General features: G+C 36.1%; 7 protein-coding genes and 11 non-coding genes across 20 annotated transcripts; 14 read left to right on the top strand and 4 right to left on the bottom strand.

Annotated features, from left to right (window-relative positions):
* The first annotated feature begins 231 nt into the window (after positions 1-231).
* LOC110384634 (protein CDV3 homolog) lies at positions 232-7,197 on the top strand. The gene is made up of 5 exons (XM_064041985.1): positions 232-582; positions 3,983-4,150; positions 4,499-4,624; positions 5,103-5,280; positions 6,450-7,197. The coding sequence occupies exons 1-4, from the start codon at positions 406-408 to the stop codon at positions 5,274-5,276; spliced, it is 645 nt and encodes a 214-aa protein (XP_063898055.1). The 5' UTR covers positions 232-405; the 3' UTR covers positions 5,277-5,280; positions 6,450-7,197.
* A 573-nt stretch (positions 7,198-7,770) lies between these two features.
* LOC126055617 (U6 spliceosomal RNA) lies at positions 7,771-7,877 on the top strand. The gene has a single exon (XR_007511573.1). It is a non-coding gene; the product is annotated as a U6 spliceosomal RNA (small nuclear RNA).
* Positions 7,878-8,460: 583 nt separating this feature from the next.
* LOC110384675 (homeobox protein ceh-19) lies at positions 8,461-19,409 on the bottom strand. Its single transcript, XM_049843154.2, has 3 exons — positions 19,097-19,409; positions 9,434-9,582; positions 8,461-8,977 (listed from the first exon to the last, which is right to left on the bottom strand). Exons 1-3 carry the CDS (start codon positions 19,407-19,409, stop codon positions 8,465-8,467), a joined length of 975 nt encoding a protein of 324 aa, XP_049699111.2. The 3' UTR covers positions 8,461-8,464.
* Positions 19,410-25,240: 5,831 nt separating this feature from the next.
* On the top strand, positions 25,241-45,268 carry LOC135118915 (alpha-1,3-mannosyl-glycoprotein 2-beta-N-acetylglucosaminyltransferase-like). 2 transcript variants are annotated; one of them, XM_064042064.1, is made up of 9 exons: positions 25,923-26,587; positions 32,037-32,161; positions 34,408-34,621; positions 37,416-37,494; positions 38,368-38,517; positions 38,889-38,979; positions 39,138-39,242; positions 39,758-39,925; positions 41,903-45,268. In XM_064042064.1, exons 1-9 carry the CDS (start codon positions 26,305-26,307, stop codon positions 42,014-42,016), a joined length of 1,329 nt encoding a protein of 442 aa, XP_063898134.1. In that variant the 5' UTR covers positions 25,923-26,304; the 3' UTR covers positions 42,017-45,268. The 2 variants fall into 2 exon arrangements, with proteins under 2 accessions (XP_063898133.1, XP_063898134.1); XM_064042063.1 differs by lacking the exons at positions 25,923-26,587; positions 41,903-45,268 and adding an exon at positions 25,241-25,505 and having other exon boundaries at positions 39,758-40,478.
* A 696-nt stretch (positions 45,269-45,964) lies between these two features.
* Positions 45,965-48,026, top strand: LOC135118955 (adenosine 5'-monophosphoramidase HINT2-like). The gene is made up of 3 exons (XM_064042174.1): positions 45,965-46,162; positions 46,490-46,604; positions 47,776-48,026. Exons 1-3 carry the CDS (start codon positions 46,070-46,072, stop codon positions 47,946-47,948), a joined length of 381 nt encoding a protein of 126 aa, XP_063898244.1. The 5' UTR covers positions 45,965-46,069; the 3' UTR covers positions 47,949-48,026.
* A 1,105-nt stretch (positions 48,027-49,131) lies between these two features.
* On the top strand, positions 49,132-51,289 carry LOC135118937 (adenosine 5'-monophosphoramidase HINT1-like). Its single transcript, XM_064042107.1, has 3 exons — positions 49,132-49,289; positions 49,527-49,638; positions 51,069-51,289. Exons 1-3 carry the CDS (start codon positions 49,176-49,178, stop codon positions 51,227-51,229), a joined length of 387 nt encoding a protein of 128 aa, XP_063898177.1. The 5' UTR covers positions 49,132-49,175; the 3' UTR covers positions 51,230-51,289.
* A 363-nt stretch (positions 51,290-51,652) lies between these two features.
* Positions 51,653-55,270, top strand: LOC110384632 (translin). Its single transcript, XM_064042106.1, has 7 exons — positions 51,653-51,817; positions 52,015-52,102; positions 52,180-52,276; positions 52,473-52,588; positions 53,110-53,192; positions 53,907-53,998; positions 55,053-55,270. The coding sequence occupies exons 1-7, from the start codon at positions 51,740-51,742 to the stop codon at positions 55,183-55,185; spliced, it is 687 nt and encodes a 228-aa protein (XP_063898176.1). The 5' UTR covers positions 51,653-51,739; the 3' UTR covers positions 55,186-55,270.
* Positions 55,271-79,842: 24,572 nt separating this feature from the next.
* Trnan-guu (transfer RNA asparagine (anticodon GUU)) lies at positions 79,843-79,915 on the top strand. The gene has a single exon. It is a non-coding gene; the product is annotated as a tRNA-Asn (tRNA).
* Positions 79,916-80,235: 320 nt separating this feature from the next.
* On the top strand, positions 80,236-96,954 carry LOC110369641 (uncharacterized). Of its 2 annotated transcripts, none has more exons than XR_010277836.1 (6): positions 80,236-80,498; positions 81,210-81,381; positions 81,872-81,983; positions 86,222-86,293; positions 87,084-87,244; positions 94,102-96,954. It is a non-coding gene; the product is annotated as an uncharacterized LOC110369641 (transcript). The 2 variants fall into 2 exon arrangements; XR_010277837.1 differs by lacking the exon at positions 94,102-96,954 and adding an exon at positions 90,959-93,676.
* Positions 82,475-82,547, top strand: Trnan-guu (transfer RNA asparagine (anticodon GUU)). Its single transcript has one exon. It is a non-coding gene; the product is annotated as a tRNA-Asn (tRNA).
* Positions 82,999-83,071, bottom strand: Trnan-guu (transfer RNA asparagine (anticodon GUU)). The gene has a single exon. It is a non-coding gene; the product is annotated as a tRNA-Asn (tRNA).
* On the bottom strand, positions 83,747-83,819 carry Trnan-guu (transfer RNA asparagine (anticodon GUU)). The gene has a single exon. It is a non-coding gene; the product is annotated as a tRNA-Asn (tRNA).
* Positions 84,921-84,994, top strand: Trnat-agu (transfer RNA threonine (anticodon AGU)). The gene has a single exon. It is a non-coding gene; the product is annotated as a tRNA-Thr (tRNA).
* Trnat-agu (transfer RNA threonine (anticodon AGU)) lies at positions 85,602-85,675 on the bottom strand. Its single transcript has one exon. It is a non-coding gene; the product is annotated as a tRNA-Thr (tRNA).
* On the top strand, positions 86,917-86,989 carry Trnan-guu (transfer RNA asparagine (anticodon GUU)). The gene has a single exon. It is a non-coding gene; the product is annotated as a tRNA-Asn (tRNA).
* Positions 96,955-100,709: 3,755 nt separating the features above from the next.
* Positions 100,710-100,782, top strand: Trnan-guu (transfer RNA asparagine (anticodon GUU)). The gene has a single exon. It is a non-coding gene; the product is annotated as a tRNA-Asn (tRNA).
* Positions 100,783-109,588: 8,806 nt separating this feature from the next.
* Trnan-guu (transfer RNA asparagine (anticodon GUU)) lies at positions 109,589-109,661 on the top strand. The gene has a single exon. It is a non-coding gene; the product is annotated as a tRNA-Asn (tRNA).
* Positions 109,662-139,474: 29,813 nt separating this feature from the next.
* On the top strand, positions 139,475-143,291 carry LOC110369646 (ephrin-A4). Its single transcript, XM_021325159.3, has one exon. The coding sequence runs from the start codon at positions 139,927-139,929 to the stop codon at positions 140,707-140,709; it is 783 nt and encodes a 260-aa protein (XP_021180834.1). The 5' UTR covers positions 139,475-139,926; the 3' UTR covers positions 140,710-143,291.
* The last annotated feature ends 888 nt before the right edge of the window (positions 143,292-144,179 follow it).

Here is a 144,179-nt window from a genome sequence, read left to right on the forward strand (position 1 = left end):
CAACTAGATTTATTTATACCGTGCTTACATTTTTTTCAAATGTCAACTTAGAACGTTGTTGATTATAGTTGAGTCTATTAGCCATTCGTTATAGTAAATTAAATCTGGTATCTTAGGAGTATAATGGTTATTACAAGGATAAAAATTAAACAACTTCTCGTATCAACTTCAAGAAAATAGTAGCGTTTTCATTTAGTAGAATGGCAATTTGCGAATGACATTTTTGCGTGCCGAAGTGGCAACATAGGATCTGCCATTTTAAAAAAAAGAAACAGTCGGCCACGCTTGCTACAGAAATCATTTCACTTTTTGGGGGCCTATTTTCCCCCTTTACGTTTAGTTCCAATATTGCTGTAATTACCTCATTACCAGAGCAAAACTTTAAATCGTAAGTCAAAATTTGAAATGGCCGACTTAGACGATTTCTTCGCGAAAAAAGATCGCAAAAAGTCAAAGGCAGTGAAAAAGTTCGCTACAGCCGATGAGTTAGCCAAAAAATTGGACGACCCAAAACAGAAATCAGATGTTAGGCCGAAGAAGGAGCGGCCGGCTCAGGAGGGAGAGGAAGGAGGCCGAGCAGGGGTGAGTTCTGATACCAAACATTCGTATATTATCTCAAGTTCGACTCATTCGTGTGACTGGGCGATTCGTGGTCAATTTGATGATTGTTTAAGTCTTGTCCATTTCGCGGTGACTAATGTCTACTTCTCGTCTCACTAGCACTATTGACCTGGTTTTGTATGAAAATCTGGCAATTTTAGTAGGTCGTCTTCAATAAGCGTAATTTTGGGCTATTAACATGTGTGTCGTGCTGGTTTTTCATGCAGAAGCTGTCTTTTGTCGTAGACGTGTCTTCTCCGACGAAGCTGCAATGTCATTCATGGCAATAAAGAAACATGATAGGTTATGTTCATCAAATCACTGTTTTATCTGAACAATTTACCAAGACTAATTTCACTCAAATGAAAATTACTTATGTGTGCAATATTAATGAGCTGAACACACAGAAATTACAATAAAAGCTAACAAGTAGAAAGTAAAGAACAATCATGAAATTAGTCATGAGTTATCCATAGACATCACTACTGCTTAATTGTCTATTGTCTGCAAAATGCAAAGGAAACTGGATACAGCCAAATACATGATTTCATGCAACCTACTTTGTGTTTATAAGTGAAACACTATCTTAACTGCACATGTAATAATAATAAACAACTTTATGTAAACAACTCAAACAATTAAATCCCTATGTATGTATATTTATACTCCAGCAATTCAATTATTTAAGTCTCATAAATATTTATGCAGTATTTAAGGAAAATAATTTTGTCAGATAGTAAAATGTTATTTCAATCATAATCTTGCAATGCTTGGTTATTTAACGTTTAATGATGACTGTAGTTATTGATTGAACCAGTGAGATTGAATTAAAGCATGTTCATTGTTGTGACTAAATAAAATATAAATCAGACATGAAGAACCTTAATGTTTAGGGTACCCAAACTCACAAACTCTGAATTATTAGGCTCTATTGAGAGTATAAAATAGTCCATTAAGCATGAATTCTATAAAACACATTTACTTTCTTCTCTTTCTTTATTTTTTTAATAAAAAAAAAATATTTGTTATTTGTGACTTTAAGTAAGGGTGAATTGTACCATTTAACTATAACAATAACTAAATCAAAACTAGCCCCATTCTTGGCATTCATTGGTTGAATAGGTGGCTAGACAACTGAATGTTGGTTATCTTTTTAATGAAATGATGCGATTATAATGAATCTTGAAAAACAAAATGGTCAATTTTAAATACTTCATCATACACATGGCTACACATCAAGCTATACAAAACCAGTTTGTCTTGGACTCGCTTTATGTGATCTTTTTAGAAATTGAACGGTCATTTTATAATAGACTAGCTTCTGCCAGCGGTTTCACCCGCATCCCGTGGGAACCTCGGCACGAACCCGGAAAAAATAGCCTGCAGCCTTCCTCGATAAATGGGCTATCTAACACTGAAAGAATTTTTCAAATCAGACCAGTATTTCCTGAGATTAGCGCATTCAAGCAAACAAACAAACTCTTCAGCTTTATAATATTAGTATAGATTTGTAAAGCTTGTAACTGTCTGCATTACCTTCCTTGTAAATCATCATTCTCGTTGTATCCGTATATGTATTTATCTCAAAGTTATAAGTTACAAGTATACTGTATGTTTTTTTTTTATGTCCAATGCCACTTGTCACCAGTGTTTATTTATTATGCATGCTCTTGATGGAAAAATATAATATTGTTTTCTCCTTGTAAACACATATATCTATCTACTTTTGTTGTTGAGGCATAATGTATGTGCATAAATACCTTATTGTATTATAGATTTTTTTCCTTTGTTGAAGATTATAGTTTTGATACTTTACATTGTCGAAGACAAACACTTGGTATTTTTAAATGTTGCCAAAACGATTGGTTAAAAAGTAGTTTGATGTAAATTCCTAATTTGTTATTAAAAAGTTCTTGAAGTGACTGATAATACAAACAAATGGGCAAATTGACCTTTACTTTCTTTTTAAAAACTTTAGTAAATCATTCGAAATGTCAAGAAATATTCATGACATCATATTTTTCCTCTAAAATGATAGGTTTATAAGAGGCACAAAAATTACATCTTTCATGGAAACCATTGTTATAGCAAACTTGTCTAGCCTTGTTTTAAAAACATTAATATTTAATGTAAAACTATTAAGCAATCAATGATAATAATATGGCGTCATCTCTTCTCTAGACTGTCTCAATTTATTATCAATGTTTTGACTTGAAGAATTTTTAAACAATACATCACGTTTCTAAGTGAAGGTAGAAGTTTTTTATTATTTTATTTTTTGTATTGTTTTAAGTTTTACTATGTATATTGTATTGTAATAAGAAAGTGCAGCTTGTGTGATTATTTTTTATTTGATTAAAACTGTAGACTAAAAGTTTCTTTTACATTGCCATTTAATTAAGGACCCATAACTATTTTTTAATATATTTCATTGTTTGTAATGCTGTGTGGTATGCCAATAACTAAACAGTCTTATCATGTTTATGTATTTATGTAGATTCAGTTGGCCTTTACGGTTGGGGGAATCCCCTGCTTTTGTATAAATCCTTAGAAAGGAAACAAGTAGAGGGGCCATACTGAACACCCTTGTAGGTATTGAAATCATTAGATTTTTTTGAGTAAAATGATGGTACAATAATTATTACTCTCACTTTTTTATGGCTTTTCACACATGGATCTCACTCATTAATATATTTTTAACCAATTTGTCACCATAAACTTGGTTCAAATGCAACACATTGGTTGGACATTCCAAAATAAATTGATATTACAAATACAATTCAACGGGTAGGTTACAGTAAAAATGCAATTCTCTGTCTTTCCTGTGTACCAAGTTTTTTTAAAGGATTACTTTGATCCTTAAAAACCAGAGATTATAAACCCCGTTATAGATAAACCAGTATCTACATATCAGTTGATGCACAAAAATAATGAACTGTCTATCAGCAGATATACTCACCATGAGATATGATTGACATCCGGTGATGGGATTATCAAAATTGTATGTTTTGTGATTCACCTATTTTCGTATTTACTTACAATTTTTTCGTCTGCAAATTAAATACTCGAGATCAATTGAGCCTGACTTGAGGGTGTTTCGAAAAGTAGCCTATAATTGTCGCTATAGTCCTTTTTGTTTCTGTACCATATTTGAATGGGTTTTCATTAAAAACATTGTAAATGTCATCTGTGGTCTCCAAAGCGCGTGGAAGGTCGATTCGAAAATTTTTATTGACTTTTTACTGGATAAAATGTAAAAAGAAAAAAAGAACATATATTTCGAAGAATTTTTATTCATTACTTTATTTAAAACCAATGTGTGTGCACCATGTTCAATACCTACCTCTTAAATTAACCAAACATTCTTCTCCAATGATTCCAGGAAGAGGAAGAATGGAAGGAGTACGAAGAACCGGTGAAGGACTACACTGGGCTGAAGATTCAGGTGCTGCAGGGCGGGAACGGACAGCAGGGCGAGTCGGGCCGCGACTCGGCCTCCGAGGACACCGCCCCCGAGGGAGGGAAGGTCAAGGGACCGTGGAATAAGCCTGTATGTATTCATTTTGTCGTAAAACTCGATGTCTGTCCTCAACTAAATTCGGAGCGCTGTGGCCTGTGGCCCATAGATGCTTAAAAAAAATTGCCAACTATGACTACCTGTTTCTTGTCGTGAAAATAGGTCATGCATTTGGACAAAAACACCCAAATACGATCATGTAGTCCAACCACATGATACACTATTTCTTGTGTTTTTTGTCTCATTTATTTGTGACAATGTAACTCATATGAATTTGATCAATCTTTCGAAAACAAATTACATCAGTTGTATTAGTTATACTTATAGCCCTACCTAACTTTATCTAATAAACATTATAATCATGTACCATATAACTTATAGCAACCGGAAGTGGAAGCGCCGGCGCCGCCGCCCGTCGAGGAGCCGAAGCCCCGCGAGGTGAAGCCGGCGACCTACGTGCCGCCGTCCTCGCGCCAGCGGCCCATTGAGAACGTTCGCAGGAGTACGGTAAGATTGTGGTGACTTTCAAGGTGGTTTAGGACAGGATTAAGTAAAAAACTGAATCAGTGCGAAGATAAGTATTTTTTCTTCTCATATTTTGAGGAAACCTGGACTATAAAGTCTGCTAGCTATGTCTCCAATCCGCTTTGAGCAAGAACGCTCAATATTTCTTACGATATAACGATAACGATATCTTATACGATAAAAAAAGGGTGATGAAGATTTTTTCTTCTTGGCACTGGGCTGGATACGTTGGCCGAATGAATCCAGATAGGTGGGCCAATATTGTCACCTAATGGATGCTCCAAGGCGGCTACTGCAGACGGGGTAGGCCCTAAAAGAGTTAGCGAGACCTATCGTTGGCAATACTCAAAGATGTTGAGTGGAGACGACATAGCACGTCCTTTACCCAGCAGACGGGACTGGGGACGGTCCAGGATATTCTTTTTCATCATTTGTTAAGTGTGTCATTATCCGTTTACAGAAGCACGCGCCCGACATCCACAACGACGACTACTTCCCGGTGCTGGGCGCGAGCGCCAAGCGCGGCGGCGGCGGCTGGAGCACGGCCGGCGCCGGCGCCGCGCGCGAGCCCTCCGCGCCGCGCCAGCCGCTCGCGCTCGGCAACCGCTTCACCTCGCTGCAGGACGACAGCTAGCCAGGTGAACAACTCCTTATCCTCACAACAACTTTCGCACCTAAGATGTAATGGTAGAAATCGGAACAATCTCCTAACCCATACAACAGCTGTCAGACCTATGATATGTGTGTGTGAGTGGTGGAAAGGATCGGTACTAACCGGCGCGGGTTCGATCCCCGCACAGAACAAATTTAATTGAGCCGGGTCATCATCATCTCCCAAGCCAATAACTATGTTGGCGTCGGCTTCCAGTCTAACCGGATCCAGCTGAGTACCAGTGATTTACAGAAAAGTTGCACTGATACTTGCCTGACATGGGATCGAACCCGCGCCCTCATACTTGAAAATTTCAAAATGTGATATCCCAGGTTTTGGTAGCAAGCGTATCAAATCGTGCGAGCTGCCGCCACCAATTATAATGCGAAACAAAACTGCCGTTCAATAGCTAAACTTCCAATATTGTTAAGCTCATTTTCACAACTCAGTATTGTTCAATTTTCAAAGTAAACTTGGGTTTTAAAGTCCCCTAGTTATTAGAGAGATTTGCGAGTTTTTTTTAATAATTTTTTAGGGTTCCGTAGCCAAAATGGCAAAAACGGAACCCTTATAGTTTCGTCATGTCCGTCTGTCCGTCTGTCCGTCTGTCCGTCTGTCCGTCTGTCACAGCCGATTTACTCGGAAACTATAAGTACTACAGTGATGAAATTTGATGGGAATATGTGTTGTATGAACCGCTACAAAAATATGACACTAAATAGTAAAAAAAAGAATTGGGGGTGGGGCCCCCCATACATGTAACTGAGGGATGAAATTTTTTTTTTCGATGTACATACCCGTGTGGGGTATCAATGGAAAGGTCTTTTAAAATGATATAAAGTTTTCTAAAAAACATTTTTCTTAAAGTGAACGGTTTTTGAGATATCAGCTCTCAAAGTCGTAAAAAGTATGTCCCCCCCCCTCTATTTTTATAACTACGGGGTATAAAATTCTAAAAAAAATAGAGGTGATGCATGCTAATTAACTCTTTCAACGATTTTTGGTTTGATCAAAGTATCTCTTATAGTTTTTGAGATAGGTTGATTTAACTGTAATTTACGGAACCCTTCGTGCACGAGTCCGACTCGCACTTGGCCGGTTTTCTTGTATAATTTGTGTAACCAGTTGAGAACTCAATATACATTTTGTTGACAGGTAACACAGAGCCACAACGTGATACGCTGCATTAAAGTGAAGTGTCAATATGGACTTGTAAGCGAAGCCTGGCGCATAGCATATACAATATATTACCTATACAACACACACTCATACAGACAGAACAACATGCATTTCCGATTATGTAGCCCCATGCAGGATTCACAAAATGGCGGCTAGACAGTTGCTATACCGACTATAAATGTTACAAACTACTCTTCAGTGCTGTTATTTGTTAAGCCAGTAATGTTTGATCGTTACCACATCTCGGAGACGTCCGTTTCGTATGAATTGTAGACAATAAAATTAATGCCTAAAGTGCTTTCTCCACATAAATGTAAGGACGGATGTTACGAACACTTTTTACAACACAATATGGCAACTGTCTTAAAAAAAGTGTAAAAGCAAGAAATGAATGTGCGATTTGTTATTTTTTATGTTTATATTGATAAATAAATATTTAAAAAAGTGTCTCGTATGCGTGGAAATGGACATTTAGGGAAAAAAATTGGTGGAATTATTTATATACAAAACCGATGATTTAAAGTGTTAATAATCAATAAACCAAGCGTGGAATATAGATTTTTATATTTAAACGAAATTGTTATACAAAAAAATAAGAAACATTTGGAAAATAAAGTGCTCCGTTCTATGACATTGTACATTTTGTTTTGATATTGCAATTCTGTAACAGCAAATCATTGGAAATATCTTGTACCATAGAAATAAATTATGTATTTAAAACAAACGTTTATTTTATTCGTGTGTTTTAAAACAATACCTATTGCAAAACTTACAATTCCAAAAATAGTAACAGGAAAGTCACAAGTTTTAATAAATTACCGTCGCAATTTGTGATATTATTCTTCAGTTTCTGCCATTACCTACATTTTCTTTCGTATTTGAGAATCTGCTGAGCTGCATACCTCATTACACAAAAGCGTGAATTTAAGTTCTAGCGCCATCTGTGTCACAAAATAGAAAACAATATGCCGCGCTAAAGCGCCATCTTTTATCCGTTTTGTAGAAACTGAACGAGTGAGTGACGTGTCATGTATGAATAGTTCTAAGATCTTGCATAGATGGCGCTGTTTTATAAATGTCATTAACAACATTGATATTTCTTGAATTTATGTTAATTACAGTGTCATTTATCATTAATATATTTCTGGATAGCTATGTTATAAAAGATACCATGGATGAAAGAAGATTTTATGTATGAGTATGTTATTTCTGTGGAGTAATTCCAAATTGTTCTGCATCGCGCTAGTGAAATTTTCAGTACTAGAAGTTTGTATACAAAATTTCGTGCCTTGCAAGTGTACTTGCTTCGGCAGTACATATACTAAAATTGGAACGATACAGAGAAGATTAGCATGGCCCCTGCGCAAGGATGACACGCAAAATCGTGAAGCGTTCCACATTTTTTGGAGGATTGTGAATTGGGTTTCGTTTTTATGTCTATGCAGTATTCTCTTCACAGGTTCAAAAGAGGATATGCGTACCATATGCATAGGCAATGTATCTCACTATCCTACTCATATTTACAAACTCGAATTATAGGTAGGTACCTATGTTGTTGGTGTACATGTATGCATGTATGCTTAACATGCTACATCTACTGACTGATGTATTTTTTTATATGAAACTTGGCAATAAATTAACTATACTATATCTACTTGTTATCCGTGTGCGGAAAGGAAGAATATTCCACGCGGTGCTGTTGAAACCGCATTTTTTTGTTTCTTTGAAAGGTTCCGAATCTACTGAATCGATTTGAAAAATTCTTTCACTGTTGGGTAGTACCTACACTATTCCCAAGAAACAGCATTATTTTATACGGGCCGGTAAGAATTTCCACGCGCAGGACGCGGGTGAAATAGCGGGAAAACAGCTGGTGAGAGAGGCAATAAGGCTGGAAAAGACGACATCAAATACGTACTTAGACAAATTCACAATGAAAACTTTATTTACAAATACTTAAACCTATTGACAACTTTTCAAACGAAGTCTTACTAAATACTGAAATTCTCCTCTAACCTTCTCAAATGGTCCACATTAGACTCTTGCGGTGGGCTGCTATGGCTTAAAATATTATTTTTATACACATCCATACTCCTTTGAGCCATATTATTGTAAACTTCACGCGGCAAAATTCGACTTTGGGCGGGCATTTTGACATTGACATTTCCCGCCAAACTCAAACCGCGGTCCATGAAAACTCTTTCGTTCGGATACACACTAGGGTTTAGAAATGGGACCTCTGGCTTTGGTAGATTTCGAAACATGTTTGTTCTGTCTATTATTTGGTTTTGTGCGTTCATTGTGTTGAGTGATTTCATCCATTGTTGTTGCTGTGTTGGTGGGACCCTGTTTGGGTAGTTGAAGATCCACAGGCGATCGCCGACGAACATGGGCCGAGGGCTCACGATTCCGAGGCTGCTGTAATACTGTTGAGCAAGGAGTTCGATGTCGTTTGTGTATTTTCGTTTCCACTTCGTTCGGCGGTTTTGGAACCATATTTTTATCTGCAATTAAAATTTATGTGTTATTAAACTTGCGCCTACAATGCCTGAATCAGTTTTTTCGTTTTACTGAGACGGTAGTTTTTGAGATGAGCCTGTAGAGGTGTAGAGCCTTGGGTACAATATAAACGTCCAAGAAATTATGATTAGACTCGTCATCGACTGATAAATGCCAATTTTACGTTACAGATAAATCATTTAACATTTTTTTACCCTTGTTCTATTTTAAATAAAAATAACTTTTAATAAAAACTTTTAAGTTAGGTACGTTATCTAAAATCTTCACCTAAGTCTGACAAATACTACCTACGCTGAAAACCGCATCAAAATGGGGTCAGCCAAACGGGCGCAAACATACGAGTATATACAGCTCAAACTGAGAACCTTCTATTTTAATTTGGTTAAAAGCGTCAGCAAAACGAATAATTTCTTACAGAAACCGAACTATAAGTAACAAACCTGTGTCTCAGTAAGCCTCAGCTGCCTGGCGAGCCTCCCCCTCGCTGCGACGGACAAGTATCTGTTCTTCTCGAACTCAGCCTCCAAGCTCTTGATCTGCTGCGCGCTGAATGCCGTGCGCGCGCGCTTGCCTCGTGACGAACATGATCCTGGAATAATGGAGTTAATAATATTATTAATTATTACTAGCTTCTGCCAGCGCTTTTGCCTGGGAACTTCAGCCTGAACAAGGATATAACGTAACCTATAGCCTTCCCCAATAAATGGGCTATCTAACACTGAAAGATTTTTTAAATCGGATAGGTAGTTGATGATATTAGCGCGTTCAAGTAAAAAAAAAAAACAGACAAAGTCTTCACATCTCTTTAATAGGTATGTGTTAGAATCTACACGATAAGTAAATGTTTGGCGCTGTAGGTTTCATCAGCTAACTTGTCTTACTAGATTCTGCCAACGGTTTGCCCGCGTCCCGCGGAACTTCTTCACGAAGCTGGATAAAGGATATAAAGCCTTCCTCGATAAGTGGGTGGGTTATGTAACAGTGAAAGATTTCAGAGATTAGCGCGTTCAAGCAAGCAAACTCTGCAACTTTAGGTATATGAAGCACAATGTCTGGAAATACTGGAATAGACTGGAAATAGTTTTGGACCTCTTCAAAGAACCAACGCCTTTGTGAATGGCCTGTCCAGAGCAGGCTGCCAGTTATCAGAATACTTATAGTGTAGATGTACTACATAACTATGAGGCTGATTTAATGGTCGATGAGTGTCACACTGCCAATATTTATCATTATTACGTTGATTGATTACAATAAATGCTCTGTTTTAAACCAAGCTTTTTTTGGCTGAATTTTTTAGAATAATTACTTATGTTTAACGACTTTTCGGAGCTTCATTAATTGTTTCAAACGTCAATAATGACGTATTGTCTATCAACTACGTCAATACTAGAATAGGTTTCGTAAACTAATGATTGTACACCTAATTAATTACGGAAGTCATTCCGAACGGACATAGATATCGTGGCAGACATGACTCGTCGTCACCTTACAGCTATTTTCAATAAACACCTCCCCTCTTTGAGTAATTAGTGGTAATATATCAACATGTCAAACTAACGTCCCGCCGCCATCTTGAAACTGTGAGCTGAGAGCGCCACGCTGAATATCCGAACGCGTTAATTAGCGCGCCAAAATAAATGTCATTTTATTTTTTTACAGTTTTTTAGTGGCGAGTTGTGGTATTTTAAATGCTGCAAACAATTTATTTTAAGTGGTTCAATAATTTGATAGTTTAGATGCAATTCAATTTTGTTCAGATACTAGCGCAGCCACTGCACCGGGTCTTTCTCATGGGCGCCCTTGACTCTCAAAATTGTCATACATTATTAATTTCGCATTAAAATCTAAGGGTTTTTTAAAATGTGATGTTCACAAATTAAGCAATAAATAAGGCTGTAAAGTCAACGGACCCAGCCTTTGCACTGCGGGGCTGCGGGATTGTACGAAAGATTTACCTCGGCCCTGGGGCCCGATTCTCCTAAGTTAATAATGTCAAAATCGAATCGCAATATGATCGCAATAGCCGTTTTAACCATATCCGGCATTCTGCTACTAATAAAAGACCAATCGTATTCGATTGACATTTGATTGGTGTGCGATTGATCTGCTATTTTGGTGTTTTTTTTCTATACGGTAGTTTGCTGTACAATCATTTTGCAATCGTAAATCATTTGCAGACAAAATGATTCATTATTGAATGACAGAAAAGGATAAAAACGTTTATTTCAAAGAAAAAATAGCGGAATGCCACATACGTATCAATCGTAATCGAGTCGGGATTGGATCTCAGTCGAATCGAGTCGAACGTGAATCGTAAGTCGGTTAAGTAAAATTAGGAGAATCGGGCCTGTGGGCTCCAGAAGGAACATGGTGGGTTTTAGTCAGTAAGAGTGTGACATTTCCTCACGCTGCACCCACAGCGGGAGGGGTCATTTGATTGTTCCCCATCAAGAATGCCAAGCCTTCAAAGAAAGTCAACTACCTTTTTTTTTTAACGACGTCAAAAACATCAAGTGACCCCTCCCGCTGTGGGTTAGCAGCGGTGAGGGAGTGTGTGACTCTTACTGACTAAAAACCGTCGTGTTCCGTCATAGGCCTTTTATGTACCAGGGCCGCAGTATCTCTTTCGAACAACCCGCAGCCCCGGCAGGCCTTGGCCCTGCTGGGCCCCGCTGGGGTTGCTGACATCTCTTTGAGGAGCGCGTGGAACAACGCGCGCCCGCCGTCGACACGGGTCTGTCGTCTAAGCAGACAGAGGGACGATGAGCCACTCGAACTCACCGCCCACAGACCCACGCCTACGGTGGCCGGGAGTCATCTCGCGACACCCGGCGCCCATGGTGTCTACCTGGTCCAGCGCGGCCACTTCTTATTATGCCTTAAAGTCAACTACCTAAGGCATAATAAGAAGTGGTTGAACGTCATTGGTTGAAACAAGCCATATGTCTCCATTAATGGGTTCTAATTTTAAACGTAATAACAATGTATCTATCGTCTGGTTGTTCTCTCATCAAAAGGCATAAAATGAATGCTCTATTCATTTATCTATTGTCACTGCGAAAGATCTGCGTGTCATAATGTCAAACGCTATTACATACCTACTTAGGCACGTATTTCATTTTATTGTAATGGTATCCTAATTATATCTATGCCTGTACTGACTGTCTATAGCTGTAGTGTCTAGATCTAGATATATTTTTTTTACAAAACTAGATCATTTTGCAAACAATGGTTCTTTAACTAACTTTTTTAAGTAACATGTAAACGCTTGTAAAATCTTTGAGTAACCTCATAAAAGTGTGGAAAACTTAACTTTTCAGGATCATGAAGTAGAATGTTTTGCGAAGTATACTTCATAGAAACAAAATAAAATCAATAATTGCAATCTGAGTTTTCACTCTAAGATGAAGATATAATGTCGACCAAAGACCATTAAAAGAGTTTTATGGAACTCAAAATACCTAGGAGCTACTCAATTCTGAAAAAAATATTTCACGTTTAGGTAGCCTAGGTATTTGTAGAGGGCGGCAATTATTCTAGAGGTACAGCTACGTGAAATAATTCGCAGTAAGGAACGCAGGCAAAACGGCGGGAAAAGCCGGTAGCTTTAACAAAGAAACACCGCAAATTCATCACTTATAACTGGAATGGACCAATTTACAGAAATAAAATGTAAAATTAGAATTTATAGCACAAATAACGTTCCAGATATGATCAGTAATGACAATATAAATCTCTGAAACGATTTGATAAGTGCTAGTGTGATATTATCTTTAAAATTATAGATCATCTTGCTTTTAAAATGTTTCACAATAGTTGGAACTGGGATATTTTGGATTTTATTGGGCTTTCATTGATAATATCTGCGGTTAATTTTGTTTCGGAGGCTAGAAAATAAAAGCAAGAGACATCGTCAACTTGCAACACGACCTATAAACTTTTTGAAAATGGCATCAAAATTTTATTTATTTGCTTTTTTTCAAAACCGCTATTGCCATGAATCTGTATGTAGTAGCGTTCAATTCATCATATTGTATCAATTATAGTAGGTATTTAAGATACCTACATCAAAATAAATATTCAGTATTAAGCCCTTGTTTACAAAATAAATGTATCCGAACGCATCCAAACGTCTAACGTCAAACATTTTCAAACACCGAACCCGTTTCCAGACGCAATACATCAAATCGCGCGCAATAATGTAGAAAGTAAATTAATTAGCGCCTAAAATAATCCCATTGCCGTCAAAAACGAGCGTCTTAACACGCATGCAAACCACTGCGACACTGGTAAGGCAATTAATGTCAATTTATCCTCGCTTGTCAACGCTTCACGTCTTTGTTTCCCGCCATTGTGAACCCCGCGCCATTTTATTTACCAACCAATTAGTCTATTGACACTCTTAATGCGTTTAAATAAAGACTATTTTCCAAAAACATAAGTGATGAAAATAGATTGGTTCATACTCTATGACGTTTGAGTCGTTCGGATACACACCCATCCGTTGTCTGGTAATAGAATTTTACAGCTTTTTAATGAACCCAGGCCACTTACTAAATTTCAGCCGGGAGACGTTTCTTTTCATGTTTATTTCCTTTTTTTTCTAACGGGTGAATAATTACGGGGGAGAAAGATTTAGCTAACGAGAGCCGGGACGCGTGGAGATTTATCTTTTCGTAACAAATTTAGAAAATGAGACATCACTGCGCGCTTAACGGGTGTATAAGTGTAGGGCTGTCAGTTTACTCAAAATATTTGACATTTTATGAACAAGGTGATAGATTGCTGGATCGGGATTAACATGTTTTGTAATTTGTCTTTTGGAAAAATCTTCACCTAAGATGCAAGGAAGAGTTTTAATTGGTTGTAATGAAAATTCAGAAAAAAGATATTAAGCTTGAGAAAACACGTGTTTCTTAATCTAATTTGAGAACGGGAGAGAATTAAAAATGTTCTATTTGAGAATTCGGTTAAGGAGCCGCAATAGGTACTGACATCAGGTCATCGGTATACAAAATCATAAAACTTAAAACGACTTGCTAAATATCTTTCTTATTATTTCCGAAACCTGTAATATTTTTATTAAATTCGAAGAAAGAAGCGCCCCTATTCGAGTACGTGTGTGTAAACTTAAATCGTTTCGTTACAAACGTGTGTGTGGAACGCGGGAAACCAATTCAAACGGCTAATTCGAGCCGCAATTGCTCGAACAAAAATGTCCAGAGGCGCTTTATAGTTGGCAGGTCGTAAATAAATTAGCATTTTATTATGTTTTTTAGTTTAAAACTCGTTACAACGAGTTATTGGCAATTGTCACTGAAAAAAAACCTGTGATATTTTTTTTAGAACAACTTCTGTTTTTACTACGAATTTCAATTTATGGGTTTGTTTGTATTTTATTGCCTGATTATTACGCGGAGTAAAATTTGAGATGAAAAGTAAACTTATTTTTTGGAGCAATATTTCCACGACTTTTTTATTTTATGGGACAGTAAACAAAAAATATATTCACGCGACAGAATTAGCAATAAATGTGATCGCTAATGTTACCTATATTGATCGATAATTGTTTGAAGAACAAGAGAGAACGTTAGTTTTTTTTATGAACGTTGTTTTTTGAAGTATATCACTTAGGTATGTTATCCATTATTCCCCTTAATTAACCAACATTTGAAAAAACAGTTTTTGAAGATAATTCTCCGATGTTGCAAGACAGACACTCAGAAAGCAAGACCACAGACCACCGGAGCAGCCGAAAAATTATAAAAAAGTTTTTATTTCATGTAAACAAGAAAATCATTAATCAAAACTCTCACAGTTTCGTTACAGTATTGATGAAAAACGGACTGTGTCAGCTGTCTCCTTGCGTAGAATGAGACGGTTTGAACAAAATCTGTATGAAAAATGGATTTTAGATTGTTTTTCTAGTTATTCTACAATTTGTTGGAATTTATTTAGTGAAAATTACGGTTTTTGCTTAGGTAATAAGAAGCTAGATATTCATATCATATCATATCATTTATTGCATTCCATAATGAACATTAGGTGGAAAATATAAAATAATAGTGGTAGTCACAATTATGGACCCTGATGGGCACAGCAAATATTTAGAAGAGAGGAAGGCGTTTAATGTAATATAGTAGGTAGTATGTAGTATATTATTTAAGTATTTATTTATATTATAATATTATATTAAATAGGTAGTTGCAGGTGTTAATATATGATTTACTGAAAAATGAGCAACGACTTTAAAAAATAAATTCATTTGTCATATTGGACCTTTGCACCTCCTTATTTTTCTGCATTTTCACAGAAATTTATGAATGCCTACCTATTACCTACTTCTTCGTACTAAAAGTAAAAGCTCCAAAAAGTTTTTAATACTTATGAAATTTGTTTGTAGCATATTACGTATAATTAATTCCTCAGTTGAAATAATTAACTATTAATTACCGATATTGATGACTTATGCCAAATAATCGTTTGCCCCCTATTTAACATCTACATATTTTTAGGGGTGATATTTTATAAATATGAAGTTGTATCCGAACGCACCAACAGATTAATTGGCGCCAAAAATATACCAACCGCGGGAGCGTGGCATGGAGTCAAATAGCGCGGGAAGGCGTCAATTGCTTTACTTTTTTATCTTTTTATATTAATTATGTTGCTTCAAATTACAGGCTCGCGTTTCTGTGATTTATTTGTTTGTTACGAATAGCGTTCAGTTTGAAATTGTATATTTCTGATTTATTTTGTCGCCGGAAGGAGTAATTATATGTGTCAAAGTTTTTAACTTGATACTTTTTATCTTTGAGTTAATCATTAACATTTTTATTTTCAATAGTCAGTAATGTTACCCAAAGCGTTTAGGGTTCGTAAGTTCCTATTCGCATACCAACGAGTGGTGCTAATTAACGGTGAGTTGCACCTTTTAACTATAACGATAACATAACCATTTGCAGTTGCCAAATCGCCGATTTGACTAATTCAGCGATCAGTACACGAATGGTTATGGTTTGGTTATTGCTATAGTTAAATAGTGCAACTCATCCTAATGGGCAACATATTTATATGGATAACGAATACACTAGGCGACAGTATACAGCCTTGAGGAACACCAGCAGTTACCGACAAGGAATCAGTGAGAGCATCCACCGTTCACAACAACATTTATACTTCTCTCTGTCAATTATGCCGGCGATCTGGTCACTTATTAATATCTTGGGAAGCCCATAGGAGCACCTTTGAAATAAGTCATAGGTATATGTGCTTGAAGTGATCGAAGGCTTTTGCTATGTTCAAATTCACCGCCGAGGTTTCTCCGTTAGGCCGGATCGCCATGCTTGGCGTATCATGCAGAAGTTCACAAGCCGACCCTTGCCAAAACCGCACTGAGAAGCTGATTAGCTGTTGTTGCAACATAAACGTCCGTTTCCTTTAAAATAACTGTACCTACTTTGAAATTGAAATTGAAATTGTTTTAAGAAAACTGACGTTTAAATGTAGCTGGTAACTTAGGCCTAAGCGCCAGAGGACTACTCAATATGTTGCATCAAATACAAAAGGACGCTAAGCGCTTAGTGTTGGTTGCTTTTTGTCGATCTTTGAAACGAGCAGTACAAAGTGAGATCCTGGAAAGTCTTAGATCAGTAAAGCATCCACTCTATAAAACGCTGCCCAGCTATATCCGGTTAGTTTAGAACCCTACCAGAAACTTGAGACTTGAGACAGTTTCTTCGATCGAACAAGCTGATAGAAAATCATAATTGTGTAGATGTAGGGCTGCCATCCGTTTGGGTTTCCCCGGATTTGTCCTCGTTTGGAGGCCGTCCGGGGGCCATCCGGGCGGGGTTTCAAGAAGTGTCCGGGGAAAACCCGGACGCTTTTCATGTAAGGAAGTACCTTAATAGTAAATGGATTACAAATTAGGTATTATTTGTTTAAAAAAAATCGTACTCGTTCGGGGAAAAAATACGATTTACGCCAAATGTCCGGGTTTTTTTAATGAATGTCCGGGTTTGGCGAAATTCGGGATGGCAGCCCTATGTAGATGAGAGCTCATTAGAATAAACCTACCGTCGTGAAGTTGGCAAATCTACAAAACTGTTGTAGTCACTAGTAGCTGTAGTAGTTAACTTCGGAGGACTCAAAAAAGTGTATTAGATCTAGTTCTTTGGTCGTTTATAGTCTTTTTGTATGTCGCTGCAGTCTAAACGCACGGAACGGATCATTTATCGACTGATACAACTAACGAAATATTTATAAATCTAAATTCTACTGCGTAAATTACGTACAGCGGCGAGGAGCAATTTTTTTATGCAATGTATTAGTTTTTTTTTTACTTTTAGGTGCTGTGTAGATATGTGTACTTACTGTTGTCATATATCATTTAATAAATGTATTTTCTTTGTACATAATTAACACCGCTTTAAATTTTAATCTTGTAAACAATTGTGCTTGATCTTTCTCTACGTGATCGAATCCGAATTGAGGAGTTCCGTAGACGAACTAAAGTCACCGATATAGCCCACCGGATTAGCAAGTTGAAGTGGCAATGGGTTGGCCATATTGCTTGCAGAGCAGATGGCCGATGGGGTCGAAAAGTGCTGGAGTGGAGACCACGGACTAGCAAGCGCAGCGCAGGACGTCCACCAATAAGGTGGACAGACGATCTCATAAAGTTTGCCGGAAGACGCTGGATGCAGGTCGCCTTCAACAGGTAGGTATCTGTGGAGATCTAAGGGGGAAGCCTGTCTTCAGCAGTGGACGTCCTATGGCTGAGATGATGATGACGATGATGAAATAGGATATTATAATATTGCCGTTAGTTTGTTATAGCCTGAAGCGAAGTCGCCGACGCGGTTTTACCTAGAGGCATTGCTAATACCCGCGCCCTTTTGTACGGACCTTTCGGGACTCCGCTTTACGTAGTTTCAGGCCTAAGATCACAATAATAACTCATATTTGCTCCTGATTAAATAGCGTATTAAATTATCGAAGACTATAGAGATGTATGGCGCAAGCTAGTCTCTGCATGGGCTTTCCCGACAATTTGCACAAAACAGAACATATTTTATGTTGCACCAACAACTACATATGAGAAAAAAATTGTTTCTCTTGCATTGTAATTATGAAGTCATTTTTAAATCTTATAAAATGACTTTTCGGCTCTTAAATACATAAAAAAATAAATAAAGGACCTCACAATAATTATATTAGTTGATAATTTGAAACAGTAAGAAAGCCCAATTATACAAATAAGATGATTTGACATACTAGATTTACTAGATGGATGAATGCGAAACGCTGAAGACCGTAAAAACTGGTAAGTTTCAGCTGAAATGATGACCAATTAGATAAAGTCAAAGTATTTATTATGTGACTAGCCGTTTTCCCGCGGTATTACCCGCGTCCCGTGGTAATTACTGTCCGTACCGGGATAAAATATAGCTCATGTTACTCGTGGATAATGTAGCTTTCGAATGGTGAAAGAATTTTTCAAAACGGTCCAGTAGTTTTTGAGCCTATTCATTACAACCAAACAAACAAAGTTTTCCTCTTTATAATATTAGTATAGATAACGACCGCCTTCTGAATCTTCTCTATCCCTAGCTTTATTTTATGTCTTTCGATTTTAAGATTAAATACCAGATTAGTAGGTATCCCTGGAATTTTTTGCCAGTTCTTCTCTACCTACGGGATGCATATATTTGAATTTAATTAAATCGTTTTGATAAGGCTTTAAAATTTTGAAAAAATATGCTGACTGAAACTGTCACACTATTAGGAATAGAAAAGTCGAATTTATTTACTAACGACATTCACAAATATTTACTTTTAAATGAAAAACTATTTTGTTGACTGAGAAGCCTATAACGAATAAGCATCAAAAATTCATCCACATCGCTGTCGACTTTAAAAACTTTAAAACACTTTTTCAAGCATCAACAAAAGAAAAAAAAAATATTCCGTAATTACATACTATCTTCCTATTTTCAGAAAGTACCTAATACACATCCCAAATGCTGCTATATTTCAAAAAATCTTAATGACTTTGGATCCAAAAATCCTGCTTAGATTAACATTATAAAATAAATTACCTGATTGTTGATAATCAGTAGATTTAATATCAAGGAACTCCTGCGCATCGCCGACGGTCGAACTCTCAACGTCGACATTTTCCGAACTGTTGCTGCTAGCATCATCGTCAGAATCAATATTTTCAGTCACATCACTAACAAAACTGCTTTTTAATTCACAATTCACACCACTAGTCGACGCATTGGCTTCATTTACAAAATCAGTCTGTTTTTCGAATTTGTCTGCCAATAAATTTTCAATGGAAAACGGTAATTTAGTCTCTGATTTTTCTGTTTTTATTTCGTCAACGTCCATTGTTTCCGAAGGATCCATTTTAGGTATTTAATTAATTTATTTATTTATTTTATTCAACGTGTGCTCGGCAGGAGTCTGAGGGACATTTTGAATTACACTTTAAGCACTGCACTATTACGAAGTATCTCACTCAGGGACATAATTTAAACTAATAAGAAAGTTTCACGATGCGTTTTTGTCAATTCGTCCGCTGAAACGACTGCGGACGGAATGTTAACTACCTCTTTTGAAAAACATAATCGTATCTCAACATATTCTTGCTTGAACCACCTTTGTTCCAATAGATATAAGGTTGAAAATCGTTAAATTATCAAATTAGTTATATCTGGCAGTGGTGCGACTGATCCGAATGAAGATTGAGAGCCTTTACTAATGGGCGTCTTTCTGGATGACAGTATTTTAAACGAAAACACACTCAAATCTCACTCTTATGTGGAAGATAAAGAGTTGATAATTAGGTGTAGGATCTTAAACGATGCAAATAGCTCATGAAGATCCACAAAGTTATAATTAGAGTTGGACCAATCACCGTCCGGGGGCGTGGCGGGAGCGCGTCGCGTTGCGTATGAGCACTCCTTGTACATCAAACGAAGATTTATTTAAGGAGTCCGTTGATATATGCGCGGAGTCATTAATTCTGATAATTATTTAGTTAGTACGTTTAATTGGACTAGTCAGATGGCCGCTTATATTAGAACCGAGAGAGTCTTCATTGATTTATTGTGCTAGATTCCGTAATGTCGGGACGGTTTTCATTATGACTTCTTAATTTTGTCGTTAATTGTTTTTGAATTTTGAAATTGTTAATTTATGTTTTTGTTAGCTGATTTGTGTTTTTAAATGTGTAGGTAAGTTATAGGATTACTAATTAGAATGTTAATCACAATTTAATGTGAGCATTTTTGGGAAACAATTATAATGACAGGAAGCGGTTTCTTCTTGATAGACGAAGATAGTGGTATCTTCCAGAACCTGCTCTTTAGCGGTTAGTATTGCTTGGAATTCTTAATTCTTATTATGTATTCTAGGTCTATCTTGCCGGGCTGCAAGTTTGTTTTGGTAGATGAAGGAACAAAAATGGGTTTTCAGACAGTAATGGTCTGACATTCTCTCTTGCTAAGGATGCATCGGAGGGGAGTGGTAATCTCTCCAAGTCTACCTACCGTTCCGCGCCCAGTTCCATCCAATGTACGCAAAGCTCGTCCAGCAAAATGGAGCAATAAATCTATCTGGCAGAGATCTTAACCAAGAAAGAGAGTAGTTGACAACCTTTAGATCTGGTCGAAAAACTCTGAATACTTACTCGTATACTTAATGATTAATCCGGCAATGCCCGATGCTAGTAATTGAGCCTAAAAATGGTGGTCGTGAAAGAACCCGAAGCGCTCTAGGCGGTTTGATTTGTGATTATACACCCGTACATAGGAGGTCCGGTGCCTCATGTCTTTCCGGTCATATCGTATTGCCGTTATTTCGAACTATGAGAGTACCTAAGGAAATAGAGAATGCATAGTGTCTGTGGAAATACTTGTGCACACAGTAATAGGTACCTACTCAGGTCCTGCACAAAGCTTGTGCGCTGTTACCTAATATATCCTGCTCAGCTCAGCTGGCTGATCTCTTTAAGAGAGAATAGCCACTGTGGTGGGCAATGAGCCTGAATGCCATTAGTACCTAAGTTTACGATATTTCTAGGCACGAAATAAAAAAGCAACATCTCAAAACAAATGTTAACCATAATGAAAGCAATAAATAAACATAGACAAAAAAATGGTTCATGTCTCCTCCTTTCAAAACTCCGACGTATATTGTCATAATTAGGCTGAAGGAGGTCGGTGGCGCTTAGCGTTTTTTCTTTTAATTTTTTCTACCATTTGATGAATGTTCGGTGTTTCCATAAGAAAAAGTTTGGGGTAAGTTGGTTCCGTAGATTTTGTTTTGTTTGCATTTCATTTTGTGCATAATTTTATTTTGATTGGACTGGAAATATTTCCAATAAAGCTGAAAACTATCATAGTAAAGAAAAAATTCTTCTTACGATTCTAAATTGGAAATTATTACAGTGATGGGTTTTGATTGGGCCCAGGAACATTTTATTTCTACTGGGTTATGTGATAGTTAAATAAACCCAATTAATTCAAGATTTTGAAGACGCGCAAATCAATGAATTCTTAAAAGAAACTGTTTTAGCATGTGTTTTTTTTTTCACAGTTAAATTTACAGTTGTTTCTCTACTGGGCTTTCTATCCCACCCTGCAGCACCCTAAACCGTGAATTAATTTTTGACAAGTCCACACCGTTTCGTTTCCGCATATTTGACTGTGGCATGCGATCCCTACACCCAAAATGATCTAAATTGCTACAGCATGCACGTAACTATGGTTGACACAATATTTAAATAGTGCAGAAGCTTCATTCTAATTTTAAGCGCCTTGCTGAAAAATATTGATGTGTGTGTGTAACAATTTCTGTAATTATAAAAACTTATGCTAAGAAATGTACCTACCTAGGTTTATGTAACTGAGATGAGTGTATTTTTTAATAATAGGCCCCGATAAGTACTAACGAATCCTAAAGTGTAGGAGGTACCTAAGTTAGAACATAACTATCACCAAAATACCATATACTTATTTATATTAAAACAAATACATTTTCGCGCTCTTCTATACCTACTCTTGTGTAGTAGGTACCTACCCAAATTGGGACATATGAGCTTCTGAACCTTCTATTTTGTGCGATGCGCGGGAGTCGACATCGTTTATCAATAAACACGTGTACGGATGAGCGTGGTTACCGCTTAATTAGTTTGCTCCTAAAATGTTTAGTGTAATTAGGAATAGTATCGTTTTTAATTTATTTAGACGTTTTATTGGCTTGCAATTGAATGCAGAATGATAAAGAAATTTTTTTTTTCTACATATAATATTCAATTAGGAACGGCCAAAACTTTTAAATTTTTAACTTCTTATGTAAAAAAATCATATTCAGCATCCTAAACTCTATTTAAAGAAACTGCAACTGTTGCGTACATAAAAATGTTGCACTAAAGTTCAAGATCAATAGGTGACATTTTAAATATGAACTTTGCACATCCTGTCCCCTTAAAAAGCGTGGCATTGCTCGCATACTTCTACTTAAATCATTCGAATTTTTGTTTATGGCAACAGCAATTAACTTCCTACCAAAAAAACGTTAGCTGTCAAATATTTATGAGCCGGAACTTTGCGGAACCTATAAAGATAGTTTTTGTTTAAAATGAGGAATTTATGAAATGTTCTAACGGCACACAAGATATTTGACACAAAAAGACATAGGATTTCACACTATGGAATGTATGCTTTATTACCTTCGGTGTTTGAAAGAAAATAAACATTAAATAAATCTTTTATTTCAATATTGAAATGCAAATACATACTGCAATAAAAGTAACAAGCGAAAGTGTTGAATGGTAGTTTCCATGTAAAAATTACCCTTATAGAAAGACTTAGGAAACTCTTTTTTTTCTTGCGAGTTTCTCACTCTTCCTATGAAAGAATAAGCGCTTTCTCGCGGTTTCACTCGCTTTCCATGGGAACTACTAACCGTACCGGGATAAAATATAGCCTATATCGGGAAGAGTGTAGCATTCTAACAGTGAAATTACTTTTCAAATCGGTTCTGTAGGTTTGGTGCCTTTTGGGTACAAACATGTAAACAATATATCCTCATTATTATGTTGGTAAGTATAGATTTAAAGATAACATAAAAAAACCGCTGGGAATAATTAACTGTTAGCATATAACATGCGGAATAAAATATGTTTTTCCCTAGGAAATAAGCCAATCATCCACGGAAATAATCGTGACGATACCATTAAATAAAAAATAAACACCCAAAAACCCCAAAAAAACTCCAAATTAATTACAGAAATCTATCAAGAATATTCCCAACATGCAATTAGGCGTGTTTTGTCAACACTCCAGCTCACGACAGTTGCTCTGGCACGAGTAATCGATCTTCATTGATCAATAAACATTTGGCAACAAACGCAGCTTAGAAGAATTTAGCTCAGTTATTTTCTATTTGATTTTACTGCCTCATAGATCTATTATGTCTTGTCTAATTATGGTTGGAACTGCCTCGTTGGTCTAGCTGTCGCAAGCGCGGCTGCTGTGCACGAGGTCTCGGGTCGATTCCCAGGTTGGGTCGAAATCGCTTTGTGGGCTTTAGAAACTTTCACAAAGCTGCCCGGAGTTAGACATCGGAGACACGTAAAAGTCGGTCCTGCGTCTGATCGCTTTGCTTGAGTGTGTGAGTGCACCTCTGTCTTCACAAATGCTTTTGTACTATGATATGTTATGCGCAATTAGCTTAACTCCTTACATGAGAACAGCCGCCATGACCGATTATTGGCTAGGAGGACATCAGTTATGATCTTTTCCGTAGCTTTGGCTATGATGCCACATTTCTTATTATATTAGCTAGTTAGGTATCCTGGAATATCCATGTAGGTATACTGTATGTAATGCCCTCACCAACAACGGATTTGAGGTACTTCCCCAATAACGGTCATCAAAACGAGAGCTTTTCGCGGAATTCCCCCAAATGGTAACACGACTGATGTAATAATTAGGTAAACCCCGCATAACTTATTATATGTTGCTTGGGTACGCCCCGCGGAATGATTCACCCGTCGGGAAATAGTTTTAGGCGTTATCTACCCAGTTCCGAATTTTTTAAGCTGTAAATTAACTGGAGGCGTGTAATTTTTGGTGTACGTACCTACATCTTAATCATGTTCATAGGATTAGTATGGAATAGATAGACGGGATTAGGTATCAGGTTGTTATGGAATCGATATTATTTTATTAGCTATATTTAAAAAACATTGAGAAAATTGCAGGAGGATGATAATAATTAGATTGTTAATTTCTTTAAAGAAAATCTGGCAGCATTACCTCGTAGGATTACCATGCTAATCCTTTGTTCATTTTTTTCGAAATAAATTCGGAAAAAGATTGGTCTAGTATGGGAGCACCAAGGAGGCGGAGAGACTGTTTATCTCTTAACTTGATCAGCGGAGCTATTGATTGAAATTGTCGGAAATGCGGATTTCACATTTGGTTATTATGTTTCAAATGAAGTAAATCTTGAAATACACCTCCTAAGGTCCCGTCGTCTAGATACCAAACGTTGAATTAGGTTGTTGTTGAATTGTAAAAAAAAGTGTTAGGTTGATCTTGTTAAACAATAAAACATGTATTCTTATTTTCCCGAAAACTAATGAGGATGGTAGAAAGAAACATGATATAAATTCAACCAGGATTTAATTACTTCCTTCTTAATCATCCTGATTACTACTAACTTCCTAGTTCCTCATGAATGAAAAACGAGTCGCTACATCTATCGGTGTAAACCGCATGAAAATCAGTACTTTTTGAATTTATCTCAATCACACATAGGTAGGTACAGACAAGGCAACAGATTTAGCCGACCGTTTAGCTACATTCATTTTAATGAGTATATAGAATGTTTAGTCCATATTGTAACTATATTGCTAACCAGTTCAAAGACTAGTAACACACGACATATCTAGTGTTATTCTTCTCATTGGCCACGATAACATTGTTATATACCGTGCCATAGTTTATTACTGGTACAACTGTGATAACAACTACCTTTGTGCTAGTTTTTACAGCTACACTTATATGCCTGAAGTGCTTTCAATTAATGTTCAGGCTTTCAAACTAAAGAGTGGAGTGCTTAATTAAATTATAGCAAAATTTCTCCATTAAAAATACCTTAATAAACTGTTTTATCGAAGTATACGTAATAAATACGCTTGTTAAATTAAAATAATGTAAGCTCTTATATAATTACCATTAAATCTTTGTGAATTCGGCAATCCGATTGCAGACACTGCAAGACAGTTTGATGTTTTGAATGTGGACTTTAAATGTAAGATGATGGGGTTCAAAACTGCTTGCAGACGATGTGTAGCTAGTTGTTCTCGTAGGGTGCTGTGTGTGACACTCTGTGTATTCTATTTGTTTTTATTATGGGTGGACTTGAGTAAGATCGATGTCATTAGTGTACGATCTACATGGCATGCTGCTGGGAATCTCTTGAGACTGTGTAAGTAGAATTATATAGATTGTAGATTCATACGAAAATATTGTGATACCTATCTAAAGAGTTGAATATTTAATATTAACATAATTTAAATTTATTTCTACAATGTACACACTATACATATATACAAACTTAAACTACTTATCTTTATACAAAACTAAAAATAACATACACTTAAAATAAATTTAATAATACACTTAATATAAGATTTAAAGAATTAGAATACGAAGAAAATAATCGATAATTTTAACAAAAGTCGTGACGTTTTATTCAGAAGTATAAAAAACATTAACAGACTAATCAGAAAAAAACCTGCACCTTGTTTCAAAACAATACGAATGGTAGGATGGATCCCCATTTTAAACATATTTTTCTACCATTTGCAGTTTATTACGGTACGTTAATATTTCAGACACTGGTCACCCAGCTGTCAGCCGTCATTTGTTTTTTGACGTGTACACACGTACGAGCGGTGTTTGTTGTGGTTTTATAAAAGAAAAAAATCGTAATTATTCAATTATCCTATCGCAAACTATTCACTTTATCAACAGTAAAAGTGTTAATCAACGGTTACAATAAAGTTTCTGTCGTTAAAACGATGTGTGAGAAGTGATTGGCCCCGTGAATGTGTTACAAGAATTTAGAACTCGAATATTGTACGTTCTGAGTATCAATTGTGATGTTTCTTATTTACATTTGCGTCCACCGCATAGCGGGAACATATATTACGGGACTATGGACGAGCTAAGTTGTCCATGACAGCATATTTCTCACATAGACGTTAACAAAATAGTGTTCGAAAATGCGTTTAAATATCAAAAAATTAACTATATTCGTGGGTTGTCTGGTGTTTTTATGGATTCTAATATCGTACGCTTCTGTAATAGAAGTGCCGAAGACTTCTAGCTATAAAAATGCCGCCGTAGAAATAGAAAATAGGATAATAAGACTGCAGCAAAAGATGGATGAGCAGATAGCTGAGAGCAATCGCTTGTTAGAGAAAGTTAAGAAGTTGAGGAAGACAGATAATGACATTAATGAGGGAGAAGAAGAGGAGAATGCGAAAGATATGGAAGTTTTACAGCGTAAGTACCACATCACACTCATATATTAAAAACAAGAAATGTTGATATACAGAAGTGTGTTTATTTCACTCTCAACACATAAACTACTAAACATATTTTGGTGAAACTAAGCCATATTATATCTTATTCATCAAGCTATATTTTGTCCAGGTGTGGGAAGTGATTTCCTTAGGATGTGGGTGAAATGATAGCAGAAACTATGTCATATAATTTGGCCAGCTTATTGCATGTGGCATTTTAAAATTGTTTACACATTTACTTTGTGTTGTTAAGACCTTTGAAGTCATATCATATTAATTTTATTACCTACACTTTTAAACTAAATTAATTAAGAAGAAGACTTCTTTTGTTTGTAAATAACACAGATATACATACCCTCAGGGGCTCAGAAATTGACTGATGTGAAAATTATTACACTGTTAGAGAGCTGGATTATCATCAAGTTATGTAGACTATATTTTATCCCGGTATTGGCAGTAGTCCACACGTAACATGGGTGAAACGATGGGAAACCTCAAATGCTATTATTGTCTATGTATTTGTGTACAAACTTAAGAATTAATAGTGTAAAAGACAGATAATTTCCCAACTTAGTAACATTGGTTGGCATGTCACCTATTTATGAGTACATAGATAAGAAAATAATCTATTACACATAACAAAACAGTTTGTTTACAAATTCATTTAATTGTTTCAAGCTTTATTTTATTTACAACTCCATAATATACATTAAATAAGAATATAATATAAAAAAAAAACATTGTGTAAAGAATATAAAGCATGGTATTTTCTTTTTTTTATTCTAAACTTGAATGAAAAAAAAAAAAACAAAGTTCCATAAACAAGAAGGTTATCACTAAACAGGTTGTAAAGTCCAGTCAACTCTGATATTGTGAGTAGCAGTAATATGCTAAATGAATTACAAATAAAATGTCAATGCACCTATTTTTGTTGACTCTGGCGTGAGCACGGACAGTTAGTATTATTGTATGTAAACCATGAAATGCTTAGTCGTGGTGGCCTAGTGTGTAAAGAACCAACCTCTCCAGTATGAGGGTGTGGGTTCGATTCCAGTTCAGGCAAGTACCAATGTATTATTATGTAGTATATCTTGTACACCAATGACTGATAAAAAGGTGAAGGAAAACATCTTGAGGAAACCTGGACTATATAGTCTGAAATCACCAACCCGCATTGAGCAAGCGTGGTGATTAACGCTCAATCCTTCTCCGTGTGAGAGGAGGCCGCAGCCCAGCAGTGGGACGATAAAAAGACGTAACAGTAACAGTATGAAATGTTTAACAAAACATACTGGTTATATATTAAGATTGAATAATCCTACATTCTACTAATATTATTAATGTGAAAGTTAGTTTCTCTTTCAAGAAAAATCTCTCAATGAATTTCAATGGAACTGGCCACTTTTGTAATTCCATGGTCAGGAACAAAGTTCCCTTGGGTCATGGATAAAACAGCAGGAGGAAGCTAGTCACCTATAAATCTATGTTTCAATAGAAAACATAATTGTTTAATATGAGTTTTTAATAATTGGCTTATTAGCATTTTAATGATTCAAACATTAATTTACTTTAACTGTATAATAATTGAGTCAAGTTTTTTCCTCAATTTTTAACCTACTTACATTTAAACTATATTTTTTAGGTATTTCCAGCTCTTGCGGTTTTCAATTAAATAGGTGCTTGATAAAATATGGTGAATCTTATCAGTACATACATGTGGTACTTTTCCTTGATATATAAAAAAACCTACCTAAAAATACTTACCGATTTATTTGCTAATCGCTTCTGACTCATTGGTCTAGTTGTCGCGTAGCGACTGCTGATCACGAGTCTCTGGTACGATTCCCGGGTCGGGCAGAAATCGCTTTGAGGCTTTTAGAAACTTTTATAAAAGCAGCCCGGAGCCTAGAAGTTGGTGATTGATACACCTGTGCATCGAAGAGCACGTTAGTGTCAGTCTTGCGTCGTCTCATCGGGCTACGATAATGAAGGAATAGTGAGTGCACCTGTGTCTGCGCAAATGCTTGTGGGTAATAATATGTCCTGCGCAGCTTCTGATCTCCTATATTGCGGTTGGTCTCACAACCGCCGTGGCCCACAATCGTCTAGGGCGCCATTATTTGCTAATCATACAGTACAGAAAAAACATTCCAGAGTTGAAATATTATTTTGTTTTTTTCTTAGAGTAATTAAAGCAATTCAAGTTTCGTGCCTAACATTATGAAAATGATCATGTAGGTAGGTAAATCAATCTATCTACAAACTGTTCTCTGAAAACTTCAGCGGAATGCTAACCTTCAGTGGCTCGTGAAAACAATTAGTTCTGTGTTATGTAAGCAAGCAATGTTACATGTTTTGTCTGATCTTACTTGAGACTTGAGAATCACAATGCAATGGTTTAATTTCACCGATTTTGGCTAAGAAAAGAGGGTAATGTTTTGATTAAATGAGGTAAAAACGGAGGTAAAATTATTGCCTGTGACGAGCTTACGATAGGATTGAATCCGGAAAACATTTTCCCTATTATTTAAAAAAAAAAGTATAGAGGAAAACACGAAAAAAAATATTCATGAAAAATAGTCAAACTCACAGAATATGGGCGTATTTAGATATTTTCTGGTTAGGAACCATAATTTCAGGCTGATAAGAAAATCTGATAATCTGAAACCATCTACATATTCCTACCTACAATGTAGATTTATCAATGACGAGAAATGTAACAATTTTGTTACTACACAGATACACACATCTCACAATCTTATCAGTTAAAACCGACCAAGCGCGAATCGAACTCGCGCAGGAAGAGTTCCGTACCATTATCTGTAAAATGAGCAAAGAAATCGCTCTTGTTGTATGGGAATTGAAAATGATACCTATGGTTTTTTGATGATTTATTTATACATGAGATGTGATTTTATCATTTGGGGTAGTAATATACCTCGATGTAATTTTTGATGCTTTTGTTTTACTGCTGATGTTTTAGTTACTACAAAAGTTCTTACAATGAGAATGTAATCCGATAAACAATATATCGAATTGCATTTGAATTGTAAGAACTTTTCTCTGCTAGTCGAAGCATTTACCTTAAATATTTGTTATATTCTAGTTTTCAACAAGTGGCAACAATAATACATCATCTGTAAAAATTTCAACTATCTAACTATCCCGGTTCATACATTGATATACAAAAACCCAAATGGGTTCATAAGATACAGATGGACAGAAAAGTATCAGTAACTGGGTCCCGCTTTTCCTTGTAGCTATGATAGACAGACGGAAAGCAAGGTCTCAATAAAAGGGTCCATATTTGCTATGTAGGTACGGGACCCTAAAAAAAAGTTGTGATAGCAATTCCCAGTTTTATCAGCCACATGTACGCCAGATGTCGACGTATGATTCTTTTTATCTTAATTAAACTGTTTTATTAATATTGTGTGACCTGTATTGTTGGCTTGCAGTGTAATAAGTAAATTAAGAACTTTCGACCTTATGTCAAGTGAAAAGAGTTGATTTTTGAACAGTTTTGGTCTAATTGTGTCAATTAGAGTATAGCTATTATTATCTTTACGTGAATGTACCTAATTTTTGTTATCAGAAAGGTTTAGTTTTATCCTTGCTACAGTCATTACCTAGATTTTATTTTTGACTGTTATCCTGTTAATTATGCTATCTATTCTAATATCCTAGAAAACAGGAAACTTTTTTGTTTGTATCCTACCCATTACGTACATATGTACATGTGTACCTATTACACAATATGTATTATTGTATACATGTATTTTTTGTTTGGCCCAGAAAATACTGAACTGATTTGTAAAATTCTTTCACTGTTGGAAAGCTACACTCTTCCCGAGTAACATAGGCTATATTTTATCCCGGTACGAGCAGTAGTTCCCACGGGTCGCGGGTGAAACCACGAGAAAACGGTTAGTAGAGGAATAGAGTCATCAGAGAATGGAGTATTAAGACGAACCAAAGAACACTAGTTTGAATGTTATATAACCAACCAGTATGCATATCAAATGCCGTTGGTCGTAAAATTGTACTGAAATGGATGAAAATCGTTGAAAATTGCTCTCGATTCGTGATGGTTGAAATCGTTCAATGTCAACGCAATTTAAATCTGTCAATTATTTATAAAGAAAGAAAAGAAAGAAAGAAAACTTATTTATTGACACAAACCATACATACACATAGAAACAACAAAAAAAAAAAAAAATAAAAGAACAAAAGGTTGCGTCAAATAGGTCCAGTTCAGCATTATGCCAGACAGCTAGTGTCTGACGCTGGTTTTCAACTGGACCTATGCGGAGTTGCGGATGTCCATCGGTATGAACTGATTTATGCTCTATAGAAAAAAATAATAAAACTACTAAACTATGTACTATTTAAAAAAGAAAAGAAAAATAAACGTAAATCATAATCAGAAGGATTAGTCACAAAAATTAAATAAAAATAAAAAGTGGAGGTAAACGTAAATAAATTCATACCGTGACTAATCGCAATCCTGAGGAAGCATCGCTCAGTGACGATTTTATTTCACACAGATGAAATGTTACAGTGTGCACACATTCAAAGAGCCGTAACTGGTTGCAACATCTGTTATCATTGCTCAGCGTGCCACCGATCATTGCCGACATATATTAATGAAGAACACAAACAAGCAATTATAAATTGTGAAATTGTGCAAAATCATAAAACAGTTTTTTTTTGTTCGTTGCCAGCAGTCCACATTGGGTGAATATATTTACAGTTAATTATGTTTTTACCTACTACTTTTTCCTACATACAATTTGTTTTATTAAATATTGATTTTACGTTTTAGGTACCTACCCTACGTTCTTGAGAGAAAAAAAAAAAAGTATATTTGGTAATAATAGCATTCAGGCGAAGGTACATAAGATATTTGCAAGTGCAAAAGTCTACTTCCCTGTACAGAAATGATCACCGTGCACCACGTACACGCGTTTATAAATTCATGTGTCGCTTATGGCAAAATATAAGCCATAACATACTACATATATCTAAATATTATAATGACCATTGTTAATGGGATGTCATTGAACATCCTTGGCAGTTGTTACGGGTAGTTAGAAGCCAGGAAGTCTGACACCAGTCTAACCAAGGAGTATAGGGTTGCCCGGGTGACTGGGTTGAGGTCAAATAGGTAGTCGCTCCTTGTAAACCACCGTCCATAAAAAGGGTTTTCTTCGGGCTTGGTTGGTAAGCCCGAAAGCCCTTTTTTATGGGGAATCATCAAATGACCCCTCCCGCTGTGTGTGCAGCGTGAGGGTGTGTCAGACTCTTACTGAGTAAAACCCAACATGTTCCTTCTTAAGCCCTTTATGTACCAGGGCCGCGGTAACTCTCGCGAACATAGGCTTTCCTTTTAAATGTTTTGACTATATTTATAATGTTTTTCTTTTCAGATGTAGCGCAACCAATCCTGCCAGTGTTAGTGATAGCGTGTGACCGAGTAACAGTCAAGAGGTGTTTAGACAACCTGGTCAAGTTTAGGCCCAGTAAGGAGACCTTCCCCATTATAGTTAGTCAGGTAAGTGCCTTTTAAATAATTTTCTATCAATATTAGATTATATTTCTGGGGGTCTTGCTGGGGAGTTTGTTGAGCCTCTTCTTCTTCCCAGCACTCATTTGTTACGCTTCTTCTTCTTGAGTCTTCTTCCCACCCTTAGGAAGCGGTGAAAGGTGTACGTTTTGTATGACTTTCAAAAAGTGTTTATAGTTTGAGTTGAGGATCTGCATTATTTGTAGTAGTTTTCACTGCCTCGTTGTTTTTGTGGGGTTCACCCCCTATCTCGTAGGATAACGTTAAGCCAGTCAGTTCATGTCGGATTGTCGTCCCATAGGGCTATGAGGGAAAGAGATCCTACCTGTCTTTATTTTTTCAAAAACAATAAAAAGTTTACTCAAAAATTAACTAAAATCCGTCTTGCCAGTCAGGTAAAAATGCATCACCATCTGTTTAACTGGAAAGAAGTTGCGTTGACAAACGAGTGTAGTGTAGCGAAGCGGACAAAATGACATCAGAATCAATAAATCAGTCCTCATTTTATTGTTTACTACAAAAGCCTTATTAGTGGGGATTATCAACGGTTTTCTATGACTTCTTTTGCGCGTTTGTGTTTCAAATAATAAATAAGAATAATTAATAAACACTATGTTACTTAATGAAAAGGTATTTTACATCAACATCATTTATTATTTGTAAAAACATATGTACATATAAAAATGCAGATATTATAAAGAGGTACATAGCGCTACGTTTTGTTACATCAAAATGTCGTCGCCAAGAAAGGTCTAGGAATTTAATTGTAGGTACGCCAGGTTTTTTATTTTGATGAATTTCAGAAGTAAAATTTAGTATAATAGTTTATGTTGAGTCGTAAAAATCTCCATTGTTGGACAAAGGCATCCCTATCTACACCCTTCTACACCACGGGCAGGTGAGGCGAGGTTGGCGATTTGGGGCAAGTTGATATTGGTTTGACTCCTTACACTTCTTAGTATGAGTTTGAGAAGTATTTTTAATTCCCAATAAGGTAGTTTTTACCGTCATAGTTTAAAATGTTAATCTTCATAAGAGCATATCTTTATACCTCGCAGATTGCAATTATCAACTGAAATTATGTACGGTTTACTGCTAGATACCACGATAACGACTAGGTTATGTCGGTTTTATGATAGATTTTTATTGCTTTACTATGGATTTTAGATGAGAGACATTTTCAATTTAAAGGAGCCTTTCATCTATGCTTCCATGTTGTTTTCTTTGAACGCGGTAATTCGCAGGAACTGCTGAACTGATTCGAAAAAATATTTCACTCTTTTGGTACCTAACACGTTTATCAAGGAAGGCTATAGGCTATATCCAGATGCTCGGAATAGTTACCAATACATACTACTACGTACGACTAGCGAAAACTAGTCTCGTCTTGCATTGAAAACCAATATGTGCTCCATACTTTCGTCGTGTGATATCAACTTATAATTACTGTTCATTGTTACAAAGCAAAATGCAATTGATAACAAATTACCGAAGGGCCTAACCGTTCCAAGAAGCATACCACTTAAAAATACATTGATTTCCAAAGAAACCTAGTTTTGTATTCTCTGAATCGTTTCATGGTCTTTTTAAACGTTTGTATTTAAGTATGTCATCGATATGACGTGATACTCGACACTTTTATATTATTAGCAGCCATTCATTATTCATAACTGATATTTGAGACTGATAATTTTATAAAACGTATACATGAAAATATGAAGCTTTGTTCAGTCAGCCCCAAAAGTCACTGATCACATATTTTCCGAAACTGCTGAAACGTAGCGTCCAGAAATTGGTTAACAACACAAACGAATTTACATTCGAAATGTTCAGTAGCAGCTGAACAGGCAATGTTCAAAAGTAGTTGAACAACAATGAGTCCAAAAGTTGGTGCACAATTCGAATTTACCAACATTTTACTCTGTGCTACTGATACTAACTGCCAGTAAGTCTGCCACCAGTCTTACCAAGGGGTAATGGTTTGCCCAGGTAACTGGATTGAGGGGGTCAGATAGGGCAGTCGTTCCTTGTAAAGCACTGATACTCAGCTACATCCGGTTAGACTGGAAGCCGACCTCAATATAGTTTAGAAAAAGGCTCGGAGAATGATGTGCAGTTTTGAAACTGGCGCATTTCTTCAGATTGAGTACTTAATTGAGGTTCAATAAATACTCCTGTTTACAGTCTTCAATATAACCTTAAATAAAACTTATTTCTCTATCCATTTTCCACAGGATTGCGGCCACAACGCAACATACGAAGTGATAAAGTCCTACACGACTCTAGATTCCTCTATCTCCGTGGTGAGACAACCAGACCTTTCAGAGATCGTTCTGCCGAGGGTCAAAGTCAAGTTCAGAGGATATTATAAGATAGCCAGGCACTATAAGTTCGCTCTCAACCATGTTTTTGAGACCCTGGGACATGAGGCTGTCATTATTGTTGAAGGTTAGTAGATTGATAGATTATTCTTTATTTTACACCAGAAAATTAACAACACAAAGAAAGTACTTACAATAGGTGGTCTTATCGCTAAACAGCGATTTCTTCCAGACAACCTTTGTAGAACGCTTTTTTGTGAAGAAATGCTTTAGTGTATTTTGACAAATAATAAAGGATCACTTGGAAGATATAAATAGCTATATCATCATCATCATTATATCAGCCAATTCCCTTCAACTGTTGAACGTAGGCCTCCCCCAACGAATGTCAACCATACCGGTCATGGACAACCCGCATCCATCTACTGCCCGCCACCTTTTTCGTCACAAATCGTCGGGTCAAATAGCTTTATCTACATAAACAATTACTAGTTACTAATAATAGCTGTATATTTGTTTATGTAGTAGTACAGCAACTATTATATACCTAAAACAAAAAGTCGTTATGTGTAGCTTTTGGCTACTCAGGATTTCGGACATCCAGTCTTACTAACGGGGATTAGGTTGCCCTTGTAACTGGGTTGTTGAAGTCAGATAGGCAGTCGCTTCATGTAAAGCACTGGTAATCAATTGCATCAGATAAGACTGGAAGTCGACTCAAACATACATAGTTGCCTAATAGCAAGGCAGATGACGATCCAAAAAAAAAAAAAACAGATTTTGTCAATATCGCTCCGAAAACTGTCCCAAATTGTATGCAGTGTAGTGTAGTCCATATGAATGGTTTAGTTAGAATACCGTGACACAATGGTGGTCCGTACATTGACTAGCCCGGCCTTGTTGACCAATCGTGGACATATTGTTAACATTTCTAACAACTAAAGTGTATTGACACTTTGGGTATTTTGGTATTATGACTGCCTCGTTGGTCAAGTGGTCGCAAAGGCGGCTGCTGTGCCCGAGGTCTCGGGTTCGATTCCCGGGTTGGGCCAAAGCAGCCCGACTTTCACAAAGCAGCCCGTAGTCTGGAAGTTGGTGATTGATTCACCCGTGCATCGGAGAGCACGTAAATGTCGGTCCTGCGCCAGATCTCTCTCCGGTCCTGTCGGATTGCCGTTCCATCGCGCTATGAGAGTGAAGGAATAGTGAGTGCACCTGTGTCTGCGCAAATGCTCGTGCACTATAATATGTCCTGCGAAGCTGGCTGATCTCCATAAATGAGAACAGTCACCGTAGCCGAAATCGGCCGTGGACACCATTATTATGCATCGTTATCACACTAGCGGATTTTCTGTTTGGTATTTCTGCTCGTTAAGGTCTAACCGAGCAGGAAATCCACTACTTTGAAGTCGCTGTTAAGTTTGAATCGACAACTGCATAGCGCGGAGAAGACTATGTCATGAGAAATATATGTGGTGTTACACGAATTGAAATACTAAGTATGGGTATGTACGAGTAAAAGGAAGTTTGAAAGTAGCACCGGTAACCGAAAAGCTATGTGGAAACCGGCTGTCATGGTATGGATATGTGATGCAAAGGAATAAACGTCGTGTTTTTCTGACAATTTACTTATTTTAATACATAAAATAACTTTCTTTTAATACATATATGGACGATGTCAAAAAGCAAGTGAGCAAGCGTTTATCGCTTACATAGGTACAATAGCTAGGTGTTATCAGAAACTTGGAGAGCATATAAGTAACTGTTTTGCAATAACTCTCGAGCCTTTAAACTCGAGTGCTGAACTGATTAGCACTTCAACGTGGAATTTGGAGTAGTGATAGCTCAGGTTTTTTCCGTGGAATCGCTTCAGCGGTTATACGGTAGTAACTATTTAGTCATCTGTGGTTAATACAGTTTAGAATCTTGACATTTTCATGAAATAAATATAAAGGTTAAATACATGTATTTTTTATTCCAAAGTATATTCAAAATTATCTCTGTTTGCTGATCGCTGTCCGGTGGCAAACTAATTTGCACTCCAACAATTTTACCAGAGGAAGCAAAGTTCAGTGACTTTGCCATAACAGAAAGTCATTACTTCTGTCAAATGTCAAATTCTTCCCAGCAAAATCACATAGGAAGTGGCGAAGGGTGAGCGTTTTGGGGGCTGTCTTTTCCTGACGTTCAAAAAGTTTGATTGATTTTGCACACAAAATATGTAAAAAATAAAGTATTGTTATGGTTAAAATTAACCTGCAGTTTCGTTAGATCATAACTCACTTAGTTAATAATTGAGCCATCGGTCCATCTTGTCCCCTTCCCCTATTCAGTGCAAGGTCATAGACAATCTTTTTGCATTATTCCTGTTATGCCATGCTAACTAGGAATGAAATGAAACTCTATACGTCTGTCTGTGTATATTCCACGGTTGCAGGTACAGACTAACTTAAAACTCGACCTGAAGTAGGATAATGCATCTAGACTTTACGTCTGTTATTTTCTCTTTCTGCCTAGCTTTTTTCCAAACTGTGTTGTAGTCGGATTTCGGTCTTGACCGCATACAGCTGAGTACCAGTGTTTTCCATGGAGGAACAGCCTATCTGATCTCCTAAACCTAGTTACCCGGGCAACCTGATGCCTCTTAGTAAATAGACAACCCTGCCTGAATAGGTATATTATACATACATACTATGCATGTATAACAAACAGGTATAGGTATATGCCATAATACAATGCTTGAACTACCTACATACAAATAAAACAGCAACTTACGATACCGACTTCCAATCTAAATTATTATTATAAACATATTTTTTTAACTTTATTTTAATGTTTTTGTAAGAAAATTTATTAACTATTTTCCAATATGATATGATACCTACATACGGGGATTTATTGATTGTTATTGTTAATTTCAGATGACCTGGACATATCCCCGGATTTCTTCGAGTACTTCCTCGGCACATATCCTTTACTCCTCAAAGACCATACGCTTTGGTAAGTTTCCATTCATCATTATAATATCCTACGCACTAAGACCCGGTTGCACCATTCAACTATAACGATAACCAAACCATAACCAGCCGTATACTTGCCGCCCATTGGTCAAATTGGCGACTTGACAACTGAAAATGGTTCGGTCATCGTTATAGTTAAATGTTTTGCAAACTTAAGTTAACCTAAGTTAAGATAGAATTTTCTATCAGCCATTTACATTTATGACATATTATATACGCGTGTTTTCGTAGAGACAATTACTTAAATGTAATAAGTTCGGAATTCCGCACGCATTGTAGGTAAGCTATATTGTTTTGACATTCTTAAACGATGTTTTGACAAAATGGATCATACATACATGTCATAGGTTGATAGTGCATGAATCTCTTCTTGTAATTTTTAAACATCAGATCTTCTTACAATACCTACAATGACCTACATACTGTGCAAACTATATAAAACGCTTGCCACGTTCGATCCGTGGATGGGTGACCATCTTATCATGACTTCTTCCTTGAGTTTTGCTGTGTTTCGGAAGGCACGATAAACTGTAGGTCACGGCTGTTATTTGAACATCTTTGGCAGTTATTACGGGTAGACAGAAGCCAGAAAGTCTGATAACCAGTCTTACTAAAGGATGCCCGGGTAACTGAATTGAGGAGATCAGATAGGCAGTCGCTCCTTGTAAAACACTGGTACTCAGCTGCACCCGGTTAGACTGGAAGCCGACCCCAACATAGTTGGGAAAAGGCTCGGGAAATGATGACCTTTTTCCCAACTATGTTGGGGTCGGCTCAGAAGTTCCAAGCTTTCTACACACTATAGTTAGGAAAAGGCTAGGCAGATGGTACATCTACTGGTGCTAAATTCCAGGTGCATATCAGCATGGAATGACAACGGCAAAATGGAAGTTATAGACATGTCTCGACCCGACTTGTTGCATCGCACCGACTTCTTCCCCGGGCTCGGCTGGGTACTGCGGAGGGAGATGTGGCTTACACTCGCACCTAAATGGCCCGCTGCGTATGTAATATAGTTCTTGTCAAACTATGGCTATTTGTAAGATTGACTAGCTTCCCGTATCCATTTTTTAACAAAATAAATTATCTTTTATATCTTTTATGGGCACTGGGGCACCGTGGGACTTCACGCACCTGGGCTGTCTAACACTGAAATATTTTTTCTAATCTGACCTGAGATTAGGGCATTGAAGCAAGCATAATTATTCTTTAGCTTTGTTATATAATTAAGGTGGTGCGCTTGTGGTTTCACTCGCTTCCAGGATGAATAACTTCCCTCACCTGGATAAAAAATAGTGTTATTCTAAAAAATATAAATTTCCTATTATTGATTTCAATTCCTCTTTATTAAACTGCATACGATCTGCTTTTCAGTTTCTTTGACGACTGGCTGCGTAACCCAGTGAATATTGACGGCAAGGCGTGCATACGACCTGAGATATCAAGGACATACTCTTTTGGAAAGGTAAGCTTACAAATATATAGTTGTTTCCTGTGGTTTTACCCTGCATCTTGAGAATTAAACTTGCAGTTCATAAGCTTGCCCTTGTACATCATTTTTTCAAAATTATTTTGAAGTGCGTGAAAGGATAAGAAGTAATATAATAAATTAATATTTTTCAGATAGGCGTAAGCAAAGGGCTATTCTTCGACATACATCTACGCAATATACAATTGAACATGGAGTATGTAGAGTTCACAAAGTTAAACCTCACATATTTACTCAAGGTAAGTTCTCACCGACCTTTCCACGTTTTAATATTTTTTTTGCTATTGATTTTATCATCGCTTTTTGACACTCAAACTTATTTAACTTTGAATACTATTAAAATTTTCATTAGAATAGAATAGAATCATTTATTTGCCATAAACATGTGCATACATACATGCACCTGCGTGTGTATGTATGTATGATGGTACAATTAAATATGTGTACTAAATAAATAAATAAATGTGCTTAAAAACATGTTGGCCATTTGCCATGGCATGCAAACATTTACAAAATAATTATGAACTATTATGAAGGAACTAAAAATAAACATTTTCTACTTAAAATCTAACTATTATAATAATTTCCATTTTTCCCCTTTCCCTCTTTCTTTCTCCCTCCTCCTTTTTGTAAAATTTACGAATGGTCTGTTGGAATATTAAAATTAACCTATAAATTCCAAAAACAAAGTTTTCAAATACCTATATTTATTATACAGTGAATTTAATTTATCCAAAATTTCTCCCCATTCCAGGAAAACTACGACGACGCTCTAGTCAACAAAGTATACAATCTACCCGAGATGACGGCAGAGGAGGTGGCGAGCGGCGTCTCCGGCAACAATGCCGTGCGGGTCATGTACAGCAACGCCAAGACTTACCAGCGGGCCGCCAAGAAACTGGGCCTTATGGACGACTTTAGAGTGAGTTGTAGCAATATTAGCAGGTTTTAGTTCATAAAGTATACAATCTACCCGAGATGACGGCAGAGGAGGTGGCGAGCGGCGTCTCCGGCAACAATGCCGTGCGGGTCATGTACAGCAACGCCAAGACTTACCAGCGGGCCGCCAAGAAACTGGGCCTTATGGACGACTTTAGAGTGAGTTGTAGCAATATTAGCAGGTTTTAGTTCATAAAGTATACAATCTACCCGAGATGACGGCAGAGGAGGTGGCGAGCGGCGTCTCCGGCAACAATGCCGTGCGGGTCATGTACAGCAACGCCAAGACTTACCAGCGGGCCGCCAAGAAACTGGGCCTTATGGACGACTTTAGAGTGAGTTGTAGCAATATTAGCAGGTTTTAGTTCATAAAGTATACAATCTACCCGAGATGACGGCAGAGGAGGTGGCGAGCGGCGTCTCCGGCAACAATGCCGTGCGGGTCATGTACAGCAACGCCAAGACTTACCAGCGGGCCGCCAAGAAACTGGGCCTTATGGACGACTTTAGAGTGAGTTGTAGCAATATTAGCAGGTTTTAGTTCATAAAGTATACAATCTACCCGAGATGACGGCAGAGGAGGTGGCGAGCGGCGTCTCCGGCAACAATGCCGTGCGGGTCATGTACAGCAACGCCAAGACTTACCAGCGGGCCGCCAAGAAACTGGGCCTTATGGACGACTTTAGAGTGAGTTGTAGCAATATTAGCAGGTTCAAAGTCAATGGGATGCAGTGTGAAAATGTCGTGGTGGCCTAGTGGGTAAAGGACCAACCTCTCAAGTATGAGGGCGCGGGTTCGATCCCAGGTCAGGCAAGTACCAATGCAACTTTTCTAAGTTTGTATGTACTTTCTAAGTATATCTTAGACACCAATGACTGTGTTTCGGATGGCACGTTAAACTGTAGGAACATCCTTGGCAGTCGTTACGGGTAGTCAGAAGCCAGTAAGTCTGACACCAGTCTAACCAAGGGGTATCGGGTTGCCCAGGTAACTGGGTTGAGGAGGTCAGGCAGGGCAGTCGCTTCTTGTAAAGCACTGGTACTCAGCTGAATCCGGTTAGACTGGAAGCCGACCCCAACATGATTGGGAAAAGGCTCGGAGGATGATGGATGGGATGCAGTGTGTAGCAATGGGATGCAGTGTGTAGCAATGGGATGCAGGGTGTAGCAATAGGATGCAGGGTGTAGCAATAGGATGCAGAGTGTAGCAATGGGATGCAGGGTGTAGCAATAGGATGCAGGGTGTAGCAATAGGATGCAGTGTGCAGCAAATAGGATGCAGGGTGTAATAATGGGATGCAGTGTGTAGTAATAGGATGCAGGGTGTAGCAATAGGATGCAGGGTGTAGCAATAGGATGCAGTGTGCAGCAAATAGGATGCAGGGTGTAATAATGGGATGCAGTGTGTAGTAATAGGATGCAGGGTATAGCAAATAGGATGCAGGGTGCAGCAATAGGATGCAGTGTGTAGTAAAAGGATGCAGTGTGTAGCAATGGGATGCAGGGTGTAGCAATAGGATGCAATTTGCAGCAAATAGAATGCAGTGTTCAGCAATGGTTACAAGATATCCAAAGGTGATATGTGGTACTACAAAACGTCAAACTCAAAATGGATGGCAATTCAAAATTTACCTTGGGGTAAGATATCTGCCAGAGATGAAAACAGCAACATCCATACCAGGCAAAGGGGCTATTATATCTCTAGCCAATTTCTTTCTGAAAGATTGATGAGTCAGATTTTTTGACAAATTATAATCATCGGCAAGGATATTGAGCCCTGACCTTCATCTGCACAGAAGTAATTTATTGTTTTATTGCCTTAAGTGTACAGTGCGCAAAGCGATCCCCACTCTTCCGCCGAGAGCTCATTATCCGTGCCTACATATTACCTACATATTTACAGTTTTTAAGGCCTGTTACGTCTTCTCCTCCTAATTTTTATTTTATTTTTCCTTGCACAGAGCGGCGTCCCCCGCACGGCGTACCGCGGCATAGTCACATGCTTTGTTCGCGGACGCCGCGTGTTCCTCGCTCCCGACTACGACTGGACCAAGTACTACCCCACCTGGGGCTAGCCAACACATAAGTAATAGACCTTATTATTACTATATACTCCATTTAAGTAGGCACTTAAGTAAAGGTAAACATTCTTGATATGGCTGATAAAAAGGTGAAGGAAAACATCTTGAGGAAACGTGGAGTATAAAGTCTGAAATCACCAACCCGCATTGAGCAAGCGTGGTGATTCACGCTCAATCCTTCTCCGTGTGAGAGGAGGCCGCAGCCCAGCAGTGGGACGATGAAAAGGCTGTAACAGTTGTAAATATTCTTGATAGGACTTTTTACACAAATACATACATTTTACATTTATTCTACCTTTTGTATAAATAAAAATAAATGCCACTTTTTGTTGTAATGTTATAACTCAAGAAGGGGTCACCTATCCAAAGCAAATATTCAGGCTTTGTTCGGACTATGTAGTAGATTTGTATATGTAAAGTTTCGGTTCTTCATTTATCGCATTTTTTAAAAAAATAGTGGACTTTAGCTATACGCAGCGAAGCACGTACCGGGCCGCTAGTTATTTATAAATTAAACTTCTGCTTAAAATTTATTCAATTGATTTAGTTACATTGTTAGTAGCAAATTAAAATTAAGTTATATCAAGATAATTTATCTTTAGTTTAGTGCCTACTCGAATGTAGAATGATTTGTGACTACTCGTAATTTCTCACTTGGGGTTTTTTGAACCCCAACTTGGGGTGCCAATCACCCTATACTGTAATAGTAGATTTTTATATGAATGTCCCAATGTTTTAGTGAGTGTAGCTTACTGAGTCTGCAATTTTCCTGTATGACTACTTGGGGTATTATATGCCCCCACCACTCTGAAGTATAATAATACATGTGTATTTATTAAATGGCATAACAATCACTAAAATAGTTAAAACGAAAGCCCTTACGCCTTATACATACTACTCATTACAGTAAATAATGGTTTTCTGAACAATTACTTTACAAAACTCAAAATTCAAAATCAATTTTTTTTATTTCAAATAGGCCTATTAAAGCTCTTTCGAAACGTCAAAGTTAGGTGCAAGTTAGGTACAGAATATGAAACAAATTCATGGAGCCACTTATACCCTCTCGATACAAAATTATACAAGACCCATGAAAACCCTGAACACCTATTCTACTTTAAAAAATATCGTCATACCCAATCTTAAAGGTAAAAAAAAATCGAGGCGTCGAATAATTAAAAACATGGTTATAATGGCTGTCTTGTCACTCTAGCGCTAGAAATAAAATTATTGTAAATACAATCGAGTTTGTTCTCGTGTCTTTTCGAATGTTTACACTGTATTAGATGTAATTTGTGGGCATACTGTACTAAGTTTAGTTCGGTATGTAAAGCTTATTTTTGGTGTACGAATCTTTATAAAGGACTAGCTGATCCCGCGAACTTCGTATCGTTTAAACCTTCCCTGGACTTCTACAAACATTTTAAAACCAAAATCAGCTCAATCGGTCCAGCCGTTCTCGAGTTTTAATCAGACTAACGAACAACAATTCATTTTTATTTATATAGATTATGATAACCGACTTAGAAAAAGCAAGTTCTTGATTGACTGTATCTATGTCTTTTTTGGCAATTTATTTATGAAAATTGAAAATTTTCGGACATATTTTTTAATGTGAGCTATTTTGCCATATTTCGGATTTCAAACTACTCGTGATAATAAGACAAGATATTACACAAAATATGAATTTTTAATAACGCTTTTTTATGGTCATTCAGAATATTTAGATTCGTACGCAGAAATTAAGCTTTTTGCTCATATTCAAGTAGTAATACACTGAAGCAACATTTTTTTTTCTGTGAAACCCATGAAATTTCTCCTTTCAGTGGATACTACAGGTTTAAATTCTTAATTTAAGAGCCAAAATTGTGGCTTCAGTGTGTACTACAAATTAATATAATAATGCCAATACTAATATAAGTCACGTCGACTAAATTAAGATATTTAGTAATAATAATTTTAGTAACTTAACTATAGAGTTACTAAATCAAGTGATTATAGATAATTTTGTAAATATATCATTTTAATTTTATGTGTAGGTTGTTTTTGGTAATGCATTATATTTTAATATTATTTCACAGAACATAATATAATTAAATTATTACTTTTTTAAGAAAGGGTAAACCGTGGATGGACGGCAAAAATTATACGTATCTATTTTGAAGACCAACAAAATATGGACAATTGATGCAAACGCTGTATTCAAGAAAATTATATGAATTTATTCTTATCATGTAATGCGTTACCAAAAAGCCTAACATTAACTGACAAATAACGTCACAAACATAGGTTTTAATTTCCTTTTCAATTGAACGAAAGATCTTCCATTAATTTTAATATTTAATGTCGCTTTATGTTTTCAAATTGTATATTGAAGAAATGTAATCATTTAACTTATCAACTTTACAAAAACTACCATAACATGGCAGATTTTTTACAACAGGCAATAAAATAAACACTTCTTCGGTATACGATTTGTACGTACAGATGACAGAATGTCAACCTACCTCTATCTGTCAAATGTCTTCAATAGATTTTCAACCTTATCACAATAGTAGAAGGTTAATATTCGATTGCTATAGTTATCGGCACTCAGAGCTCAAGATTCGTGCCGGTAACTATATTATTTGACAGATTCGGATAGGTTGACCTACTGGCGTCTGTACCCTTAGGTCACAATTTAATTTTATTTCTAGACTAAGCTTGAGATTTATTCTCGAATATAACTGAACTTATATTTTGTTTTTGTCGTGCAATAAACATTTTCTGTAATAATGATCTTGTAGTAACAATAATATCGAATAATATTGATCTTAATTTTTGAAGCTGGTCAGTTTAGCAAATTTTTTTAGGTCACTTTTGTTGGCCTTTAAAATAGATTTTTTTATGTATTTCGAAATGATCAGATTTTAAAAACTGACATGATAAGAAAGATTTTAACTAAGGCCCGTCTAGATGAGCTACGCTGGCCCGTCTAGGCGCGCCCTTATATTCCCAAATTGTATGACTATGAAAAAAATTACAATAATTTCATTCCATAAACAATTCAAATTTTTAATTAGACTTATTTATTTTATTTTGACGATCACCATTGAGGTAGCTAGCTAGTTCGCATCAACAGACATCCGACATTTCAATATATTGAATACCATATAAGACTGTGATCTGCATTGTATTATATTATTGTGCATGTATATAGCCCAAGTTATGTATTTATAACTTAATATATTAAATGGTTTTGTTTAATTTTCTGTATTTTATTTATTCCATTAACAGCCAGTTTCTTCATCAAAAGTTAAAGCCAAAGTTAAAATCAAAGTAATGTCTAAAGTAAAAGTAACGGTTAAATTCAATTTTTCTATGAATTTTGCTGTCACTTTAGCCTTGAAAAAACGAATTTGACCGTTACTTTAACTTTAGACATTACTTTAACTTTTGATGAAGAAACTGGCCGTTAGTAAAGCAGACATTTTAAGCTTGTAGGACTATAAATTTGGGACTGCGGGATTGTCAGCGCGAGATACCGCGGTTCTACTATACTATGGGTTCCAGAAGGAACATGGTGGGTTTTAGTCAGTAAGAGTCTGACACTCCCTCACGCTGCACCCACAGCGGAAGAGGTCGTTTTATGATTTCCCACCATTAAAAAAGGACTATTAAGTTGATAAATTGTCTATGTACATAATTTCGCAAGTTTTATCTTTTGTATCCATACAAAACTCCAGATGAATCGTAAAAGGCAATACTATAAAAATTGTTTTATTACTTACTTGAATGAAAAGAAACGTAAGGACGTTCCGTTTAACATTTTCTTCGTTGGCTCCTCATGTCACTACGCCAATCATATAAGTAGACTTTCTTTCTCTTTCAGTTATACACAATATCCTAAAGAGTATAAGAGATAGAAAAGTATCAATCTAACTACAGGTGATTAGCCCGTTATCTTGATTTTCCTTTCAACAAATACATTTTATTTCATATGTTATCAGTTAATTGTTGTCATAAGGCTACACAGAACAATAGTATTATTTATTTAAATAAACAAAAATGGCGGTGTCACAAAAGAGGCCAAGTGTTGCGTCTGTGTTTTTTGGCGGGAGAGAGCCGGATGATACAGAATATATATTTCAAGATGAACAGGTAAAATTAATTATTTATATACTTATATTATAAAGGAAATAGTTTTTCTTTCAATTCAATTTAATTGCGATTGCGATTTTATTTGTTTGTTTGTTTGTACCCTAAACTCTCCGAATTTGAAAAATTCTTCCACTAGTGGAAAGCTACACTTTTCCCGGTTGACAAAGGCTATATTTTATTGAGGTAAACGAAGAAGTTCCCCCGGGACGCGGTGAAACCGGGAGAAACAGACTAATTTTCAGCATAGCTATTATACTTCAGTTAAAATTCTCACTCATTATATAGGTAACTTCTTTTATATAATCATCTTTGTATTTTTTTTTTCAGTGCGTAGTATTTGATGAACAGAGAAACAAACAAGCGCCCGTACATTTCATAGTGGTGCCTAAAAAGATGACGCCTACTCTATCAGCCACAACTGTGGATCACGAAAAAGCATTAGGTATGTAAAACTTTTGTATTAAAAAAATATATTATTTAGGTACTTATTTACATAGATATTTACAATAGAAATCAAAAACTATCCTAGTAAAACAAGCAACTTAAAAGCGTCAAAAAATTCGTCCCCATCGCTGTCAACTGGGTCAACTGGGAGCGTGCCCGAAAGGCTGGCAGCATTACCTCGTTAGATCGCCATGCTGATTCTTTGTCCGAGGTAATAGCCAGCCTTGTGGTCACGAGAAGCGTCAACCAGCCGCCTAGAGAGATCTTTAAATAGAATGTGGGCATTCGGACCCCACGACCCGAGGGTTTCAACCCCAAACGGTTCGAAAATATAGTTTCCGACAAGGCCACTATATTTCCGCCGCTTGAGGTTCTCCGCAGCCGCAGCGGCAGCAGCAGCACATGACAGCACGCAGAACTTGGAAGGTGTGATGGCGCAAGAGTATCGACACAGGTTGCGTCCCATACTAAAGGCCTACCCATCTTCCAAGGGAATAACGACATGCCGTCTGGCCTCTTACCGTTTTGTTCATTTATCTGACCCCTCTGAAACTTGATCGATAGATATTAGTGTAGTATTTGCTTAGTTTAGTCATAATATCATTGTAATGTAATGACACATTTTGAATGACGATAAGTTTATTATAATCAATCATATCGTACTTAAGTACAAATCTATTAATACAAAACTCATAATGACTGAGCGTTTTACAAGTAGGTACTTTAACACTTAAGATATTATTATGATATACCTATATATTCTCTTATCAAAGGCCACGTAAATTCGCAAGGTAACGCTGAGTGGCCTCCAAAGAGTTTGTGAATCATTTTCAGCGACAAGGCTGTTCATTTTATGGCCTTGGCCTTGCAAACGTTCTTGAACGCGACCATAGCCTTGTCTTTCAATGTCGTCGTGTTCCGTTGTTCCGTTTTACTGTTGGTCTTCAAAAGGTCATAATTTTGTCATTTCTAAATCAATAATTATGAAAATAAAAAACCCTATTGTTGAGTTAGCATTCCTCTAACTAAGACAGCTGCAAAATTCGTACAACATTTTTATTAAGTTATATCTTAATCAGCACAGCTTTGGCCCGTGTAAACTGGTGAGCTTTAATAAATCTGCTTCGAATTTAAAGTAACAGTGTTGTTAATATTTTAAATTCTTCCAGGGCACTTGTTACTGGTAGCGAAGCAGATTGCTGTAGAAAAGGGCCTAGACAGAACTGGCTATCATGTGATGGTCGATGAACAACATCAAACTAAAAGTCTCAAGTCTCTTCACGTGTTTGGGCGAGCACTACATCATATGGTGTGGCCCACTGGACCTGGATCAAGACTATAGAATTAGAAGTTAGGAGATTTAATCACGATTAATAGTAAAATACTTTGTAAGTTATGTAAATATATGTATTTAAGTTTACCTGCTGTTTTATTTCCCAATAATGTTGATCGGCTTCCAATTTATCCGGATGTAGAATACCAGACTTACATGAGGTGACTGCCTATCCAGAGAACCTAGATCCAGCTACCCCTGCACGCGCATTTTGGTATCAAGATACCCTTTGCAAGACTGGTTGGTAAACTTGATGACTAACTAGCGGTAATGTCTAACGACTGTCAAAGATTTTAAAATGACCGCATCAATCGGTGCTTAGCTTTATGATCGATCGACCTACGACTTAGCCATGATCTGTCTTTACCATTAGGCCGCAAAAATTCTGCGTAACAAGAACCGTATAATACGTCAACGTCAACACCACAATGACGTTTGTCAGTGATGCCAGATGGGGGGGATTCCCCCCACATTTGGGGGTATTTTCTGCCCACGGGGGTTTTTTTGGGGGGAAGAATCCTTTGGGGGGATCAGCGGGGGGATTTGAAATTGGCTTGGAGGGTTTTGGAGGATTTTTCGAAAAAGTTTTATGACTGAACGCGACCAAATTACTCACTACTTAATTTGAACGCACCATAGAACCACACACAAAAACATACACACATCATCATCATCATCAGCCTATCGCAGTCCACTGCTGGACATAGGCCTCTCCAAGTGCACTACATACATTTAACATACACACACTACCACAATAATGCTGCGTGCGGAGAACGACGATGAACGATGATACTATATTTATTTTACAGAAAAGAGCTGTTCGACCCATTTATAATCTGGGTCCAAAAGTTTCTCTTAGAGAGAAATTCAAAGAAATAAATATTCTGACTGTTGCCTCTCAACACATTTTTGAAAATTTAATGTACGTTCGTAAAAACATATCTAACTTTGTTCAAATGCCTGATGTTCATAGCATAAAATTATTAGGAATAAACATAATCTTGCTGTACATGCTACTCGCCTCCACAGAGTAAGCAACTCGTTGATGGGTATACGCTTTTACAATAAACTTCCCAAAACTTTTCAATTAAATGTTTTTCTAATTACTGGGGGTTTTTTCTCAAAACACTAACATTTTGGGGGGATTTTGGGTGAGATTTGGGGAGAATGCTAAATCATCATCTGGCAACACTGACGTTTGTCCTAAAATTTTTGTCAGTGATTTTCTTCACAAAAATGGCTGGCGGTGAGGTAGAACTAGCGCAATCGGCCGCTCCGGCCGCAGATACGATATTCGGAAAGATATTGAGGAAGGAAATACCTGCTAAGTTCGTCTATGAAGACGATCAAGTAAGTTGGCAATTATATTTTTGTTCCTTCAACCATTTTATGAGCACCGGCCGGCTGGCTGAGAAACTGCAATGGGAAATCAGCTGTTGTTAATAATTTTTTCCTAGAATTTTTATGTAATAAATAAAATAACCTCTAGAATTTCAAACTTCCTACTTATGTTATTCTAACTCCGCCCCTAAGACGACCCACTGACCCACTATTTATTTTCATACAATTCTTGGTGTTTTGCCGCAGTGCGTGGCGTTCCATGACGTGAACCCGCAAGCCCCTACGCATATCTTGGTGATACCGAGGAAGCCCATCACACAGCTCTCGAAGGCGGAGGATAATGATGAACAACTCCTTGGTAATATTATAATATACATGTACTTGTTACAAAGAAACTACATGACCGGTATTGCAATAAATCACAGCTTGTATTCCTTGCATTTTCTAGAAATATGTATAAAGTGTTTAGAAATCTAGACACACGGCAGTGTGTCCGCCAAGTTCGAGCAAAAAAGGCGACACACCGGCCGTGGGTTATATTACACGAACCATTTCGGGCCAAATTCGACCCCCCTGTAACTCAAAATCTATTTTATTTACGCATATCAAATTTCTAGTATCTGTTGAGACCCCCTCACTTATCTAAAATACAAAATTTCATTAATATACCTATTGTAGGTCTTGAGATATTGACGTCAGAAAATCGCTATTTTTACTATACACTGATTCACTGATTCACTTATTCACTGATTCACTGACTCACTCATCAAAAACCTAGACCACTTCCAATGGTCGTATTGACTTGAAATTTGGCATGGAGGTAGGTCTTTATGTCAAGGTAAAGGGAAAAATCTGAAAATGGCCAAGTGTGAGTCGGTTTCAAAATAATGAAGGTGTTTTATACCCGGTGTAAAATACCCCTAAGGAACTAAAACAAACTAAATTTATATATCTTTGAATGGTACAAAGGTTTGTATTTAGTCAAAGTAAAGTAAAAATCTGAAAACGGCCAAGTGTGAATCACTTTCGAAAATAACGAATGTGTAACTTTGATCCACGAACATAATATATGATAACATGTCATGTCAGTCAGTTGGTAAATCTAGTCATAGTAAATCTAGTTCATTTCTTTGTAAGAAACATAGTGCATATTAAAAAATCTAAAAGATAGTATAAATGAGACATTTCTTTAACTAACTTCATCATAAGAAAAAAATAAAATAAACAACCTTACAAAAATAAATGAAATCCCACCCAAAACAAAAATGTGAAAGACTGCCAAGTTCGATAATATGGGAATGCTTCGCCTATAAAAGAAGTGAGATCTGAATAAGTACCAAGTTCCATACACATACCTCAGTTAAAAATAGTTACTTTTTAATGATGATTACTTGGCAAGTTATAATAGAAAATTAAATACTTGATTCATTGCGTTTAGTAGGTATATAACAAGGTGTATGAAAACTTGCCAAGTAACATCATTAAAAAGTAACTATTTTTAACTGAGGTATGTGTATGGAACTTGGTACTTATTCAGATCTCACTTCTTTTATAGGCGAAGCATTCCCATATTATCGTACTTGGCAGTCTTTCACATTTTTGTTTTGGGTGGGATAAGTAGCTTTTCAAATAGATACAATACAAAGTTAAAAAAAATGCCATTGCTAAGACACAAATTAGTTCTTATGTTACAAGATATGGCACAAGAATTCCAATTAGACTGCCAAGACCCTTTTGAACTAATCATTAGCAAGGAGGATGCATTAAATAAAACTTTGTTTATTCCAGGACACCTGCTAATTGCTGCCCGCAAAGTAGCTCACAAGGAAGGACTTGACAAGTCTGGCTTCCGCCTCGTCATCAATGATGGCAAGAACGGAGCCCAGAGTGTCTACCACCTTCACATCCACATCCTAGGAGGCCGCCAAATGCACTGGCCCCCTGGCTAATAAGATTAGAACCGTTTTGCACATTCATGTCTATGAATAAAGATTGTTTTTTTTTCAACATTGGGTTTGTTTTTTTTGTTGCTTGGTTGCTTGAGTAACCAAATATTTCCTTGTATCTACAATATGTATAGAAGAGATATTAATGCTGTGTTGATTAAAGTTTATTTCAAGATCAAAGTTAATTCCATAGCTACCTCTACCTTGACTACCTTCTATGTGTCTACTTGTGAATACTTTTTTATTTAAAATTATTTACCCGATTACCGAAAAGTTATTTTCATTACAAATGTTTTGAAAATTATCTATTTTTGCGCATTCAAAATATCAAAAAGAACAAGAAATCGTCATAGCACATTGAAAACACGTTAAAATGGTGGCTTAAAAGACGCGTATTCAAACCTAAACAAAAAGTTGTGAGAGAAAAAAAACAACTTATTGATTTTCTTTCTGTCACGAAAAGTTGTTTTCATCACTGTTGTTTCATAAATAATTAGTGAAAAAGCAGTCAAAATGTGTGAAAATCACGTAATAAACACCATTTTCACGGACTTTCAAAGAAATATGGATACGGATCAAGAAATACGGGAGGTATTTGCTGTTATTTGTCAAGCAAATAGGCTTTTCTTTTTACCGTAACCGCACTTTTATATTTACCATTTAAGCTTTTAATTTAACTGTAAAAATCTCCCAACTAAACAAAATTACATTGTCCGACAATATTTACATTGTTTTATCAATATTTTCCCGCCATTTTCAATGAATTTAACACGCATTGTATGATGTAGGTTATTCGCAACATTTGCAAAGATGTTGGTCAAATATCGCGAGAAGCGACTACAGTACTCCAAGTAATTCACCATAATGAGGCTGCCAGTAAGCATTCATCTCATAAATAAAACTTATTTGTTGTTTACTCAACACTCCATTGATTAATCTGTTTTTTTTTTCAGTCACTCCTGCTTGTGTCAAGGCAAGGGAATTATTTGAAAAGGCACAAGCAGGCTACGCAAGACTGAAAGAGGCTTTACCCCCTAACGACTATTATAAGTATGTTCACTATTTTTGCAAAATTTTCATTATTTCATGACTATCTCATACTTATTTAGATGTTTCCCGCGTTTTTACTTACTACTTACACACTAGTAGTATGTAACTACATACAGTGTTACACCCATGTTGATACCTCCTATTGCAATAATATTTTAGTAATTCTAAGTAATACCTGATTCCGTAATGACTTTAGATACCAAGAGCACTGGCGCAACATGACCCAGCGTTACTGCTTCCTCATCGCGCTCACCATCTGGCTGGAGACAGGCATCCTCGCCACACATGACACTGTCGCTCAGATATTAGGCAGTAAGTACAATATATCACACTATTTCTATAATTAACATAGATACAGGAACATTGGTGCAATATGACTGTGTTACTGCTTCTTCATCGCGCTCACCATCTGGCTGGAGACAGGCATCCTCGCCACACATGACACTGTCGCTCAGATATTAGGCAGTAAGTACAATATATCACATTATTTCTACAAGTCCAATACATGCTGCCCACTTGCTATAAACATGAATTTATTCTATTATGGCAAACTACCAGCCGTAAGCAAAATGTTTCTTCTTATAGGAATAGGTCTAAGACATTAATTGTATCAGGTTGTACATGCCTAACGTACAGAGGCTGACACAATTTACTATGTAATATTCAAAACAACTGCTTAGAAACTGCTTAATGTTTATCACAGATAATCTACAAAAGACTGGTAGAAAGCGCCTATGGCTTTAAGCTGTTGTATATTGAGTAAAAAGTTTTAAATAAATAATATAATGAGCAAATACACAACTCATCATAACTATGTATGTTATAATTTCCAGTAAGTGTCATTGAGAGGAAGACTGGCTTCCATTTGGATATAGAGGACTATCTCAATGGACTGCTGCAGCTGTGCTCTGAGCTGGTAAAATCATCTACATACTATTATATATCTAGAATTTTGTCTTTGAACATACATAGTATTATGTGCAAGGAAACAATGTATCAAGAAAGCAATCCTTAGTAACTTTCTTTTTTGTGTTTTCACGCCAAAACGACTGAACCGCAGGAACAGCTTATATTCACTGAAAGGAACGATATGACTATTGAATTCAGAAACTATATGTACCCACACCTATCATTTGTGCACTAATCAGTTGCATTCCTAGCTGCATACATTATGGTCCCCGTGGAAAAAATGGCTTATCGTAAGCTAGGAAGTCTGACAACCAGTCATACCATCATGTTGACCAAGTGACTAGGTTGAGAAGGTCGGATAGGCAGTCACTCCATGAGCCACACTTGCACTCAGCTGCCTCTGGTTAGACTGGAAACCACCCACAATATGATTAGGAAAGGGTACAGGCTAAGGCCGCTGCCTCGAATTTTGCGGGCAGCGGGGCGGCAGCGGCCGGTGGCGGCGCGGGAGCGGCGGAATCTTACGCGTATAATCAAATGGAGCGGCCCTCGAATACAGCGGCGCGGGGAGCGGGCAACGAGCGGTGAGCTCCAGTCAAACGGTGACCGCCCGCGCCGCCGCTCCGCTGCCCGCAAAATTCGAAGCAGCGGCCTAAGGCTAGCCACTTGCTAATAACCAAAATAGCATCATATTTTAACTGTTTGACTTATTCGTTTGCAGGCTCGCCTGGCAGTCAACTCAGTCACCCGGGGTGACTATGAGAAACCTCTGCAGATCTCCAAGTTTGTCATGGAGTTAAATGCAGGGTTCAGGTGAATTCATAAAAAAAATAACTATTGAGTATAAAATCAGTTGCATTAGTATAAAACAAGCTAATTGATAGCTCTGGGTCTAGCCGGGTGTACTACGCCCAATCGAATGCCAAATAATCGAATGCCAATTGATCGACCACTATAAATCGAAATTCTAAATACTCGAACATTCATAATATCGAATGGTTATTAAATCGAACATTCAATACATCGCGCAGTCAATACACCGAGTGTTCAAAATATCGAATGTTCGTTTGATCGAGCGTTAAATGCATCGCATATTCATCCTATCGAAAAATCTATATTTTTTATGAATACAAGAATACAAGAATAAATCACATTTTAATCTTTAATTCTTATGTTGCGCGATGTATTGAATGTTCGATTTAATAACCATTCGATATTATGAATGTTCGAGTATTTAGAATTTCGATTTATAGTGGTCGATCAATTGGCATTCGATTATTTGGCATTCGATTGGGCGTAGTACACCCGGTCTAGCCTACCGATAAACTGTGTGAAAGGTATCCTTTAAAAAAAAAACTCGTGAATTAATCCATTCATAAACAGATACTGATCTACTTTTAAACATCTTTGAAAGAAGGTAGCGTAGGCTTCGCTCACATTGTTTTGTTGACTCCTTATATCAATAACTAGCCGTTTTCCCGAGGTTTCACTCGCGTCCCGTGGGAGCTACTGCCCCCACCGGGATAAAATATAGCCTATGTTACTCGCAGATAATATAGCTTTCTAACGGTGAAAGAATATTTAAAATAGGTCCCTACTGGACTTTTTGAGTTTATCCATTACAACCAAACAAACAATTAATAATAAACAAACAAACAAAGTTTTCCTCTTTATAATATTAGTATAGATTAAGTGAGCTTTTCCGAGTACTTCAAAAATATTTGAATCAAAAGTCGAGGACTATTCTTTCTCTTTCCTGCTATGCATCCCACATGGTGGTCAGCTTAATTTTTCTTCTCCACTTCGTTCTATCTATGACATCACTCTCGTCGAGGACTATTACATTAGCTTAAAATTTCTTTTACAGATTACTGAATCTAAAGAACGATCACCTGCGCAAACGCTTCGACGTTCTCAAGTATGACGTGAAGAAGATAGAAGAAGTTGTCTATGATCTCAGTATTAGAGGCTTGCGTCCCAAACCCGAGCCCACCATCTAAGTGTACTCTTAGTTCTCATTGTAAAAGTATTCATTAATTAACACTAATACTACTTAAAAATAATAATAAATGATTATGCGGTAAATTTAGTTTTTTTGTTACCCATCGAATTAATTATAGATGTTACTTCAGAGGTCTTATTAAACAATAGGTCCCTACGGTCTTTGAACATCTTTGGCAGTCGTTACGTGTAGTCAGAAGCCAATAAGTCTGATATCAGTCTTACCAAGGAGTGATGGGTCGCCCGGGTAACTGGGTTGAAGAAGTCAAGGCAGTCGCTCCTTGTAAAAAATTGGTAATCAGTTGCATCCGGTTAGACTGGAAGCCGACCCCAACATTTTTTTGAAAACTGCTATGAGATGAACAGCAAAAGATATAATGTTAGTTACGACGTCTCTGACATGACCTGAAATTAGACCAAACTCGTGAGCTTACAGGATACGATATGTAGATGGCGCCACTTGGGGTATTCCAAACCAAATACTTCTTCGCAAGTCTAGGGCTGTTAATTGCTGATCACGGGGTTCGAATCCCAAGTCGGGCCGAAATAGCTACGTTTGGCTTTAAGAAACTTTCACAATACAGCCGGCAGTCTGGACTTTGGTTATTGATACACTCGTGTATCGGAGAGTACTGTAATGTCGGTCCTGCGCCTGATCTCTCTCCGATAGTGTCGGACGGATTGCCGTCCCATTGGACTAAGAGAGTGAAGGAATAGTGGGTGCGACAATAGGCATTTACCTATATTAGGAAAATAATAGGAGGTTTTATTAAAAATGGATTACCTTCAAAAAATCCCATCTTAGTGTGACGGGATTTTTTCATATCAGTAATCCATTTATTCAATTCAATAATTCCATATATGTACCGTTATCCTTATTTATTCATACAAACTTACAATAACCCATTATAACATTGTTTCAAATTCTGGAAATTCTAAATTAAATACGCCATTGTAATACACAATATCTACCTATTTAGGTATATAAAGTCGTAGGCGCAACTATATGCCCACATTAATCCTGTCAGCAGTTAGTTAAAGTAAACTGTGACGTCATAAATATGAGAGTATTAATCATAATTGTCTTGTGTATAGTTTATGTGGTGACTGCAGAACTTCAACATGGAGAGATAGAACCTCAGATAGAAAAGAAAGGTGTTGTACCTCATAGTTCACCAATAGGTAATGTAAAATTGTTATTTACCTCTCTACTTAGATAATTTACATCGACACCTACTAATATTATAAAGAGGAAAATTTTGTATTTTTGTTTGTTAGCATGGATAAACTCAAAAATTACTTGATAGACATTAAAAAATATTTAAGTAATTGTTGGAAAGCTGCACTCTTTCCGAGCAATATAAGGTACAGCTATATTATCCCGGTACCTATGGTCAGTAGTTTCCACGGGACGCGGGTGAAATCGCTAGTATAAAATAATATTCCAAATCAGTCCAGAAGTTCCTCAGATAAGCGTGTCCCAATGTTGAAGGCTATTCTTTTAATTAATATTTATTTTAAATTTTTCAGGTCACCATTACAACATCAGTCACCTAGGATCACATGACTCTCCCCTGTATATCTCCGCGAGACCATTGTCGTTTAGACCAACACCCAATAAAAGACCTAAGCCGGGGCATATACGGCCGAGACCGGGGCATGTACGGCCGAGACCGGGATATGGACGGCCGAGACCGGGAGATAGAAGGCCGAGACCGGGTCATGAACGGCCGAGACCGGGGCATAGAAGGCCGAGACCGGGAAATAGGCGGCCAAGACCGGGAGATAGACGGCCGAGACCAGAGTTCAAATTACCAAAACCTGGGGCTGTTATGTGAAAAGGAAAACTTATTCCATAGATAATTAAATTAAGATATTGAAGTTTTAATTGACTAACATTCTTTAATTATTTTATTTTCGCTTTATATGAATAAATCATCGCTTTTTTTAAATTAAATGAATATGCAATTTTATGTTAACTTTTGTATTGATTATATGATTACAACATTCTAAAAAAAGGAACGTTGACTGTTTCTTTGCATTTCTTAGGACTAAAAGTGTTATTACGTTTTGTGAATTGTCTAGGCGATTACCTACTTGTTATGAGCCGATAAATAAATATTGACTGACGAAAATAAATGCATGAACATAATTTCAGCACGATCGCAACAAATTGAATAACGCTTTTTAATATTTATTGAGTTTTTACTTGCTAGGCCAAGGTTCATAGCGAAAAATATTTTTGTATAAAATTGCAGGCAAATTAAATTCTTCCGAGCAGAATTGGGTCGTAAAACTACTTATAGTATTCCTAGCTAGAGATACCGGAATATGTACGTATGCAGTTTTCCAAAATAGGAATTAACTTTAGGGCTGATTTTTCAATCGCCAAATAACTTTTATCTGAAGAATATTTTTGACAAGTTGACAGTTCTTGTATGGAAAATATGTCAACTCGCCATATTTATTCCTCAGATAAAAGTTAACAGATGATTGAAAAATCAGCCCTTAATACGATAATTAAGCATACGATAATTAATCATCCTAATTAAAAGAGGGGTTTGTTTGTTCTCATATCATAAAGAGGAATCATATTGTTGTAGGTAAAGGCTTCAAAACTCCTAAACCGATTTGAAAAATTCTTTCACAGTTGGAAAGCTTCACTATCCCCGACTAACAGAGGCCATATTTTATCCAGGTAGGTACGTGAAGAAGTTCACCAGAGATGCGTGTGAAACCGGGAAAACAGCTAAAATAACTAGTAATGTGATGACATTTAGTCTGTCAACATGACGTAAATCGTGGTACAGACAGCTTGGATTGCGTTTACCGTGCAGTCGTGTTCGCTTCCGGAGTGAATGCACGACTTTAGATCGGGGAACTGTTACACCGTAGCGTAATATTGCAATGTGCTATATTAAAATTCTGAAAATATCTCAGTTGGTATTTAATAAAATACAGATTGGAAAAAATAAGCAGTTTATTACAGTTTTTCATTTATTTGCAATGTGCTATCCAATTGATTGTTTTGATTTGAATCATTAGTTAATATTATGCCTTATGTATATAAGACAATAGAACAGTTAAATATCGTCTTAATTGGTCAACATATTATAGAATGATGGAAGTACTTACTGACTTTTTATTTTTTCCATTTTAATTTTCATTTATATCAGTTTAGCTTTTTAGGTAGATCTGTCAACCTGACTGTCACACGATAAATTATTTTGGTATCGCTACAGAAAAATTACTTTTCAGTGTGATAGTCGCCCAAAGCATATAAACCGGAAACATGCTGTATAAGGCATATACAGGTTGTTCTAACATGTTTTTCAGTGTTCATCTTCTAACGGAACTTCTATTTCAGTGAACGATTTCATTGCTATTTCAATTCTAGTTATTCCTGAAGGATATTTTCAATATTTTTCATATTGAAATAGACTGGAAGTGGTAGACTCTAAAATTGACTAAAATCTTCTAGGTACCTATTTTATCGCGGTTTCACCCACGGTCCAATTGACTTCTGCCCATACCGGGATAAAATATAGCCCATGTTTCTAATAGTGGAAGTATTTTACAAATAGGTTCATCAGTTTCTGAATCTTTAGGATACATACAAACCAAAAAACCTTAGTATAGATAGTATGGAAGACCCGGCCAAGTGTGAGTCGTACTCTTGTATAAAGTTCAGCAGGTACCTAATGCGAAAGTCTGTCTGTCTTGTTTAACCGTCTATTCCGTTTCCGTCCGTTTTAACGCCAAAACCCCAAAATATACATTGGCTACTCTTTTAACCGGAGGCGGGAAATAGGTCCCTCTGAACGCCGGTGGCAAAAGCAGCCTATAAAAATCTTAAAAAGAGGCCTTAACTAGGTCGGGTGTATGCAAGTCAATGCACTAAAAAACTGACATACGTCGCCCTTTACGTGTAGCTTGCATGTGTGTGTGTTGGTGTGTATGAAAGTGCGTGAGTTGTGTTTGTGTGTGTGATAGGGGAGCGATGGAGGCTTGTTAAAGGATAGCCGGGGATTGTGTCCATTGGGATGCGGGATTTGGTCTAAATTAGAAAAAACATGATTAGGTGTGTTTTTCTTCAGAAGCTAGGTAGGCACCTGAACTTGCAACGATTTTCGCGGTTCCTGGTTGGATGACTATCTTATTATGATGAATTTCAGACCTTTTTCGATTGAAAATCTTCAGAGTAGTCAGACAGAAAGTCTGACAACCAGTTTAAACAGGGGGCGTAGGGGTGGCTGGACAACGGGAAACTGGTTTGAGGAGATAGGCAGACGCTCCATGTACTTAAAACACTCACACTCTTCCTGCATCCGGTTAGACTGGAAGCCCCAACATAGTTGGGAAAAGGCTAAGTAGATTATGATGCTAGGAAGATGATAAGGCTAGTTATAGCGTAGGTAAAACCGTGATGTATTTTGAAGTAATAAAATGACGTACCTAGGTATCTGAAACTTTCAATTCAACAATGGAAACGGTGCATAGTCTAGAAAAAATGCGTAGGTATTAACATGCGCGAATGAAACCTAACCTTATGTACAGGGCTTTATGTACCCCTATGTATTTACATGTATATACGTACATACATGCTTCTTTTCATTACATTAGTTTATAGAAATAAAATTATTTCTGAGGCCGTGGTTTTGAATAGTCGGGGAGGGAAAGGTAGAATTTATTTGTGCTATATTTTACCTATACAAATAAATAGAAATGTTTATTCGCATACATTTTTGAAAAACACTAAGTACATGCTTATTTCTTTTGAAATGAACTCACTATTTTGACAAATATATCGCATATAATCGATAAAATCTACTTCTAACTATTAAGTAGCAAAATATCTTGGCAAATTCAATGGTTTTTAGCGTTTTTATTGTCCCACTGTTAGGCACAGGCCTCTTCTCATACATAGAAGGAATGAGCGTTAATCATCACTTACGCTCATGGCGGATAGACGATTTCAGACTTTAAATTCTATATTTAATCAAGATGTTTTCATTCAAGAAAGACACTAAGAATGTCAGTAAGTAGGTACCCATAAGTCATAAAAGTGATATTGCATCTTTTTACACTACTTTTGGCGATGTAAGAGCCCAAACCAGCATCGTCCTGCCCCAATTACCAACCTCACCTGCCCGTGTTGCACCCTGCTGAACAACAGACGAGGCTCTGACGACCGACTGGTGACGGTATAACCACCACACAGCACCAAGTGGGATATTAAATGCCTTGCTTGGAGATGGGCAGCAGCATGTCAGGAGCCAAAAATATATAGGTACTGCGCTCACCAATATGCATGCCAAGCCCGGTGAGTATGGGCAAATCATGATATACCTAAAACAAAAAAACATCTGAATTCAGAACATCCTTTTTTAGAGTCTCCCGATCATCATCTCCCGAGCCTTATCCCAACTATATTGGGGTCGGCTTCCAGTCTAACCGCATGCAGCTGAGTACCAGTGTTTTACAAGGAGCGACTGCTTGTCTGACCTCCTCAACTCAGTTACCCGGGCCGCCTAAAATCCCTTGGTAAGACTGGTGTCAGACTGACTGGCTTCTGTCTACCCTAACCTTCTTTTTTAGAAGTCGGTTAAAAAGCAATATCCCCAAATTTTAGGAGGATTTTGTACAGCTGAGGACGTTTTTCGGCTGTGACGACTTGCCTAAACTTGGAATCAAACCCGCGTAGATGAGAGCTACGTGATTAACCAACGAAGTATATAAGGGTTCATACATAAAATATGATATTTTAATACTTGAAACTCGATGACACGCACGCTAGTGTTTTAATTACTTACCGACGCATTTTAAAACATATCTCGTAATATAAGGCTTTTTGCACACTTGCGATCGTTGCGTTTTTTTATGTAACTTTTTACTTTTATGTTTTTTGATAAAGCGGCTGTATGTATTTCGATGCATTTTAGTATTCATGTACTTAAAATAAAATCTAACTATGGACATAGACTTTTGTCCCAGGGTATTAAAAAAAATTAAGTGGAAAATTGTGTACAAATATGAAAATGATTACGGAAGCACATATTACTTAATAGATTAAGTTTGTTATGCTTTCGGGAATAAGTCTTTGCCTCTGATCAATACATAATTGGTGTACAAATATAAAATAAAACCTAGGAACTGAATACATAGAAATCCAAGAACACAGATCTAATCTATCAAAATTAAGCAATTAGGTACAAAAAAAAATAATTACAAAAAAAAAGAAAATCGCGAGCCCCAGTCCTAATCCCACACTCACACACACACACTATATCATAACACACACACACACACACACATACACAAGGCATTGAGTGGTGCGCGTGAAAATTCACGCCAACGCGTTACGCGCTTTTTTTTTAATTACAACCCTACGGCGTCATTGTTGCACTACCCTAGTACGAGGGGATCCTAGGGCTGGCACGAATTACTAAGAAAAATCCTACTATATAATATTATAAACGCGAAAGTTTGTATGTATGGATGTATGGATGTTTGTTACTCTTTCACGCAAAAACTACTGAATGGATTTTAATGAAACTTTACAATGATATAGCTTATACATCAGAATAACACATAGGCTACAATTTGTAAACATATTGTTCGAAATACTAAACCTGCGCAGACGAAGTCGCGGGCACCAGCTAGTACTAAGATATATTTTTATCAGGTACAGCTACCTGGCGTGATCAGTAAGTGGATGGGTGACCATCTTGTCATATCGAGTTTCGAAAGCACGATAAACTGCGGTTCCCGGCTGTCGTTTGAACATTTTTGGCAGTCGTTACGGGTAGTCTGAAGCTAATAGGTAATTCTGATTACTAATCTTACCAAAGGGCTATAAATTAGATGATAAGGTAGGTACATACAGTCACTTTTGTACCGGGAGATTCACTTTTTTTTTAATAAAAAGTATGCAGAGAGTAAAAAGTACTTATGCAAAGATTACAGTCTTACATCCTAAGTCCTAGAAACTCACAAACTTTATTTGTCTCTATAAAGATTTTAATATAATGTTTCCTAAAATATATTTTTCCTTTCGAAATTAAGTAGAAGACATTATTTTGTAACTACATATGTGTGTTTGAAAGTGGAAATGAGTTTATTTATCCGATTTTTCCGTACCTATGCATATTTTAGGCGACTTTTTGAGCTTCACATATATTATTTAAAAAGTAAAGATAAAAGTTATGTACCCACCGTTCTGTGAAACCGAGCGATCGGATTCCAAATAAAAACACTGTTAAATGTCTACATTATCCTTTAAGCAATTTAAGAACACACACCTTCGAAAGACACTGGAGGCACAATTTGTGTTTTGGATCTCAAACTCAAACTCAAACTCAAACTCAAAATTTTTTATTTCAAATAGGCCTATGAAAGCTCTTTCGAAACGTCAAAGTTAGGTGCACGGTTCCAAAGAGTTGGTCTCATGGAGAAGAACCGGCAAGAAACTCCATGGACACTCTTTATTATATTTCTCCTTTATATATTTCTCCTTTGAAACCAAGTGATGGGATTCCAAAAATATATTGTTAAAAACTACATTACCCCTGATTTAAGACTATATACTTCCGAAACCACAGGAGACTTTCGTCTTTCAAATCATCTTCTGACAACCCAGTGTCTTACCCCTAGATAAGACTTACTGGCTTCTGACTACCCGTAACGACTGCCAAGGATGTTCAATGACAGCCGGGACCTACAGTTGATCGTGCCATCTGGAATACGGAAAGAACGCTTCATGACAAGATGGTGACTCATCAACGGATTGATCGAGCCAAGCATTGCTTAACCTTATGATCGATCGATCCGCATGGCATAGACTTAGCCACGAGCTCGTTCGTTTTTTTTGGTCACGAGATTTTGGTATTCAAATATCTTCATCATCATCCTCTTGAGCCTTTTCCCAACTATGTTGGGGTCGGCTTCCAGTCTAACCGGATGCGTCCTGGTACTAGTGTTGTACAAGGATCGACTGCCTATCTGACCTCCTCAACCCAGTTACCCGGGCAACCCAATACCCCTTGGTTAGACTGGTTTTTTATCGTCACGATATGTTGGTCTTTTGAATATTCCTACAAAAATAAATAAAAAATCTGTCTATGATAAATATGTAAGCGTCACAGCCCTGTGTTACATTTTATCGAACTGTGGGTTCGTCAAAGAGCTGCAGCTGTACCACGGTAATATAGAAATACACGCATCTCGCCACATTCATAGTCTAGCCTGATAGCTGGATAGATTTGTAAGTTAATGCCGGATAGTTCATATGTGAATTTGACTATCCTTTTTTAGGTTCAGAGAGAGGCACAGAAGCTTTAAACATGTTCATTTTAATTTTCCTATGTATGTATATATGTATTGTAAATATCTATGTAAATAAAACAATTCAACTAACAGTTTAAAAAGAAAAAAAATCTTATAATATTGAAATAATTTGATTGGTTCTGTATTTTTACCGAGTCTTGGAGATAGGATAGGAAGACAGAAAAGCTATATTTTGTAGACTTTTGCATTACAAAAAATTACTTTTAGTAAATAATTTGTGGTCTTAAATGAGTTAGTTGCTTGTTATTACACGCATCTGTTCAAAAAATGCTATTTTGTGGTACATTTCAACTAAATTATTTATTAAAAAGCTTCCCCTATTCCGACACCTTTAATTCGTCAACACTAAACATGACTAAAACCTTTACACAGTAATTAAGTCGAAACGCAAGCTACTAATCTGCCCAATGCTGAACAAACTAAGGGAAACGGCGAGATTTGGCGACAAGCCAGCTAATTCGTTGTGAATACACTGTAAAAGTGTGTTTATGTCAACACATTACGTTTATAGGAATAGTCAATGCATTTTTATTGTTATTAGATCTAATACGGTTTTGTTGTTATATAAATTTATTGCTCTTTTATGTATAAAGGGTTTAGGGTAGGGAGATTTATCAAATTGATTGCTGAGCAATTATGTTCGTATGTAATATAAGGTATTGTAAAAGCATTACATTAAATGACTTTCTTGAAAGGAGGAACATACTATTACACAAAAAATCCATCCATGTTCTTTTAATTGAATTTTTCACGGTAACTCTTTCTGCATTTTTGTTACCTAATTAATGTTTGTAATAACCATCAATTTAGTTAAATCTTATCAAGTTACGTAAAAACGGACCATTAGTAGGTTTGTATGTGAAATATGTTTCTTGTATGTATTATATGTATTAGTACATAAGGGTTGGTAGCTTCATTAGTTTATTTGTCAATCAGGTCCCGAATAATGTAAGTACTGAGTAATTTACTGTGTTAATGTAAGCGATAAAATTGGATGAATCCCAACATTTTGTTAGGCGACAGCTGTGTGTCAGTAAACCGAAGTGGTCATTTGATGAAAGTGAGGGTTTGGTGGCCAATGAAAGCATAGTTACTTCGTATGAAAAGTTATTACGTAGGGCAGGCATTCAGGAGGCTGTCTTTGGTGTCTGAAAAGAGCGGAATTTCAGTTTGATTTGATTCAATAATTTTGTTTATTTTTTATGTTTGCATGCAGCTATTGCTTTTTTGAACGTGTTAAACCTCTGACTATTTGTACTTAGTCAGACTTTCTGACTTGACTTTCTACCCATTAAAATTGGGTAACATGTATGTGACACAACCGTACGTATATATGAACCACCCGTAAGCTGTCACTTTAAAACAAGTGCAAATAACTTAAAAAAATATGTTTTATTTATCCTATTGCTACCAGACTATGAATACTGCCCTACATCACCCATGTATCCCGCGTATACGCGACAATCACAAGTGTCGTGAGCTCATTTCATTTGCTACGTCATTAGTTTACCATTACGACTCACTAGCATTACCTACGCAACATAAACTAGTTGACCAAATACATTTGAAAACACTCTTTAGTAGTGTCTTTCTTTTAATATGTAATGAGCAGTTTTTAATCTCTGTCGCAAAAATGGTGATGTTATAAGTTTGATTATCTGTGTGTGGCGCGTCTCATGGGTACTACTGTAGGTACCCGGATAGAATATAGCCTGTTTTACTCGGGGATAGTTTAGCTATCCAACAGTGAAAGAATGTGGAAAATTATAAAGTATATTTAGATCAACCTACTGCAACAAGACTATGAATACGGCCCAACATCACCCATGTATCCCGCGTATACGCGACAATCACAAGTGTCGTGAGCTCATTTCATTTGCTACCTCATTAGTTTACCATTACGACTATCCACTACGAGGATAGCACATAAACTAGTTCATCAAATACATTTCAAAACATTATTTGATGTTTTTCAGGATTCTGAGGACGATTTTTAACCAAATTCTTAAAGAAGGAGGAGGATTTATAAGGAATTGTTGACACGATAAATAATTGTCGTTACTCACTGTGACAAAAATAGATCTTCCTTTAACTGACAAGCAAAACTACATCAGTTTTTATATTCGTTATTTATAAGTTATCAACACTTTGAGAATAGCACCGAAACCGAAAATCATTTGCTTTCCATCAAGAGACTTGAATGCTGTTCCCATTTTCATTTAAGACAAACTTTTCCCCAAAAAAGTAGGCAAGCACTCGAAAAGACCTTTTTTCAATTACCTAAAATATTTCTCCATATTTCCCGATACGAAAAATAAAAAAAAATACAAAATGACCAGTCTAACCTCTTCTGTGCGTAGCGTGAAGTATTAATTTAACTTGGCAACATTTTTGTAAGTGGGCAACACTTCAGCTGTATTGCCTCATTGAGGGAAGCAAGATGGCGGACAGTGGACGACTTTATATTTGAGAGAAATATGCAATAATACCTACGTTATTTACGGTCCTTCGAAGTTTTGGGGCGAGGATGAAGGAATGTTTATATTTTGATATCATTTTTCGAAAACAAAATAACCGTAGCTGATATTGGGATTTTACATAGATAATATAGACAGACATATTTTATAAGTTAAGGCCATATTATATATACTTATTAATAAAGACGTATAACGTTTTTTAGTTCTATGAAAGTAATTTTCGCAACCAGTATGGCAATTATTGCATTTTTACTAGATATCGATTTCGCTAATCTGTCTGAATTCGTGTAATAAAGTATGCTCAACTTATGTTGACCCATCCAAGGAAATACCTTGCTTGACAAATGTTAAATGGATCAGTAGCTTTTATGCACACATTCCCGAGAAATCCTACAAAAATAACTCAACCACATCCATTATATTACTTCTTCTTACCTCAGTGTTCCGTAAAGGAAAATCTCCAACATTTTTTTCCTGAGAACTCTTTATATTTTTTTTAATGTCTATGGAGAGCCTCATGAAAGGTTGAGATAGAATCTCGGCGACGCATTTTGTAGACATTAGAAAAATATATCTTGTTTAATGAAAACCTTATTCATTTTTAAAGGCAATTCGTTTATTTTGACGTTCAAAATGGCGGCAAATAAAACGTCACTCGTAAAAAGGTTAGGAAATTGTAATAAAAAAATTAATGATTATTTTTTGACGCATTTTGGGGCTATATCGTTTATTTTTTAATGTTTTTACAATAAAATGAAAGGTGTTTTTAGAACTCTACTCTAGAATTAACCAACTTCTCAAGTAAAAGGAAGTTCTTAATTCAACCACGTATCTTTTTAATTTTTATTTACACAAACTTAATATTTTCTATACTAATATTATAAAGAGGAAAACTTTGTTTGTTTGTTTGGTTGTAATGAATAGGCTCAAAAACTACTGGACCGATTTTAAAAACTCTTTCATCATTCGAAAGCTACATTATCCACGAGTAACATAGGCTATATTTTATCCCGGTGCGGGCAGTAGTTACCACGGGACGCGGGTAAAACCGCGGGAAAACGGCTAGTAGGTAATATATAAACTTAAAACTGAACATAAAAAATAAACTTAACACTGATATCTATATTGTACATAGACATAGGTACATTAATTGCAAGTTAAATAAAAGCTTCTAAAACACAGGCAAACCCGTAGTTCACACTTAGTTCAGCTACATACCTAAGTTCACACCTACCCGCATAATAAATAAACCTAGAGCTTTTCTAACACCATTAAAATTTCAGCTTTCTAAATTTCAAAAAAACAGTAAGACCCTATTATTTAGCCCCCATATCATAGAGGCGTTGGACCATAGACTAAGTCTTTTGTCTATGACGCACTATTAATAACTACACTTTTGTTCTGCCTAGCCGTTTTGTATTATGATGTCGTATAATAGTGTGCTTACAAAACCAGTCAACTGGATATTTTTTCAAAAATATTAAGTTTATTTGTAATATAAAATGTTGATGTGAATTAAATTTTTATGGTTCAGCGATTTTTTTGATGTTTGTTAACATGTGAAAACTATTTAATATATTTACATTCTTATATTTTTAGTTAAAATGACAATTGTTAAGGAACAAAATATTTAGTAACATTGTTGTTCGTGAAAATAATAATATAATTATGAATCGTATTGAAATAATAGAAACAATGCATGTTTAAATCCCTTTCTTTGCTTTAAAAATGCTTAATCCTAATGTATCTAACATAATTAAAGGTATGAAGTAAATTATTGAATGAAGTAAATGATGAATTAACCTAAAATGGCAGCCAGACGAACCATCGATCTCACCATCTTTTTTTTTTAACCCACCATATTCAAACCATAAAAAAACGTTCTAAAAAAGCATTAAATAAAACCTCGTTGCGCAGAATTTAACTTCGAATACGTTTAATTATTGGATTTCAATTTCGCGAGTTGGCACTAGGCTGTAGACGGTTCCATGGCAGTGTGTATTAAAAAAAAAGCGATATTTTTTGCGCGCAATTTAGGTCGGCCATATCGATGGTTAATATATCGACACTTGATTCGCGATTTGGGGTTGGTTTAAGTTGAAAATGATAGCGGGAAAATGGCACTTATTATTTGTAAAAACATAGGTGTATAAAAAGTGTAGATCTTCTAAATAGGTACAGTTCGCTTTGTTATTTCTATGGTATGTAAAAATAGGAAATGACTAAACATTTTTAGTTTTTCGTATTTTTGTCTTTAGGAAGTTGCTTCAAAACAAGTTTGAGACAATAAGCTCCTTATTAGAATTAGATAAATTCTTAGAGCAAGTTTAAAAATGATTTGGTAGACTTTCAGTGGATTTTGAACATTGAATTTTGTTATTTACTCCTTACAAGTCATGTCTTTCAAACTCGATTACAAATTGAAAGACTAAAGCAATGGATAGATACGTTATAGAAATCCGCCGTTAGAGCCAAATTCCTCATTTTGTTATTCGGAATTTAATTTCAATTAGTTTGTGAAATTATCCTTCTCTGTTTCCATGAATTTAAATACCCTAAAAACAATCAGTCGAAAAGTCATCTTGGTTTTTGCAATAGCAGACTTGTCTCCTTGATTTTAAAGTTGAAAACCAATTAACCGCATGCATTTTTGCGAACACCAGATTTTTATCGTCATAACTCGCTTATTGTGTCTCACTTGTGCCAAACTTTTTAGCTCTTCCACTTTGGTGGGTCCCCACAAATTAATTACTGCTGTGTACCAGTGACGTGGACTAAATGGCCGATGTGACCGCCCAAAAATATTACTAAAACGTTTTAGATAGTTTTCTATTTTATATTTTTGAAACTATACAATGTGTTCGTAGCTAGATTTTAACAAAAATTATTTATTTTCCGACAAGAAAATTGATGAAAAAATATAAGATAATCCGGTATTGAAATCAGTAGGTTTAGCAAGAGCACACGTTTAAACCAAAATGATGGTATTATGGAACACAAACAGAGCCTGACAAACTTTTTACCCAGGTGTGGGAAATAGTTCCTGTGGACATGTATGGAACTGGAACCGTGTGGATTACACACTTAGCTAGTTTTAAATTAATTTAAATTTTCTGGCAAGATTGTATGTACTGTATTGCAGACTCGAAGAACTGTCAAAACCAATAATAAATAGTTTCTTATGTCTATATTTAGGTAATCAGCAATTAGGACGAGGTTTAAGCCAATCTATGTTAATAGGTACTTAATGAAATATAGCCTGAACCGAAATGGGTAGCTTTCTAGTACCCTTAGGCCTTATTAGCAATCCGGATTTGCAAATACCTAAGTAGGTAAGTATGTTTAATTTCTATTACTGAAAGAGCCTATTTCTTTAAAAACTCCTATCAAGATTAAGTGCCTATTCAAACGGAGTATAGACCAATTCCCAGGGTAAGCTATTTCTATTTCTAGACCCTTCGATATCCATTTTTTCTACGCTCTAACTTATTATAAATTAATGAACACTGGACCTATAAGTATGTCCATTATTAGTACTTCTCCTCTACGTAGAAAAATCCATATAAAACCTATTTAGAAACCCGGTAGATTAAAAATCGTACTTGGGATATAATGACCATAGTTTTTATAGAAGCACTTGCCTTGCAATGAGAGGGGTCATAACTTGGTGTTGCCAGGTTATGTAAAATAAACTAATACGTACTTTTTAGCTACAGAACAAGCTGCACATTATACTTAATGATTTAAGCTCTTGCAGGTAGGTATTTTTATTTTACTAATGCATTCCGATATTGGCATAAAATCTTCTTCTTCTTCTTAGCGTTTATCCCTTTATATTGGCATAAAATATGATACATATACATTTTGATGATGAATTTTTGATGAACACAGATGTCATTGCCGTATTTCTATTTTTTTCGTTAAAATACAAAATCTCCAAAAATAAAGATTTGTTAGTTTTGTTTAATTTAACGTTGTTTATCTATATTCTTACTTATTTCGAATAAATAAAAAAGGAACTTCTCTTCCAAATTATTATTTTATTAATGCCATGACGTCCGTTTTTTTTATCTTAGTAGATTTATTGATTTCCAGTCTGGCAACACTGAACATCTGACCCCTGGTCTAGGTAGGCAGCTGGACTACTAGCGACCCTCCTCTCGCGTCAATTAATAATAAGTCTTTATTGCAAGATTGTTTGTCCTCCACAATCAAAGATTTTGCAAAAAAATACGCGTAGATGAGGCACTGAGTTATATGTGCCTAATAATTTTAACGCAACTGCTTTTGAAAAACAAATTGTACATTATTTTACGGTTTAACTTATTGTTCAGCTCTTAAGAGATATCATACATTTGGAACATCAAATGCAATATACAAGTTAATAAACTTACCATGTGCTAACCGACCGTGTAAAATGGTGTCCCGATATTTAGTTAGATATTTGTTTAGATTCTTCTAAAATATTATTTTCTTGATTCAAATATACCGCGTATAATTTAGGTGTAATCTTACGTAAATAATAAATAATGACGTTCCAACGTATAGCGCAAAATAGAGCTTTCATATCTACTACCGGATTTTCCGCGCGTATAGAGCGTATACTCGCGACATCATCTATAACACCGTATGCATCGTTCTCGAAAAATCAAGCAGAAAATACGCTGGTGTGAAAATGCTGTCATGTACAGTCAACCTCAGGTCAGTGGTAACAGTTTTATTGGAAAATCGTCCTTATTACTATTGAGTTAAGGTGCATGACAGTTACCACTGATGTGCGGTCTACCGTACAAAGCATCTGTCAAATATTGCCGCCAATTCTCGCTATAAAAAATCAATTTCAATTTAGAATTTTACTCTATGGCGCTCTATTAACTGTGGCCCAACTGGCCAGTGGGTGCTATAGAAAAAAACAAATTGTCCATTGTCTATGTACTAAATGGGGTTGCGTTCGGCATTCACATAAAATCATGGAGAATAAAATGACTAGCGGAGATGGCATAACGGAAAATCTCCTAAGAAAGTAGCGCGACAACATGCGGGTGTTGGGGGAACGAGGAACGTTACTGTCTCCGCCCTTACACGCCTTCTTTGGACCAGATTATTTTTGTAACACCATAAATAGTTGACAGATGTCTCAAAGACCCCGAACGCCTCGTTAGTTCACTTGTAACTGAACCTATAGGTCATACCCACTGTACGGATTTGACCTAGAAGAAGGCTTGACCTACCCGCATTATGGCATCTCCACTCATGTTTCTTTACTCCGTGCATAAAAACTATTTTGCAGTTTATAAAATGTTTTAGACGTGATTTCAATTAAATCTTGTGGGTTGTTTGTTTATTGTTTTTGCTTGACCAGTGAAGTTGTGTAAAAGGGGGTTTTCTTTTGTAATGAACTATGAGCTAATGCGAAATAAAAACGTTGTTGACCCTTTCTTAATGTTGTAAGGTCTTTATAGAATTTATGTACAGAAAGTACTCAGATTCAGATTGACTATAAAATTTATGAGACGTGATTAGAATACAATTTGGAGGAATGGCTTGTGTCTAACATGACTAGGATTTCGAAAATATATATTATACTACCTACCTTATTATAAAACTTACTTAATATTATAAAGAGCTGGCTTTATTTCTAGAGTCGGGTCATTAATTTTTTTCATTATTTTGGTTTAGTTACTAAATCGATTTTATTTAATTTACATGTAATTATTTAGTATAAATAATATAGAATCTTCACACATACACACAGTCCCGCAGTAAGCTAAACAGCCCAAAGGCTGGAGTAAACAAAAATATTATAACTAAACTAAAATGAATGCAAAAGTAGAAACTAAACGTATTCACAAACGTTAGCCTTCGCATTGAACGCGGTCTTCAACGCTTTTACGCAATTCAGCATCGTGTAAGAGCAGTTTTAGGGTTCCGTAGAGAATAAGGGATCTTTTGGTCTTGCTATGTCCGTTGTCTTATAAATCTGACTGTATGTATGTATATGATAGATAAATCATTATGATGCTAGATTTTGTCTTCGACTTCATCTGCACTGAAAAGTTAACGTCTATGTGTAATGTATAATAGCTGTTTCCCTCGAGAATTCTCAGAGGGAACTACTGCAAAATAAATAATCATCTGCATCTGTGCCAAATATGTATTATGCAAATTGCTAATGCATAGGTTTTTATGCGGTTTTCACCAATAAACATCAGCCATCTTTTTTATTTACAACAAAATATATACAGAGTTTCTACTATAAAAAAATAAAAGAGATATTGTCTACATTATAGCTAAAATGAGTCGAAAATTCCTCCTTATTGCTGTCGACTCATACAGAGATAGTTAATCATCGAGCTAGCTAACAATAATATTTTGGAAAAGTAAAATAAATGAGCCTCAAATACGACGTTTCTTTCCTGAAAAGTTGACTCTTCGTATTACATTTTGAAGAATACCTACAGAACCGTACACTTACATTAGCCAAACACACTTGGCTTGTTTTTCCTTCAGTTTCCCTCCACTGTCTTTATAAATATACTGGGAGCACTGTACGTTTTTTTTTTCATATTATTTTTACATGGTTTATGATGAGAGGCAGAACGTAGTTGCCTTTGCAAAGCGGTACAATAAGAAAATGTTGCAGCTTTATTTCTTGTCTTTGCTTTGCTTGTGTGAATTTGGTTTTTTAGTTTTGTTTATTTGTTGTATTTTAGCTTGTAAGCGTATTTGGGCCCAACTTCATGATGTCAAATGTGGGCCTAGAAATTACGTGCCTAGCCTTTTCCTAATTATGTTTCAATCGGCGTTAGCCAGAGTTACCTGATCTCCTCGAGCCTTTGTAAAATTGGGTCTACTTGTGTACGAGTGCCTTTTAATTCGTACATTTCTTTATTATGAGTCCACATCAGTCCACATTGAAAAAAATGAACTTAATTGATTATACTCTACACGACACAATGAAAAATAAGAATTTGCTCATCATGACGCTATAGTTCAGTGCTAAAAGTTATCATAATTAACTTCCCTCTACTTATTCATGAAAAAGCATTGTCTACCAAAGGGGTCTTCAACCAAAGTAGTTCATTCCTTTAACCTTTATAAAATATAATTAAAAAGTTACCAGTTGTCAATAGACCTCCATCGAACCATAAACAAGCATCAAATGACACTCGAAAAAGAAAAAATAAATTCGCGCGCTTTTTACCCGCTAACAAGATATTGCGTAAATGTCATGGAGTTAGTAAATTGTGACGAGTTAGTTTTTTTATCTAAAATTATCAAAGAGATGACATTATTTTAAACTGAAGTACTAGGTACAGAATGTAATTTCATGCGGCTTTTATCATTTTTTTTGTGTCTTCCTCTGTGTTACAGAGAGCACGTAAAAATTGCGGGTCCCGGCGGCCATTTTGCACATTTTTGACAGTTATTACTTATTACGTGTTTCAAACGTTTCAAAAGCCTACAAATCTGACAACCGATCATACCAAGGAGTATCGGGTTGCTATGGTAACATGGTTGAAGAGATCAGATAGGCAGTCACTCCATATAGAACACTAGTATACCCCTGCTAAACTACAACCCGATTTTAAACAAAGAAAAGGCTAGACAGATGACTTAAAATAACTATTATGACTAACAAGTCTATCCTCCCTTCTAAAATATTAGTAGCTGCATGTAATGCGTACACCGTCGGTCGGGAAATCACATTAATGCAACGCTGTGGTCTAATTTAACTATAAAAGTGTGTGCTTTCCCTCGGCACTGGCGCGATCAAAGGGGTGGCCAGACTTAGGAATGGTTAGAGGTGGCATAAGGGTAAAACTTGAGAGATACTGAAAATGTACCTTGTTATTGAAAATTTTCTTTTGCTTTGAGTGATCTACACTTATTCTAGTTTTATTGAAGTCGTTTTTGAGATTGTGATTTAAAGTTAATCTCTTACGAGTTTTGTACCGCACAGTCCTTAAAAAGAATCAGCAAATCAAATTTGCAACTCAATAGTACTGAAGAAGCTTAAACCATTCAAGGATGCAATTTTGGTTTATCTATGCTCGACAAAACTTTAATTTCCACCACAAAACATATCACCATCATCATCAGCCTTTTTAAAGTCTCACTCCAGACCACATTCCTCTCACACACAGAAAACGACCAAGCGTTAATCACCACGCTTGCTCAAGTCCTCTCTATACCATCCCAACTCTACAACCACATACGAAGGTCTACGGCCTCTGAAGAGTCTGCGTGTGCCAGTAATCGGTGTTTAGCGGAGCGCCCGCTCGCATAATGTGGAAACCAACGTGTCCCATATACAGGGAGCTTAGGGCATAAGATGCTGGTTAAGCTTACATACATGCATTTTTTTAGTAAAGAAAAGGGTGTTTTTAATGTCTTTATCTTGGATGGTTTGAGGGCTAAGTGATAGCCGCACGGTATGATGAGTAACCATAGGTATATTTATGTCATGACGAGTTCTAATGTTTAGCAAGGCATGGTAAATGGTAGGTCCCGGCTGTCATTTGTTCGGCGGCAGTTGTTTCGGTAGTTACAATTCAGAAAGACTGATAAACAATAAAGCCACGTATTCACTGAGAAACAATTGTTTATAAACGCCAAATAAACCTATTGTAAACATCTGACGGTGTGGACGGCAGTTCCGAAACATTGTTGCTGTAAACATCTACGTGATGTTTCAGAAACTGTGTATCTGAAACATTGTTTCCCAGTGAATACGTGGCTTAAACCACGGGGTACTGTGTAGATAACTGATTTTTATCGATGCGGGAAAATAGTTGTTTCAGTATGCGAATGAAAATCGGGAAGACGATTTTTCATTTATTTAGTGCATCGCTTAAATCAGAAATTAGACAATGATTAACATAAGCCCAAAGAATTAGAAATTCGTGTTAAAACTGGTGGGCTTAAGATCAAATCAATCAAAATAAATCAAATCATTATTTCATTTAGGCCTTAACAAGCACTTATGAACGTCAAAAATTATAAATAAGGTTGATTCTAGTAAATAAATGATAATAGATAAATGTACATACAGGGACATCGACGTCAAAAATCATCAAATGACCCCTCCCGCTGTGGGTTAGCAGCGGTGAGGGAGCGTCAGACTCTTACTGACTAAAAACCGCCGTGTTCCGTCGTAGGCCTTTTATGTACCAGGGCCGCGGTAACTCATTCGAAAAACCCGCAGCACTATCTACCAGACCTTGGGCTAAGTTGCACTAACACTATATGGAGTAATCTGAATTAAATAACTTGAATTTAGCACGTCCACCCATCTAATTCCTAACCTCATTATCTCCAGCTTAAAACCAAATTTTACCTCAACTTTGCAATTTATTCGTGTACCTACTCCTCAAGATGTTTGAAGTATCATTGTATAATATTATCTTAACTCAAGGACTCACGAAAGCTGTATATATATGAATATAAGAATTTCCTGAAAACTGAGACTTTACTTATAAATAATTCATATTTTTTCTCGTGCTTAAGACGGCCTCAACAAAATCTTGATATTATATTACAAACTGTTATGGAAGTATGTATTTTGGTATTCATATTTATTATATGAAGTAAAGATGTCATTCTGTCTGCTGGTAGGTATGTATTAAATCATATACAGTTATGTAGAAACACTATATACCTGAAGAACTGTAGGTAGAGATTTCGATAAATAACTAGCTTTGCCAAAATTAAGTACAAAACTCTGAAATTATATACTGCGCATGTGCGAAGCAAAGGACTTTTCTACTACTGAAAAAGATGTATTAATTTAATTCTTCTCTAAGAAGTTCAAAACCAATACGACCAAATTGTTTTGTACAAACACAGCTATACAGGTTCAATTACCCCAGAAAGTATGCAAAAAAAGTTATCTTGTGGTTCTCACGAAAATGCTTCACAACTTTCAAAGAATAGACACCATAAAATAACAAAAAAAATAGTTTTTTTGTCATAAAACTACCGTGTAACTTAAGACCACTACTTCAACTACAAAATAGAAAAAAGGAAACAAAAATCACATAAAAAAGAAAAAAAAAACTATTTTCTACCGACTCGTTCCCCCTTACAAGACAAGATGGCGTCATGCCTCTCTTGACATATTTCTATTCATTTACATCAAAGACTTACCCCTCACAAACCATAGACTATGTACTTTTGAATTACTTTGCCTAGGCACAAACCTAGACTAAAGGGAGGGGTAGCTAGGGTAAACTAGTGGAAAATATATGGTAAGTAGTGTAGGATATAATTATGTTGGTAAGGGGTCGGTTAATGGCTACCAGTGTCTGTGGTAGGTACACTTGTAAGAGTAGTGTCTATGGTGTACTTGTACCTTTATATTTTTTTGATATTATTTTGTGACGTTACAGTTACAGCCTTTTTTTATCGTCCCACTGCTGGGCTGCGGCCTCCTCTCACACGGAGAAGGATTGAGCATTAATCACCACGCTTGCTCAATGCGGGTTGGTGATTTCAGACTATATACTTATATAAAGCGACGAATGAAAGACAATTGCATGCGGCAGAGATGAGAATGTTAAGAGGTATGTGTGGAGTTACGCGAATGGATAGAGTGAGGAATGAGTATATAAGAGGAAGTTTGAAAGTAGCGCCGGTATCAGAAAAACTGCGTGGAAACCGGCTGTCGTGGTATGGGCATGTGATGCGGAGGAATGAGAGTCATGTTGTGAGGAAGGTAATGAGTATGAACGTGGACGGATATAGTGGAAGAGGAAGACCAAAGAAACGATGGATGGATTGTGTGAAAGTAGATATGGTAAGAAAGAATGTTACTTGTGAGATGACGGCAGATAGAAGCGTATGGAAGAAGAAAACATGCTGCGCCGACCCCAAATAAAATTGGGATAAGGGCAGGAGGATGATGAGTCCAGGTTTCCTAAAGATGTTTTCCTTCACCTTTTTATCAGCCATTGGTGTCTACACCAATTTTGTGACGTAAATGAAAGAATCTTGGAATTATACAATATAAACGACCATTTCTTTTAAAACAACTGTTAAATTTGATTTAACGTGAAAATTCACAGAAAATTAGTTTATCTTGTAAGTGAACTTGGGCCTTATTATAACAAAATCTGTGTAGGTATTAAATCGATGAGGAATGTGAGTTTAAAAGCCTCTTTGAGAGAGGTATGCCTCAAATTTCATTTATATTATCTGCTATTGAATATAATTAAGTAACTAGCTTCTGCTACCAAGTAACTTTGTTTCCATAGAGCTCTTCTTAGCTGCTGACTTTTTAAAATTCTGTATTAATAAGAGCCTACATCAAAAGCATACCTACAGCAAACCAATAGTTTTTTTAAAAAGATTATTACGTTAATGGTAATCGCGAATGTAATCAAACATTTTAGTTGGTCGGTTACATACTTGATCTTTATAACGTGAGCCCTACCAATCATCTCCATACTGATTTATGAGCCCTATCTACTAAACTATTGGCCGACTTCGTTATACAACAACCGATCCGTTTTTCGATTGCACATTTATATTTATCTAATCAGAATACAACGGATACACAGCTTATTGAAATCGGCAGTAAGAGGCACCAAAATCACCACCAACTTAATAACCCAAAGACAGAACGCAAAAAAAAATCGCGCAACTCAACCAAAGATTCATTAAGAAACTTCAACGCTATCCCCATCTCTTCAAACAAAAAGTTCTCATTCAAAATAATAAACTGACTGATATAGAAAACCTTGACCAGCTTAACCGGGACCCCCTCGCCTTCCTTAGACCCCAAATTTGGAACTCCCCGAGGGGTCTTTGAAGGGAAATGAGGGGTCTTTGTAAGTTGGTTGCGAACGCGTGACATATCGGTACAAAGCCTATTATGATTCGACAAAGGAGACCTACCCTCTTTCACACCTACCTCTCTTTAAAATGTGATGCGGTATTTGTGTACATGGAATTAATAATTTTGGGTTGTGTTTTTAAATAAAATTATGGAGTTTCTGTCTGAGACTTATTATTTTTTGCATAAGTAACTGTGTAGGTTTTGAAATAAAAACTTTTTTGACTATGAGACAGTGCACCTAATCTATGTAATTGATTCATACTTCATTTCTGATTTCCAATTTTCACCGTGTTAACTTTTTAAAGTATCGTACATAATTTGGACTTCTTTAATTACAACACTGCAGAAAAAACCTCAAAGCAGAAAATTAACAGTAATCAAACTGTAGGTCCTATAAATTAATCTACGAAATTTTCTACCCCACCAACTCAAGCTGCGCATTAATTATTAAAAAACTACCGTATCCATAATTCGCCGCTCTAGTGCAATCATTCACACCTCTGATAGCGTCAAGAGCCACTCGAGAAGTGTGGGACTCCATGATTTCTATAATGAACATTGCTTTTGCCATACAACCCCATACATATGCATGGTATATTATGTACTGTGCAATGTACGTATTGGGGTATCTGTCTATGATAGTTAGGGGATCTTTCTATGCCTAGTCTAGCTATAAGTATGGCTATGGTTACATCTAAGGCCTTTTGTATGTACCATGCTATCTGTGGTAACTGATGATTTTGGTCTAGAACGAAATGCGATGTAACAAGTAGCTTCTAATGCGGGTCTACGGGGACGAGAACGTTACGTTTTCAGTTTCGTTTTCAAACGTTTTCTACGTGTGCTTTGGAACCGTTCATTTTTTAAATATCATAAATATCTTATTAGTTCACTCGTTACTGATTGTTTTGGTCTGAACTTTCGAGTTTTTTCGTCCTAAAACTATCTTTCACACTCATAGCTCATTACCGTCCTGTCCAAAAGTCTTACCACCTGTTCAGCGATTCTGACTCTCTTATAAACCTAAAGTATATTCTATAACGCTCACCAAGTTCATTTTTGTCATTAAGTTAAGGCAGGAGCCTCGGTAAATGTATTAAAAAGGCAATTTTAGGCAATTACTAGGACCGCCCGCTCTAATCCTTGGGAAAGTGTGCTAAGTGTAAAAGGTCTGGTTCAGATGGTAATATTGTTGTAAGATTAAACAGAAGCTGACTTTGAAAAACGATTTAAAAATAAAATAAAATCTAGCACTGTAAGCAGGCTGTGCACTCGCTTTGTGTGGTGAATTGATCTACAATTTAGGAATAACTTTCTAAATTGTAGAAAACTGCATAAAAATCCGTACCGTTATTTTTGAGTAAATGAAACTCCGTATCCCTCCTAATGATATTCGTAATACAGTCTTTGTTTTCGAAAAATACCAATGAAATAAAAAGTGGAAGTAGATAAGGTATATAATCCCTTGTGAAATTATAACATTCAGAGTTACTAATTTCACGATCAAAAAACTTGCAGCAACTAAAAGTGTTTCTGTATGAACAAGACATTATTTCATAAGACCTAAGTGATTAGAAATTTTAGCTTAAATTCTGTGCCAAGGTATCCTGCCTTCATCTTGAGCCAAGCTTCTATAAGTATTTTGTGGCCGGTAGATGGCGCCACTTATTCCATTTTTTATTTTAGACTAGGCTTTTTATATATTTATATTTTTTGAAATGTTTGCATACTTTAAATGACACCGAAGCTTGATTTGAAAAGTCTTAGTGTTAGATAAGCCCACTGATTGAGGATGGTTATAGGCGACTATTTTCCGGGTGCTTGGAGTAGCTCCTACTCAATCGGGTGAAATCACTGGTAGAAGCTAGTATGCCACATGAGTTAAGAGGGTGATGACATACAAATAGCAAAAGGGCGAGGGCAAAGGTGGTGTTTTCTAAACATACATCTGATTATAAAAATTCCAACAGTTATATTCGGATTTAACAACAATAGCCTCCGTGGCGCAATGGCTAGCGCGTTCGGCTGTTAACCGAAAGGTTGGTGGTTCGAGCCCACCCGGGGGCGATAATAATTTTGGCTGCTTGTGTTTAGTTTGATTTGGCTATCGTCTCAAATTACTGTAGCTTATCCTTGAAGTTAATAATTATCTAAAATTATTTTTTATAATTATAATTACAGTACGAAGTACTAGTAGTATAGTTTTGGTGTACCTATCATATTGAATTGAAAAATGCTATCAATTACTGCCGCGCTTACGTAGTTGTTTTCGCGAAATTGTAATCCCAATTTTGCAAGAAGACAAGACGAAACATTTCTAGACTCTTTACAGAATCCAAAAAATCTATGACAACGTCAAGAATTATTAAAATAAAATTTCAGTTGATGTCAAAATTCTGTCAGCCCGAATCATGTAACCAAAACCCCGTAAAAACTAAATATAATGTTAACTATATAACTTTGTAAATAAACTGCTCAAAAACTCAAAAAATGGACTCAAAATAGTTATGATGCGAAAACCATACAATAGTTTCAAAATTCCAAGTGATTTTACAAACGCTAGGTTACACGAAAATAGATGATTGAAATCTACAGTTAAACAATAAGAAAATATATTGAAAACACGTCAAAATGTTCAAGGATGACGATGGTAAGTTATACTTTATTCTAACTAGCTGTTTTACGCTGATTTACTTATACTTACCTTACTAAAGTTACAGGATTGTCCTGTTAGTCTAGTGTCTTGGGTTCGATTCCCTTGTCAAGCAGATATCACTGTGTGAGTTTTAAGCAACGAGGATTTTTGTTGAGCCAACTAGGCATTTGATTTAAGCATTTCCCAAAAACTACACTAAGATAGAATTTGACCAACCTTTTTGTTTACAATGGTTTCCACCCTCCCATTAGTGTCGATAATATAATCACTTACTATCTGGCAATCCATCCACCTGTTTTACGGCTATCACATATCCAATAGTCTGCCCAACTATTGTTTTTCTTACCAAAGATAGGAATTTTACATTACTTGCGTGGGGCCATAAAGGAACATTCTGTTATAGCCTTTTTGTTGTCCCACTGCTGGGCACAGACCTCCTCTTTGTTCTTTAACGACTTCAAAAATCATCAATTCTCCCCTTCCGCAGTGGGTTAGCAGCGGCGAGGGAGTGTCAGACTCTTACTGACTAAAAACCGTCGTGTTCCGTCGTAGGCCTTTTATGTACCAGGACCGCGGTAACTCTTTCGAACAATTCCGCAGCCCCGGCCTCCTCTCACATGGAGAAGGATTAAGGAAAAGAACGTTCAAATATCCGAATTGATAACTTCATTTTAAAACTAAAATTACGCTATTCCTTTCTGTCAGATGATGACGAGGCCACCTTGAGTGCCACGAGGTACCCTGTCATGCCTTCCCTGGTGGCTCTGCAGCAGATGAGGAACCGTCTCCACCTGGCATACCTCGGCAAGAAGCTGATGAAGTGGACAGCTTTAGCTTCCCGCAAAGAAATGAGGAGACTTTCTGTGAAGATTAATGAGTGAGTACTGATTAATTCGTTTTGAAAAAAAGTCTGATAACCAGTCTTACCAAGGGGTATCGGATTGCCCAAGTAACTAGGTTGTGGTGCTTAGATAGACAGTCGATCCTTTTAAAACACTGGGTTCTTAGTTGCACCCAGTTAGACTGGAAGCCTACCTGGTGGGAAAAGGCTAGTCAGATGATGATTCTGCTAATCTAATAGAAGTTAGACGTGGCGATTGTTGTTATGAAGGGAGGGGATAACCCTCATACCCTCGATATTCTAGTAACTTATTAGAGCTGCACAAGACCGAAGGGTCCACGTTCCAGGGAAACAACATCCAGCAAATAGATAAAGAGCAGCCAAATGTAAATCTGATTACTGCAAAGTTTCATCCAAATCCATCAAGTGATTTTAGCGTAAACGGGTCACATACCCACATACATATTTACAAACTTGCTTTAATTATTATGATGATTGGAATGATGTTAATTTTTGTTTTTCCCAGTGCCCTGATGGATTATGGTGAGCGGGTGGAAGAAGCCTTCATTCTCCTGGCCAGAGCAAGATACTTTCTGCCTCAGCTGAACGGCGTGGTGCTGGAAAGTATTCCTCGACAGGTAAGTTAGCTGCTCACTGGCTGGCTGCTGGCTGGCTGGAGGACTTAGTAGGATAAAGAAAAAAAATGATCAAACCATGCTAAAATTCAGCATTTATTAAACGTAAAAAATATACAAAGACAGCCTCCAAAAGGCCTTTGTGCTATTTCTGGGAAGGAGACTAGTTGTACTAATAATGGCGTGCAGACCGATTGTTGGTTTAGGTGGCTGTTCTGATATAAGGAGATCAGCCAGAAGCACAGGACATATTATAGTGCACAAGCATTTGCGCAGACACAGGTGCGCTCTCTGTTAATTTACTCTCATAGCCCGATGGGACGGCAATCCGACACGACCGGAGAGAGATCAGATGCAAGACCGACATTTATGTTCTCTCTGATGTGTTAATACACATGTAATATTTTCAAGCACTGTTGTAAACAACTTATTCGGCAAAAGGCTAGACAGATGTTGCCCTAGTTTTGTGATAATTTTTGGACTTTTTCAACACAGCCTCCGTGGCGCAATGGCTAGCGCGTTCGGCTGTTAACCGAAAGGTTGGTGGTTCGAGCCCACCCGGGGGCGACTGCTTTTGATAAATAATAGTTTTACATGTTTAGATAACGCCATTGTATTTAACTGAAATATTTTTGTCCCCACCATCAAAAAATGTCGTTAAGTCCTGAATTAATTAACGCATCGGTCTTAATGGTTTAATCGGGAATAAATAAGAGAAATTAGGAGGTATTTCTGATTTCGAAAATAAATATACAATTGTTTCAATACAACAAACACTGACCAAAACATATGAGCGAGAAAATGTGTTAGTATGTGATAGATAATTATAATTATTGAGTAATAGGTACATTAATGAACTCGTTAAGAGTTATGTAACAATTATGTGAATATAATAATATCTAACTAATTAACACTCTTACATACATCATTGTCTTAATCACTTACATATTTATCAGTCCAGTTGATAAATACCTAAAGATTTTGGCTAATTAGTGATTATGAATGTTGTTAAAAGAATCGCCCCCGGGTGGGCTCGAACCACCAACCTTTCGGTTAACAGCCGAACGCGCTAGCCATTGCGCCACGGAGGCTGTTAGTAACTATAGCCAAATATGTAATTTTGCGTTAAAAATCATTTGGGCCCTTCATTAAATACCTACACGTTTTCACCTGCAATTTGCCCCGCGACCCCAAAGAACTTCTTCCCGCACACGCCCGCAAATAGGGAAGTGGGTACTTAAATGAGGTCGTTTTAAGGATAGTAAGTAAGGAAGGTTTTAAACAAAGACTAGGAATTGGTTTGATATAGTGGAAGGGGACGACCAAGGAAACGATGGATGGATTGAGTGAAATATGATAGGACTGGAAAGAAAAAGGAAAAAAGTTACTTGTGAGATGACGTCGGATAGAGAAATTATGGAAGTAAAAGACTTGCTGTGCTGATCAACTAAAATTAACACAAATAAAATTGGGATAACTGTAGGAGCCTAGTCTCCTATCAAATAAAATTGGGATAACTATAGGAGACTAGGTTTTAGCACAGCAAGTCTTTTACTTCCATAATTCCTATCCTTTCCTCTATCTAGAATAATGTTCTTCACTCACGTTCTAAGGGAGGTCTCAGTAAAAAAGTGTTCTAAAATTAACCGTAAAAACTTAGAAAACGGAATTTCACCATATCTATCGATATTTATTTCAGAAAGGACCGTGTCAATATAGGGTACGATTAACTGTTTCTCCACATTACCGATTAGAGCAAAATTAATCGCCCCCGGGTGGGCTCGAACCACCAACCTTTCGGTTAACAGCCGAACGCGCTAGCCATTGCGCCACGGAGGCTGTGAGATATAGGCAAATATTAGTTGTGTGAATTGAAAATCGATTGGAATAATAATAATTGTTTGTTATCGGTTGGAGTAGTATTTATTTTCTGTCATAGTGCTCAATATTACCGGAGAAAAAAACGCATATATTTTGAACAGATATAGTGCTGACTTTCTATTCTACCTATCTCTACAAGTCCAAGAGTTTTGCGTAATAGAGTGGTTTAAAAGGATACTTTATATGGATGACCAGATGACTGGGTTGAAGAGGTCAGATAGGCAGTCTCCCCTAGTAAAATACTGGTTCCCAGCTGCATCCAAAACGTCTGGAAGTCGACCCCAGCATAGTTGCGGAAAGACTAAGCAAATAGTGGTTTTCAACGTACATATGTTAATACCTATTTTATTTAAACTCTTCGGGGACCTCCTCTTTTTTTTGAAGTCGGTTAATAATTATTATTGGCGTAAAATAGAAACGCATAGAAGAATAACTAGTTCTGTATGACCTTTATGTGTATTGTTAGTTTCAGCTGTGTATGTTTATTTAAACAGTTGTTTTCAAAGCCTACCTATACACATATTTGTTCAACACAATACGTACTATGCTGAAAATGTAAACTATATTTTCCTAGCTTCATTTTTTAAAGTACATTAATTCTTATCCGTACTCGAGTAAGCATACACTCAATGTCCGAAATTACTTCTTATTTCTTATCGCTTTGTTTATATTATTGTGAAAAAAACTAACGTAGGTACTGTGGCTCTGGAATCTCATTTTACAAAGATGTATATCTTTCATTGATTATTTTTCTTTAAGCTATGATCTAGCCGTGTTTAGGAGGGCGCGAATGAATCTTGAGTTCCGGCTGTCATTTGAACATCTTTGGCAGTCGTTATGGGTAGTAGGAAGCCAGCAAGTCGGATAACCAGTCTTACGACTGCGTAGACTCTAAATCCACATAAATATATTCGTTGTTATGGGAACGGGGATATCCCAAGCCCACGCGGGTATTGTCGCGGTCAAAAGCTGGTCTATTTATAATGGAGAATAATTTATTAATAATCTATATAAGTACATATATGTAAAGCGGTGTCTAAATTCGATGAGGCAATCGTAGGCGCCGTGGCTTAGTTGGTTAAAGCGCCTGTCTAGTAAACAGGAGATCGTGAGTTCGAATCTCGCCGGGGCCTTGGTGGTATCTTTTTGAGGGTACTACATATACTTATCTAGTAGGATTTCACGTGTTGATTACAACGTATTTGCAAAATACTTGAATATATTTTGCTTTTAGAACTAATCCATTTATCGATATTACAATTCCGATTTGAAAAGATATAGCCAGCATATAATGTTTAAATGATAATTACTCGATTAATTAAGTATTTGATGAATTAGGTAATTATCTACTGAGTATACATAGATAGCCAATTTTTCCCCGCGCCTCGCGTCATCTCATTTTCTCTATCTACCCACTGGAAGTGTGACTTTCTCTACTTTCTGCCTCGCGCAACAAAACTGTGGTATACCTAAACAAACTTCTTCTACTACAAGCGATTCCTATGGTACCTTTTGCAGGTATCCATGGGCAATCCGCCTTTTATCACATTAAAAACGGCCAAGTGCGAGTCAGATTTGCGTATGGAGTTTATCAGAATTGCGTGTAAAATATTTATGAAACAAGCAAAAATTCACGTTTGTTGAATGAGAGCCACCTCACATATTATGACCTTACGTACCTATGTTTATAAGGATTCATAGGAGAAAGTTCTTGGATTATAAAAATATATGTAACAACGAAGGCCCCGGCGAGATTCGAACTCACGATCTCCTGTTTACTAGACAGGCGCTTTAACCAACTAAGCCACGGCGCCTACGATTAGCCTTATTATAAATCGATGTAGATAGAAAGATAAATATTTTTCGTTAGGTATAACATTTTGATAACCATACGTTAAGGCCCACAGAAAATATATTCTGAAACTCGAATCTTTCTCTTAGTACCTATAGTTAAACCGTAGAAAAAATCCACTAGTACGTCTATCTGTCCGCGATATACCTCGATAACTACTCCATGGATTTTCATGCAGTTTGCATGATTCATTAGGAGGAAGATTAATGCGAAGTAATTATTTTATGAATGTTTTTCGTTCGAGTTTTTATGGTGGTCCCTTCACACTAGCGCACGATTTTCCTTTCGATTTTTCAACGCTACAACGCTCGGATCCTACAGGCGATGTCGCGAAAGAAATTGCCAGTGTAAAAACGCTTTAAGTATGGTAATGTTGCATTCGAAAAGATTTGAATATATCAATAAAAACCTCAAACAAATGGAAAAGTACTTTTGCATTCGGTTAAAATGATGTCTTTCAGTATGGATAACATGAAAATTATAACATAATGTCTCTGGTTTGTTACAGGCAAGTATCACAGTCAAAACAGCAGGCAGAAGTGTTTCCGGAGTGAAAGTTAAGAATTTAAACTTGATTGAGGTAAGTCTTACTTTATTTATTTATTTCTTATTAACTTCCGCCAGCAATTTCACCCATTTACCGAGGGAATTACTTCTCGCACATGGATAAAAAGTAGCCTACCTATATATGTTTTTTCTGAGGTTTCATCCAAATCTGTTCGGTATTTTATGCGTGAGAGATAAGTAGCCTTTTTTATGGGAAATCTTGAAATGACCCCTCTCGCTGTGGGTGCAGCGTGAGGGAGTGTCAGACTCTTACTGACTAAACCCACCATGTTCCTTCTGTAGCCCACAGTGTACCAGGGCTGCGGTAACTCGCGCGAACAATCCCGCAGACTTTGGCCCTTTTGGGCTCCACTAGAAATATAAGTAGGCTAGCATATTTTTATTTATGTGCGTTTACGTTTGTTAGCGTACAACTGTGTATGAGTTTACAAGTTAGCAGATTCCCGCACAAAGGTTTCAGTTACACGAAAATTTAGAAATGTTTGCAAGCAATTTGTTACTGTTTGCTAAAGAGAGTACCTGAAGAAACATTTGTATATGCCACAGTGGACTTGAAGCATAGTATAACATACCTATATATGTACCTGATATAGGTAGCCTTGGAAAATGGTACGAAATTTGGAAAATCTATCATCTGCCTCCGTGGCGCAATGGCTAGCGCGTTCGGCTGTTAACCGAAAGGTTGGTGGTTCGAGCCCACCCGGGGGCGACTGCTTTTTTGACATAACTAGACTTTATAAATCCATTTCTATGAGAAACCAGTTGAAAAATGGCAGGAAATAATATTTCTTATTTTCTCACAGACTTTTCAAGATCCCTATCCATTTTTGGGATTAAACAAAGGCGGTATGGTCGTTACCAACTGCAAAACGGCTTGGTCAGAGTTGGTACGACGGATGGTGCTGGTACTTCAACTGAGAACTACTTTTGACCTGGTCGAAGTAGCCCACAAGAACGCCACCAAGTAAGTGTTAGGAATAAGTTTCTTTTTTACACTTGCTGCCAAAAAAAAATGGGTCAGATACAAAAATCAGTGAAAAGTAATTTGAGAGAAAAAAAAAATATTCCTCAGACTCAGATAAAATTGATTACAAATCGAAAAAAATGAATAATCTAAGTAGGTACATGATAAAATAATGACCAAAATTTTCGTGGCGTGAAAAGAAAAGCCAAATTGAAATTCTTCTTTTTGGGAATTCAGTTAAAAATGAGTAATTAATAAAGAAATATAAGAATTTATATTTGTATCTAACCTAGTTTTTTGTGTCTCCAAGTGTATTTTTGGCAGCAACTAATATCGCCCTTTTGCTGATAAGAAAATCGCTGGAAAAGCTATTATTGCACCTAGTATTATTTGTTGCTGGCAAAAAATCAAATATAATCATCGGCAAGGATATTGAGCCCTGACCTTCACCAGCGCAGAAGTCATTTATTGGTTTATTGCCTTAAGTGTACAGTGCGCAAAGCAATCCCCACTCTTCCGCCGAGAGCTCATTATCCGTGCCGATAACTATACTCTACCTTTATATGTAGCATGATTCAATAATTATCATATCGAAAAATTACATCGCTACATGCTAATAACTAGCTTACTATGGGGCTAACCGACCGTGTAAGAAAGGAGTTCAGATATTTAAAAAAAAAACTATTAAAAATTATTATTGCTATTTAGAATCATGCTACTTTACAAAAGCCATCAATAAATCTTTTGAAAATATTCAACAAAAATGTCATTAGCAGTTTAATTTTTGAGACCATTTTGTTGTCACTGAAACAAAGATTTATTTATGAGCCAACATTATAAATATAGTAAATATTTAAATAGGTGTCAAAACCAGATAAGGCATTTTAAATGTTTTTAAACTTGAATTTATTGATCTAATGCAATTTTCAATCTTTGTTTACAATATTTGTCTTTCATTTTATATCTTACTAGCCGTTTTCTCGCGGTTTACCTGCGTCCTGTGGGAACTACTGTCCGTACTGAGATAAAATATAGCCTATGTTAAGAGGAAGAGTGTAGCTTTCCAACAGTGAAATAATTTTTCAAATCGGTTGCACAACAAAAAAAATATATGTACCTTTACACGTACAGATCAAGATAATGTTTAAATAAAATATATTATTTTTAGTATATCGCTTATCTGGTTTTACACCTAAAAAAACATTGTTTAATGAAATTATCAAGACAACTTAAATACATTTATTGAAACTTATTAATATTTTAATATAATTTGAAAATATTATTGTCATTAAACAATGGGTTTAATTAGCAAAATAATTGATAAATTCTAATATCAATTATTTTGTTGAAATCTTATTATAATTTGTAGTTAGCAAGTAGAAACATTTCAAGATCAAAGACGATTGACATTAAAATATTTTCAAAATTCAATATCTTGATTATATTATTGAAAAAAAATTAAATTATTTTTTTCTAAGTCTTTGGTGTCTAGTTCTATATGTAGCTTCAAAGAAGTAGAGCAATTAAGGCCAAGTTCACCGACGACAAAACCGTTATTTTTTTACAAACTGTTGTCATGGAAAATGTAACGTGAAAATTCATAGTACATATGTGTATAGTTGTTTTAAGAAAACTGACGTTTATGTGGTCGGAGTATTTAGGTCTAAATGTCTTGATAGTGGTACAAAGTCTTTGGTCTCTATTATATGGTGATATTATTAGCTTCAAAGAAGTTGAGCTATTTAATAGTGTATTTAGCCCTGTAAAAGGGCCAAGCTGCCGATGAACTCACCCTTGTTTCTATCTAAGGACTGGACGGCACCTTTAAAAATTTTAAACAATATTTAGGCTTAATTTCTGCAATTTTATCTACCACTAAACTTCATTGTGTACTCTATATAAATCTTATTTTTATAGAAAAATAAATTAGATAATAATTATGTTTGTAATATTACAATAACTGCTTTTTACAAAGTGTATTTGGATGCATACACTTTATCTACATTAGTACTATTAAAACATTTTTTTTAATCAAGAATTGACTTTTCCGATTTTGATGGCAATTTCACAAGCAGAGAGCTGATGAAACAAGGAGCAACTTCAGCTACTTTTTATTTTACCCGACCACGACATTACATGTACATATATGCTTCCAAAATAAACCAAAATTAAGCTTTCGTTGTTAACAACCCAGCTATAAGCTATAACGTACGCTGATTTTGATGAAACATGTTTAAGAACCGCCGCTGGAAGCCAAGCATTAACTTAGAAGAAACTGCATCCAAATCGGTTCTGCTATTTAAGAACTACTAGTGCCACAGATACTCTAAGTGGTCAAACTCCTCTTTTTACGAGAAACTAGATATAGCTATCGGAAACTTAGTTATTTTTTAACTTTGTGATAATAACTTACATTTTATTTAATCTTTTAGCATTTTGTCAATTTTTTGAGTCAGCTTCCAGTCTAACCAGAATTCTGGCCTCAACCCAGTGGTTAGCTTACCCTATACCCAATGATAAACTGGTTGCCACTTTGTCAGACTTTCTAGCTTCTGATTACTCGTAAATCCATCAGCATTTTTAGTCTGAAAGAGTAAGAAACGTACTCACATACATCCTCATACTCTTCCATTTTATAATATTTAAATATAATTATAAGTGTTAAACTAGAAATTAGTCAATACCAAAAACATATAGGAAGTGGTGAGGGGTGGGCGTTTTGTGGGCTGTCATCGTCGACGTTCAAAAAAAGTTGTTTTGCAGCCAAGTTTGAATAAATGGTAATGGACTTTTAAAGGGATATTACCTTTATTTATTTCAATACAAAATCTTGTGGGGAATATGTACTTAATAACTTTTTAAAATATGACTTTACCTGTGCAGTCCTTAGGGTATATAAAAGTCGGCAGCTAAGACTATAATCGTCAATTTTTTGCAAGAAATGATTATATAAACGTAACTTCTAGAGCGATGCCCGAGCCCTTAAGTATGTTAGCCACTTCATAAAAATAACTTTTTTTATACATTATTTACTGATTACAATGTAAAATATTTCCTTCCTTCCTTTATTGCCTTCCTCTATAAATGGGATTTTTAACACTGAAAGAATTTTTCAAATCGGTCTATTAGAACCTGAGATTAGTGATTAACTCTTCAGCTTTATAATATTTGTTTATATTTATAGATAAGTTCTTTTACTGTCTCACAGCTCTGGTCTCTTATCATACAGAGAAAGTATAAGGATGCTAATTAAAATCTTATCTTATAACAAGTTTTGTATATTTGATGTCGTAGGCAGAATGTACACTCAGATTTACGGATTCTATAACCGATTTCATGGCACAAATATTTCTATCTTATACTATTTCATTGTGTAGGAGATGAAATTATAATTTTACTTTTCTTGAAATTATTAGAATTTGCGCTACCTATTTGTTTTTGTACGCAAATTCATAACCATGCCATGCACAATCATGATAAGTACGTACAAGTCAGAACAACAAAATAGCGAATTTATTTTTTCACATAGTCATGCTTATTTTTTGATACACGGTGCAGCAAGTTTCTGAACCAACATTTTCAATGGTCATTAAATAAAGAGTCGAGAATTTTATAATTAAAACTATCCAGTGCTTCAGTCCTTAGAAGAAAGGGTGGTTTGCGGCAGCATTCTAAACTTAGCAAAAAGTATTAAAAAACGTCAATTTTATGCAGACGAGAAAACGTTCTCAAGAAAATTGTCGTACCAAGAATACAGAAGACTAACATATTCATCTTAGTCGAGCTAGAGGAATTGGCAAGAGAGGAATTATTTAGGATAAAAAAGGTAAAAAATAATAAAAAACCTTTGATAGAGACACCAGAAGTTGAAGGACAAACAAGGACAGGACAGACATTAAGTAAGGTAAGAATGCAAACGATGGAAGACGAGGGCATGCTGGACTATGAGCCGACGATCGGAGATAGATCATCGCTTGAATTCAAGTCTATGCCGGACCTGCAAGCCACAGACCGTAAGCTGAGACCAGTCTCAGAAGAACCGATCGAGAGAATATCGAAAATAAGGATTGTAGAAGTACCGATGGTGGAACCAGATAGAGAAGCGATTCCACTTCAAGCGGCGACAAGTCATAAGTTCTTATTACTACCTCCAACGTCAACCCCAGTACCACCACCACCACCACCAGAACCACCAGCAAGGCCTACAGTTACTGCCCCAGTTCCTCCACATCCTATACCTATAATTGAAGAACAACCAAAGAAACAGTGTACGATGTGCGGCAAACATCTTGCAGAAGAAGAATCAACTGTAACACGAAATAAAGACCTCGAAGAAAAGTTTATGCTTCTGAAAATGCAGCTTAAAGATATAATTACAATGAGCAAAAGGTTCGAGGACAAAGACCTAGGAGGTTTCAACGTGAAAGGATTTATCCAAGGATGCGAAGAAGTGATGAAGATAATCGATAAATATTTCGAAACAGATGCTACAGCTATAGATACGTTGAAGGTTTATATGACTCGGCTTAGGCTTCAGCTTCACAAAGTAATAAAATTAAGTCAATTGACAGAAGAAGATTCCACCCCAAGCAAAGACAAATTGTGTACGACTTGTGCAGAGTTTGACAGAAGACTAAGCGAATGTCAGTGTTTCAAGGTACCAGCACCAAAGGAAGTACCCAGCACTAGTATCCAAGAATGTGATTATTTAACGCCTAAGCCTAGAAAAATACCAAAGTGTCAAATACCAGAGTACATAATGAAACCGCGACCTCTAGCTTGCATGACAGTCGACGTAGTTCAAACAATGCCGAGAGATACGCAACAAGTGTCCACTGCTCGCCTAGATGAGTTCGAAAAACATGTCGACGAAGTCATAGATATGACGAAATACTACCAAAAAGAAGGATTACTCACCCCTAGCGCTGAAGAGTTTTTAAATTCTTGCAAAGCAGTTAAAACTAAAATTGCTGAATACAAAAATCAAAAGGAAAACAAACTTAAATTAGAACGCCTGAAAGAGCAAGTCGCTAATTTGGAACGAATCACAAGTCTTGTACAACAAGAGGAAATTGACACTCGAAGTATTAATAGCTTTTTATCATGTTGTAAAGAATTTAAGGAAAAACTTGAATATAGTAAATCGAGTAAAGAACCAACCACTCCTTCAAGTTTAGAGAGAATTATAAGCCAAATAGATGACAGCATTATATTGAGCAGAGAAGCTAAGAAAAGCGGTTTGGTGAGTGAAACTGTGGACGATTTTATCAAAGGATGTCAAGTAATCAAAGCAAAGATCGCATCAAATGAAGCGCAGCAAGCAGAGCCTAAGCCACAAGTAATTGATGATCTGCTAATAAACATAAATGATATCATAAACTATATATCAAAATATAGAGATGAAGGATTGGTGTCTCAAAGTGTTGAAGATTTCTATAAGACTTGTCAATTAACTAGGGCTAAACTATTGCTTTACAAAAAGATCCCGGGGGCAGCGAAAGGTGGAATCATACCTCAATATCCCACGCCATGCCAGGGTACATGTGATTGCAAAGCCGGATCTTCGAATGAACCATGCAAGGATTGTGGCCAAGAGAAACCAGCTGATCTTCCCGAAACAGCACTTGAGCCTCCCATTATGGTAATCCCGATAAGTCCTCCAAATGTTTGCTCGAGATGTTCATCGCCCTGTCAAATACCTGCCAAAGATGATAAGCCTATAACACACCCAGAAGATTCAGGATATAGTACTTGTCAAGACATGGGTTCGGATTACTCTTGCACATCTTCTCGACTACCCAACAAAGTTAAACCAGTGTCTATTAGATCAGACCCAGATGTCTGCGATGATGGCAATGTTGCGGACAGCAGCAAATCACCAAAACAACCAGAAAACCTTGGTTATTTTGAAAAGAAAATTAAAACAAAAACTACCGTTAAAAGGTATAGAGAAAAAGATGGTAATATAAAAGAAAATTATGAGATTATTACTGTAAAACAAAGGACTTTCGATCCAAAGCAACAAGTGCCATCAGTAGGTTCGACTTTTATGACTTTCTCATACGACTCGAGCAAAAGTTCAAAGCCAATGAATATTTGCGATTTAGCTCAGACTAAAGGGTTTCTTCAAACCATGAGAGATTTCGGTCGCTTTATTAAATCAGAGACACTCATTAGAACGGCAGACTTATCACGTTCGACTTTGGCATGCTCATGTAGATCAGAAGATACAATATTTTCGAAAAAGAAAAGCGAAACAGAAACTATTCAGTTTAGTTTTTGTGATCCATTTTCGTGTACAGAGACAGACAGAGATAGTACTGAGGAAAGCAATGATTCGAGACCCATTTCATGAATGAACGAATGAAATTTAAGACTCAAAATTTGAGATTTATTTCATCTTATGAAGGATACAATTCAATTTTGCATCGCATCTCTCAATAAATATTATTCTACCCAATGCTTTGTATTTTTTTTCTCTTTTCAAATAGTTTCCAACTGAATAAAAGCAGCTAAAACGCTGAGAGTCGCGATTTAAGTTTTAATCTTTTGAATTTCAAAATAACCTTCGATAGTTAAAAAAATAGTTATGTACCTCTAAATACTATGAAATGAATCTATGGTATTTTTTGCAGCGACTTTTACTTTAACACGAAGAACATTTGATTATTCTCCTAATGATATAGAATAAGAGGTTGGAAGTTTTAATGATATACTTACATAAGTTTAAATTAAAATTAAACATATTTTTTACCGTATTTGAAGCCGTACAAGTCTCATTTAGAAGGCAAGGGTGAGTTCTATAGTTGTAAAATATACATAAATGATGGATATCAAACAATCATTTGTATTCACAGGAAAAAGAATGCATTAGTGGTATGTGTCATACCGAGAATACGGAAAACGGGATTGTACATTATAAGTGAATTGGAAGAAAGAGAAAGAGAGGAAATATTCAGACTGAAAAGATTCAAAGAACTCAAATATGTACATAAAGCACCAAACGTAAAAGATGAAGTAGACAGAAGAATGTCTTTGTCACCTGATCTAATCTTACCAGTAATTTTCGAAGACTCAAAAAAAGAACTGGTGATAGATGCTATATCATTAAAATTAAAAATGGTGCCAAAAACCACAGAAACTGAGATTGTAGAAACTTCAGAGAAGGAAACAGGCAAAGATGATAAAAAGGAGATAGAAATTATAAGTGAAAAACCAAGTTATAGGTGGAAGAAAATTACTATAGAAGACAAAATGGTTGCAATGGAGAACGTAAAGACGGGACTCACTCCTTGCAGTACAGTAGCTGGCTCCAAGATTACGTTAAGTAAATATGATAAAGAAGCAGGAAAATCGCAATCCAGTCTATGGCAGGCTGAAGCTCAAGCAAAAGAAGGAGCGAAAAATCTAGTATTACGTAGAGTGCAAAGGCAAGAGACAAACTCCTGTCATTATAAAGAAAGGCTTGAAAATCTCCAGAAAAATATAAATCAACTAATAGAAATGGCGGACGACTTGGAAGGTACATTGAGCAACGTGGATAAGTTTATAGAAAAATGTGAAATTGTCAAACGTAAAATCGAAGCATTAAGTTGCTCTTGCGTAGAAGATCAGTCAGATACACCATGCAAACCGACAGACTACTTAAACTTTAACCTACAACCTACCTCAACGTTTCCACAATCAGGAAACGATAGATCAAGAGGACAATCAGCTAGCCAGAAACAATCACATGAATCGAACGTAGAAGACATATCGTTACAAACTTCGTCAGCAGCAACCTCGTCAGGAGTATCATGTCCTCATTCAAGTTGTGCCAATTGCGCAGGAAGACCATCTGTCGGCGATAATCCATTACTAGCATCGCTAGAAGTAAGTGAAAGAATACTAGTAGACAGACCTATGGCACAATCAGCAACAGGACCAGAAGCACACGCACAAATGTCGACTAGCGCGTATGAGATAAAACCTGAACTCAAAGGGACTTACTCACACTACGACAAGGAATACAAAGAAATAAGTAAAGTTTCAAGGACCATGAATTCGGATGGAAGTATAAGCGAGGAGAGACAAGTTGTAGCAATTAAAACTGAAAGACAGAATCGTCCACGTCCTGGTTTTAAAGATCGTGGGTCGAAGGACAATACATGTACAAATTCTTGTGCCAGAAGAACTAGTGAATGTGGATATAGTGGTGCGCAGGAAAATAGTGACAACTTCAAAAACAGCAGCAGTGGTTACAGCAGTCAAGCAGGTCCCAGTTTTGAAAATAAATATGCTGTAGACCCTGGAATCTGTAGTGGCTGTAGCAAGCGCATATCTACTCCATATGATGAAATATTACCATGGCAAGATGTATCTGTCCCAGAAACTCCGGTCTGTTGCCCTAATGAACAATTGCCTTCTTCAAACCAAAACTTGGCGAAACCGTGTTCATGTTTAAAAGATGCGAAGACATGGACGAAACAAACGGATTCTGTTCTAGTAGGTTCAAATATATTACTTCCTTGCGAGTCGAAAGCTGTGTGCAATTCTGATTCAGAAGTTGTCCCCAAGCGTGTATCATTATCTACGTCTATGCAATCATGCTGGACCGATCCTGCAGTGAAAAGTATGTCAATAGACAAAACGACGGATTGTGTACCTTGTTGTAAAGGAAATAACCGAACAAATAATAGAAAAGATACTGCTACTTCTTGGAAGAGCTATGAAGGAGGCTCGAGTCCAATTGAGCACAGAAACCATTGTAAATGTTCGAATTCTCATCGTTATGACAACTTCAAGGTTTTATCAAAACCAGTTGGCGATCTTGAAAACACTAGCCATGGCAGCGAGATCATCCTTAAAGGTAGTATACTCAATGCTCTGAGGAGACTTCTCTTGCCTTCACACAGAGCAATAGAACCTGGTGAATCTCCAAATATAAGTCCGAATTCAAGAAGCCGCTGTTCATGTATCGGTTGCCAGTCAAAATTTTCAACATCATCCAAAAAATTCGGACCCAAAACTGTGCTAAACTCTTTACTGTTCACGTATGCTACCCAAATAGCTTATGAAGAAGGTAAAGATATGCCAGCTCTGCCACCGAACCAATCTATTTCTGAAGAGTCGTGCATATCCTGTGGTACTCTTGGAACACTTTCAGTCAAGTCTGGTAATCGGCCCGCAGGATCATCAGCACATGATAGTCAAAATTCACGAAAAAGTTCTCGCCACAGCGTATTCTCTGGGTGTAGGGCTGCATGCTCTTTATTAGCGAAAAGTATTAGAGGAAAGTGTACGTCCCCAAAACCGGCTGAAGTGTGTTGTCCTAAACCTAAACCTTCTTTGCCGAAGCAAGTTTCTGCACCAAGACCAGCTAAGCCTAAACGGAAAAATGCTTCTACTTGTACAAGAGCATCGGACAGATATGACTGCAGAACTCTGAGGTCATTAAAGAGGGTTCATCCTTGTGCAAAGATCAGAAGGCAGGTCTGCACGTGTCATTCAGACACTCATTTGCTCATTCAAGACGATCCATATTGTTTAGTAACTAGAGCTACGTCTTGTAGCGGAGCGCACTACTATTGTTTTCATTGAAACAGTCAGAATTTATGAAACGTTTATGTAATTTGTCATTTCAAACATTTTCAGTACTTTTCATGTTGATGCGTTAGGGAGATCAAAAGATTTTATGATGATCACTATTTTTTACCATGTGGCAAAATAAAATTTTGTAAATACACTCTAATTTTTCTTTTAGTATTCAAATATTGTCTAACAAATATTCTCTGATTTACCTAGAAAGAAAAGGGCCCCGATTTTTTGGAAATGATATTTTAGATAATGTAACTATTATGTTACTACTTCTATGGAGTAACGAGTTGGAAGCCAGAAAGTTTAACAAACTGTTTTCAGTGGTTATCATGATGCTTGGGTAATTTAGTTGGAGAGGTCAGATAGGCTGTCCAAGTAACACAGAAATTCAAATTCAACAAATTCTGGAAGCTGGCCTTAACAAAATTGGGGATTGACTAGGTCGATGATATGAGACATGGACAGTTCTCATTCTTACATAAAGTTAGAGTAATATATGTGGTATTTTGATTCTCATCTGTTTTATAAACCGTGTTTCGGAGGCCACGATAAACTGTAGGTCCCGACTGTTATTGAACATCTTTGGCAGTCGTTACGGGTAGTCAGAAGCCAGCAGGTAAGTCTGACAGTCTTACCTAAGGGTATTGGGTTGTCCGGATAACTGGTTTGAGGAGATCAGGTAGGCAGTCGCTCCGTGTAAAACACTGGTACTCAGCTGCATCCAGTTAGACTGGAAGCTGACCCCAACATAGTTTTGAATAGGCTCGGGAGATGATGATGATGATGAGATGTACAGAGTTTGCCCTATATATAGTTATTGCCCTATATATTAGTGTTATGGATATTTATTATTTCTCAGCAATTGAACACTTATCTACAAGGTGGTCTAAATGGGAAGAAAGAAGAATGCACCTACTTGCGCTAAATTTACAAATCAGCGTCTAGACATTATGTAAAACAAAATAAACGAAAAGTAAATAAATAAAAGTAAATAGTTAGCATTGTCTAAACGTTTGGCATTGGGAACGGTTAATTAGTGAATATAAAACGACGATGTTACACACGTTTTGTTGTGCGTCTGCGTCTGCGCAACTTGCGGTTGTAACGTAGGGCTGGCAAAAATAAATTGTAGATTTTTATGGAAATTAGGACCTCTTATAGTGATAAGTGAAAGTGGCGTGCTATTTGAGAATCACCTACATATGAGACAAGTGAAGGTCTTAGTGAAAAAACACTATGAGGAGAATTTAGCTTTTTATTGTTATGAAAACTATATACGTTTTTTGACGTCTTATTTATTTTAGCAAGATTTTATTGCACGAACATTTTAATCTTGTATTTCTTAACGCTCATTCTTTCTGTGCGCAGTGCGTGATAAGAGCTGTGCCCAGTGTTAAGACCATTGCTAGATAGGTGTAATTAAAAAAATATGTTTTACGTAAATTGTTTAGCAGCCATACCAGACTTATTTGGAGTAATGCATTTTTATTTTCAATTAATTAGTGAAGCAGTTAACAAAAAAATACTTTTAGGTGACTTTCATTCCATTCGTCACCATTTTCGTCACTAGTCAACCCTACTGGTCATTTGGCTCGCGTCCACGGTTGTACGCAGACGTAACAACACGGGGCATTCCTACAGCGTACAGACGAACTGTATAATTATACATATCTATATATGTATATGTATCTATATATATACTTACTATTAAACGGGGCATTCCTACGACGTACAGACGAACTGTAGGTATAATTATATCTATACTACCTCTATACCATAGATCAGTCATGTTGCGCGTGGAAGATGATAAAGAGCTCAAAGCCGCGCGTATCTATCAGTCTTACGGATAAGCAATGTCTAGAGCGGTCAGTTTGCGATTGAGAATGACCATCTGTCAGTCAGTCATGACGGGTTTGTTCTGTGTTCTAAGAGGCACGTGAAATGGTGGATGACGGCTGTAGTTTACACATCTTTGGCAGTCGTTACGAGTAGTCAGAAGCCAGCTAGTGTCAACTATTCTTAATAACTGGGTTGAGGAGGACAAGTAGGCAGTCACTCCATGCAAAACACTGGTACTCAGACCCATACGGTTAGAAACACCGACCCCAATATATTTAGTTAGAAAAGGCTACGTAGATGATGATAGGTGCTTTTTTTTCGCAACAATTTTTACAGGTAAGTATAAATTTAAGTTAGCTATCCAGTTTTGAGTGGCGTATTTACATCAACTATCCCTTAATGTTTTTGTTCCACAATTATTAGTTGAAGGAGAAAAGGTACCTTCTTTTTTGTATCGCCATGGTATATCACCCATTTTTTAATGACTTCAAAATCATCAAATGACCCCTCCCACTGTGGGTTAGCAGCGGTGAGGGAGTGTCAGACCCCTACTGACTAAAAACCGTCGTGTTCCTTCATAGACCTTTTAAAGTACCAGGGCCGCGGTAACTCTTTCGAACAATCCCGCAGTCCCGGCAAGCCTTTGCCCTGCTAGCCCCGCTGGGATATATAACCCATCGAGCCAAATTATCTAGGTAAATGAAAACAAACAAATATTTACGTTATTATGAATCACGGTTAAACTATTGTCTAACGCGTTTAACTAATGTAACTGTTTGAAGGAATCTTACAACATAATGAGCTAACTTATAGGCCTGCAGTTATGGCGGTCAAGTCGTGATGTTAAAGCTGCTAAGTTAAGGGACAGGTTAAGTTAGATGTTACTCGATTGCGAAGAGAATGGTGTTACACTTTTAAGCAAACAGCTAAATGGATTTTGATAAAAGTTAGATAAAAGTTTCTACTGTTTGTACATCAGTTACATAGTACATAGTAAGTTACTAGCTGATCCTTGCTATTCCATTTTCGTCCCTAAGGAACTTATCCCGCACCCGGATGACAAGTAGCCTATGCTCTTTTGTCAGGTTCTAGACTGCGTAAATAAATCGGTTTGGTGTGAAAACAAGATAAATAACACTCGCATTTAAAATATTAGTAACTTTTCACCTGGATACGGGAACCGGTTGAATGAAGACAGTAACAACGACGTATATTTTTTTATATATTTACATTGCCTGCAGTGTCTAAATAATGTACCTACTTAAAACTAAACACCTTTAGTCAAATAGCGGCGGTGCTATTAGTCAACCGTATAGTTATCGGCATGAATCTTGAGCTCTGACCTACATCTGCGCAGAGGTAATTTATTGGGTCTCTTTTGTGGTATGAAGTGAGGCGCGGGAACGGGCTAAAGTGGTGATTGGCCCGCAGCGCATCGCGTCATAGCCGTCACTCGGGATTGGTTCTTTGCTAATAAATCACTTCTGCGCAGATGTAGGTCAGAGCTCAAGATTCGTGCCGATAACTATATATACTTAATAAAGATATTGATATAAATACTAATGGCTAATAATAATTAGTATATCTATTGGCAATAAGTACATGTATATTATTCGCCTTAACAATGTAGCGAGCGAATGCAATAATCAAGTCTGCGGCTCGATTGTTGTCTCACAGATAAGTATTGCTCACAGATACCTTTTGTACTTATTAAATTATAGACTTGAGCATATTTTAAACTGACTTCCTAAAACGGGGGAAGAGAATTTCAGAATTTTCGAGATTATTCTGATGTTTGTATTTTTTATATTAGGGGAGGAAACTATTTCGAAGTTTATTTTTAGGTTAGGTTAGTTTCTGGTCATACTAGGCATATTAAAAATCGTTTTATTTATGAAGTAGCTCTGAATTTCAAATGGTTCTCAAACCTTCAAAATCTTGTTGTTAAAAAATAAAGCAAGTATACCACACACATATACTACAGACATATTCTACTTGTTCTAGTAGGTAAATAAAAAAACATTTTGTATATTTGATACAGTATCATATAGCCTCAGTGGCGCAATGGCTAGCGCGTTCGGCTGTTAACCGAAAGGTTGGTGGTTCGAGCCCACCCGGGGGCGACTGCTTTTTATAACTTATCTGAAAATATCATAAATGTCTCCGATTTTTCAAAATGAAGTTTTTTGGCTACTTCTAAACAATATTTTACCTAACCAATTTGAAAATATTTTTAATACTGATTTTTTAAAATGCAATTTTTGCCAAGTCCCCATTATAAGTAGTTCTAAATAATAGAATTGTCACAATACAGTTTGTATGTCCGTCCATGGCGTAATACCGGTCGCATTTCTATCTAATACCAGTCACGGCCTGTTGGTCTGTCACCTATTATTACATGTTATGATGTTTGGCAATGCGTTTCACTTTTAACGTGATTGTAACTTGTTTTCATGCTTTGTTTGGTCGTTTTCAAATGTTTTGTTCTGTAAATTGCTGTGTTTTTGTTAATAGTACACTTGTTTAAATAGTAGCTGTTTGATCAACGTAGAAGAAAATATGTGATTAATAGAAAGTTTAAATCCAATGTAATATTATACGTAAATACGAATGTAACTGTTCGTAACGCTTTAACTGCTAAACCGATAATGATGAAATTGGTGTTAAGATGGACTAAATAGGAAGCTACTTTTTATCCGGGTTTTGAAAGAAATTCCTGTCGTAGGCAAAAGCAACATTACATTAAAATATGCAAAAGATAAATAAATTATTATTAACTCTATTTCACTTTAGTTTTAACCACTAACATCCTACCTTATAAAGCACCATGGGAGTTCATATATTTATTAAATATTTTAAAATAAACCTTAGCTTACCTTGATATATTATGTATACCTTTATAAGCTTATAGCGATGAGTACAAAATCCAATATGTTGATACCATCGCCATTGCGAGGGGCGGGGCCGCAGACTTTTTGCACACTGCGGTTTTAAGGAGAAGTTCTGAACCTACTTTAAATTGTAAGGTTTTTAAATGAAAATGATGAAAAAGCTGGCTGACTTAGTTTACTTTTAAGCTGGAATAACAATGGAGGGACGAGTATATGATATAGGATAGAAATAGAATACTTAGGGCTGATTTTTCAATCCTCAGTTAACGTCTATCTGAAGAATAAATATGGCGGTTTGACATATTTTCCATACAAAAGCTGTCAAAACGTTAAAAATATTCCTCAGATAGGAGTTATCTGTCGATTGAAAAATCAGCCCTTAATGGAAATAGTGAATCGATGGGGATAAAATTTTCGACATCATCTCCGCAGTCTATACTTCCCGCATCTGGAGAAAGAGTACTTACCCTATGTCCTTTGCGTTACGGGTAGTTAGAAGCTGAAAAGTCTGACAACTAGTGTTACCAAGGGGTATCAGGTTGTCGGGATAACAGATTTTATGTGATTTTCAACAATATATTGCGATTATACCGGGTACATCCAAGTTGGACCGCTAATAAAATATACCTAAAGATGTTATTAAAATTAATGTTTTTAAAATAAAAATTGCGTCTGCACCTTAAATATTAACCTCGATGAAATATCAATTAAGTGTAACCATTAAAAAAAATGATAAATATTTATTTTGACGCTCCAATATAATATTGTTGATACCATCTGTATAACGCCCTGTTATTTTTGCAGCGTAGGCAGAGAAGTCAGTATTTTACACCTACATTGTATTATAATATTATTTATATTACATGTGTATTTTAGTGGCATGTATAAGATAGTTCATTGCCATAAATAAATACAAATTATAATTAACTAGCAGTTTCGTTACCCTCTAATAATTATTTGCAACTTACTTTTTCTCGCGGTATCACCAGCGTCCTAAGTTAACTTCCTCCCGCTCCCGTACAAGAAGTTCATCCCAAAACAATATAAAATACGTTTTTCTGATGTCTAAGCTATACCTACCTATTACTGTAAAGCTTCATCACAATCATGCCAGCCGTTTGCCCCTAAAGGACAAACAGACTCATAAGCTTTCGCTTTTATAGGTAATATAAGTTTGATTTGAAGTGTTATTAGTTTAATATTGTTTACAATATAAGTGTAATTTACATTAAGATGTGACTAAACAGCCCTGGTTTTATTGAATGACCCTTACCGCTGTGGGCCCTTTGGCCCTTCCTGGCTAGGGCTATCTTTTAACGACGAAAATCTCTATTGACAGATTAACACACTTTTCAAATATCAATACTAGTTGAACCTGCCCTCAAAAATTTACCAAAAAATCGAAAACCAACAGTACCACAACGTTTTATTTATAAAATAAAGTACAAGTTTAAACTAACACAGTTGACTTACTGAACTCGCGTGACAGCCCGTCACATCTGACCGAGCTGTCAATTGTCATTATGTCAGCGAATACAAGATGGCCGCCGAGTATTTCGGTATCGCGTGCTTGGTAACCCGAGATGTGCATGTGTCTAGTATTTTAATATAGCGTTATGGTATTTGAGAGGATTCGTTTTTTATAGTTATTTTTAGTTTTGAGATATTTTTTTTTTGAATTTTTATTGATATGAACAAAATTAATGTTTTGGTCAAAAACGATTCTGTATGCGAAACGCCTAGTTTTTTTTTAAAAGAGGGGATAGTTATTTTTTTCAATTGATTTGTAATGAAAAATTAAAAAGGTACTGTGCTGATTTCAATATATTCTACGATTAGAATGCTAGGAATATTATCAACTAGCATTTCCGAGAGAGCTACTAAGCGCATACGGATAAAAAGGAGCGTAGAGCTATCTACGATAAATAATAATATTCTTACTAACGGCCAGTTTCTTCATCAAAAGTTTAAGTTAAAGTAATGTCTAAAGTAAAAGTAACGGTCAAATACGTTTTTTCAAGGCTAAAGTGACAGCAAAACGAATAGAAAAATTGAATTTGACCGCTACCTTTACTTTAGACATTACTTTGGCTTTAACTTTTGATGAAGAAACTGGCTGTAAATATACAAGACTTAACTATCTAACTAACACTAAAACAATTTTTCAAATGAATCAACAAGTTCCTAAGATTTGTGCGTTCAAACAAACAAACGCACTCTTCAGCTTTACAACATGTATTAGTATCTACATACATTTACCACCAGCATTAGGGTCAATTCACACTGAAAGAGCAGCGGCCGGCAGCGGCCGGCAGCGGCCGTAATTGCAAGGGATTGAGCGTGAGCGCGGCGGGCCGCGCGGCGCCGCGCGGCGCCGCATCGCGCCGCGCTCTTACATTTTCCGTGCTCTTACGGCCGCTGCCGGCCGCTGCTCTTTCAGTGTGAATTGACCCTTATCTAATCCAGGTACAAAAAAACATCTGAAAACCAGAGTATATCTAACCGCTGTAAAAACCTAATACATAGTTTACTTAGTAACTCTTTTAACAAAGTAACACTTACCACAATATTGTACGCTATCGTTTTTTTACCACAATTTTTTCACGCCGTCTCGTATTTCGCATACGTAGGTAATATAATACGTGCATAAACGCCGGTTGCATGCGTCCTGCACGCGAGATGCATTGAGTCGTCAAATGCAGCGAGCGATGTGTGGTGACAGCCAAGTGACGTGAAATCAAAGACAAGTGGTGAAGGAAGGTGAAGATTGATAGGTTTTATTAGTAAAATTATGTTATACCTACTTTGTTTTTCAGGACGGTTGGATATATGTGTCTGTTATGTCATATCTTGATTAGAATATTCTTTGTAATAAGTATAGGTAGGTAGGTAAAACAGCTGTTTCCTGTGATTTAATACTGAGTCCCGAAGGAGATAATTAACGCATCTGGTTAAAGATTGTTACTATTTATTTATTTATTTAGGATTGCCAACGGGATGAACACAATACCATGAGTTAAATCATTTCATATGAATCAGGTCCAGTATGCGCTCCCAGTTATAGGTGACCAACTGACCACATCCTTCATAGTCGTTACATTGTACTAAATAAAACTAAACATTAATTACAAGATAGAAAAAAAAAAAACTATGTCTTACTTACTGTCTTACTTAGGTCTACTAGACTTTCCATGTATGTACCTAATCCTTACTCATATTATAAATGCGAGAGTAATTTTGTCTATCGCACTTTCATGCTAAAACTACTGAACTTATTTAAATGAGATTTTTTTGGTACACAGATAGTCTAGAGACCCTGAAAGGACATAGGCTTTTTTATTTGGCTACGAGAAGAAGCTACCTTAGAACACGGAACACGTCTACATATTTATAAATAGAAAACAAATTAGGTATACTTATCACATTATTGGTCAATAAACCCATAACGTAAATCTAATAAGATTTCCGAGTTCACTCTTTATATAGAGGTCCAAATACCCCTAATTAAGAGGTGAGAGTCCCATAGGATTGCAGATGTAACGATGAACGACGGAAAAATTAGGTCAGGCAATGGGGATTATGGGAGAAAGAAGGTAATTAACGTGGGTACGTTGACACAAAAATATGAAGGTAAGGGAGTATTGTAACGCAGGAAATATGAAATAACGTAGTTGGGATATTTTGTCGAAAATTAATTATGTAGAAATAGGCCATTCAAAGACAGTACATACATAGGTTGTTTTTGATGTTTCTCTATAGATTGGTTTATTTAAGTTAAAGCAAGAGAAAAATTAACTATTTTTAATCTCGGTTTTATCCCTTGTGTTACTTATGTTTCCAGTATTATGTATGTACACATACCTACGCTGTATATTAAGAAGATTTTGTGTACCTGCAAAAAAAGTATTGCATATATAAAGTTACTGTAAAATTCTTTAGGAAGCAGTCACTCCATGTAATCAGCTGCATCCAGTAAGACTTTAAGCAGACTCCGTCATAGTTGGGAAAAGGCTAGGCACATGATGTCGTCGCCCTACTGCTATATTATTTTGAAACTTCTAGAGCTAAACTACACATCAAAGTTGAGAACGTTCTCCTTTCTATGAAGACCCATTTCTTGGAACCGTAAACCTAGGTAACTATTGACGTTTCTTAAGAACCTGTAACAGGTTTATCTATACTAATATTATAAAGCTGAAGAGTTTGTTCGTTTGTTTGAACGCGCTAATCTCAGGAACTACTGGTCCGATTTGAACAACTCTTTCGATGTTAGATAGCCCATTTATCGAGGTAGACTATAGGTTACTTTTTATCCGGGTTCGTGCAGAGGTTCCCACGGGATGCGGGTGAAGCCAGTATGATATAAAAACCTTTGACATTGATGAAATGGTGTTTTGTCTATTTTCGTGCATAAAAAGACTGCAGTGGGTTTATCGGTAAATAAAATCGGGGTTAAAAGTTTATGCGTAGATAAGTATGATAAAGAGAATGCTTAAAAGCAAGTTTTGGCACTATACTGAGATACAGGATGTATTGTGGGAGATTAACACGGTTCTTTGGTTGTTTTACAGTCAATTTACACTATTGGAATATAGGTTAAGTAGTAGGTCGTTTAAGTTATAGATATTGTGTACCTATTGAGTACATGTATTATCAATTGTAAGGCTTAAGAGTTATGTATGATACTTCTTCCCATATGTCATCCTCTTTCAGTTATGATATTATACAATGTCTTCTCATCACACAAAGTGCTTAAAATGTTTGGATAACTCTACACACTGGTTCAACCTTATCTGTTCAACGGATAAAGAGAAGGAATAACTTTCGCATGCCTTGTAATATTTTTAGTTTTTATATAGCGAAAAATACCCCTTTTAGCCAATTAGTCAAAAGTAAAAAATCTCGTTATAAGTTACCTATAAATTCAATTATGTCTTGAACACTGCCAATAGTGAAATATATTTTTATTCTATGAACCCCAATGTTTAGGTTGCTCACCTAATAAATATCTTCAAGACTAACAACTCTACTTACATTGATTGACTAAGACTTCATAATGATATGAAATCTAATAAATCAATTTTAGAAAATCGCCGCTCCTGACATTTCACGCGAACATGTTGGAGTATGGTCCAAGTTATAACAGGATAGCGATTAAAGTATTATTTTTGAACTCTCGAAATATAAAGTAGTGTATCTAAACTAATTCAAACTTTAAGTTATCTCTTGCTGTTTTATACTTAAATTCTTTACTATGCGAAAGTATCTCAGTCTGTTCATTTGTCCAGCTTTCAATCATTGTAATTTGTATAGCTAGAGCAATAATTTTTACTTTTTACTCGAGTCCTTTAAATGTGAATATTATATGCCGTTCATAAGGCAAAACACACATAAACTTGTGATCACCTCTTTGCCTTTGTTACTTTGTTACAGCCATCATTCCCTTCAAGTAGAATTGCTAAGAACTGCTTTCACACCAACAATTTCTTCTTTAAAATAAATGATCTAGATTAATCACCAGTGTGACTAGAACACTGGAGTCACTATGACTTTCTATCTGAACTACTTTCAAACTTTAAAAGAGAACACAAAATCTCTAGCCAACTAGTCCAGAAAGACTGGTTGTTGGAACCATTCCCCTAATATCCTCAGCTTCTCTCTTACACCACACCCCAAAAAGGTAGGCGTCATGTGCTAATCAGGCCGTCGGTAACCGAATAACCAGGAGCAACCAGCCAACCGAGAGCCGGGACGGCAACCGGCAACCACACGGTTCGATTTTGGTTGCAAAACTAACGTAGATACCAAATATTTTGGATGGCTCGAATTCCAGATACCTACACATATGACTATATAAACTTATCACTACATAACATGTAGGTACGTAATATGTATATCTGCCTATATAGCTATCTATACTAAAGATAATATATCTTTACTAATAAAATAAAGAGGAAATCTGGCTTGTTTGCTTATTTGTAGCCTAAACGCTCTGGAACTAGTGTACCGATTTGTACGGGAAGAAGTAGGTATCTCTGGGTAAAATTATATGGAAAACATGTATTTATCTAATGAGACAATATAGTTTAAATTGGGATAAACAAATGTGAACGAAATTAATTATGCCTTCACAGTCAGTAAAATTTGTTATTTCTGCTAACTTTAACTTTTGTCCCTGAAAAAAATTCGGCATGATTAATTATTTTTCTTCAATTTGACCCTAATTACCTCACTTCGACTGAAAAACAAAATTAAATAGACTGAAAAGGTAAAAAGAACATTTTTTTCAAGCATTTAATAAGCTGTTCATTATCAGGCTTGTCATTTTAAATATTATTATTTACGGGCCTTGAAAAAACACTAGAAGATCAACTTCTTATTATCGAGTGAGCTGCAGGTTTAATCACCTAACTAGCACTAGTATCACAGTTTTCTCAAATCCGCCTGACGGCCTCTGACGTGGAATTGTAACAACGACTGCTACTGAGTAGCATTGTGGGACAACGACAACTTTCAGAATCTGGACAGCTTTGTTTAATGAAATGAATGAATGAAAAAATCGTTGGCAGATGTCTCAAAGAACCTGAACGCCTCGTCACGCGTAGCTGGTCGTATTAGTCGTGCCTACCGTACGAATTTGACCTAGAAGAAGGCGCCTGGCATACCTGCATTATGGTATCTCCACTTTTCTCTCCTCCGTGGAAAAAGATTGGTTTAAAATAGGTCACACTTTCAAAGATTATACAAGTACTTACAACTTTGTTAAAAAATCAGGGATTAGAATCAAAGTACCAAAAGGCAGTCAAGAATTGTATAATTTAAATTCTCAGTTAGAAAATCCTTTGACACAAACTCTTATTTATTAAATAAAGGATATTTTCTAGCATCTTCTAAAAGAAACTAACCGTAAAAACCGGCTAACTGCGAGTCGGACTCGCGCACGAAGGGTTCCGTACCATTATTTAGAAAATGAGCAAAAAATCACGTTTGTTGTATCGAAGCCCCCCAAACATTTCTTTAATTCTAGTTTTCAGTATTTGTTGTTAAAGTGGCAACAGAAAAACATCATCTGTGAAAATTTCAACTCTCTTACTATCACGGTTCATGAGATACAGCCTGGTGACAGACGGACAGAGGAGCGAAAGCAATAGGGACCCGTTTTACCCTTTGGGTACGGAACCCTAAAAATACATTGTAGGACGAATCTACTTTGACTGAAATCCTTTGAGAAAAATATTCTTTCAGGATTGCTCACAAAAGATGTTTTTTCTGTTAACACTATATATTTGGGTAAGCGAAGCAAGGTAATTTAATAAGGTTAGTTTTTTTATGCTTTTACAGTAAGGCAATTAGTATATTTTGTTATCATAATTGGTACTTATAAGGTAATTTGTTAATAATTCAGGTTTTATATATATTTTTTTCTTTAATATGTGTCAATTTCAGTCATCGTTTTGATAAAATAAAAACAAAATGAGCTATTTATCCGCGGTTTCACCTGCATCCCGAGGGAAGTTCTTCCCGTACCCGGATAAAATATAGCCTATTTTATTCGGGGATAGTGTAGCTTTCCAATAGTGAAGGAATATTTCAAACTAGCTTCTGCCAGCGGTTCACCCGCATCTCGTGAAAACCTCTGCACGAACCCGGATAAAAAGTAGCCTATAGCCTTCCTCGATAAATGGGCTATCTAACACCGAAAGAATTTTTCAAATCGGACCAGTAGTTCCTGAGATTAGCGCGTTCAAACAAACGAACTCTTCAGCTTTATAATATTAGTATAGATAGGTTTTGTGATACGGATACTTTATGGTACAAACAAACGAAAAAAATCTATTTCAGTCAGCGATGTCTTATCGCAATTTCATACACTTTTCGTGGAAAATACCTAATACTTTCTAACAGTATTTTATCGGTTTTTGATATATGTATATTTTATAGCCATGTATTTACACATGAGCTACTTATTGTACAACTCAAGCGTTAAGTCTTATGTGCTAACATTCATGTAATATTGAATTTCAGTTTCTGAAATCACGCCTCCGTGGCGCAATGGCTAGCGCGTTCGGCTGTTAACCGAAAGGTTGGTGGTTCGAGCCCACCCGGGGGCGATTCTTTTAGCATTCGATATTTTCAGAGCGTGCTATGTCATGAAAATTGATATTACAAATTGATAGTACAAATACCAAATACCAATCTATCTACCACTTGCTAGTTTTCTTTACTCGACTGCGAAGATAGAGACAAAAAATATTTTCTTTTTTATTATGTGGCCGTTTCCCAATTATCTAGGTTATGTAACTATTCAATTACTTTAATTTTATTATCTTTTTGCCTTTAAGCGTTTCTTCAATAGAGGTAAATACATAATTAATAACGGGGAGAGGAATAACTTTACTAATTATGATTTTTATTTTTCAGTAAATATAAACTTTACTTTCATTATTTTCGGGTCTAATTAATAATCGCGGATTAAAGTTATACCAGGATTAAGAAAGGAATAACCATACATTTTCAAAGGTTTGAAGTTGGGCTAAGTTGATTCCGTTATTATTAATAGAAGAATGAAAGGTTTATAATCTACTAGGTATTACTTGCAACTTCATCCATGTCCCAAAGCACCTACATCAAGCAGTCGGGTAAAAAGTAGCCTATCTCCGTTTTCAGGGTACCTACCACGGGTGAAAAATTTCATCAAAAAATTTCAATCGCTGTTGCAATTCAATGTGGAATCGTAACAAAGAAAATAACTCACTTTCCTTTTGGGTTTTTAATAAAACTAACGTTAATAGTGGTAAGTTTAAAAGAAACTGGCATACAGACTTGGTTATATTTTTAACAAAATAAAAAAATACGTATTGGAAATTCATAATTTTCTGCTATATGTAGGTATTTTTTCTTTACCAACTCTAAAAAAATATGAATGTCGAAATGGTATAATGTTTCTTGCCTGATCCATTTTCAAACCACTTTCCCTTGAGTAAAACAAAATTGACAACCTCCTCTTTTTCTAGAAGTCGGTTAAAAATCACAGCCCCACTCGCGCTTAACACCGTCATAAGTCACCCCTGTAACAGGGCGGCATAGAAGCATCGGGTTCATTGACCTGCAGGGGTAGTTCCACCCCGGCTAGACGGTGTATTTATAGCTACATCGATCTGCGAGCAGGGGGTTGGCCCGGGTTCGGTTCCCGGGTAAAGTTGTAGATGGCGTTTGTTTCAGAGGTTGGGTGGATTTTGAGGCATGTCCATGGAGTTCGAACGTCTAAATTGTTGGTGTACCACAGTTAAGAGTACCTGAGTACATGTTACAAATGTATGTACCTATGTATTTGAAAAAAAAAACTTCAAATAATAATTTCAAAAATTACTGAAAAGCAAATAATAGTCAAATAGTCAAAATAAATAATAGTAAAAGAAATATTAGTCGAAAACTTCTCGTCGCAGAATAAGACCCTTTTAAAAAAAATCTCAAAATGAATGTTTATATTTTTTATTATATTCGTTGAAAAATACCACAATAAATGTTTTACAGGACAATTATTTTTTCAGTCCACAACCATCCACGCATCACCACTGATCGATGGGTGAAAAATATATAAATAAATCATAGTTACAGACAAACAAATCGATAACATTAAATATACAATATAGATATATGTAATGTCAAATACGTACTACGTGTACGTACTTGTAACTTACAAGAGCAGTTTGATCCTACGATGTATCTTCGGATATTTGTTTTATTTTATTTTTTATTTGTGTTACAAAAAAAAGGTTCTCCTTTTTCCAAAAGGTTAATAGCTTTTTAACATTTTCATTTCTGATCCTAAATAAACAAAGTCCAAAAAATATTTCATATAAGAGGTTTTATTTAAAGTTTGTTGGAGAATTCTGAAAGACTCGGAAACTGAAAAAAAAAATACATATTAGGCTCATTTTATCATATCCTAGGAAACCTTTACCTAGTATATTTCCCAATTATAATCATAATCATCAGCCTTTTTATCGTCCCACTGCTGGGCTGCGGCCTTCTCTCACACAGAGAAAGAAGAATTGAGCGTCAATCACCACGCTTGCTTAGGTACCTATACATATTATTTAATTATTGTTAAATTATACATATTTTAGCACTCATTCCTATTAATTGTCTGTGTAGTTGTTGGACTAGACACAAAGTCTAGTTTAAAAATATTATTCATGACTTGTCAAAGTCACGAAAATTGTTGGAAAAATCTTTTTTTTAGAACAAGCAGACAGACAGGTCATCACAATGTTTTGAATTTGTAAATGAAACGAGACAGAATGACACATTTTAAAATAGGTAGGCATAGTTTAACCTACATTTAAATATCAGACTAGTTTCTAACTATAACGCTAGAATTGCTCATTATTTATCTAAATACTAGCTTTCCGCCCGCGGCTTCGCCCGCGTGGAATTCGGTTATATTGCGGTATAAATCACAACTATAAGAAAACTTCTCATTCCCACGGAAAAATCTAAGAAGCGCGATGTAACGCTGGATACGATTAGTTGTTAAACCAAAACTGAATGGTACACTATATTATACGATTTCCCTTGTGGAGCAAAAACATGCAGATTTTGGGTACTGGAAACCCGGGAACACGCTACATAGAGCTGACCATGCGAAAAACAATGTTTTTCAAAAACAGTTTAGACGATTAAACAAATTGTACATCATCCCTCGGGAACTCCTCATTTTCGGGGATTCATTATCGTATCATTTAGCTTCTAAATTTACATGTTTATATTCGTTTGCAATATATTACCTTGTTTTAAACGACACACAGTGCCATCTACAATCCATCCATCAAGCAAACAATATTTTTGTTTTCCCTCGGGAATATCTATTTTTTTCGGGATAAAAAGTACCCTATTATTTAATCCGGACTTCTAACTTTACGTCTGCAAAATTTCAAAGCAATCGGTTCAGTAGTTACGGCGTGAAAGCGGAACAAACAAACAAACAAACAAACTCACTTTCCGATTTATAATATTAGTAAGGATATTAGTAAGGATTTTCTACAACTTCGCTCTTTGCTCTCACTATGTCCGCAATTTTGAAAATTAAACATATGTTTATATAAACATTCGAATTGAGAACCTAGGGTAGACCTCCCTATACATATGATACTAGCTTTCGCCCGTAGTTTCACCCGCCTCCCTATCAAACTGCTTCCTGCACATGGATAAAAAGTGCCTAATGTTATTGTAATACTTATTTATAAGTTAAATTAGATAAGCACTTTTTAACGTCAAAATCATATTATCTTCGGACTTATCCACCGATATATCTAGCAGTTTCAACAGCAAACTAGAGTTGTAACTTCGTCGGTTCTTGATCATCTATTTAACGTTATTAATATCGAAAATTTTGAACGTCTGGAGTTATGAGATGTGATCTTACATTTAGTTTGGGAGTGCTTTAACCGTTTAGATAGATAGATTTAACAAAATATATATATTTTTTTATATTACTGGGGATGTTTTTTTGGTATTTATTTTATATCGACGTTATTTATATTATTAAACATTATTATATAATTAGGTATCGTCTTTACATGAGTGACCTTTTTGACACATCCTTATCGATGAAAATTCGTCTACTCGTATTTGAGTTTCTTGCGAATACAGAAAGTATTTTTCTCTGTTTTAGCTATTATAATTATTTGTAAGTAGGTAATAATTATTCTGCTGTATTACTGCAAAGTTTCAGTAGATTTTCTGTGACCACCCCATTTTCGTTAATAATATAATTTCGGTAATAATTGTTTAAAAATAAATAAATGGAGATAGTTAATATTTATATTTTACTATAATTATTAAATAAACAGTAAAACCACGGACTTCACAGCTGAAGATTCTTCCTTTGTTAGAAATAATGACCAAGGTCACAAAAATATTTGCATTTGACCTACTTCTGAAATGATGGAACCCAGAAACAACTGTAGAACAGGGCTATAACATTACCATAGCAAAAAGATGTGCCCATTGAGGTTTTTATCACAAAAATGTTTGCACATCAAAATACATAATCATGACGCCATGCTTGTATATTCTTGTTTAATTTTTAGGGTTCCATCTGGTAGCGGGAATTTTTTTTTTTTTTTTTTGGATATTTTAGTTAAGTTAACATTCGATATCTAAGTGTGATTATTGTTCGCGGTTAAGGTGTATCATAAAGCAATGTTTGATGTATCTTAGTTTTACTCCGAAAGTTGTTACATTGTAAATGTAATCCTATATACTTTTTATGTACCTATAACAATATATTGGATTAAACTCTTTTTCCACAGAATGGCTAAGAAACGGGGTTCATGTTTTTCGTGTTGGAAAGCGCGTTTTATACTGGTCCAGGCTGTCATTTCACTGTTAATATTTTCAAAATAAAACTTTATATATTTATTAGAGAGAATGATCAATATGACAGCTTTCCTCCCAAATTCTATGACAGAAGTTATTTTGTAAAATTGTCTTTTTTTTAACGGCGCCAAAATCATCAAATGACCCCTCCCGCTGTGGGTTAGCAGCGGTGAGGGAGTGTCAGACTCTTACTGACTAAAAATCGTCGTGTTCCGTCGTAGGCCTTTTATGTACCAGGGCCGCGGTAATTTGATGAAACTCTTGTAACTAAATTCCTAATACGGAATCCTAATGAAAAACCACCGACACACACTTGACCGATTCCTTTTGTCATCCTAAGGGTCGGGCCGCACTTGAATAATATAACATTTTTGTATTCTCGAACATGAAATCACTTTTACCAGTAACTATGGCAGTTTGTATTCAAATATACCTATTTCTCGATGTTCGGAAACAAATACCATGGAAGGACTGGCGCATATTCACGACTTTCTGACATGTGCTACCGCAAACTTTTCTGTCTGACCGCTGGTGATTTCTTGCATTTTAAATCCTAGGGCGCTGTGCAAAGAAAACCTTTTATAAATTTAACCTTGTAGGATAGCATAATATCTTTTATTTGAGGTCATTAGGGCAAAGCAAGACAGTGTTTTTTTGAATAACCGAAGCTAATGAATTGCAAATCGGTAAAGGCATCTGTGAGTAATCGGTAAACATACAAATAAAAGAACCCGATGAATTGAGATCCTCCTCCTTTTTGGGAGGTCGGTTAAAAAAGGCGGGCGGAATTTGAAGCGCGTAAAAATACCGTCTACACACAATGCTGTTGTTTTTTTTAAATATAAATTAATTGAAATGCCTTGGACTATACGCGATTTCAATTTATTTACCTCACTTACAAAGCCATATACCAGAGCCATGTACCACATATTTACATTTATCTCAGCTAAACATGTAGTGCTATGAATTATATCGAATACCACTGTACACCATATTTGACGCAAATAAAATAAATCATATCCTAATAAAAAAAAAGTAAATACATCCTATTTTAAGATAAGCGACGCGACTAAAAGTCTTAGCAAAAAGTCGTCAACTGGCGCCCAACTTACAACTCCATGGAATGAGTTGTACTGATACCTTCATTCAGGAAATTGAGTTTCGCTGGAGTTGCGTTAAACACGACTGTCGCTTGTTTTATTTATGAAGTACTGTTTCTGCTGAGACTGGTTTTAAGTAGTGGGATGATGGTTGTACATTACGGTTGGCATACCTACTTTATCTACCTATTGTATTGCCTACTAAATAAAAGAACTTGACAATACTTGTATGGTAGTTCATTTATTAATTTCTCAGCATATTATTTACATTTTTAAATATTAAATTATAAAAATAAAAAAAACCTTTAAAAAATATAAAAATACTTGTATTATTATTATTCTTTATTGCACACATATATACATTTTGACACACTGAAAACAGAGAGATTATGCACAACGGCGAGCTTAACCCAGTGTTGGAGTCTAATGTCAAAATTATATGTATTTCTAGAAAGCTAAACAACAGATTGATAGAATATTGGGATCCCCCAAAAGTGATCAGAAAAGGTTTTTGGAAAGCACCTCACGACGATACTTTCGCATGTAAATGTGCTTTCGAAATATAAAGTTTTTTTTCAACAGTGACACTTATTAACAAGGCTTTACATATATTTTATTAGAGACATTTACATCAACCACCTTTATTAAAAACTGACCCAAATAAACCTATTTCACTTACTCACACATATTCATTTCACAGTACAATCACCTTACCAACCATTTCTTTTCAACTTAAACGTTGAAGCTTATAAGACTTCAGTTAAAGTGAATTTTTAAACTAAACGGTGCGCTCGGACCCGCCTTAATTTGATCCCTATGCATAATTAAAAAGAAAATAGCCGGTCGTTGCGTCGTACGGGGAAAATTGCTCGGCTGGGTTTATCGGCTTCGATTTAGACGTAGATTTAAGAATGAAGGTGGATATGTTTTATATTACACAATAGTGTTAACATCTAATGTTTCTATTTCAAATAGGCCTTTTGCAGGTTCTTGTGAAACGTCACACTAGTTGAAAGGTTCCAAAAAGTTCCAAGAAGAGCCGGCATGAAACTCTATGGATACTTTTTTACTATCTGGACCGGGACGCAAGTAAAACCGTGGGGAACATCGTGGGGAATCGACTGGTGTGCAGTCACAGAAAATTGTATCATCATCTTCATCATCATCATCAGCCTATCGCAGTCCACTGCTGGACATAGGTCTCTCCAAGTGCACGCCACTGAGATCTATTTTCGGCTTCACACACACTAATGCTCTCAGATGTTTTCTTCATTGCTAAGTGATTGTTTCTTTAAGTGAGAGTGATTTAGGTTTCCATTTTTAGGAGAGCGAGATTATAAAGAATTATTATTACAATTATTAGAATAGGATTAGAATTTATTTATTTGCTTGAAATATGGTTACAATTATAGGTCTTAAAATACAATTATGTTTCTTCGTATCTCACCTCATATTCAAAAGCAAAAATATGATAGGGCATAATTTATTAATACCAAACAAAAATTTTAACAAATGAAATTTTAAAATGTCAATAAATTAGCAATTATTTCTAAAATTAAAGAAAAAATACGAAAAAAATTAAAATATCAAATTAAAACAAACTAACTGTAACTGTAGACTAATAGGAATGGCTCTTTGTATAATTGAAGGGTCATCTGATGATTTATCATGAATACATATATATATTTAACACGATACTTACCTTCGTAGAGCTGCCGTCTTTTCTAGATTTTTTTATTTTTCTAGCTCGTTGTCAGAAGTTGTATGACGGCAGTTTAGCACTGAAAGTTTTACTAACCTGAAGTTCTTCGTACTTTGTTCTATTTTTAGTAGTTTTGTGTCAATGCACGACGTTGTTGTCAGCCATTTGATTTGTGGCCGACATGTTGGCAGTGCATTTCTGTTAAGTTGAGCAAATAGTGGTTATGTGTTTAATGCAAGGGGCTTTATGTTTACTTGCTTATTTAGTAAATATAATAGTAAAGTTTGGTGAGAAAATGCCCTATACCTATTAAGAATACAATTATTAAATTTTAATTTATTAATATAGTAAATTCTAATTACCATTGTAGAACAAAATACCATTTTCATAATTACACATTATAATGACGGCCATATTTTATTTAACGAAATGGTACCTCCTTCCTACTGCCTTTCTATTTGTCTGTCCGCATTTAATGCGAAAACTACTGAACCGATGTACACAAGATAGTCTAGCTGACCCTGAAAAGGACACAGGCAATTTTTAGGGTTCCGTACCCAAAGGGTAAAACAGGACCCTATGTTTTTCGCTCCTCTATCCGTCCGTCCGTCTGTCACCAGGCTGTATCTCATGAACCGTGATGGTTAGAGAGTTGAAATTTTCACAGATGATGTATTTCTGTTGCCGGGAAGCCGACCCCAACATGATTGGGAAAAGGCTCGGAGGATGATGTATTTCTGTTGCCGCTATAACAACAAATACTGAAAACTAGAATAAAATAAATATATATTTTGGGGGGCTCCAGTACAACAAACGTGATTTTTTGCTCATTTTCTAAATAATGGTACGGAACCCTTCGTGCGCGATTCCGACTCGCATTTAGTCGGTTTTTTATCCAGGTGCGGGAGGCAGTACCTCTGGACGCGAGTGGAACTGCGGGAAACAGCTAGTTTTCCTTTAATAATAAGTATATAATTTATTACCTTTAACCTGATAACCAAAATAACATGTATTTTCCAGTAATAAAAAGGTAATTAAGTAAAGTAATTGTTTTCCGATGATACCAATTTGATAATATTTTACTTAAAGTACGTTTCATTTCTGGTTCGTAATTAAAAAGTTACACATCACTTCTTATGTACTGTGCCGGCTAAGGTATTAAATTATTCACCCTTTTATAGGGTTGTCACTGAAAACAAGAAATAAAAATATCGATACCTTCATTCACGGTCGGTTAGCCCCATCGTAAGCTATTTATTAACTTACTACCAAAACTCCGACGAATTTTCTACCAGAAATTAGTCCAAAACAAGGTTTAACCAGTTTCTTAGCAATTCTACAAAATTCTAATTTAGAATACACTCTCACGCATGCTTGGCTAACCCTTTTGATGCTAGGAACATCCTACAGTTATTAAAACCCTTTGAAATGCACGTAAAGTCCTTAGATTTCGCATCCTCATCCTCATCACATACATGTTGACCGTACCGGGATTCAAACCCAGGACAATCGGTTCGGCAGTCGGGCATGGTGACTATTGCGCCAAAGAGGTCGTCATATCGTGAAAAAAAATAATCTAAAACTGTTAAGTACTATATTTTTCCGCAAGTTTTATATAGGTACTTAATTAAATGTATCCTAAGGCGAGATTCAATCAGATCAATCAGACATTAATGACCATTGGTGGAGGAAATCATGGTTTAAGAAATGCGCATTCCTGCTTTGTATGAAGAGGCCGCAGCCCAGCAGTGGGACAATAAAAAGGCTGATGATGATAGTGTAATATTTGTTCACCCCCTCATGATGAGGTTTTTTTTATATAATTTCAATTATATCAGAAGGCAGGCAGCCCTATAAGCTAACGTGCAATAAATAGTCATTTCTTATAACATTTTTAGCATCGACGATTTACACTAAAGAAGCATAGCTCTTATACGATATTAGCTTACACTTATTATGGCAAGCGTCCTGCCGGAACTATTTCACGCAGCTGGATAAAAAGTACCCTATTCGATGCCTGGTTTGGCAAATCGGTTTCTACTGGAATTTGCCGATTTCCCCGGTGCCTGGAGAGGACACGTGTCGCCGGCGTCCCTGAATGCTACTCAGTAGCAGTCGTTGTTACAATTCCACGTCAGAGGCCGTCAGGCAGATTTGAGAAAACTCTGACACTAGGGCTTGTCAGGTGATTAAACCTGCAGCTCACTCGATAAGTAAAATATCGAATCGTGCCCTATAAGTAAGTCTATTTCTAACTACGCTACTGGACAATCTGGGCGACTCGAATATGAATATTATATCGATATCGATACTGGTATCGACTCGATACCGATTACTCGGAATATACGGTATTATTAGTCCGGTCAACAATTAAAGTGGTTATAAGTTTCAATAATGTCCTTTGTTCGTTAGTTTTGGTTTAAAAATAGATGGGTATAGTTCCTTGGTATTGATTGATTTACTGTACTATTATTTTAGATTAGATATTCTACTACCTATACACTACCTATACATATGTATACTTCTATGTGTATATTCTATTGGGCTTGATATAGGTGTTATTAATTAAATAAGTGAATCGCCTGCATAGGTGACCTCCTTAATCCAGTTGCCCGGGCTATGTGATAATCCTTGGTAAGACTGGTTGTCAGGCTTTCTGGATTCTGACTATCAGTAACGACTACCAAAGATGTTCAAATGACAGTCGTGACCCACCAATTTAATGTTCCTTCTGAAACATGGAAGAACTCTTCATGACATAGTGGTCACCCATCCACGGATTGACTACGCTTTTTGATCGATCTTTGCAGTCGCCTAAAGAAATCCAGGAAAAAATAATATTTAGTATGTTTTAGAAAGAAAAACTTGCTCTTTAGGGATCTAGGTTCGAAATCACCTACAAACCAACATTGAACAAAACATATAGACCTCCGAGTGACAACTTCCTCCTTTTTGGAAATTCAGTTTATAAATACACAATACTCTCAATAAAAAACCTTTTATCCTCTAACAAAATGATAATTTAGTTCAGTGGTCTCGTTACCCTTAATCGTTTCAGCAATTTCTTAGATTATGTAGATGTTTATAACAATTTATTTGAACGAATTGAATTAAAATTCTGCCGGTACAAATAACCGTGGCCAACCATAAATAGCTAAAATGGGCGTGGCCAACGGCGTAGGGGCGTGGTTTTGAAGCTGTATATCTTGATATAATACTGATTACCCTATATTTTTTTGTGCGGGATTTTTATATCGAAGTGTCTAAAAATATTCTGTAGCTACTTCCGCCGGCTGTTCCACTCGTCTCCCGATGAAACTTTTTCCTGCACATGGATAAAAAGTAGCCTTCATTATGTAACTAGCTTCTACTACCGTTTCCACCCGCTTTCTGAGGGAATAGCTTCCCACATATAGATAAAAAGTAACCTGTACATTATTCTAAAATATAAGTTATATAACTGCCAATTTTCATAAACATTCATCAAGTAGTTTAGCCTGGAAGAGTATCAAACATACATACCCCAAAAACTTTCGCATTTTTTATATTAATAAGTAGCAAAATATTACTCAATCACTACAAAATTGCAATCTACCGATATAGAATTTGAAAAAACCGTCCGCGGTAGCAAAGGTTGGAGCCGTTTTAAAAATCATTGTAAAACGTTTTAAAATAGCACCCATTAACGTCATTTAGAGACAAATAGACAGCCGGACAGACAGACCTATTAGTGTAGATAATTCTAGACTTTCAGACTAGTTCTGACCCGTAGTTTCGCGGTCTTCTATATTATTTAATGAGATGGGGCTGAATTCTTTGTAGGGGTTAATTTTTGAGGATGTTTGGAACTAGCTGTTAAAACAGAAACTGGTACACTGGTATTCAGCTGTATCAGGTTAGACTGAAAGCCGATCCCAATATAGTTGGGGAAAGGCTCGTTAGATGATGATGATGATTTGGTACTAGCTGTTTTCTGAGGGTTCACCCGTGTCCCGATGGAATTACTTACTAGTCCCGGGTAAAAAGTACTTATGTCTAGCTTTTTCTCTTTACCAAATTAAATTTAAATCGGTTCAGTAGTTTGCACGTGAAATCCAAATAGGTAGACAGAGTTAGTTTTGCTAGTTTTGCATTTGTACTGCATTCGATCTTCGCTGATACAGTAAAAGGACATCAATTGGTTTGTAACTGTTTTGTGGTGAAATGGCAGAACCGATTTGAGCAAAATTTGGTAAGGAGATATCCGAAACTTTTATTTTTATCTGGGACGATCACTTTCACATTTACACAATAAGTTAAGAAACTAATAGGATAATACTTTTACTACTAACAGGTAACCGACTTAACTTTTTTTGACATTTCAAACACGTGCGAAAGAGATGACGCTATGCATCTTACATAAGTACATCTCTTTTTCCCTCTGTAATCTGTTCCGCTATTATTTCAAATTTTCAATGGCAATTTTTAGGGTTTCGTACCCAAAGGATAAAACGGGACCCTATTACTAAGACTTGGCTGTACGTCTATCTGTTCGTATTATGAACCGCTAGAGTAAAACTGTTATTTTGACTTATTATAATCAGTAAAAATAACAGTTTACAAAAATAACATACATAATTATGACATACATAATACACAATTATGTATTTCTGTTGCTGCTATAACTAAAAATAATGAAAAATGGATTAAGTAGGTACAATACCTAAATATTTTAAAGGTCTCTCATACAATAAACGTGATAATTTTTGCTTGTATTGTAGGTAGGTACTAATGTTATGGTACAGAATTCTTCGTGTGCGATTTTTTCCTCGTTTTATGCAGACACTTGATGGTACGGAACTCTTCATGCTCAAGTCCGAATCGCACTTACCTACTCAGTTTTTTTTTTAACATTAGGTACCAGGTAGCAAAATCTAAACAAATAATTGTCACCAAACTCATTTGTTTCTTATTTACAATAGTATAACAATTTACTTTTGCAAAGTTTTGCGTACTTTATACTTATTTGTTTGTACTTATTCCGAGAAAAAAATTCGCTTTCATGTTTTTTTTTGCAAGCTTAGGTGATTTTATGACGATGAATTAGTTTTTGGCGTAACGAAGTAACAAGTTACATTCATTTGTTTTATTTTATTTTGAAAGTGCAAGTTGTGGGAATTCAATGAATAAATAGAAAATTATGTAAGGGAAAATACGTAGAGATTTGTGTAGTAAAACGAATTGATTTCTATGACAATATTATTCAATTAACATAGTTAATTAAATGCATATCTCTAAAATGCAACCACGCAAATTCTATAAGGGATAAGGAAACTTCATAGGCCTATTTAAAAAAAATTTTTCAAATAGGCCTATGAAGCTCTTTCCAAACGTCAAAACTAGGTGCATGGTTCCAAAGAGTTGGTCTCATAGAGAAGAACCGGCAAGAAACTCCATGGACACTCTTCTTAAAGTCAAATTAAATCTAACTAAACAGATTTATGTCGACAAAAATAAACCCTATTAAGTAGGTATTAAAGTTCACTTTTTTTACTTTACTTTTTTCAGTGAATACTTTTCATCATAATTTCATGCTCTGAAGGGTGAGTTCATCGCTATTTAAATTAACATTTCAAGAGATATCACATCTGAAAATATTTTCAGGAAATTCAACAAACTATCTAAAGAAATCATACCAAAAATCGTTTGCGCAATAGAAGACATAATACAGTTAGAAAAGAGAAAGAAAGAAGGTATAAAACGTTTACAATCTACGAAAGTTCAGAGAGCCATGAAAAATATGGGTGACGAACTATTGAAAGATATTTTACGACAACTATCTCTTGGATATATTGAACCACCTCGGAAAAGAAACAAAGAGAGCCCAGGAACTAACCAAGATCATCATCATCATCATCTCAGCCATAGAAAGTCCACTGCAGCACGTATCCCTGGTACTAACTTTCTACAAGTATCTTCAATACACAATGATATTGAACTGCCATTACCAGTAGAATTAGAAGAAGATGATGAAGAGGTTAGCATAACAGAAGCACATTCAAGCTTCCAGCAAGACTTTAAAATACAATGCTTAATAAATCAAGTGAGTGAGTCAACTCCCAAATATAGTCTACGAACAAACAAATCCAATAGTGAAGATACAATGCGAGAGAGTGATGAATCTTCGCTGGTAGATATGTCTACTTCAACTGTATGTTTGAATGGGATATTTGATGCAAAAATGCACCTGCATGGAGTTCAATCACCTTACACGCAGTGGCAACAAGTATTCTTAATAGAAGAAGCACCCACACCTAGAGATAAAATACAAACAGTACTAAACAAAACACTATCTCAAGATACTAAATCGACACCTGTAAGTGTAGAATCTAAAGACATTCTAATACGAACACCAAAAGAAAGCCTAAAATCCGCACAGAGCAAAGTCATTGAGAAACATAGTACGCAGACATCGGAAAAATGTTATCAATCTGATAGGCCTAGCCGTGTGACGATATGTGAAACACCAATGTACAAACCCAGCACTGAATCTTCATCAGATTCCCCAGATGATGTCGAAACACAGACAGAGAAAGAAATTACAGTCGTTTCTGAGACTTCTTTAAAAACGACAATATTAAAACCAGCAAGTTCAACTTCTAAAGAAGAATCGCCAAGTAAGGAACCTTCCAAAGTAGCTTCGATAGTTAAAAAACTAATCAAATTGCTACCGAAGATATCTAAAAAACATGAACTTATAGTCATAAAACATCCTGAAGAATTAGTTGACTACAGTCATGATGAATTCATTCCACCGGTAGCTCTAAAAAACTTTGCTATTCAAGCTAATATAGTCAATATTGAAGAACTATATGATGTGGAAGAAAATACATTAAAAGTTCAGAAATACTCTGAAATGATAGAAGATGGAGAGATTCTAAAAACTGGAGAATATATTGAAGGTGATTCAGGAAAAATAGCTACAAATACTGAAATAAGCGTGCCTTCAGGATCAAATACAATTCTATCAGAGAAAGGTATAGAAACAAGCTCTGTATTATTTTCTAGATGTGAGTTACCTGTACATCAGTCTAGCCAAAGTCATTTGCTAGTTTCTGACGAATCAACTATAGAAAGGGAATCTTTTTTATCCGATAATTTCGTAACAGCATTAGAAGAATTAAAATCTCCTAATCGAGAGATGCTTTCAAAAGATTTTAGTGTAAACTCCCAAAATTATCGACATTTTAAAGACAAGTTTAGACCAGCTAACGAATTAAACCATGCGCTAACTGAACAATGTATTAATGTATTAAGTTCTAGTAGTACTGATACTAAATTAAATATTATACCTAAAGTAATAGGTAAGTCAGGTAAAGCTTATGCGTATATAGTCGATTCTGAATCGAGTCGTGGATCGGACGTAGATTTAGTTCAGCTACATAGAATTGTGACAGCTTGTCCAAAAATGTTAAGGAAGCCTCTTAAAATTTTGAATTCCGATGAAATATTTAAAGCACATTCTGAATCTGACGTAGACTAATAAAAAGGCAAAATGATATAGTTCTTCTCCTTCTTTCTTTTTTACTTGGGTTCCTCTTCTAATCATCTCTGTCATTCGCCATTCTGACATCCATTGCCTTCTTCATCGACCAATATTCCAGCAATAGCAATAAAAAATAACTTAAAATTAAGAAACATTTAAATAGTTTGAGAACTTGAGACATTAAAGACAATCATGGTTTGTATAAATAATTTAAGACGTGATCATGAAATAATGTAGGTAGGTACTATTTACTTACATCAATTAAATATATTCTCATTTATAATTTTATCTAAAATTCTAAACATATAATAAAGTTATATAAATGTAATGGCCTTTTAATTTTGTAATAATTCATATTTTCACTTATTTTTTTTCGAATCAATGGGGACTTTTCACAATTCACTACACTAAATGATATTTTTAATTCCTATTTATTTACATATACCTTCGTCATGGTGGCCTATGAGTATACACGGTTAAGCAATGTTTGGCGCATTCGGTCCTTAGATGGGTGACCATTTTGTCATAATGAGTTCTTCCGTGTTTCAGAAGGCACGATTAACTGGTGCATTTACACGATTAGCTAGAAAGTATGTAAGTCTAGGTTGAGAAGATCAGGTAGGCAGTCGCTCCTTATAAGCACTGGTACTCAGCTGCACCCGGTTAAACTAGAAGCAAGAAAAGGCTAGGCTAATAGACGATAAAACTATCCGCGTGGTAGATTAAAATCACTTGAAGCATACATGAAACCAGTGGCAGAACTTAGTCAACAACAAGAGGTAGTTTTTCAAAAACATATTTTTTCAAAAACCTCGATAATCGAATAACCAATAATCGTAGGTACATCTGAGAATGATTGTGGCAATATATTAGTGTGTCCGGGCAAGTTTGCGCCTTCCCCGATAGAGGGGGATAACAAAAGATGATTATGATTGATCTGTGTCGGTTGACAGGGATATAGCGACGCTAATGGCTTTGGGTAGCGAGGGGAATTTATCGATAGTTTTGTTTTTATCGAATGTTTTTTTGGTGTGTTTTTAAAAAGTCGTGGTGGCCTAGTGCAAACCACCAACCTCTCAAGTATGAGTGTGTGAGGTCAGGAAAGTATCAATGCAATTTTCTAAGCTTCTATGTACTTTATAAGTATATCATGGACACGAATGATTGATTGAAAGGTGAAAACATCTCGAGGAAACCTGGGCGATAAAGTTTGAAATCATCAATCCGCATTTAGCAAGCAAGCATGATTTATGCTTCTCTTTGTGAGAGGAGGCATTTGCCCAGCAGTGGGATGATAAAAAAAAAGCCTGATGATGATGGTTTTGAAAAAAGTCTTAAGAAATTCTGGTTGATTGAAACCTAATGATGTTAGCAAATATTTACCAAAATAAGGTTTTGGTTAAAAGAAGGTTATATTAAATAAAATGGATTTGTTTTTATTTAAAATATACAGTATTTTTAGGTTTTTAGACCTTTGTCTTATTTGCAAATAGCTTTAAATGACCTGTTAATCTTCCTATCTTTACAACTGGTTACATCGCCATTGGATAAAGGACCAACCTCTCAAGAATGAGTGCGCGGGTTCGATCCCAGGTCAGGCAAGTACCAATGCAACTTTTCTAAGTTTATATGTACTTTCTAAGTATATCTTAGACACCATTGACTTTGTGTTTTGGATGGCACATTAAACTGTAGGTCCCGGCTGTCATTGAATATCCTTGGCAGTCGTTACGGGTAGTCAGAAGCCAGTAAGTCTAACTCCAGTCTAACCATTGGTTGAGGGGGTCAGATAAGGCAGTCGCTCCTTGTAAAGCACTGGTACTCAGCTACATCCAGTTAGACTGGAAGGCGACCCAAACAGTTGGAAAAAAAGGCTCGAAGCATGATGACATCGCCATCAGCAATCAGTCCAACTTATCGATAAACACAAAGCACATCACTACACCACTTTTAAAGCACACAAAGAAGAAATTGGGAAATCTCTTTAACTACGCAATGACATTTCAATATTTTCCTCATTGTCACCAGATTACGTGTATCTTTTAGAAAAGTTCTCTTTTGAAAAAGGACCTTTTTTGGCGCAAAAAGAAATGTTTAAAAAGAGTGTTTTTTTATGGTTTTACGATCGAAAGTTTTGGAGAAGTGATTTTTATTGGTTTAACGGGTTATGGGGTTGTGTCATTAGTAAAGAACGGGGTTTTTTTGAGTGTTGTTTGTACTAAATAAACAGTTGTTTTTTTATGGTATGTCTTTTGTTTTGATCAGGTGCCTCTCTTAAGCACGGGTGTATCATCGTTGACTTTCAGACTCTGGAGAGCTCTGTGATTTTTTTTTTTGTTTCATTTATTAGAACTTACAAAGCTATTTTGGCTCGACTCGGGAATCAAATTTGAGACCCCATGCACAGTCACTCTTAGAAAACACCAGCTACCTTGCATAGCTGTAAGCTCAAGGGCTTGCCATAACGTCATCCTATTGATATTATGAAAGCAAACATTTGTAAGAATCCTACTAATATTATAAACGCGAAATTTTGTATGTATGGATGTATGGATGTTTGTTACTCTTTCACGCAAAAACTACTGAATAGATTTTAATGAAACTTTACAATAATATATCTTATACATCAGAATAACACATAGGCTACAATTTGTAAACATATTGTTCGAAATACTAAACCTGCGCAGACGAAGTCGCGGGCACCAGCTAGTGTGTATATAAAATTATAAATGTATGTTTGTTAGCCTTTCATGCAAAAACCATTTTGACGAAACTGGCAGTAATAAGGTTCTTTTTCATACATGTGCGGTAAAAAGAAGTAGTTTTCTCGGAAAGCGGGTGAAACCGCAGTTGGAAGCTAGTTTATAACAAATCAGTAACAGCTAACCAATATTCAAAAATATATTCCAAGTTAATCAATCAATTTATCGTGACGTTATCAATCAAAGACCAACAATCATGCATCAGGATTATAAAGATTTATCAGGCATTTCATATTGAATTCACTTCAAAACTAACACAACCGATTTTAAACTTTATTCCTTCTACATTAAGGCATAATTTTACCTTTAAGATATCTTCTTCGTATAAAATGCAGTCTTGAATTTTGATACAAGCGATTATGAACTTTATTTTGAAAGAGTTAAGGTAAAGTTTTGAATGTGGGTTGCATGTTAGAATAGTCGTTGTAAGCAAATATGTCAAAATGTCATGTTTTACAACGTATTAAGATTTTAACCCTTGTGTTTATTTTGAGGGTAATATCAGTTTTAGTTAGTGGTGAAACTGATATAGGTATCTCTACTTGAGGATATGAATTTGTGGTAGCGTCTAACAATTTTAGGGAAACATTTATACTTCTCTATACTAATATTATCTTCTATACTAATATTATAAATGTTTGGTTGTAATGGATAAACTCAATAACTACTGGACCGATTTTAAATATTCTTTCACCATTAGAAAGCTATATTATCTGCGAGTATCATAGGCTATATTTTATCCCGGTGCGGGCAGTAGCTGCTACGGGACGCGGGTGAAACCGCGGGAAAACGGCTTATGTTATAAAGCTGAAGAGTTTGTTATTTTATTATGTCAGGAACTACTATCTGATTCGAAAAAATATTTCAGTGTTGCATAACCAATTTATTTAGAAAGGCTATGGGCAAGTTTTTCACTGAGTGTAGGTCTTACCTAGTTCTCACAGAACGCTAGAGAAACCGAAAGCCAAAAAGAGTGATGGGGCTGTTATTTAAAACTACTTTGGAAGAATTTACGAGTAGTCAAAGTACAGAAAGCCTGAAAACCAATCCTACCAAGAGGTTCCAATATCCTTGTCTGAGTAGCTGAGTTGACGAGGTCAGATAGGCAGTCGCTCCAAGTGGCACACTACTCAGCTGCATCTGTTTAGACTAGAAGCAAAACCCAGTATAGTTAGACAAGGTTATTCAGTATAGTTATTAGTTAGACAGTATAGTTATTAAATTGCCAACTCAAAGAAGTCTGGTCTAAGCAGATAAAACCGCGGATAGTAACAGTAGTGTAAGTATTTGAGTACCTAGAAATGAATTTTGCGGACTTCAGTCGGCCCGATACATGTTCGAAGGTGGTTCACTTTGAAACCTTAGAGTGACCAGCATTTTGAATTTCATTTGATGGCCCAGACCAACAGAATAGAGAATATACCAAAATAAATAAAACTTAAAAATATCTAGATCTTCTCTACATTCATGCACAGGGTCCCCAAATGGACCTTGCTACCTATGTATATGCCTGGATTTTAAAAGTTGTCGGTGTTACATCCCCGTGCCTGGGAGGGCACGTGTCGCCGGCGTCCCCGAATGCTACTCAGTAGCAGTCGTTGTTACAATTCCACGTCAGAGGCTGTCAGGCGGAGTTGAGGAAACTCTGACTCTAGGACTTGTTAGGTGATTAAACCTGCAGCTCACTCGATAAGAAAACTATTAGGGCCTTACTACAAATGAAATGAAATGAAATGAAATGAAATGAAATGAAATGAAATTGTTTATTTTGCAAGTTGGACATTACATCACTTTTACACGTCATTTTAAGAACGCTGAGGCCGGCATTTCCTAACTGACTGATCCCTGAGAAGAAACGCCGAAACAAACTCAAGGGTCATAGTCTCTTTTAAAGTCCAAACAACAATAAATGAAATAATTATGTGTGAGTGTCACCATGTACGCGGTCTGGAATGGCCTTTTGAGGAAAGAGCCACATCAGGCTGGAGCTGACCAGTCCCAACAGACGGCACGCATGCATCAGTCGTCGTGTAGCTCAACCATATCTTAGGGAGCTCAACGACCTGTCACACGACGATACCAGATCTGCAGAACATTTGCGTAGGCCATTTAAAAATACTCAAACCCGCCAGACAGTATTTATGTTATAAGAATATATAATGTTGCTCGCATACACAATACTCACATTCACAATAATAATAATAAATTAAAAAAAAAAAAAAAAATACAATTATAACATATAAATGTCAATAAAAAGAATGTCATTAATAAAAGTTATCTGATGATAATAATATTTAAATGTCAAAAGTAACAATACACAGGCATTTAAAAAGATATCACTCACTAAGCGAGCAGCTCATTCCCAAGCTTCTTTATCATTTAAATAATCAGATATTTTGTAATATCCTTTTTTCAAGAGTTTGGATTTTATATGATTTTTAAACTTCCTGATAGGTAAGTCACGAACCGCTTTGGGAAGTTTATTGTAAAAGCGTATACATTGACCCATGAACGAGTTGCTTACTCTGTGGAGGCGAGTAGCATGTACAGCGAGATTATGTTTATTCCTAGTATTTATGCTATGAACATCAGACATTTGAACAAAGTTAGAAATGTTTTTACGAACGTACATTAAATTTTCAAAAATATATTGAGAGGCAACAGTCAGAATGTTTATTTCTTTGAATTTCTCTCTGAGAGAAACTTTTGGGCCCAGATTATAAATGGCTCGAACAGCTCTTTTCTGTAGAACAAATATAGTTTCAACATCCGCACAGTTTCCCCAAAGGAGAATCCCATACGTCATTGAACTATGAAAGTAACTAAAATAAACTATTCTGGCTGTGTCCACATCGGTGATAAGTCGGATCTTTTTAATAGCATAGGCGGCTGAACTAAGCCTTCCTGACAATTTAACTATATGTGGGCCCCATTGGAGTTTGGAATCAACGGTCAAACCAAGAAATACCGTTGACTCAACAGGCTTCAACTCTACTCCATTTAGTTGTACATTGGTGTGTAACTGCCTTACGTTAGGCGTTGAGAATTTAATTAACTTCGTTTTAGATTCATTTAAAAGAAGATTATTGACATTAAACCAATGAACAACCAACAACAAAAAAACACACAAACACTTTAAACCCTGTTTTACACTTGTCTAATAAAATTTTGGCTGCAAAATGAACCATATGTCAACGTCATAATTTGACATTTTTTTAGACAAGGCATAAACTGACGTTAAAAAGTTTTTGTGGTAAGACGGTATGTAGATATAGATTTTATTTAAAAATGCATGGAAACTATCCATATCCACTAATCTTTATAGAATATTGTCTGCTTACTCAAGTTATTTCTTTCAAACGTCAAACGCGTAATATTTTGCTCATTCAACGCGAGCGTAGCACTAAACATATTGTTTACGCGCATGCGTCATTACAACAAGAACACCTTATTTAACTTTCAACCTTAAACTGCTGTAAATAAGGTCGAAAATCACCTGTAACTTGAAGATGAGCTTCAAGTCATCAGTGTTTTGGAATATCAACTCTATGTAGTTGATTTAAGGTTCGTTTTTGCCTGCATGTGAAAACAGTTGTATTAGAAATAGAGCTATTGTTTTGAAAATTGAACTTAAATGACTTCTTTTACTTTGGCGGTTAAAGTTTCTGTTTAACAATTCCGTAATTTGCTGATTTTAAAGCAAAATCTTCATAAATAAAGTTTTCCATAAAGATTAAAACGAGATGTTTCATTTGATAGTTTTAAGAATAGTTAGTTACTCGAGTGGTAAGTAAACTTTGAAGTCATGATGAACTAGTGGTTAAAATACCAGCGTATTAAGTACGAAGGTGCTGTTTTCTATTCCAGGATGGGCAAGTTTCAATATAACTTTTATATAGTTATAAAATCATCATCATCAGCCTATCGCAGTCCACTGCTGGACATAGGCCTCTCCAAGTGCACGCCACTGAGATCGATTTTCGGCTTCTCGCATCCAGCTCCTGCCAGCCGTCTTGCGCAAGTCATCACTCCACCGTGCCTGAGGACGTCCTACACTACGTTTGCCGAGGCGCGGTCTCCACTCTAGAACTCTTCACTCTAGAACACAGAAATGAGGTAATCCGTCAGAGAACCAAGGTCATCGACATAGCCCACCGAATCAGCAAGCTGAAGTGGCAGTGGGCTGGCCATATTAGCCGAAGAACCGATAACCGTTGGAGTTATAAAATACCCTTTGTAAATATATTTGGACACTAGGTAATGACTGAGCAACGGTAAAGAAAAACATCTTAAGGAAACCTGGACTTGCGAGGTTTAAAACTGCCAACATACCTTGAATAATCAGGCGTTTTGATTAACGCTCATTCCTTCTCTGTATGAGAATAGACCGCAGCACGCACGTGGGAAGGCAGATGATGATAAATGATTGTAAATGACAAAATCTATAAGACTCCGAAACTACTGAACCGATTAGAAAAAATCTTTCACTGTTGTAAAGCTACACTCTTACCAAGTAACATAGGCAATATTTTATCCCGGTACAGTCAGTAAGTTCCTACAGGAAGCGACTGAAATCGTGGGAAAACGGCTAGTGTTTAATAAATAAAAATATTTTGGAAATCCCCTAAATACGGTCCTAACAGTTTAAACCTTTGAAAATGACGTAAGTACCTAAATAATAATATTTCGGCAAACACCAAACACCAGTTAAACCTTTCTTCATTTCACAGTTATTATTTACTTAAATAAGGGTTGCATTTATTGCTTATTAACTGTAGTTTTCAAAAGAAATGTTTATTTGCCTATTGTTCAACTTTCTTAACTTTCTTTCACTTGTAAACTTATTAGGTAATAAAACAATAACAATTAGTTTGTCCAAAACGGGTTGAAACCTTTCTTCAAAGGGTTTGTCTGTCATAAAATTATATCGGTAAAGAACAAACAGTTATATATACGTAGGTACTTTTGCAAACTGTTTTGACCATTTCTTTGGTCTGATAATAAGTTCCGGATGTTTTTTGAAGAAAGTACTGTTTAGCCGACAACGGTAAGTCCAAACGGAATTGAAAGAGGTAATGATTTTAGTATTAAAAGCAATTGGTTTCGTATGTTTTCTGTGGGCTTGTCCAGAAAGGGCGCAATACGCGCGAGTCGAGGGTCTGGCGTTATGCACGCGATTTACGCGCGTATTTTGAATTCGCGCGATGCTTGTGGACGCGATGTACCTATTAGTGCCTAGTATCTCAACAGCGAATGAATTCGCGCGAAACGTTTTGCGACGAATTCGCTTCTTCTGGACAAGGTCTTAGTTATCGTTTCCTGTATTATGACTGAATGATTAATGGTTTTCTAAAAAAAAAAAACCGTAATGGTAGTAGGTACCCAACTCGAAAGTTTAAGTAGGTATAAGGATGTATCTATGTAGGTTTAAATGGTATACGTTGATATGCATTGCATATAATGTGTCACACGTAAGTAAGTAGGTATAGGTACATATGTAGGTACATATGCTACTCTTTCACGTAAACACTACCGAATGGGTTTAGATGAAACTTGGCAATAATAAAGCTATCAGAATAAGATATAAGCAACTTTTTAACCGCACTCGGGAAATAGTCCCCTCGGGAGTACCTAAAACCGATGGAGGAAACTATTAAGCAAAGCCATATTATTAAATATTAGTACCTAGTACCTATATACAAAAACTTAATGCACTACAGTCAGAAATAAATGGTTTGAACCGCACACACACACTGACGCGAAACTTTGGCAAGTACAGTCGAGAAGACAAGGTCAAGCTTATTTTTTAATTACTCGTTTTTTTTTTTTTGTAATGATCAAAAATATTAAACTGCTTTATTAAATTGGACAAAAATGCGTCGTTGACACTGTTCTTTTGTTTTATTGAAGTAAAATAGAAAACGTCAATTTATATATGTGAAAAAATACGATTTTTCTTAGATAGGTAAATGTGTGTTAGGTTAGGTTAGGTTAGAAACAGAAATGAATCCTAGTACTTTCTGCTAGCGGGTATGCGAAAGCTGATGAAATTATGGAAGAATAACTACCTACTAATATTAAAAAGGCTGTAGAGTTTGTTTTCTTTAATGCGCCAATCTTGGGACCGATTTGTAAAACTCTTTTTTTATTATTTATTATTAGGTCCACCCGCAGCATTCCAAGCATAGGCTTGACTTTAAGTAAGACCTTCCTTACTCAATGATATAGTAAATAAATTATATATTAAGGTAAATATTTTATGCTTACGTATTGCAGGAACTTTTCTCACTTTGATCCCCCTAAAATAACAGACACTATTCTACCCTACAGTACACAGACACAACTACACTCATACATCTACATCTAGATAGGACAACTGATAATTTTAGAATCTACAGACGGACTGGAATAGCTAACTTGCCTAGGCTACCTGCCGGCAAAGTTAGGGCTAATCAGAGTATAGTGTTTCATGGGGTCTGGTGGGTAGGTGGGAATTATTATGGTGTTACTTAAGTGCGGAGGAAGAGGGTTCTGTGTTTAGTATATAACGTAAACTTAAATTTTGTATAATTTAAACTATGTCTTTAAATAAATAGGTAAGTCAGTAACTTCTTATGGACACTAAAGTGAGTAGGTAGTTTGTAAAAGGCATCCAAATTATGCTGACAAAAACGTCAAGAAGTATTTTCTGGATTTTTGAAAAAACTATTTAACTGTTACAAGAAGTTACAAGTATTGTGTGGTATTGCCCAGGTTTTTCTTTAACTACACTGAATTCCATTAAGATAAGTTCAGCCGTTCAGCAGTTTTAGCTATCTTACTCAATAGATACGGCGGAGTCCACTTTTGTACTAAGCTACATATTTGTGCAAAGAAAGAAAGAAACATTCTTTTGCAAAGAACATAGATGGTACCCGTTTTTACAAAGGTTAAAAGTTCTTGTTATATTTTGCCCAGCTTGGCTTTGCATGTTATTTTTTTTAAAATACATTTTGATGCTTAAATGCTAAGTGAAACCGCAGAATACACCTTAGCCACAATTTTAACACGTCACACCTCACTGTTGACACCAAAAAAGCTTAAAATTTTTCCTCAAAAATATCTTTAAGGTATAAAAAGCCTTGTCCTTAGGGAAAATGGCCATCTTTTTGCAATACTTCGCACGTTCTGCAAACATAATATAACCACGCTAAGTACTTTAAGTTAAAAGTTAGGGTGCTTACTTATTATGGTGTAACAAAATTGAATTAAAGATGAATTGATTGCCTAAACGTTTTTGAACTTTCACGATTTGTATACACACATATTTGTAAACAATTGGAACTACGTTATTTTTTTTACTACAATACTTAATTTTCATTTTTGTTGAAAATTAGGTAGTTCTGTAAATATCTAAGTTAAAAATTAAATTATAAATTTAAAAAACCCCCGACCCAAAAAAAGTACGCAATAATTATGACAAAAGGTTAAAAACGCTAAACCCTATAAAAAGCAAAAAATAACTTTTAACACTACGTAAACTAAATTTTGTCGTGTCGGGGGACCGCTCTAATTCATTACTTTAGATACGTGTTTTTTTTTTAAACGAATGTTGTAATTAGGTAGGTATCATTTGATTTATGTAAGTATTTATGAAGGTAAAAAGCGGTCCCCCGACACGTCAAAATTTAGTTTACGTAGTGTTAAAAGTTATTTTTGCTTTTATAGGGTTTAGCGTTTTAACCTTTTGTCATAATTATTGCGTACTTTTTGGGTCGGGGTTTTTAAATTTATAATTTAATTTTATTTCATGCTTTTTAAAGGAGCTCCTTAATTTTTCCATCTTTCATTTAATTTATTTTATCTTAAGATGGGGTCGCTATATGCGATCTCGGCCAAAGGAAGCTGTTTAACAATCCTCATGACAAACTGGCTCTGGGAGAATTGCACAGATTGAGAAACAATAAAGATTAACCTTTGGACATTCTAGAGTTTCAGCAAAAATATAAATCGGTTTATCCGTTTCATTCCGGCATTCCAGGGTTTCATCCGCCACATCCCATTTCCAGCATCAGGTTCTCGTCAATCAGAAACATGAAGAGAACTCGTCAAGACAAATTCAACGAGCCCAAACTCGATGGGTTTACTAAAAGGCAGTTCAGGGTTACGTCTCCTACCTTCGTGCCCTAACAGCAGACCAGCTCAGTGGTTCCAAAAGACATTAGTGTTTCAAATTTCAGATCCCACATATACTTGCAAGTAAATTGAGCGTGTAACATTCCTATCACATCTAGCAAACGAGCTGATGACCTTGAAGACCTGAACCGATTTCCACCAAACATAGCTAAGAACACTCCCGACTGACATACCTTTTAAACAAAAAAAACCGCATTACAATCGGATCATCCGTTTGGGAGCTACGATGCCACATACACACACACACACACACACACACACACACACACAGACACGTCAAACTTATAACACCCCGTCGTTTTTGCGTCGGGGGTTAAAAATAAGATTTTAAATTGGAATTTGAACACGATTTAATATTAGGTATACAGGTACAATAATTTTTTCTTTATGTTTTAGCCTTGTAGGTACTTTTCTTCTTAGATAAAAAATTTCGCTTTAAAAAAAATGTTACGTGAAGAAGTGTTGATTTCAAGCTATTTGCAAGCGTTTATATATCAGAGAGAGACCAGACCAAACTCCTGAAGTCCAGACACACATTACACAGTAGTGTGCTATAACCCTTACCAGACGACTATCAAAACAGCAAACAAACAAACAGACAAGTATTGTGTTACTAATGTATAGTGAAACTTTAAACTTGCCATCACTTACTTAAACTTAACTTGAGAGTTGCTTAGCAACGGCGCTAGATGGCGTTAGTGGTATCTAAGTTTTGTTATGAAACGGTAGGCTCGGAAAGAGGAGTTTTGAAAATTATACTGAAACTGGTACATAATATTATAATTTTATTAATACTTATTGATGCTCCAAGTGACTCTATAGACAGGTTTAAAGCTCAAAAAATAAGTTTTTAACGCAGTCTTTTGGATACCTACACTCTATTAGGATTTTTTGAAACCATATTTTAATTTAATGTTTTTTAAGTAGGTACGGTAGACTGCACATCAGTGGTAACTGTAATGCACCTTAACTCAATAGTAATAAGTACGATTTTCCTATAAAATTGTTACCACTGACCTGAAGTTTACTGTACCTATAAGATCTAATAGTTTTTAACCTATTAATTTTAACATATTATAAACGTGAGAGTGAATTTGTTTGTTTTCCTAAAGTGAAAATGGCTGAACCAGTTCAATGATAAAGAGACAATTTGAGGCTTCTCTTTGACATTTCAAGATATTTTTTTTTCGAATGCGCTTAGTATCTAATAACCTAAAACTGACGTTTAAGTTGTCGGGTAACTTGAGCCTAACCATAATAACTTAAGTACAATGTTTATATAAGTCATGTTACCACTCAAGTTACATGTTTAACTGTCAGATAAGCTACCTATACGGTTTAAAGTAAATATTATAACATGTCTCTGATAGTACTATCTATCAACATGTTTGTTTGTATGTCCCGATATTGGTTTCTGGATAATAATAGCTACCAAAATTTTTAGTTTTCAACGACTTACCGATATCGGGTAAAAAATTGTCGATATCCTTTCTCGGGATTTAAAATACATAACTGTGTACTAAATAGTACTAATAGTGGTTAATATGATAAAGAGGACATTTTTTTGTTTGTTTGTTTGTACTCTATAAGCTCCAAAGCTACTGAACCTATTTGAAAAATTCTTTCACTGTTGGAAAGCTACATTCTTCCCGAGTAACCTAAGTTATACTTATTTTACCTCGGTACGAGCAGTAGTTATCACGGGACGCGGGTGAAACTGCGGGAGATTGGCTAGTATCATATAAATCAGTTCAGCAATTTTAGACAAACAGACAGAATTACTTCATTATCATCATCATCTTAGCCATAGGACGTCCACTGCTGAACATAGGCCTCCCCTTTAGATCTCCACAGATACCTGTTGGAGGCGACCTGCATCCAGCGTCTTCCGGCGACCTTTATCAGGTCGTCTGTCTACCTTGTTGGTGGAATTACCTACTTTCGTATTTGAACCGCAACAATATTCATAAAAAAACTTCCCCTAATTAAATATTCGCTAAAAGCTATTTTTAGCTACAAATCCGTCTTTAGCGGATCCAATTCCGTTCGGTTGGCTAAATGGCTAGTATATTCGTTTAATAGGATTTGTCAAACGTACCTATAATACGTATTAGGCGACAGTGAGACTAACTGGGGCGGAATGTTAGGGTGCACATGATTTTGTGGAGAAGAAGGACAGTCCCGTAAGTTGGAGTTTGTTGTCGGTTCTTCTCCATGAGACCTACTCTTTGGAACCATGCAACTACCTTAAAATTTCGATAGAGTTAAGTAGTAATAAATCAGAAATAGGGTATAATGGTATGAAACTGTTGTTTTTAAGGAGAGTATTTAACTGGAGGTACATTATTTACATGCGTGTGAATTTTCTAAAATAAAATAATGTACCTACAGCAATAGTATTATAGGTACAATAAGATGAATAAAACTTGTTACTTCTCTTGAAATAAGTAAAGAATTTCAGTACTTAATTAAATTAAAAATGTGTCAAAATTAAGCATAGCCTATGAAAAGGATACATAGGTACAGATAAGGTAATCAGCTTTGGGTTTTAGTTCTCATGAAAGTGAAATTATTTAACATAATACTGTTTATCTATCAATGAACTCGACGAAGAGCTGACATTAGTACAACAAAAAATCGTGGTTCTGTTACACCAAAAATCATAGTCACCCCAATATTTACCAGAAACCGTAGCATCTCTAATTAAGTAGGATTTGTTGCATAATGCTAATGAGTGTGTCGGGAACCGAACCTTGGACTCTTTGACACACACTTAGCATTGTCATACTCTTCATTAGGTAATTAGTTTTTTTTTGGGACTGCAAAGTTGAAAACTGTTTTGAAATTGGTAGGTATGTCAAAAGCTTTTTAAACGACTTTCCGAAAAGGAAGAGGTTCTCAATTTGTTTTTTTTTTGTACGTTCGCAAATAAATCTGTCTTTTATCAACCGACTTGAACAATTCTTTGTGCTTTTTGCCGAAAAAATCTGTGATGATCTATAGATGGAGATTTTAAAGCAAGATTTATTAATCAATACATATTAACTTAAATGTGCTTCTAAAAAAATCTTCTTGGCCCTATTCGAGGTGAAAATTATTTTCCGCTTCCATTCCTCTCTGTTAGCTATCATACTAACATCCACTCCCTTCTTATTCATGTCATCTTTCAGGTAATCCATTCATGCCTTATTTGGTCTACCTCTACCTCTCCAACCATCAACATTCATACTTAACACACTCTTCATCATCATCATTAGCCTATCGCAGTCCACTGCTCCAAGTACTCCTCACTGAGAACGATTTTCGGCTTGTCGCATCCAGCTCCTGCCAGCCGTCACACGCTTAGTAGCTTATATATGCTTCATCCTTCCTTATTATTGTTTTGGGTGCAAATTCTATTAACTGTGATTCCTTAAAAATATGGTTGGTCTTCTGGTTCTCAGCTGTTGGTTCTTTCTTCAGAAGACACATTTAGACTTCAAGGGACAGATTATGAAGCATTTCTTACGAGTCAATAGTTAGGATATATGGACTCTATGAATCTACCTCTATGCTTTGATTATTTAACATTTTAATATAAATGTCATTCTGTACATCGAAAGCCTTTAATTTTTTTTTACCAATATTCAAGAAAAAATATCCATAATTAGCTATTTATTACTTCAACATAATAAATCTTACTTCTAAAAACACTGTTTTTGTATAACACAAAAAATAAAACATGACGAAGATATACCAAAAGCTTGTAACATCCATTTTTTATTTAAGCAATCGATTCTTAATTGACAAAGGAATCTTCAAATCGAATACTAATAATATCATTAATAACATTGACGGGACAAAAAGTCGAAGATTTTATGCGAAATAAATTCATTTGGCATAATTAGCATGAAATTATAAATGATTATTGTGTGCAATATCGTTGGATGTAATGCTGCGGCGTCCTACCCTTTTACGACTATAAACCAGTTGTGGGCCTTTTTTCAATGGCCGCTTACCGCTGCGTTCGTAACCGACCAAAAAGCTCCAAAACCAAATTTCGGATAAAATTATTTTATTATAACAATTTATTCATTTTACTCCAATAACTGTATTAAAATAAGAATAGTTTGCTGTCAAAAATTGAGGGTCTAAAATTGTTTTATGTAATAATAAAAGGCAAAAACAAAGATGGCGATGCCCCGAAAGCTCGGCAAAGCTCGGAACGCGTCGGTAGGGCGCGGGTCGCGGGGTGCGGGAGGGGCGAGCATGCGTACCGAGCTCGCAGGTCGCATTCCAGTAGTTCGGCCGAGCACCGCGCGGCGCCTACGTGTCCAGTCCGCGTCGCCCGTTCACCATACAAAGAACACCTCTGTACTGTAAAAAATCTGTGATGTATTGATTAATTTCAACTTTATCCTCACGCTAATAACCGTCTAACACAACCGTGAAGTTCAAACCAGTGTTTAAATCGAGACAAACGGTGATTACGACGCGTTTTGAACGGGCCACGTCCTATGGAATTCCACATTTATCGTTGAATAGAATCTAGCGGACTGAGAAACATGGAGGACCCATCGCGTCGCCTCTGAATGGATTGATCGTGTTTTATAAGTGAAATTGTGGACGTTTTGTGATGTATAGTGATTGTGCTTTATAAATATGGATTGGTGTATGTTCGAGAGTGTGTAGCTAGCCCGACTCCGTAGCGTCGTCGTTATAGAATGCGAGTGTAGTAAACCAGTCAGGATGGTGTCGCTTACATACTTTGGCCTCCGTCATACGCCGTGGACCGTCCTTGTGCTTATTTTCTTCATCGAAAGCGTGATGGGGAACTATGCCAAGTCCTTCTACATACATTGGAACACAACAAACAGCATATTCCGAATAGATAACACAGACCATGTATTCGACTTGAATAAAGGAAACGCACAGTTCGAATACGACCAAGTGAATATAATATGTCCAGTGTACACCCCGGGGACGTTTGAGGAGGACACGGAAAAGTATATAATATATAACGTGAGTAAAGAGGAATATGATACGTGTAGGATAACTAATCCGAACCCCCGGATAATCGCGATATGCGATAAACCGCACAAATTGATGTTTTTCACTATAACGTTCCGGCCGTTCACGCCTCAGCCGGGCGGCTTGGAGTTCCTCCCGGGGAAGGACTACTACTTCATATCGACGTCCAGTAAAGACGACCTGCACAGACGCATCGGGGGCCGATGTCTGAGTCACAACATGAAGCTGGTGTTCCGGGTGTGCTGCAAGCCGGAGGAGCAGTCCCCGGCGCCGCAGCCGCAACCAACTCCGCCTCCGCCTCCCCCGCCTCCGACCACGCCGACCACCACGACAAGCACCACCACAGTCAAGCCGGTCACTAAAAAGACGCACAAGTACGACAAGACGCCGAATGAGGTGATCAAAAGCGAGGAGTTGTCTCACTCCCGTGGGGCCGCGCTGGCTTCGTCCCTCGCCCTGGCTCTGGCGGCGAGCGCCGTCTTAGCGCCCCTGGCTCGGTGAATGTGCGCACGGGCGGCGCGACCCGAGCGGCCCCATCTGGTCGCGAAGCCAGGCCCCAACACACAGACTTTACACACACTACATCTACGCCCGGACACTCTCATCTACACGTGAATTTGTGCGAAACAGTGAACAAACTAGTGCAAGTGTTGTGCCCCAAGGATTTTGGATCTTATCGACTTGTAAGTAAAAGGTGATAAGGGATGTGCAAAACTCAAGTTCCAATCGACAAACTTAGTCTTAAGGAACACGAAAGCCTAATTTTTATCTAAGTATAATATGGGCCTACTGAGTAATTTGTGAAATTAATTTCATTAGAGGACTTTAAACTGTAGTCTACGATCAGTTAAATATATTTATATATAAAGAAATGTTAACATGTATGATAAAATTAGGTTTCTTAAACCATTTAGGAATTAACGATTTTTTATATTTTTCATTATGCAAAGGATATTTGACTAAGAAATTAGGGTTCTTAACGGATCAAATGCAGATATAGGAAAACGTATTTAAAACAATTAGGTAGCTTTTTTAATTTTTAGTTCTGAAAACAGTTTTTTTAATACTTCTCACGACGAATAATTAGAATTTTATTTATATTATAAATGAAAAACTTTGGGCAAGTTAAGAATCTTGTCTATGAAACTGTGATTTTGGTTTTAGTATTTTATTTCTCTCTTTGTAATATGCTTTTATTATGTGATATATTTACCTTTTATGTATTAAAAGTGAAAGCCTTTTCACCTCATTTTTCTTGACTGATTTTTGCATTTCAGCTTTTTCATATTTTTTAACGAAAAAAATATAAAATGCTAGACGCACGTCACTATCTTTGAAAATGGCAGCCAAATATCGATAGAACTTTGGAATTCCGCCATTTTCTTATTTACAAACTAGCAAAGTAAGCTAAAAAGATAGTGAGATGCATTGGCAGCTAAGTAAATAACAATTCTGAGACCTACGCCTATTAAAAAACATGAAATTTTCAAAAATGTGTGACTACAATGAAAATTTCATCTTTTTCAAAATAAGGATGCACAATAGTGCCATCGAGAAACGTGAAAACGTTTTATTTAATAACGAAATAGTCAAATAGTTAATAGTAGACGAAATAGACCGGTTTTCTTTTAGACATAACTCAATAGTGACAGTTGATATATTTTAGGTAGTTTTTAAGAAGAAAACAATTGAGTTTCAAATTGCATTGAGAGATGACACACAACTTAAACAACGAAATTACAACAAAATAGCAAAACTTAAGAAATAGATACTGCACTTGATGCAAAACCACATAAAGATAATCTTTTAAAGCAAACTGAAGAAAATATAAGTCTAGCTTCAGAAGTAAATGCTAATTATCATTCTAATGCTGCAGCTGAAATAACTATTGCTATAAAAGACAGGACTAAGCTCATTAAAACAGAGTAATCTTATAACATTGATATTCGACCTTACAACGAGAACTAATAATTCATTTGAAATGTGACAGACCAAACCTTCTATCTCAATTTTCAAAGATTTATTAACAGTAAATAGTATGGAAAATAATGAGAAAAGTTTTCCTAGAATAGCTTATTTTAGAGAGCCTAGGATAACGCTTGATGATAATCATAATATTAATATGGATTATGACAACAATGCATTGAAAATTGACAACTAAGAAAAACTTCAAAAGAAGAAAATACCTTTTGCAAAACTATTCAAAAATCATTCAGCTCAATGTAAAGATTACATAAATAAATCTGTTGAAGATGAATTCAAATGAAAACATCTTAAAAACTACACATCTGGCAAAGACAACAGAACAACATTTTTATCGTCGTAAAACTAAAATACAGCTAATTAAAGATAAAAAGAACGTGACACATAAAAAGGTTTTACTCTCCTTTAAAAACAAAACGACATTTTACTGTGTCTTTGGTCATGCATTGTTTTCTAAACAAATGCGCGTTTAAATATAGACTGAGCGTGTATTATCGTTTAAGATCTTAAGTTGTACACACACTGTTGAAACTGACTTTATTTTATATTCAAAAACATTCTCACATTCATGTACAATATCCCTTGTAGCAAGATTTACGAATTATAACTTTGAACTCTCAAAAACATCATCAATATTGCTCTCATCACGTTTTTTGAGTCCAAAACTCCAATAGAGGAAAATCGATTTATAATTTTGCATATTTGAGCGTGGAAAATTTGTAGGCAATGGTGTCAGAATCGTGACTGCAGATTCAGTTTTCGAAAGCAGCGCTTCAAAGACGATATTTGCAAGTAGAGTTTTTTCCTCATACTTTCCATCATCAGCCTTTTTATTGTCCCACTGCTGGGCACAGGCCTCTTCTCACACAGAGAAGGAATGAGCGTTAATCACCACGCTTGCTCAAGGCAGCTTGGCAATCTTTGAACAATTGTAGTTAGGTAAAAGGGATAGGCCATACGTGTCTCATCGTTCTAGACATTTACATACGTCCCTCCTTAGTATAATTTATGATGTGACTGTTTAAGTCATTGCTAAAGCAAACAGCTTTAAACATAAGGTCTTTTTACCTGAACACCTATTGTCTGCAGTTTTCATTATCCCTTACTTTATTTATCTCTCAAAAATAACGGTCATTTTATTAAGATTCCAGTAATCAATATTTTTTATTTTGAGTTTATATATTTTTTGTCGTTTCTATGTGATCTTTATCTACTGCTCTAAAATGCCTTTTCCTCTAAAATTGCAGATTTCAAAAACTATAGTTGCTCTACGGTTGTCAACATTTTCATTTAAAAAATGTTTCACATTATATTTTGAAAGATCCCGCTGTTGTTTTAGAAAAAAATCCGGTCACATTGACAACGGAAATTGGTATCGCTACAGAATTCCTCATGTGTACTTTTCACACGTTTCGACGGAACATACGCCCCAGACCAATAGTTTAAACAATTCTTGACGCACCTTTGTCGAAGAATAATGCGTATGTATGACGATATAGCTCATGAATCATAGTACTGAAAAGTTTAGAGTGTATATGTATGCAAATTACGTTCATAGAATCATGACGCAAAGGCTTATTGAGTATTTCATTTCTATACCATATTGATGGGCCCTCAAAATTAATATACGTTTATGAGTAGGTTTGGTTTCTAAAGATTGCATTTTAAATCATAATTGATGCATGACAGGGCTCTAGTAATATGTTTCGAACCTCTTGTTTTTCAGTTTAACTATGTTATTGTTACTAGATTTCAAAGGGCCTTTTCTAAGTAAAGTTTTGACTTATAATTAATCTTTATAGACATAAAAACAATATTATGTTTACGCCTACAATATTCATTTAGTATCTAGCCATTGCTTTTGACATCTATGAAAAGACAATTATAATTATTTATTGAGTTTGACAATAATTTTGAGCTACCTATTTTAAAAGAATTTCTGAGAATTGCCTTTTAATTATCCAACTAATTATTTCGATTCTGAAAAC

Source organism: Helicoverpa armigera, chromosome 27 (genome assembly GCF_030705265.1).
Source record: "Helicoverpa armigera isolate CAAS_96S chromosome 27, ASM3070526v1, whole genome shotgun sequence".
In the NCBI taxonomy this organism is placed as follows: Eukaryota; Metazoa; Arthropoda; class Insecta; order Lepidoptera; family Noctuidae; genus Helicoverpa; species Helicoverpa armigera.

Excerpts from the sequence above, each read along its gene's own strand:
- LOC110384634 (XM_064041985.1), top strand. The coding sequence starts at position 406 with ATGGCCGACTTAGACGATTTCTTCGCGAAAAAAGATCGCAAAAAGTCA. Across the intron at positions 4,151-4,498 it reads AGGGACCGTGGAATAAGCCT|CAACCGGAAGTGGAAGCGCC; the intron begins GTATGTATTCAT and ends TATAACTTATAG. Across the intron at positions 4,625-5,102 it reads AGAACGTTCGCAGGAGTACG|AAGCACGCGCCCGACATCCA; the intron begins GTAAGATTGTGG and ends ATCCGTTTACAG.
- LOC110384675 (XM_049843154.2), bottom strand. The coding sequence starts at position 19,409 with ATGGATCCTTCGGAAACAATGGACGTTGACGAAATAAAAACAGAAAAA. Across the intron at positions 9,583-19,096 it reads TACTGATTATCAACAATCAG|GATCATGTTCGTCACGAGGC; the intron begins GTAATTTATTTT and ends CCATTATTCCAG. Across the intron at positions 8,978-9,433 it reads TGAGGCTTACTGAGACACAG|ATAAAAATATGGTTCCAAAA; the intron begins GTTTGTTACTTA and ends TTTTAATTGCAG.
- LOC135118915 (XM_064042064.1), top strand. The coding sequence starts at position 26,305 with ATGCGTTTAAATATCAAAAAATTAACTATATTCGTGGGTTGTCTGGTG. Across the intron at positions 32,162-34,407 it reads TCCCCATTATAGTTAGTCAG|GATTGCGGCCACAACGCAAC; the intron begins GTAAGTGCCTTT and ends CATTTTCCACAG. Across the intron at positions 37,495-38,367 it reads CTCAAAGACCATACGCTTTG|GTGCATATCAGCATGGAATG; the intron begins GTAAGTTTCCAT and ends GCTAAATTCCAG.
- LOC135118955 (XM_064042174.1), top strand. The coding sequence starts at position 46,070 with ATGGCGGTGTCACAAAAGAGGCCAAGTGTTGCGTCTGTGTTTTTTGGC. Across the intron at positions 46,163-46,489 it reads ATATATTTCAAGATGAACAG|TGCGTAGTATTTGATGAACA; the intron begins GTAAAATTAATT and ends TTTTTTTTTCAG. Across the intron at positions 46,605-47,775 it reads GGATCACGAAAAAGCATTAG|GGCACTTGTTACTGGTAGCG; the intron begins GTATGTAAAACT and ends AAATTCTTCCAG.
- LOC135118937 (XM_064042107.1), top strand. The coding sequence starts at position 49,176 with ATGGCTGGCGGTGAGGTAGAACTAGCGCAATCGGCCGCTCCGGCCGCA. Across the intron at positions 49,290-49,526 it reads TCGTCTATGAAGACGATCAA|TGCGTGGCGTTCCATGACGT; the intron begins GTAAGTTGGCAA and ends GTTTTGCCGCAG. Across the intron at positions 49,639-51,068 it reads TAATGATGAACAACTCCTTG|GACACCTGCTAATTGCTGCC; the intron begins GTAATATTATAA and ends TGTTTATTCCAG.
- LOC110384632 (XM_064042106.1), top strand. The coding sequence starts at position 51,740 with ATGTGTGAAAATCACGTAATAAACACCATTTTCACGGACTTTCAAAGA. Across the intron at positions 52,277-52,472 it reads CCCCCTAACGACTATTATAA|ATACCAAGAGCACTGGCGCA; the intron begins GTATGTTCACTA and ends TAATGACTTTAG. Across the intron at positions 52,589-53,109 it reads TGTCGCTCAGATATTAGGCA|TAAGTGTCATTGAGAGGAAG; the intron begins GTAAGTACAATA and ends TATAATTTCCAG.
- LOC110369646 (XM_021325159.3), top strand. The coding sequence starts at position 139,927 with ATGGTGTCGCTTACATACTTTGGCCTCCGTCATACGCCGTGGACCGTC.